The sequence below is a fragment of the Peromyscus leucopus genome, chromosome 15 (genome assembly GCF_004664715.2).
Source record: "Peromyscus leucopus breed LL Stock chromosome 15, UCI_PerLeu_2.1, whole genome shotgun sequence".
Taxonomy (NCBI): Eukaryota; Metazoa; Chordata; class Mammalia; order Rodentia; family Cricetidae; genus Peromyscus; species Peromyscus leucopus.
The window spans coordinates 2017601-2161779 of NC_051076.1; the positions used below are offsets into that span (position 1 = coordinate 2017601).

The window sequence follows — 144179 nt, forward strand, 5'->3', positions numbered from 1 at the left end:
TCCCACTGAAGTCATTACCTATAGACGCTGTATGTCCCTCAGGAGACTGCTGTGGTAACATGAGGCCCTAATTTAGCCACAACTAAGCTTTTCTTTGTAAACTCAAAAGTTCGAGATAAACGTCCATTTAATAATGGTGTACCAATATTGAGGTCAAAGAGTACCAGAGATCTCAATGGAATTCTCTAGAAGGACCACGCTACACAGAGATGAAGTTTGTGTAGTGGCGTCTTCAGTTGCAGAGTGAACGTGATCTTGTCTTAGGAGTTAGAAGGCCTCTGCACTTCTAATACATGAGCCAATTTTTTAAAAATTTTACTTTATGTAAAGATAATTTTGCCTGAGTGTATGTCTGTACACCACTTGTGTGCTCCTGGACTGAAGTCAGACAGTTGTGAGCTGTCATGTGGGTGCTAGGAATTGAACCTGGGTCCGCTGGAAGAGCAGTTAGTGCTCTCAACCTCAACCTCTGAGCTTTCTTTCCAGTCCCAGTTAATGTTTCAGAAAAACTCCAGAGAAGAAAGTTAATCAACATATTCTGTCATATGACCTCAATACTAACATTTTTTAGTTTACAGTGATACACAACAAAGTTACTCACTTTTTTTTGGATGCTGGAGACAAACATCTTTATTAAAGATACTACCAAAATTTTGGCAAACATTTCAAAACAGATTTGTAAACATAATGCTTCCCTTTTCAACCGGCAGCACTTTGAAAAGACAACACAAGACAACACAACCTGAATCAACATTAGTTCAAAATCCTTATATTTTGACCACATAACTTATGTTCCCACATGATAAGACGAGATAGTTTAAATCAACGTTAACAGATAAACTCCATGAAATGAAAGTTTGTGCTGTTTGATGAATCACAGTATGTTATGGTTAAATATATCTACTCTTTTTATAGTCCTGGTATCCAGGATGAAAAAAATCTCTTAAATATACATCTGATGTAGGTAATAGCTTCTTTGCATATCTCTCTTCAAAAAATACTTTATAGCAGTATATAAATATGTTACCTACACATTTAATTTTATCATTTTGCCCCAAAACTATAGATCTGTTTCATTTTTATAACATATCAATTTTTTTGCCCAACATTAATAAAGCTGACAAACTGTTGAAATGGAAATGCTTTGTCTTCTACAATAGAAGTAGCAATTTGACAGAAACAAACAAACAAACAAACACCAACAACCTACTGTAACACTCATCAGCTGTTTAACCTGAGCGTCCGGCCTACTGAGGAGCAGCTTTTTACCTTCATGCAGCTCACATCCACATCAGTTCTGCAGACATACAAGCTGAACACACACGCATTCTGACGCTGGTAGGCCACAGTGTGCTTCCTGTGGCTGTTAGCACAGGGAAGCAGTGTAGCTAATGATTAACCACACGATGTACACACTAGCAAACACCTTAAGGCAGTCATTGCAATGGGGGGTTTTACTTGCAGGGCAGATTTAACACTCTAGAGCCAGTCAGCCCATATGTATGTATGTATGTATGTATGTATGTATGTATGTATGTATGTATGTGCATAGGAAACTACACACATATTCACACAACTTTCTATTTTTCAACCCTCCAAAACAATGTTTTGATTTTTTTGAATTTTGTGCATATGTCTAAATAGTCTACCATTTAAGGCAAAGAGTTTGCATTAAGAAAGGTCAGAAAATAGGCTTATGAAAAGCATTTCACCTTGCACATTACTGTTTTGTTTTGTTTTAAACACAAGCAACTCTTAAGTGTGGACATTGCATCCCCAATACCTAAAAAAATCATATCTAATGACAAACACAAGTTTTCAAGGAAAAGTCGATTTGAAGTATAGACACTGGATCCCCAATATCTAAAAAAATTGCTTCTATTAAAACAAGTTTGGGGGTAGGGGAGAGGCCCAGAAAAAGAAAGCAGCTTCAAAATTCAAGGAAGCAAAGTAGAATGAAGAGACAAAAAGTAACTCAAGTTTACTAATACTGAAACTTCCCATAAGCAAAGTTTCATCTTTTAGATCTAGAGCAACTCATCTGGAATTTTAAATAAATAAGTTTAAGTTTATTCACATCTTCTGGTCCAAACAGAGTTCTAGTGCCATGACTCTGCTTGCTGTTGGTCAAATTCACCTATTAGTCTTTTGATGTGAGCCAGCTTGTTATGAAGATACTCGCATCTGTATTTTTCTTCATGGTAATTGGGACTGGACTGCAGACAAAGAAAACAGTGAGGAATTAGGTCACAGAATCTACAGTGCTTCTCACTGCAGGCCAGATGGCACAGTGGTGATACCCACCTGCTTGATCTTCTGATATTCTTGTAAGACTTCTTCATGAACATTCTGCAAAATTAAAAATTAGAAATGAGAAGAGAAGGCCTTTGAGGGGGCAGTACAGTATCTAACTGGCATCTGGCAAGGTATGGGAAATATTGATGAGGAGATATAACATTTTTATGGAAGGCAATTTGGCAGAAGCTATCAAAATAGCAAATGCAAAATTGACTCAGCAATTCTACAAGTTCTGCAGGTCTATCTGCCTGAGCTATGATGCAGACAGACACAAGGCTAGCAGCTCTGCCCAGCGAAGGACAATACACACTATGGGAATGCCACTCCGGCTATACAAGGGCTATCAAGAGGACAGTAAAAACAAACAAACAAGCAAACAAACCAAAAGTGCTTTCTGGGCTGATGTAAAAATTCTCTATGAAGCATTGTACTAGTAGAAAGAAAAATCAAAGTACAAAATAATATGGGTAGTTTGATACTATCATTAAAAGCAAGACACAGTACTATATTTTAATTATTCAATAACTTAAGATTTCTTCTAAATTTAATGAGAGCAGGAAACACAATAATGATTTAAGTTAGTAGAATGTAACATTGGTGTCTCTTACAATTGCAGAAAACGTACTCTACTTAGTTGTGCTTTGCATGCTTCACAATACATTATATATTATAATGGAATACATCTCCCCCCACCCCCGCCCCCGCCCCCCGTGCTTACTTATTTAAGAACTATTTCAAGTACATTTGTTTCCTAAAGCAAGACAGCTTGCTCTAAGGCTAATGGGATGGTGAGAAATGAAAACCAGTCCAAGAACATTCCACCTACCTGGTACTCTTTTGAACCCGGAGAAAGGCGTTTTCGCTGTGCATCCAGTTTAATAAACCTCCTGGCTACAGTCTCCATCCTGGCATGCAAAGCTCTGTACTCGTCATACTCCGCATTGAAGTCATCCTTATAATTCTGGCGTTGCTCATAGGAGACAATAGCAATGTATTTTCTAATAAAAAAAGAGAGAGAAACAGGATAAATGGAAAGAACAGGCATGGAGGCACGAATCTGGAACGCCGCCTTCTTGCATGTGTGTCCAGTGACTGAATGCCACTCTGCTCTGGTTTGTTGCCAGGGCACTCAGAGAGCAGCCTTTAAGAGTGTCCATGGCGAAGGAATGTGGAAAAGATCTCAGCGGCAATGGAGTTCAAAGGGAACCAGAGAAGACGAAAAGTGTTCTTTCAGACAATTTACTACCACAGCGGAGGAGACCGAGCCATCTGTTAGCAGTCACGGAGGTGCAACAGGAGAATGCCACAGGGCCACTGAGCACTCAAGTCAAGGCTGGACCAGGATCCCCTGCTTTGCTCTCTCCATTCCTCTCTTGACATTTCTGACTAGACAAATTAAAGAAAACATTTTTGACAGAGAGTGGGGCCCTCTACCAAAGAAAGTTTCTCTAGTTTTATATATTCCCCCCTTTCAGATAAAGAAAGATTTATTTAATCTGGGTGCCTGCATGTATGTGTGTGTACCACATGTGTGCCTGATATCACATGGAATCTAGAACAGGGCACTGGATCCTCTTCAACTGGATTCATAGACAGCTATAAGCCACTGAATATGAATGCTGGAAATGGAACCTTAGTTCTTGAAGAGCAGTAAATGCTCTCTTAACCATGGACTCATCTCTCTAGACCTCCCTGTTGGGTTTTTGGAGAGATAGCCTCATATTGTCCAGGTTGGCCTCCATTTTACCATGTAGTTGAGGCTGGCCTTGAAATTCCCATCTTTGTACCTCTATTTTCTGAGTGCTAAGATTACAAGTGTGCACTGCCACAGCAGAGGATTCCTCCAGTACTTTCTAACACTAAGTTACACTTACACAACAGAAGGCCAGTCTTGTGCTGCTGAGTCAAATTCACTGTCTTACTAGGATGCCGCAAAGCTGCGACTAGTCCTTAGAATCCAGTAAGTAAAGGCCATCTTCACCATATGCTGGGTGATTCAGCAGGAAATCAGTTACAAGATCTTTTTAACAGTAAAACAAGCAGTATCATTAGTGCACATTCTGCCTTCTTTTTTGCCCTCTGTTTTCCTGTCAGGGAAGGCCCAATTTCCTTGATTATTCTGGGTAAAAACTGAGATGGGCAGCTGGCGAGCGCTGCAGGATGCATCCTGAGGTGCATACTCGGGCCTTCTGGTGGCACATCTTGGAACTGGGGCCTTTGCAGATGGTTTATATAATCCTACCAGTTTTATTTAAGTCACTCTATCACAGATGCCTTGCTGGGAAAGTGAGAAAAGTGACGCAGTGTGCAAACTGAGCGTCCTCATTAATATTTTTATTTCTGCTGAGTTAAGACAGTGTGGAGGTTGGGTCTTCTAAGTGTAACTGAGACAGTGGTAGTGTGCTGATTTAAGCTGCCCGGCTGGTCTCAGCTGCAAAAGGAATGCTGCCAGCCACACGGGGAGTGGTCCTCCCCAGACAAGCTGTCTTATAACACAACGGAGGAAGCCCTGAGGGCGAATGAGGATCCTGGGAATAAGCATGTACAAGTAAAGACTAAGCCAATCTTGAAACTCAGGTTTAAGTCATTGTGTAACACATTTATTTCACCTTTAGTATTTTATTTAAATCTAAACTTTAGTTAAAATCTGACCTTTAGTATTTTATTTAACAACTCTGTTAAGGAAAAATACCAACTAGGCCAACAATTGTGTTGCTGTTTGATACTGGCATTTTAGCAACCAATATTTTTAACAAATTCTTAGGATTTTGCAGTTGGTTTTTAATGAGGTGGCAGAGTAAAAACACAAATACAAGCAACAAAAGCACTCTTGGTATATAAAAGTAACATTGCAGTTACATATGAATTACTCAAAGACTGACCATGGATGGAGGTTCTATTGAGTCTCCTTTTGGTTTTCTTGAGATAAGTTAAGTTCTGTGTTCTGGAAATGTTCCTGTTATTTTAGAAAATAGCTGTAGTGGTTGGTATAAAACTTAAGCTTTTAGTTTGGGTAGAAGATAGTGCTTTTATTTAAGCATATTAAGCACACAACAAAAGCCTTAGAAATGTGACAAATATACAAGGCTTCACTCAGGCGGAGGACCAACACTTCTTAGTGATTATACTTTCCTGCTGAAAGCCTACATAAACACATCAGGACTAACCTAAAACACTTCTTAAATACAGTCAGCCAGTTAGGCTGGCAAACATGGCAAGAGCTTTGAATCCATGGCAGAAGTTTTAGGATACATTTTATATATATCACTACTAATAAAAGGATTTAAAATCTATCACAGGAGAATGCTGTGCTACTCCAGGACTCAACTTTCACAAGTCTAAGGAGAAGCAGGTAAGTGAGAGGGTGAAAGCCCTCAGCAGCGGGTCTGTGGGTCTGTGATGGCAGGCTGGCCGCTCGCCTAATGCAGAGTACTGAGGAAGGTTCCTCAGGCCCCGGTTAGCTGAGGGGTGATAATCAGCACCATGTTTTCTCATTCTCCAGCAACTGTAGCTCTCTACTGGTGGTAAGTAGAAGTGACAGCTTTGTCCATCTACAATGTTCTCTCCTCTGCAAGAAGCAAAGTTCAAAGTATCTCCTCACTTTGCCTACTGTGAGGTGGCACTAGCAGAAGAGAATGTGCAGACAGCTCCGATCACATCCTCAGGCTCTCTGTGGTACCCAGTTTGCAAATTTGTTCCATTTTGAAAGTTATCTGCTATCAGAGATTTTTGCTTTTCCATGCTCCCCTTTCCAGGCACTAGCAACTTAATTATTTTCTTCTTACACAAGTCTTTTATTGTATGAAAAAGCTAGAATTATATGTCTAAGTTATAATTTCTGTGATAAGCACTTACAAAAACATTCCCAGCTCAGCATTTAACAACTTGTTGTCACAAGAAAAACTTGTACCTGGTACTAGAGTGAAATGAGCTAACTTTACTAATCTTTCCCCTTAAAATTAATTTGAGAAAAAGACTTTTATTTACATAAAAATGAACCTATGCCTGCTCTGCATTGTTCAGCGCACAAGTTCAAGCACTCTACAGCACTCTGGGCCCCTCTAGGGGCTGCGCATTGATGGACTGACTGTCAGCTTTGAAGGTTATGATGCTCAGCCTGGCCCTGGAACAAAGACAAGCTTCCCTGTACTTACAAACCAACAGACACTGCCCTGAGCAGGGGAGGCACAACCTGCCCCTGAAGACAGCGGTGCCCTGGAGTCAGCAGGCTTAGTGGCAGTCTTTCATTGCAGAGGTGGCTTCAGGACTCATATTTCTGGAATTTTTTACTTTTTTGATTTGCAAATTATGGGAAAAGAATTTGCAAACTTTCTAAAATTAAACAGCTCTGTCCACTGGCAGATGGAAAACTTACATCAAATAATCTGGGAGTTCAATTGTTGAAGACGGCTCCATGGAGGCAGCGCAACCTTCTTTAACTCCTATGAAGGGGAAAAAATCAGAGTGTTCATCAACCAGAATGGTTATCAAATGCCTCTAACTTTCAAATAGATTAGAAACATCTGGAACACTTTTCCTCAAATTCTTTTCTTCCACCTCAATAGGCAAGAGCAACAAGGAACACAATGGAACACAACAATGGAGGCCTGTGAGCAGAGCCAGCAGAGCTGACGCCAGGCTTTGCACGCACCCCGGCTACTGCAGTCTCTGCACAGAAAAGGAATTCCATCCTAACCCAAGGTCAAGCTGCTATTCTTTCATCAACAGTTGTGGCATCTGCCTGGCAATTCAAAGACTGTGGTGGCAGATGCAGCCAGACAATGAGAGACACAAATTTTACAGCAACATCTACTCTTCATGAGATTCAAACAAGGCAGAAGAAATAATAAGTCAGGTAGCAGTCTGTTTGGGTCACTGGATTTTTAGGTAGTGGGACCAGATAGGACATTTTCCTATCAATTCACAACAAGGCATTAATGAATGTGGATTCATATTCCTCTTACCTTTGGCTCTCACAGTACTAGACAGAGTTTAGGGAAAACAATAAAAAATGTTTAGTTACTCACGGCAATGCTATTAAAAGTGGGTTAATTCTCAGTATTACATTGCTTAACATACAACTTCCAGGGGCTATGTTTAAATATTTTTATGAATGTAATTTTTTTAATTCAAAGCACACTCAATAACTCAAACTCTAATTTGCTGGCAAAACATATGTCCACTATAAAACAAATGCGAATATCTGACAATTTCTCAGTCTTTTGAAAGATAAAATACACTAGATAGATTACATAGCCTCAGTGGGCTTATTGTTCACTTATACAAATTTGACTCAGGCGGGCCACAAGAGCCTGAGTCTTCAAGGCAGAGCATCAAGTACAGCATCCTTCTTTGCCATAGATGGCCGACCAGTTCTAACGGATACAAAGGACGTGGGTCTGGACCTTCTTCCACTTGTGATGATCATACTTGGTTCTGAAAAGTTTTCCTACGTACACAAAAGAAGGATCTAAAGACAGTAGGCCTGTTTATCCAGATCTCTAACCCTGAGAACACACAACTTTCTGTGGTAGTCTCAGCACACTGGACCCAGTTCTCTTGGTACTAGAACGACTCAAATCACCCTATAAGGGTTTAAGTGTGGGAAGGAGAGGTACTCTGGAATCTGGCTTATTAACTCAAGTACAAAGAGTGGTGTAGGTGGGGGGAAACAACTTATACTTGGGCCATTATCTACTATTATGCTGATCTACACACTTCAAGAGATATGCTTTGCTATGCAATACACCCAATCCAGGTCAACTGTATCTTACTGTAAGTCCTCTGCAAATTTCACTAAGAGAAAATCATGACAGCTCTTTCCATTCAGCAGAGGTAGTCAGTTAAACCTCAAGATTTCAGGTCTTCAGTGTTATGAGCAGGAAATGGAGTAACAAGTGATGTTAGTTTACTAACAAAAATACTCTTAATCTCTATCAAGCTAATAATAGCCAGGAACCTTGTGAAGTAAATTACTTTCACTGCAAATGACGATGATGTGAGCTTGCCTGTTTTACAAAGAATTTGACATCTTTCTGTGCTAATATTGACTACAGCAGGGGTACCTCTGGCTTTTCAAAAAGGAGGAAATGGATAATTCTATTGCCTATTGTGTATCTGTTTAAATTAGTTCAAGAATGGCATGTACCTGTTACACTGAGGTTGTACAATATGACGGAGAAGGAAAAAAGTGGCAAAGGGGAGTCTTTGGAGAATGGTAAAGTCATTTTAAAATGCCGTTATAAATCTACATAAAGAAATCATGTCTAATACTTGGCTAAAGAGAGACTGAAAAGACAGCTACAAGGTGGAGGAAAACAATGTGCTACAAAAGCACAATATTAAGATTAATTCAATAGAAGGTCATTTGTTTAAAAATCACTGTTCTAAAGAGCACCACCTACAGCTCATGCTCCTCCAGTTCATGTAACACAGAAAGCATTTTTTGTTGTTTCTTTTAAACAAATGTAAAATACCTTCACTGGGATTTGGACTGGAGTTCCTCAACTTGGCAGTTTCTTCTCTCTGAAGGTCTTCCTCCTTTTCCTCCACTGTCTCAATGTCATGCTTTTTTATTTGGTCCTTTTCCTTGTGTTTTTTAGACTTCTTTTTGGACTTCTTGTGAGACACTGGGTGGTTTTCTTCCATAGGCTTTGGACACTTTAGCAGAACTGACCCAGGGGATAATGTTTCCAGACAAGTCCTAGAGGTATATTTGTCTTGCTGGTCCTCAAAGATGCTACCATTTTGACTAAAACTGTCAACAGGTAGGTCTTGAGTCCCCCGGCCTTCTGGAGTGCTAGGGGAATTGGAGTTGGAATTTACAGTCTGAGGAGGATTTGAGACAGGCAGGTGGGTTGAAGGCAGCGGTGAGGGCGTGGGGATGGCAGCAGCTGCAGGGGGCGGTAGGAGGCCTGCAGAAGATTTTTCACTGGTGGGGTTCAAATGGCCATTTAATGTTGGTGGGACTCTGTTTGTCAGGTGAGATATTCGAGCTTTTTTGTTCATCAAAGGATCAATGAAATCTGAATCCAAAGGTCGTTTCTGTGGGTGGGGGGAGAAAAGGGAGAGATTTGACAGCTGAGCAGCCTTATTCATCATACTCAAAAATGAACCTCTCCCAACACACACACACACACACACACACACACACACACACACACACACACACACACACACACATACCCTCTAAGAACCCCCAATCAAACAAAAAATCCAATTTTAGTTCTGTCAAAAGCAAAATGGGGAACAGTGCCAAATGGTGCCTTTAGGTCTTGGTGGCAGGCCACCCTAAATGCCAGAGACTAACTATTCTGATTTATGTGCATTAGACCACTCATACAGTACTAAATCGAAGTACCATCCTCGATGCTAGCTGCAGCTGGCCTAGTTCTAGCAAGTGAATGGAGAAAGCAGTTTGCACCAGACTCTGTGAGTGCTGTAAGGCTGGTAAAGGGCAATGTGCCCACATCACACTGTGAACTAGCTCTCTTTACATTAATTTCTCTAAGTACAGCTATGTATTGATATGCCATTTCACTTTTTCACAGTACATATATGTTCACAATGTTGTAAACTAAGTCTGTGAAGACTGGCTCATTAAAATGGTGTAGATAATACTTTAAAAATCTTGTTGTATTAGCTCAATCCAGTACTCACAATAACACTATATAAGTTACAAAGGAAAATGAACAATTGAAAAGTATAAAATTGCAAACCAGTTAAAATATTTTTGTATTGTGACTTACAAGAAAATAATAGTTAATCAACCCATTAATTAATTTCTGTTTTCATTTTAGCATCCTGTATGTGATTCGGTCAGAGTAGAAATAGCTACACAGTAGTTGGCATTAAAAGTAAGTCTCCACAGACAACTGACACCTGAAGATGGACCTACTTATCTGTCCTCTGGCTGCGTTCCTCTGAGTGGACACACAGCTGCCCTCTTGCTTGTGTTCCCTACACATCTGTCTGCTTTCCCCTAGTTCTTCAGGAGGATACAGAGAGAGGAGGTACCGTGTTAGTAATCAGGGGGTGGGTAGGGAGGGATCTGACAACATTGGCCCGGAACACTCAGGATAGGGGAACTCTCTGAAATGTCCCATTGAGATGATTCTAAACTAGAAAAGTCTGAGTAGGAATCTTCTGGTTATGGTCAAATTAAAAAAAAAAAAAAATTAAGAAAATACATTTAAAAAGTGCCACCATTTTTTAATTTGCCCCAAAAATATTTTCTCCAAGAATGTTCTTCCAGACACATTTCAGATAAAATCAAATATCTTCAATTTTTCATATAACTTGAGAATTGGATTAGTGACCAAACTGAAAAGCAGAAAATTTTACAATAAATTTTGAAAGTGACAAGCAAGGTATGCTTTAAGCCCTCAAGCAGTGCAGCACTGTGTTTACACTCTATTCTAGACTGAGGCTGAAACTGAAAGCCTGGCCATGAACGAGTTTGTGCTTTGGGCAGGTCATCTGTAGTTCCCCTCATTTACAAATTAGAGACTGTCTGAGTGCTGAGCTGCAGGGCAGGCCGAGGGTTTTGTAACTTCCTGACATACCTGCGGAGATGAGGCAGCATCTTTGCTGGAGCACATGGGAGACTCTGATCGGCTAGTGCCAGCATTCTGAGATGGATTTAGTTTTCTGTAAAGGAAACACATTTTCCAGGTAATAAAGAGGACTCTGAAATACACAGAACAGAAAACTATCCCTGCTTCTCTTTCCCACCTCAACACTAAAATAACACTGACCAGAATATAGTAATATCTATACAATTTTAAAGACAAAAGGAGCTTACCTAGAGAGCACTGACTCCAATGACCGTCTGTCTATCTCACTGTAACCCGGCCAGTCTCGCTGGAGCTCCTTAAACACATAATCCTTTAAGGTATAGGAGAGGTCCTTAGGATTCAGATTGGCCACCTAGAACACAGGATGCAAACAGAGCATTAGCTATTTTTTGCTGCCTATAGAAATCTTTTTTATGATCCTCCTGGGAATATATCCAAAGGATCCTACATCCTACCACAGAGACACTTGTGTATAATGTTCATTACTACGGTACTCATATAAGAAAGGAAATGAAGCCAGCCTAGCTGTCCGCCTTCTGTTGAAGAATGGATAATGAAAATGTGGTGTACACACACACACACACACACACACACACACACACACACACACACACACGAGTGAAATTTTATTCAGCTGTTAAGAAAAATGAAATTTGCAGGAAAATAGATGGAACTGGAAAACACTACATGAAGTGAAGAAATCTAGTCTCAGAGGACAAAAATCCTCATGTTCTTTCTTATCTGTCTACTTGAACATTTGATGTTTGTATGTACATAATGCTGTAAGCTAACACATGCATGGCACCCCTAGGAGGACAGCTTTGTGGCGTCGGTTTTCTTGTACAGCTTTGTGTGGGCTCCGAGGATCAACTCTAATAACCAGGCTTGCAGTGACACACTTTGACCCACTGAGTCATTTTCAATGCCGCTGAGTCATAATGAAAATCCTTGGTCACTTCTATTTAAGCAGAAAAATGAACAGGACCCTAATGGTGAGTTATAACTTCTCGGCCAGCAGCACAAAGTGTCTCTACAAATACTACCAATTTTGATAATCCTGCTCTTTACTTCTTTTGTGATAATCAAGTTTATTTCTTTTATCTGCCAACTTTCCTGAAGAACTATTTATTCAAGGTCCTTGAAATCCCCTCGAACCCATAAAGTAAATCACAAACTAAAGGCTCCTCAGGTATCTGTTAGAAGGCTTATTCCCAAGTGAAATCTTTTCCTACCCCTTAACTACAATTCCTAGAATGTCCAGGTCAATATTCTACTCACTACACAAATCTATGGGCTTAGGCCAAACTAAAAGTACTTAAAATTTTTTTATTGACAGTTTCATATTTTATATAATAAATTTTAGTCATTTTGATCCTGTATTCTCCTTTCTTATCCCTCTCAACAAGTCTCCCTCCTAAACACCAAAAATACTTCTTAAGGCTAGAAAATCCCATAAATCTGGGAATGGTCTTTTCAGTAATTTGACTTCCTGTTGTGCCTTTAAAAAATACTATCATATTTAATAGCTTGTCTCATATGAGTACTAATTTAGTATTAATGTTGTCATAAAGCAGCCTTTCAATCTTGTAAATAAATGAATACAAGATGCAAACCAGGCTTCCTTTGAAGTGGACTACATAACAATGGTGTTCTTTTTCTGTTATATCTGACAATGTACAAAACTAACACGACATCCCCACCACAACCACCTCTTGAGGTTTGTGTGTGGACAGTCTCCTGTTCACTACCCTTCCCTCAGGACCTTTCTTAAGTCTCCAATGCTCATGCCTTTATATAGGGATGTGTTCAGTAACTGCCTTCTGCCCTGTTTTTTCATTCTTCTCCTTCCTGAGTTCACTCAACTGTAAAATTCACACTGCCCAATCTATACACCAATCCCTAGATGAATGGCTCCAGCCCCAATGTCCTCTGAATACTTACGTGTGACATCTATTGGATATGTCTAATCAACATTTCCAATCCCACCACAACCCTTACACCTGTCCCTTTCCTGCACTCCTCTAATCAGTAGCTCAACATCCACTGAACTGCTCTGGTCAGAACCTATTCATAACTGCAGGTCCCTTTCTTTTCTTCATCTCTGTTAGAAGGTTTTCTCAAAAACGTATCTCTAGTCTATGAAACCAATTCCACCAGACCAAGTCGCCAACACATCATACCTTGACTTCTGCAGTAGACTTAAGTAGTTGTTCTCTTCCATTCTCAACCCCCAAAGCCCATTCTTGATACAAAGTGAGTGGTCTTATACAAAGTATAAATCAGATTCTAGTATATTGTTGCTTAAACTCCACTGCTACTTCTCATCTCACTCAACATAATCTCCTTATCTGGTCTGCAATGCCTTCTGAAATTTAGTCTTCATTCCTTCTACCAGGCTTCCAAAAATGATGACTCTTCTTGTCTTTTGCTTTTTATTTCAACTAAGAGATAACTATCCAAGAAAGAGGTTCCCTAAACTTCCCCTTTATGAGAAAATCTCTTGAGACTCCATGAGAACCACGAGACTCCACACCTACAATGCTATCTGGTATAGTCTAGGGACAGTTATCCCTTGTGTTTAAAGGGGATGACCCCATAGTCCTCCATGTAAAATTATGTAGATTTAATGTATCTTTCCATATACTATAAATAACCTCAAGGTTACTTACAACAACCAATAAAATATAAATATTATCTACAAGGTTCTTATATGTTGTTGTTTGAGGAATAATGACAAAGAATAAAGTCATACATAGACTTTATTAAAATAGATGCAATTAAAAAACTGTGGTCTTCAATTAGTTGAGTTCATAGGTGTACAGCCTGTTGATACAGAGAACCAGCTGTACTAAATGAAGAGAATGAATGAGCAATGAATGTGAGCTTGACTCAAACATCCTAAGATTAAGATTCACGTTTACTGAGTTGTTTTGATTTTTTAAAAAAGGTTTTCCAGGAAAAGTCATTCTAAGGAAAAGGAAGCTATACATTTTTATACTAACTTAATGGTATCGGTTTTAAATCACATCTAGTACATTACTAAGTATATTTTAATTAATAACACTCACAAGGTGCTCAAAGAAAACTACAATGTAAGTAACAAATCAGCAAAAACATCTAGTGGCACGGGCAAAACAGAACTGATCATTTTATCTAGTATGTTTGTTAACTAGCTGGTGACAAAATAACCAATTTTTTGATCATCTGCTTATTCTGTTACTCTACTCCTTTTAATGTCAGTTTTGGTCAGTTTCATGAAGCAGTTGTATTAGCTGTTAGGAATGTTCAGATAAGGAATGTACGGGTAACTGGCTTAAGTCAAAGTTCTTAGTATGTGTCTGTTTTCTTCCTTTTAAAGATGAAATGATATGTGCACGAAATGCCTAGCCATATTGTGTCTGGCACATAGTATAAGCTTCCAAAATGGTCGGTGTTACTGGCTTCTCTATCTGTTTTCACTAGGCTAGTGGTTCAGCTCATATCAAACACCCAAATTACTCAAGGACTTTCTACATATACAATTTGGTGCTCACATCCTTCTTTCAGATGCTTCACTGATTTGTGTAGAGTAGATTCTGGCATAAGCACTTCTCAAAAAGATCCTTGGGATATTCAAATATACAGCCAGGAAAACTATACTCAATGATTCTTCAAAACAACCCAATCACTAACTCTCATATCCAATTGTTAAGGGTCAAATTTATTCATTTTAAGATACAGCTATCTATACTCACAACACCACAGAACTACTGCCAGGTACAGTAGTAGCTTCTATGAGGCTACCCTCCATCACTTTCCCTATTTCTCTTCTATCTTAGAAGGTAATTCATAGACTTTCTGTAGATGCATTTACCATGTATTTTGTGATATGCAACCTGACTCTTTCCCCAACAGAATACTGAACCAACACACACTCTGTCTCACTTTCATATTAATTTCCCTTTTATCCTTTCTCTTTAGTTTTAATAAGGGCTATGTGCCATGATGATGATTTTATTCTCTTATAACATCATAGTACTATTTTTGAATGTAAGATATGAATGAAAATTTAAAACGATTATTTCTTTAGTATCAGATAAAATATGTAATTTTTAAAAATGGTGAAATTTAAGAACTTTGAAAATGTCATTACTTTTTTAGAAAAAATAATAGACAGAATTCTGTTTATGATGGATCTGAATGCTAATTTATATTTATTACCTGAACTAAGTATGAAAAATATAGGAAATCACCATCTGATATTTCTTTAATGAAAAACAAAAAGCCTACAAGCCTACTTCACATATAACTTGTGATTATAAAGTAACTGATCACAGTTGCTCTTGAAATACTCATATCCCTTAATAAAAACAAGTGACCAATCTTAGCATACACAATGGCCAAAAAATACTAAGTAATAAGAGCTTCAAAGGATGTGGAAGTAACACCACATTCTAAACGACTCACTAGGAAAAGTATTATGCCTCACCCAACCTGAAGACCAACACAGGACATTAGACACCTTTGCCTCTCTAAACAGTGAGACGTAGGTGACAGCTGAGGTGATCTACAATGAAAACAAATAAAAACTTCCCCAGTTCTTAAGGAAATTTTGGGCAAAATTGGTTTTAGCCAAAAGAGGACAATGCTCACATTTCAACCAGTTTTTCATGAAATGCTCTAAAGAAAAGATTACTTAAGCCGGGCATAGTGGTGCATACCAGTACCATCAGCATTTAGGAGGCTGAGGCAAGATAATCACTAAAACTGAGTTCAAAGCAAGCCTGAGAAACTTAGCAATCCTCCATCTTAAAAAACAAAAACAAAAAAACAGCCCAAGATGTCCTGTAATATTAAAGAGTTATATTTATACATGAATTTTTCCCTATCTCAAAAATAGTGACAGTATTAATGGGAGCAAGCAGAGGTTTTATTTGCTGTTTTTCAGACAGGATCCTACACAGTCCAGAACTCACTCTATAGCTCAGGATTATCCTAAACTTGTAAAGATTCTCCCGCCTCTGCCTCCCGAGTGCTGTCATAGGCATGTCCTGGTTTTGAGGTGCTAGGAATCAAGCACACCGGGCAAGCACTCTATCAATTAAGCTACACCCACAGCCCATCACGTGTTCTCAAGTGAGCCAGCCCCCCAGAAGGCACATAGACACCTCGTTCTAGTTGTCCTCACCTGTTGCAGAATTGCTCCCAAGGAGTTCTTGTCTTTTTGATTGACACCATCTTTCTGCAGGCGGGCAAGCAGCTCAGGTTTCTTGTAGGCTTTTAGTGCCAGTAAGTGAATAACCCTGTCCCTGTATGGCCTCTGAGAAACACTGCTGCCACCGTGTGTCTTTCGAATTGTATTTGCAGGGTTCATGGGGGTTGACCTTTTCCTCTCAGGCACTGCATCTGAGATGGCTTGAGGCGCTTTCCGAATTTGCACTCTTTTCCCTACAGTCCAGTGGAAAAGACATGGTTACAAATCTGGGCGTTATAATATAATGAGCCCTTTAGCTTCCACAACCCAATTTAGCTAACTTTTTATTTCTAGAAGATATAAAGGTCATTTTATTTCAATTTTTACTTTAAAGGAAGGTAAGAGAAAACATTCTCATGAAGTTGCCTATAATATGTAGTAGGAATTTTTAATAAGATTATTTCTTAAAATAAGTACGTATTATAGATGTACTTTAGCCATTTGGCTACATGTGGACAATAATTAGTGATACAAACAACAGAATAGGAAATTCTAGATTGTTGACTATTTGATGACAGGTAGAAATAAAGTAATTTCCTGTGTTACTTCACTTAAATGTGTGTAATACATCACTTATGAAAAAGTGAGAAGAAACAGGAACTCATATACTAAGGAGACATTGCCTCACAATAACATGGAGAAATACACCTCAGACTTCATAAGAAAACACACTTGACTAACCCAGACTGTGATAAATTCATAGACACAGACATCACAAGAAGTAGAGAACATCTACCAGGCAACCACTCGAGATGGTCTTTTTTGATAGGCAGTAACACATTTGGTAGGCAATAACACCAACCAAACACACACTCTCAGAAGACAAGACAAATAGATCTGTCTTTATAGACAACTATATAGAAACTATATAGGCGGACCAGACGGTGGTATGGAAAATGGTACAAGAAGACACACCATTCCATCAAGGCCAGTGTCATTTGTGTCACTAATACTTTCTGCTTGGACAGAAGGTGGACAGTTGCCAAATGTGTGTCACAAGTGACCTTAGAATTCTCTATATTCAAATCTATCCAGATAGAGCACCCCAATCAGTCTCTAGTAACTGTTCTTTAGCAAGGAACAGAAAGTAGTATACAATCTCTTTTCATTGTAGAATCTCTTAGCTCACTTACTACACATTATGTCCAACTCCGTTCCCTCTGTTAAGGAGAGGGGAGAACTGGAAACGATGCATCAAACGGGGGACTGCACTAGGAGGAAGACTAACAAGTAGGAATGACAGACAAGAAAAGCAATTCTCACGAGCTGGGCCTAGAGATAAACTGGCTTCGGGGATTCTGCTTATTAGTGTTTCTGTTCATCTGGGCCCAGACAAAACTTAGATGCCATCCTCCTTCATTTCTGGGAAACTTCAGTCAGTCTGGACACTTCTTTGCAATTTGGACATAAGTGATGGCAAGTTATCAGATTAAATTACTGCACAGTGAAGGAACACAACACTAATGGGACACTGCCTCATGATAAAAAAAAAATCAAAAAAACTAGTTATATAAAAGTTTTAAGAGATAGACTTAAAGCTGTTTTCTATATATTTCATAATTTAGAAAAAGTTGGGTCGGATGGAAAAGGACTAATATTTGTCATGTACCAATTATGGTGTAGTGAAGGGAAGGCTATATATGCTAAGGGCCTCATGCCAGTGATTTCTTCAAGGTGAGCCTTATTTCCATTTCACAGTTGAGAAATCTGGGTTTTTCAGTGGGAGATGCTCAAAATAGTAAAGTGCTTACTTAGCATGGTGGGAAGGTCTGTGGTTACGCCCAAATCTCCTCACTTGTACCTCTTCGTGGGAAAGGATTTATGAACAAATGCCTAATGCTTTCCTGTTGTTTCATGTTGGGCTGTAAGCTCTGTGAGGGCAAGGCCATGGCTGCTTTCCACCAGCAGAATGAGTCAGTACTAAGGACTGCAAACGACAGCAAGCCAGCAGAGAGGCAGGAGTCAACACAGTCTGTACTTTCCCACATTGCCAGACTGCCAGTCCAAAGACACACAGAAATCTACAATGCAAACCCCTCTAGTTTATCATTTCTCAGCTGTGACAGTATTAATGTCACATTCTTTGACTATTCAATAGAAATTTCTGGGGAAAAAATAGGGTCAGTGTCATGAAAATTTAGGAACTACCCTAAATTCCACACTTCCATCAATTCCTGTAGAAAAGAACCTGCTTAACTCAACCAAGCTGTCACTCAGAAGTCACTTAGCCTGTTACTCTGTTTCTATCTGATCTATCTCAGACCCTTGCTCTCAAAATGGCTCCCAGGGACTGCTTGGTTTGCTCTCACCCTCCCAGAAGGAAGCTCAAGGAAGACCAAGGAGGCTACCTTTGCCCGGAAGAAGGAAACGAGTATGATGTTGGAGAGGAAAATGGCTTCTGATGAGGGCAAGGTCTTAACTGAGGCCTGGTGCTGGGCCCTCTGATAACTGCTCTCAATATACCAACATCACCATTCCTTCCAAATGATTGAAAGAACAACCCAACAACACTGGCACTGAATTACATTTAAACATCACTTGCTTCAGTCTCTCCAAGCCTTTTGTGCCTATTCAATCAGGAAGGAGACCCAAGACTAAGGAAAGAGAGGCGACAGATGAAGAAAACCGAGTCATGTAAACAGTAACAGAATTGTGATGCTAAAGAAAAAGAAAGTAAAGAGGAAAGACGTTAGGTTCAAAGGAGGCAGGTGTATTTTATTTTTAATATTTGCCTCAGAAAGGCCCTTTTTAATAAAGCCTGTGGGAAAACCTAATTCTCTTCCCAGACTCAACTGCTAATCAATTCCCCAGGCTCTTTTATATACAGCAGCAGTGGTACCAACAGAGTTGGCTAATCTGGGACTGTATCTGAGTCACTGTTACATTTATGAGTCCATCTCTGGTTCCTCCATTTAATACTAGATGGTAAAATTATCCTTCAGCCAATGGCTCTGAGTCAACAATGTGAAAGAAAAATGTTAACACAGGCCATCAGAAAGAAATTAGCAACCATAGCCATCTTCTGTAGTTGTTTTTCTGCTTGACTTCCAGAAACTGGCCAGTACCTTTAGCAACAAAGACCCAAGGCAGCAGATGCTATCTGCAGGGTAGGAAGGATGGCTTAGACTCTGGTTCGTTATATAATCTGTACAATGGTCTCTGCTAGTACCATTTGGCACCTGTGGTACTTTTTCAAAGTTTCAGTACATGCACACACACAGGTCTCCAACAGGCACAAAAATATCAGAACTACAACAGATCTCAGATGATCTCACATTCAGATATTCCTTATCTAATATCTGAGAAAATTAAGGTAGTCAGTGACTAGTTCCATTACTCAGATATATGCTAACTCATCAAAAATAAGGAAGATGGAAAAAATAAGAAGAGAATCATACATATTAGAGTTGCTGGGTTATTTTATACACCTGCATAAGTATTAATATATACAAAGATTGGTAGTTTAATGAAATTCCAGAATTTAGATAGGAGTCAAGAGGTGGATTTAGCATATTAGGGAACAAAGTGGTGGGGACTAGGGACTTTTCCTTATGAAAAATATGATAATGTTCACTACTGATGTAAACATCAAGAGCAAAAGTGGAAGTGTTACAAAACAAGTTGCCATCATGCTGTCTAAGTAAAAGCATCCCTAGATCCTCTCCAGATAAACAGGGTTTGCTCCGTTCCCCACAGGAAAGTTTCAGAAGCTCACAGCCCAGAAAACTAGGCAGGTGACCCCTAGACTCCTAGCAGTGCGCACTTCATCCCTTAAGCTTGGCTTGTGGCCTAGCTCAGCTGGCAGAGGCCCAGCCTGGCACTGTGCCATACCACACCACAGCAGGACCAGCAGGACTCTCGTCTGCCTCCACCCAGGCTCACACCACTGAAAGGAACCTTGTTCTGCAGGTACCTTAGGCTGGCATAGGTGAGTGTCTGGTGTCATTTTACATGGCACAGTCAATTATAAGCTAAGTATTTAAGAATGAGAACACAACTTATTCATGAGTACATGCCTATATCATTATTATTATTTTTTTCTAAGCCCGACAACTTGATGTGTAAAATGGGGAGATAGTCATAACCTACTTCATAGAGTAATCATGAGATTTAGATGAGGAACTACATACAAAGTACTAACATATACATTGTATGGAATGAACACCCAATAAGTACTGGGTAATATTAGTACTACAGGTTGGTTGACCAACATTTTAAAGAACTGAGTGAGTTAGGTATTACAAAATGTAGGAAAATACAAACTGAGCTGCTCAGCAGGAAAGGATCATGTTGTAAAGAACAGATGATAAAAAGCTCAAATGCAGCTTATCCAGGTAGAGTAAAACTCAAAGTAAACAAAAGAAAGTCCAATGGGACCCTAGCGTTTTCAGAGTTGATCTGGCTTTGACTAACAGTACTATTTGGTTCTCAACTGTGAGGTGAAGAACTGGAGGCAGTGCAGATATTACAATAACTAAATATAATAACTAAAAGTTTGTGACACAGGCCGTATTAGGGAGAGTTAAAAGGAGCCTGGGTTATGAGAAAATGCCTGAGGAGGTTAATGAATGAGACTTAGTATCAGAGAAGAGCACTGTGATAGCTGAGTGGTCAAGAACTGAGGACAAACCTGGGAGGAAAAGGAAAAAGAGGACACACAGGATGGCAGAGATACCCGCAGGGCTCTGATGAGTTGAAGGAGACAACATTTTTTTCAGATTTATACTTTGATAAGTTTAGGTTTCTAGGTTTGATAAAATAGGTTACTCCTAAAGTACATGTAAATTATAATCCCTGTAAGAAAACTTTCAAGCTCTAAAATCTCTGGAACCACTAGAAAGTACATCATTGGAGGGATTCCAGATGCTGAAATGTTTGTCATACGAACTGGATATGGGGGCTCATGCCTGTAATCCTAGCTCTTGAGAGGTCATGAGGCAGGAGGTTTGCAAATTTAAAGCCAGCCTGTTTGACACAGTAAAGTCCAGAGTACCCTGGACCACAGTGTGAGATTATCGCAAGGAAGCAAGCAAGCAAGTAAACAAGCAAGCCAGCCAGACAGCCAGCCAGCCTACCCACCTTTATAAGTTAGATGTATAAACTATAAGTGAACTGACTCAGTCCCCACATTATCGAAACATAAAAAATTCATCACCAACACAAGGGACATTTAAGTACCAATCATAGGAAAAGTATATTAGTTTTTATTGATTTTCAAACTTTAGAATAAATCTAGGTACGAGTTCTCAGCTAGTTATATTAGGGGGAAAAATCATTCTGATGATTCGAGTCCGTACAGTAACTGCTTATTGTTTATAAAATGATGGTATTAGATTAAAACACTTTTAAAAATAGTGACAGATAATTCACATTTTATAGTTAAGTTAACTTAAATGTTAAGTGGAAGAATATCTTACGGATTTAAAAATAATTCAGCCAATTAAGTTTTTAATAAGAAGAAAGGAGAAAAAAGAAGGCTGAGAATTGTTACTTTACTCCACAGGAAAGGGAAGGTGAGAAATCTCATTGTTGGTAACGTACGAGTCAGTGTACTGGGTCCTGTGGGTACAGATGCCTGGGGAAGCCAGGAATTGTTGTTAAACCAAACTAAATGTATCTAAGCTGAGCACCAAGTCCCAGGAGCAGTGGCTTTGTTCCAAAGACACTTATTAAAGGCACTGGTGGAGGCTTTCCAAGTTGAACGTAACATAGCTGGGTCAGCAATGCAAACCAGAGCAGAGTTATACCAAACCTGGAGCGGCGCTGATAAGGGGTTGGGTCTATTAAGAAACTGTTTTTGGAAACATTTACTTTCCCAATTAATATCTATTCATCATTCACACTTCGGTGATGTGAGTTACAAAACCGATCAGGGACTTGAACAGTTTATCTTCACTCCATCATTCTGTCCTTGCTAATCACTATGAATTAACTTATTAAAGCTGTTCAGGACACTGCTCACAAAAGAGACACTCACCTTGCTGATCTGGTCTTACTTCCCTTCCATCTGATTTGAGTGAGTTGATGATAAAGACAATGGGGAAGGGGGAGGGCCTTAATTAAGGGATAGATGAGGATGGGGATCATAATTGTAACTAGAGAATCATCATCCTGCTGCTTGGCTGTGATACTCTGCCATAAGCACACTTTATACTTCTACAATAAAAATTGTGTAGTAGTCTTCTGAAAACACAAGCAAAATCTGTAATAAGGAGGTTATCAACTTACTTTTGTCTAATAGATTTTGATTATAAAAATAGCTCTATAAAAGTACAAACAGGAACCACATTGTCCATCACTGAACTCACATCATGCAATGACAAAGAAAACACAAAGGACCACTGTTACAACCTCCTTAGTATGAGTATTGTGAAGTAATAATAAGGAGCCAACAGAAGGTTCAAGAATTGTAAAAGTCATAAAACTTTGAAATATGTTCAACTTACCAGCAACCTGAAGAAAAAAGAAATGACTTTTTATGTCCTGAAAATTAATTTCTGTGTTTTCATTCTTAGTATTACCAGTATTTACCTACACCCATCCTGAATTAGTCCAATCAAGCAGTGTGAAGGAGAAATATGTCCATACAAACCTACATATGGTCCACCGGGTTTGATAACTTTGGTGCTTCGATTACGGGATTCCTCCTCTGCCTGGGTCATTCTTTCTCGGGTCATCTGATAGGAGTCATTTGTTGCACACACTGTAATTTTATCTTGTATAAATCCCAGGCAATTGAGCTGGGAGGCCCCAGAGCTGTCAAGTGAGAGAGTGGCTTTGTTAGAGATGACTATCGTTTTCACAATACAGGCAAACAAGAATTTTATTACCCTAAAATCGGTAGCTTAAATAAGTGAGCAATCCTAAAATAACTGATGCTAATTTTAAAATACGATGATTTAAAATGTTTATGCCCTTAATTTTTTTTTAAACATCCTGAACAGAATGAGTAAAATGAGCTCCTGCAGACCAAATCCAACTTTTAAACACAGTGCAGGAGTGGAGAGCAGGACCCCAGCAAGGCCTGCAGTTCCACTTTCACTTACTAGTCAACTGTTTTTAAACTTTCTTGCCCGAGAAACGCTTAAAACCTTACTTTTTTAGAGGAAACGATGTACATATTTTAGAAAGAACAACGTAAGACCTTGCCCATGATTCTTTTTATTTCCAATAATGTATTAGTAGTACAGCTAAAATTTGTAGAATCTGTATTTACCACTTCCTTAAATCTCTACATAGCAATACTGAAAAATTTGGGGCAAGTGGCTCTTCCTGAAACATTAAAAAAACAAAAAAAAACAAAACGAAACACTGAAGCACCCTGGATATTAACACAAGACTTTGAAATGGCCTTGCTTTAAAGTATCATTTAAGTGAATAACTTTGCAATCCTAAAATCACTAATATGAATTTTTACGTGTAGTGATTATTAAAAATGTTTATGTCATTATTTGTTTAGAGATCTTGGTAAAGTCACAACTAATATTTTAAAAGAAAATACTACATAGCTTTAAAGCAAATGGGAAAATATGTAATGAGAACTGGCACTCCTGCTCCTCTATTTTCAAACTGAATTGGAAACTAGAAAGTTGATTAAAATTTTGCTAATAACTCTCTTTACAAATATTATTCTTTAAAAAACAGTTAATTCATCTCATAAATATTGGGCAGAACAAAACCCAGGACAAGGACAAGGCAGAAGTGGTCCCTCCTTCAAGGAGCTACTTCTCAAATGGGTGACAAAGATGGACGAAGTGGGCAAAAGGCAAGAAATGGGGAATATCAGGAAGGATGCTTCACTTGCCCTTTCTAGAGAAAGTGATGTCTGCAAAGGTCATGAAGCCAACTTAAGATAGATAAACTTCCTAAAATTTAGGTGCCTAAAAAACTTCCTTAAAAAAGGTGCCCCAGAAAGATCATCAATTTGTGCAGGCCCAGGGTGAGCACAACATTCAGGTCAAAGACAGGCAGAAAGGGCAGTTAGACAGGAAGCTGAAAATAGAATGAAAAGTGCAGGGCTTTGGGGCAATGTTATGGACTCTGAAGAGAGTAAGAGGCTGAAAACAGAAGCAGCTCATTTGTGTTGTAGGAAGATCAATATACATGGAGAACAGACAAGGAAGAAGGGGGATGCAAGAGTGAACAATGGGAGACCAGTCAGGGGTCAAAGGAAGTAATGTTTGAACGAGAGCACAGTAGTTAGAGATGTGAAGTAGTAAAATTGATGGGATTTGAACAGTGATTAGACATGGGAGGGAGGAAGAGGAAGAAAGGCAAAAATAAAGACAGTGCCCAGGAAAATAGCCCTAGACCCACATATTGCATTAAAAAGGGCAGGTTAAGGGATAGGGTTGGAAGCCTTTGAAGGAACAAGAAGTCTTAGGAGGAGAGCAATGAACACAAACAGGAAGAAGAATGACACCGAAGAGAGCAGCCAAAGATGCAGGAAGTATTATGCCCTGTGGAAGCCTCGACAGTGCTTCACAAGCAGGGAGTGGTGATCGCTGTAAAGTGGCCCAGAGCAGGGAATCACAGAGCATCTGCAAGTATGCACTGGCTTTAGGGACAAGGCAAGGCACTGGAGCAGTTACAGTGAAATGGTGGGGACAGAAGCAGACTCTGGGTGGAGAAGTGCATGAAAGGAAAGCTGTTTCTGTTTCTTGTTTACTTTAAAAACAAACAAAGACTTGAATATCTCTGAATACTGATAAACCGATCAAAGAGGACCAGGAAGGAAGCTTAACTCCTGGAAGAGAGGGGAAATAAATGACTTAATGAAGTAAAAGTCTGGTGTAAGGGAGTCTGAGTTTTAGCATCTCTCCCTAGTTCTTAAAAAGGAACACACACAGGGTGAGAATAAGCTGAACTCATGTCAGTCACGATGAACTAAAGATCTTAAACAGTGCTCATCTGGGGAGGTCGGAAACTTTGTTCCACAGAATTCTTTACTTGTGTTTTTCAGCTTAGTTACCGGGAAGATTTCAGTTCACCCGTACAGGTGTTCCTTTTGTTTCTCTTGGGCCTAGATCACTGTTCCCCACACTTGGGAGGGCATCACTATATCTGCACATTTTCAATAATTTCAATAAGCTTGTGCATAAGTACATTTTTTAAGGAATCTCTGATAAGGTAATTTTGACTTGAGATTTCCTCCATTTTGTATGTGAGAAAGTTTTGAAGGTGTAGAGAGAAATCAAAGGAGACCAGTCAATATTTGCTAAATATCCATTTATTGAGTTTCTATGTAGAGCTCAGCCTGTACCGAGAAAGCCTGGGCCTTTGAAGACATGGCACTACTAGAGTCCAGACTAGAAAAGATGGAGCTAGATGACAGACAACTTACTTATCAGACTGAGAATTAAAAGGTTTTTGTTTGTTTGTTTGTTTGAGACAGGGTTTTTCTACATAGCCCTGGCTGTTTTGGAACTCACAGAAATTTAATCCCATCACTTTCAAGTGATGGGATTAAAGGTGTGTACCATCACACCCAGCTGAGAACTAAAATTTTTTTAGTGCTTTTGTTTTCTGGTGGAAAAAAAAAAAAAACCACTAATGTATTTGTCTGAATGTTCTCACAAATTTTTGTTTCTCTTCTCTTGCTGCATCATGGACAGTTCTGCATATAATCAACCTTAAATCCTTCCCTAAGTAAGTACAATACAAATAAATACACAGTGCATATGTCATGTAAGGATAAACCACATTACTTATTTAAATATGTTTTACATTAAAATTTTCATTTTGTGTGTGCACATGTGGGTGCATGCGTGCCACAGTGTGTGTAAGTCAGAGAAGAACTTGTAGGAGTCAATTCTCTCCTTAACCAGGCTCCTGGAGATGAAGCTCAGGTGGTCAGGTTTGCTGATAGCACTTTTACCCACTGAGCCAAATATATATTACTTTTATGATAGAACATAGGATTATGATGTGCTATGGTTTTAAAGGAAGAACAAATTTTTCATAAGATTCCTCAGGGGATAAAGTTCAATTCAAGTCCTTCAGTATGATCCAGGGTACTTTATAAAACAATGTGGACTAGGTATAAACTGAAATTTATTGCCATGCAAACAAAAGTATATCATCATATAGTCAATCATATAGTCAGACACTGGTATGCCTCTGCTGCATAGGTAACCCAGGGTTAGATGTTTGGAGAACTGTTTTGCTCAGCCACAAGCTAATAGTTACATAACTATGGGTAGGTCACCTGTTAAATGAAGACCCTGAGAGCTGGTGATCCCGCAGTCTATTGCAATGCTATCCAGGAACTTCCTGCAATGGTAGAAATATCCTGTATCTTTGATGTAACTGTGGTAACCACATGTGCGTTTTGAAATGTTCGTGTGAGTAAACAATGAAATTTGATCTATAACGTATGCAGTTCATACCCAAGTTTTAGGGGAGGCTGTTTTAAAGCAACACCAATATGGACTTAGGCAGTTTAAACCACACGGAAAGAGTAACTTGGAACTTTCAGGAAGGTGTCTTTGTCTCCTGTTTCAGGTTTCTTTCTCATGGCGGTTCTTACAGATTCAAGTACTATGTGGATGAGCCACAAACACGGACCAGTGTTCGTACTGTGCTCAAGCGTCAAAGCCTTACACTGGGGGACTGATACTCACAACCTTCCATCTTCATCGGGGCAGAATACAAACTCCTGCTCAAGGGTTCCTGCTTTACCACAGACAGCCACAGCAAAACAAGCAAATGGTTCATAGTTTCCTGAGTCAAAGCCAGTGAGAGAGTCATGGCACCGGGAGAGGTGTCTAGTCTTTTGCCCTTTTTTTATTTTACCTTAAATTTTTTCTTACATTTTTTTTTGTTGGAATTAAATGTCTAGTGTCCAGCAGGCTGTTCAATAAAACTAAAAGAAGTTCCCCTAGGCAAGAAGACTGATAGAGCAGAGGTGTAGGAAGAAAGCACACAGGGTACATATTTTTCCTCCTTATCTTTACAGAAAGCCTTGGGTAGAATGTAAGACAACTTTACTTAAATACAACAAACATTTTTAAAAAATCTTCAAAATTGATTTTAATTTAAAAACTCATTTTATGATATTTTTGAATTTTATAACTTTTGTGATTATACTCCAGCGACACACACACAATTTCTAGTATATGATAGGTGTTTAATATTTTAAATAAATGAGCTGTGTAATTAAATCAATAAACATCAAGGGACTAGTTAATTTTGTTAATTAAAAGCAAGCACTCTGAACTGGGAAACACCCCCTTCAGCACGTCCTGGGAAGTACTCACCTGGAGAGTGTTTGCTGGATGCAGTCAAAGCTGCCCTGAGGGTTATCTTTCCCCACGTTTGACAGGTAGAAGTTAAAGTTGTGGACTTCACTGAGGGGATCATTTTTGGGAATTTTGACAAGCTAAAAGGTGGGAGAGAGAGAAACACTTCAGTGCTTATGAAGTTCTGCCTCACTGGTTGTCCAAGTCAATCATCCCTCTTCATAGCATTTAAATGACCTAATAGTTCAAGCAACCTGACATGCTTATAACTCATCACAATCTTTCTTCATTTCTACCCTTAGGTGTGGGTATAACTCCTGTTCAGATATGAGCGCTGCTGAACAGCTTCTAGATGATATAATGGTCTCTGAGGTATATTCCACAATCTAATCTTTTTCTGTCTTAATACACATTTCATATCTTTATTTCTTACTTTTCTGAATAGTACTTTTGAAGAATATTAACTAGCAACACAAAGCATAAGTGGTTTGGGGTTTGTCTTGATGTCCCATGGTTCCCTCATCCACTCTCATGTTTATGCAACAGGGTCAACAGCCCCCAGAAGACATACTGCAAGTCCTGCCCCAGCTGAGCTCTGAGCAACACTTGGAAATGGGCAGGCATGGTTTTCTTTCTAGTTGTTTTTGAGACAGGGTCTCATGTAGTAAGGCTGGTCTTCAACTTATAGAAGTTGAGGCAGGCCTTGTACTCCTGTCTTCCTGCTTCTACCCTCCCAAGTGCTGGAATTAGAGACATCTAGCCAGGTGGTTTTTTTTTTTTTTTTTTTTTTTTTTTTCTGAGGCCTTGCTCAATTCTTGTTTCCCTACTAGGTGAGACTAGAATGCCTATCAGCAAGGATTCCTTTTGATGCTCTGGGTCTGAATCAGATATACTTCCTGTGCTCAGTAAACTTGTGTCAAGGAATTAGAATCTTCTATCAATTGCTTCTCCTTTCTCAGCACCTGAAGCTATTCTTCTCTTTGGTTTACAGGGCTGCCACCATGTTTAGTGATGGTTATAAAAAAGGACATGTAGGCATGTAAAACATACTGGATCTAAGTAACACAGCAGGTAAGTAGGAAGGGACATCACGTTCTGCAACAGCCATTCTGCTAAAAAATACATCCTCTCTTTGTGAATGATCACAAAGCAGAGTTAACAGGCTCTACACACGTGTCACAATCACAGATGTGCTAGTGAGTGCATCCCTGTGCCATCCCTGTCTGAGCAGAGGATACCCCTGACTCAGGCCATATAGGGAAGTTCAAGCTAAGATGGTCTTGCAGCCATCATCTCCAACTCCCAGAAGAAAGGAAGGAGGGCTAAGAATGGACTAATGTCTGTTGTCTGGCAATGGTAATCATGTAATAATTAACTGCTCAAGGAATGAGAACTTGAAGAGCCGAATGTTTTCCACAGAGGTTCAAAAGATTGTGTAGAGCTAGAAAGATTGTTGAATATCAGATAATCCATACAGCTTCTATTATCCATCAATTTCAATGATCTTTGTCTCTTTATTTTGAATTAGTCCCAATTCCTGAAGAACCAAAGTGTCCACTTATTATTTACTATATAAATATCTGGGGGGGGGAGTTGCTATAGTTACTCTCTACTTCCTTTATATTTCTACCAGTTCTAAAATGCATTACCTTTGTGAACATGTCTTAATTTACTATGTTTATAGGTACTTATCAAGCTTACTTAGCAGGTGTACAAATACCATCCCTAGTTGGTATATATGCAACATCTCGATCCTTTATTTCTGAGGAATGCAAGAGTCAAAAGGATGCTATTACTGAACATAGGTGTACATAAATTCCACCTTCGTGCTAGTGCATGCACATACTCACACAGTGTTCATTTGTTTCTTTTCCCTGAGAGGAGCAGGGTACTGCTGACAAAGAAGTACCACAACCTAATGCCTTCCTAAGGCCTGGGAGAGGAAGTGAAAAGGTTGGAAAGGTACAGACTTCTGAATGAAATCCTCCTCGACCATGATTCTTAACTTATATCCACTCTCAAGCCTAACCCTCCATTTCAGTTTGCAGAAACTGACTGTTGGGGAGATTTTTCCATAGTGGTTGAGGTCTCATTGTCAGGCTGTGGCCTAAAGTTTTCCTTTTGTGAATCTCAGACTTGGAAATACAATACCACTTTTCTGCTGAGAGTATAGAAGATTTATCCTACTTATTAGATTTTAGCCTACATTTAAAAAACTAGAATCATATTTATATTTTTCATTTTTTAAAGAGTAGACATACATAAATTTTACAAATGTATATTACTCTTTCACCAAAAAGTTTTAGCTAACTCACATCTTTAGCTCAAATATCTAATAAACAGAGCTTCACAGGAATAGTTGTCTTTTAAAAACCATTAACTTTTGCGCGCGCACACACACACAGGCCTGAGGTTGGTGATGGTAGCTTCTTTGACTGCTCCCCACTTTATATATTGAGGAAGGGTCTCTCACTGGACTTGGAGCTGACTGTTTCAGCCAGTTTGCTTTGGGGCTTCCCTGTTTCTACCTCGCATGTGCTGGGATTACATGTGCAGCCAAGTCCACCCAGCGTTTTATGTAAGCTTTGGGATCCAGACTCCTGTCCTCACGCTTCTCTGGCAAGCACTTTACCCACTGGGCCATTTCCCCAATACCCTGCAGTCTTTTATATGAAGTATGTATTTTTCCTTTCTTATCTTCCAAATTTCTAAAGTAACACTGAGAGCCTTAAAGTTGAGACAATTATCTTCTTAAACATTTACTTTAATTTAACATGCATGCATGTAATTAGGCTATTATCTCAAATTGGAGAATCCCATCACAAAAATATTCTGCTTGAAGTAATCACTGTGTACACTACTCACCATGTTCAGATCTGGCCTAAGGTAGATACAGGAGACTTTCATATTCTCATCCTTTAAAGGTCTCTTGAGTGGTGGAAAAAGCTATGCTCATTTTAAAAATATGATCATGACCAGAATAGGAGAGAATCACAATGAAAAATATGTTTGTATAACTGGCTCAATGCCCTCACTGAAGGGTTTGAAATTTATTACACACAGGTTCAAACGGAACAAGAGGTGATTTGGCCACCCCTCTAAGAGGTCTGGGAAGATATTTCTGGCACCTAGTGGGAAGTCAGAGATACTGATGAAATACAGTGCATAGCCTCCGAATTGCCCAGACTGAAAAAGCCAAAGATCATATGGAAACTTTGGGTTAGAAATAGGTTTAAGTTGATGCCTTTAAAAAGAAGTTGGAATTCATAGTCCATTGACTTCCATATAAGAGAAAACTATGTTTTTAAAGAAATAAAGTATCTATTTCAAACAAAAAGAGCCATTTTACTTTGAGTCCTTAGTTCAGTCTTATAACTTCCAATGAGAAAATTGAAGAGCAGATAAGTAAGAACACATGAGCCACGGAGTAGCTAACTCTTCTTTGAATATGGCTTATGCACATTTATTTCCTTTTCTTTCTCTAATTGGAAGTCACAAAACTTAAGGTGTTTAGCTAAAAGTTTCAAATAGATCATGAGTCCTTAAAGACATTCCCCTGACTAGAGGAGAAGCTTAAAATACTCAAAATTAAAATGGAGAAGTTCCTCTCTCACCAAGGGATGTTCTTGCAAGACTGCTTCTAAATCAGGCCTCAGAGCTGATTTCCCACGGTAGTTAGCCCAGTCCTCAAGGCTGAGCCCAGGTCCATGCAGAACAGTACGTGTCCTCCCACACCCCGCTGCTTCCTGTGCACCATACATCTGAAGGCTGGTGCTTAAATGAAAATAAGGTGCTATCTAGATAGAGGATAGGACAAGATCCCTGCGTCACAGCAGAAGGGTGCATACTGTCAGTTTTACTGAAATTCTAGCTCTCTAATGGCTCTGAATTAAGGTCTCAGACCCACCCCAGATATGGCCTTCACTGGATTCTCCTAGTTTAGTCTTTTGTCCCCCCTCCTGCTCTAACTGACATATACAACCTGCCTTTTCCACGATGTCAGTTTTTCTGCTCAGGGGCTAAGGTGCTACACAGAGTTGCTAGCTGGAGACCTAAGTGTTACTTTGTATAGCCATTTCATTCTTGAAGGCCTACTTAAATACCTAAGAAATAAACTGCATCCAATTTTTATCTTGAGAATCAATATTATTTAGAAAGTATTAAAGATTGCTGGTTTCAGTTTCTTATTTAGGATGAAGGGTATAGAAATGTATCACCATATCCAGATAATTGGAAAAGTAGTTATTAGTTTTCATTCCAAAAATGAGACTAAACATCAAAGGCTTAGGTCCACCATCCACAATCTTCCTCGCCAACAGCAGTCTGTCCTCGATAAAAAGCTATGAAGAAAAAGTTCCAGGAAACTTTCAGACATTTATAATTAATATAGGCACTGTATACCATGGTGTGTAAGTCAAGGCTTCTAATTATTCAGATACAGGCTCAGGCATGTGGCAATGGAGTACTGTCGAAAGGTCATTTCAACATCAGTCACAGACCTGCTACCTCAAGGATCTAGGGCAGAAGTGCATGCACACACTGCTGAAACTTTCACATGTATGTACACTGATATCTGCTTAACAGTGGTTGGTGCCTGTGCTGCAGAGATCCCCCCACCCCCCACTGTTAAGTAAAATACTTTCCACTCCATATTGGATCAAAGTATATTACATTAAAAACAAAACCAGTAAGGCTTTTTCATTTAATTAACTGTTTTGTATTGTGGATATTACAAAAGACTTAAATGGCAGTGCTCTTCTTTGGCAGTAGTTATAAGAGCGTTAATACCTAACCTTTTCTGCTCCATTGACTGTAAATGCTCAACAAGACATTTAGGAACCAGCAGTGCTACAGGTTGATATGGCAGCTCTTGGGGTTGAAGCTGAACCACAGGACCAGGAGTCCAGGTCATTTTTTCACGTTTCTTCATTTTATAAATTAGAGACAAAGAGGCTCAGTGAGCTGTGTGAGGTTATATTCACACTTAAAATTGCCACCCCTATACTCTCAGACCACTTTCTCTGCTCCATGGCTGTCTGAAACACTCATTACCTTGTAATACTAAGATATTATGTTTATGGCATTTCTTCCCCCACTAGAATATAAGCTGTTCAAAGACAGACGCCTTTGTGTGCTCATGAATGTACTGCCAGCATCTTAAATGGTGCAGAGCACAAAGTAGTCACTCGCTATGTATTTACTGAATGAGTAAAAATGTTGATTAATGTCTCAGGCAGAACTAGTATTGATGTCTGCTTTCTTTCCCCCAGTATTTCCAAAGTATGTCGAAAAGTTTTATTTAAAAAGGGTATTCTATCCTCAAATAAGTTTGGGAAATGCCCAGTTAAACAAAACAACTGTATATTTGAACCAAAGAGTCGCTTCTCAATTAGTGTGACCTAGAAGTCTACCTCTCCCATCCCTCCAGTATCTCAGAAAGCCAGCACGTACCTTAGTATCATCTGACTGGTACACTTACCACTCGACTCTACCGCACGTAGGCTGTACACTAAGCTTAGATATGAGTGAAACTTGCTATGAGCATAAAAGCATTATAATTCTCTATTGCTTTCAAATTCTTCACAGGCTGTTAATGATTCTGATTTCCTATCAACCTAGAAAATGGTTTAGAGATGTCTATTTGCATGCACTATACAGGTCCCACAGTGCTGGGGCAGAATAGGTAACTCAGAATCAGGACAGAAAATAGAACCCTCAATCTGAAAGCCAGAACAATGAGAGCTGCTGCTCTGACTCTAGGCCCAACATGATAGGTTTATGGAAGTAAAGAAATGGCCTCAGAACAACCCAGATGTAGAAACCAATGTGGGGGGGCAGAGAAGCAGGAAGTAGAGGTACCCACTGATAACAACAGAAAAAAATTAAGTACAGAAACACAAGAAAAAACTAAGGGCAGAGGCTGGAGAGATTCTAATACATGCTAGAAATATCTGGAAGTTCATGACAGATACTTTGTTGATGAGAGTAGTGTAAAATGTCAAATGCAAACAGCACAAAGAGAAATCCTGGAAATTCTCCAAAAAGTCATGTCATGTAGCAATTTACACAAATAATTCAGGATAATATAAATTCATTTGCTTCTTTGATTTCTTCCTTAGCAAGATGCATGCTAAGGAAGGAAAATAGGGGAGAGAATAGCTTTCTTTCCTAGTCTCCATAGACCTTACCTGGACCCAGCATAGCCTTTTTGAAGTAGTTTGGGGTTAAAAAGTGTAGCAGCCCCAAACTGAGCTATATCTTTGCTGCTGTTGCTATTTTGGTGGGGTAGAGACTGACTAAAAAATGATTGCCTAGCTTAACACTCCCACACCTTTTATGTGTTCTTTTCAATTCATCACCACTTTAGAGGAAACACTGATGGCAGTATTTGCAAGTGGTATTATTTGTAAAACTATAGTTTCACTCATCTATTCCACAAATATTCAGTGAATGCTATTATGCTGGGCACTGTTTGAATTTCTATGGTATACTATTGAATAAACCTGACTGAGATCTCTGCCACTGTGTATGTGTAGACATCTAGCTGTGTGATAGTGGTGGCGAGAAGTAAGAGATAGGGAGCAACAACAGCAGCAGGACTCCTAGACTAATACATGTGAGGGAGAGGAGGAACTTAATGATGACATGGCGTTCTGTCTCAAAGAATGGAATTGCTTGAATGTGTGCACACATAGGAATGTCCACCACCTCCCTCTTTTCTCTTCTTCCAGCCATCTTTCATCTTGAAAGTCATGATCAATACCTTAATGTACCTGAACCCACTAACAAGCTGGGCACATATCTTCAATATAATTGACCATAGTTGGTTTCACCAGCTAAAAAGGGCTTCAATATGAGTTCTGCTATGACTCATTTTGCAGCTTCATGGCTAAAATTACTTAGAAGACACCAGGTGGCTAGGAGTAAGTTGGTTAGTAGACGGGTGTTTCCAGGAAAAACTGGGGGTGGGGTGGGGTGGGCAGTTATTGTCAGGGGAAAGATGCAAATAATAGATATTAGAGATACACCACAGAAAAGCTCTATGCCCTAAGGAGCATGAGGGAATAAAAATTTATATTTAAAAATGAATGGAAAATTGAACTGAATGCTAAAGGAGCTTTTGAAAGAAAAGTAAGAGAGCCATGGGGGAAAAAATCTAAGTAGTTTGTTCAAAATGCAGTCATAGCAAGACGTCTGAGAGCAAAAACTCCAACCTCCCAGTGAGTTCAGCAACTCTCAACATTCTTATTTTAGAAATTATTTAAAAAATCTAAATACATCACACGGAATTGATGCTGACACAGAAAAGAACTAAATTATCTTCACATCAACTGCAGTACCTGGTTTAGACAGCGAGGCCACTGTTATCCTGGTGACACAGCCTCCACCCCTCTCCTCCTCAAACATCCTTGGTGTCCCAACTCAAAACATTCACACATGCTGCTTCTCCTCCCCCATTTCTTAAATGTGTGTTCTCATCTATCTCCCTTGCTTTGGTTCAAATCCTCTTGTGCCTTCGCCAATGTCTTTTAGCTTCCATTTGATCCCTTCCCAAACCCATCCTTAAATCATTCAGCTCTTATCCCCTAAATAACTCAATTTTTAAGTTAAAACTACTCTCACATGTCAGTCTGAACACATCAGTCCATATACTGTTGATTTTTTTCATCCAGCTCCCTCCTATCCAGAGTGGTAGATCAGAGCTGCTTTATAGACACACACAGTTCTCTTCTACTAAACCAGCTCAACTGGACCTCACTCTCCATGGTGTACTTTGTCCCAGAGGCAGTACCATGTCACCAGAAAGCACTGGGCTATGTTCCTACTTCTTGTTTACCTTGTGGTAACATTTTTTCTACTTATGACTCAGTGCAGGTCCTTTTCTCCTTGAGGGAGCCTTGCCTTCCGTGGTGAGGTGGGCTTAGTTTCTCCTTTTCTAGATCCCCACAGTCTCCTCACCCTTTACTGCTGTCTTCACTAACTTGAACACTGAGTACTGACTTAAGTCTTTCTCTCTCACCAGACTGAGTTGTTTAGAATCAAGGGCCACGGTTTTATTAACTTTTATTTATGTTTGGGACACTGTAGATGCCTCATCAATACTTGCAGGATTTATCTGAAAAATTAAAATAAAAAAAAAAAAGAAACATGCCAGTGATTAAAAAAAAAAATTCACAAATGAATTTGAAATAGCTCACTTAAGGGTCTTTGGAAAACCAGGATGCCCCAGAGAAGACACAGAGGGAGGGTAAAGCTGCCTGCTGTGAGGCACAAATGTCAGGATGAGGAAGTCTCTAACTCTTGTGCTAGGTTTAGCCCAAAAATCTGGTTGAAGTGGCTGTTTGGGTTTGTGGTACTTATATTTATATTGCACCCTTGTCTTTTTATTTAAAAAAAAAAAGTGTAGTTCATCTTTACATAAGTGCAGAAGCTCTTGTCCTCACCAAATTCCGTTTGAAAACACTCCCCAACCTCTTAAAAAAACACTGCATCTTAAAGAACTCAGGGAGAGACTAAAAACTTCTCAAATGAGGCATTCTCCTGGTCAATTATAAAGCAGAAATTTGTCTTTTGAAAAGATGGTTTGTTTCTCTGAAACAAAGCTCAAATCTGAGTTCTACAAGGAAAAAAGCTACATGTGATTGACAAGTTCCAAATCCCTGCAGGTCTCCTCTCTTCCTGCTCCCCTGCAGCTCTGAGCAAAGTACACCATGCCAAGAGGAACTGTAGGCAAATGCTGGCAGACCTAGCGTTTGTGCCTGGCAGTCACCAGCAGTGGTGTAAATCTAGTGGAGAGACCGAGACCTGACAGGTGGGAGCTGCCCTCAAGATCAACAGAAAGGTTGGCCATGGCCCGAGATTTTGCAAAACGCATGGTTTTAGTCCAATTCAATCAACATCACCATGAAAACTTGCATGCTCACTAACATAAACAACTCTTGGGTTTGAAGAAGGATATTTCCAAATTGAAACAGAGGGGTGGCAAGCTCTGAATTCTGTGTTCTACTTTCAATCTCAAGACTTTTTTCTCGGACTTGTTTCTTTTTAAAGATATCTAGATTTTTTTTTTAAAAATCAATCTTCAGCGAGCTGTGTGCATGAGGCGGCACACGTCTCTGACTCCAGCACACATCCTCCCTGGTTGTGTAACGGAGTTAGTTGGTTGTCCCTACTCTCCTGCCATTATTCTCTCCTTCCTTCCGACTTGACTCCTAGGAGCAGGTCGACCAGCTGGCCTTTTAAATTAATATAAATGTAAAAGAATGAGGTCAGTTAGTTGTTTAATTATTATTACTATTTTAATAAATAGTTTAAAGGATGTTGACTACTTGGGCTTCCTTTTTTGTTTTTCACACTTTTTTTTTTTTGGTTTTTCAAGACAGGGTTTCTCTGCAGCTTTGGAGCCTGTCCTGGACTAGCTCTGTAGAGCAGGCTGGCCTCGAACTCACAGAGATCCACCTGCCTCTGCCTCCTGAGTGCTGGGATTATAGGAGTGCGCCACCACTGCCCGGCCTTTCACACTTCTTGTATCAAAACACAGTCCTAAAGATGAATGAGCCTCTAGTATTTGAATTTTTATAGACCTTTCTCCAAATACCTGCTCTGAAAATAATTCCTGTGGTAGAATATACATACATAATTCTACAAAATGTATTTCTATTTAATTTTCTTAAGTCAAAAATCATATGCTAAACTTATAAAGGAATAAAAACTATTTCTGATTTCACAGCTGATACAGAACATCAAGTGCTAAATGAGAGACCGTACTTTTGATTCCTAAAGAGACAAGGCAGCTTGATGTCATATAGGAGATGTAAAGAGGAGAACCTGTCAAACCTCCAGATAAGTTGATTTATGATTGTAAGAACAAAGAGTTAAAAGATGTCTAGGGATAGTATGGCTAGCCTATTGGTTGAATCATTAAGGCAATGTCTCCACACACAAGAAGAGATGCTGTCAAAGGGCGAATACTTACACATCAACAAAAGAGCAATATTGCATGTGGACAATGCACACAATGAAATATTTAGCTGATTATCCTCTGGACAGTCACACACTTCTAGTAGGGCATAACAGCACCACTCACAATGCAAGCACTACAGGACAACAGTGCTGTATGAAGTAGTAAATCGTTTTTACCTCTTCATCAACAGCCAATAACTCACTGAATTCCTACAGTGTGCAGACATGTGAGGAGGTAAGCTTTGTAAGTTTGTAATGTCCCTTTACAGGAGACAGTCATCAAAAGGAGAGTGCAGAAAACCAAGCATGTTAAATTATTAGGACTATAAACAATGGTGTGCAGAAATGTCAAAACAGTAAACTATGTAAAAGGGTACATAAGTACTATAATTATCTCATAGGTAATTATCTCAAAGAGTCTCTTACATTATGAACATAAAGACTAGCTCCACTATGTTGGGAGAAACATGAATAATATAAAAAGAAAAGAAATCAAATACACTCCTTCTGGCATTATCAGAATGAGTGATCTAAAAACACTGTGCAGTACTTAGCATATGTCAGATGTTATTACTCAGGTCACACTGTCAGTTTTTAAAAAAGATGTATTTAAAAAATACATCTTTTATTTGTATATATATGTATGTGTGTATCTCTCTCTGTGTTGTGCCTGCAGAAGCTAGAAGAGGATGTTGGATCCCCTACAGTTACAGGCAGTCAGGAGCCATCTGACATGAGTGCTGGGAACTAAAGTTAGGTCCTCTGAAAGAGCAGCATGTACTCTAACCACTGAGTTGTATCTCCAGCCCACCTGGTAGTTTTTAAACATTATCAAATGATTACTTTGAAAACAAAAACACAAAAACAAAACAAAACAAAAAACCAAGCATGCATTCAATATTGGCCAGGGGAAACATCTCCTGAGAGCACTTAGAAAAGCTGTGGGAAAAAAAACAGCACCCTTTCTGATCTAGCATGTTCCACATCTCTGAATCTATCCTAAGGAAATAGAGATGAAAACAAAATGAATGCCAAGGATGTTCCATACACTGTTATTTTATAAGTAATCACAAGGATCGCTAAATGGGCGACAGTGTATACACACAACAAAAGGTTGGGCAGCTATTTCAATGTGACATTTACTATAGAAAAGCGTTCCTAATACAGTTTTAAAAGTAGAACATTTTAAAAGTAATCAATAAATACACTGTCTATGTAATTTTAAAACTTTATTTATTTAGTTTTTTTGTTGTTGTTGTTTTGTTTTTTAAGATGAGGTTTCATGCAGCTCTGTCTAGTCCCAAACTCACTATGTAGCTGATGCTGGTCTTGAACTCCTGATCTTCCTGCTATCAACCCCAAATTCTGGGATTACAGACTATCACCACTGTATCCAGGTGGCTCTGCAACTTTTAAAAATGTGTGTGTGAGAATGGAAAAAAAAACTAGAAGAAATCCAACAGAATTGTTTTTGACTGGTCGAGACATGCTTGTCTCATTTGTCTATGCTTTACACAGTCCTAAAACATCCATTCACTTTGTTTCTCAAACAGAAACAATAAAGGATAAATAAAAATGAATTAGATTCTAGGCTATCACTATGAAACTTACTGTTCATGACTTAATCAGCTTAAATAGTTTGAAAGCTGCATTTAAAAAAAAAAAGTGTCTTCAACTGTAAAATGTTTCTCCAACATCAACCTTGGACTTGTAAGTCTACCCCGAAAAACAAGAAACAAAACTGCAAGTATCCCTAGAACTGTTTTTCTTTATAGCCAAATACAGAACTTTCAGACAGCTGTGGCGAGACAAGTTAGTACTTGCTCACTGTCCAATGGAAACGGGACCTCCCTTCCTAATCTTTGAAGACAGACTTTAGTGAATAACCAACACTTGATTGAGAAAACCAAAAGCATCCACCTGAGCTGTACAGAAGTGCTCAGTAGTGGTTAGTCGAGTATTACTATGTTCATAATGTGGCTATGATTTCTGTTTCCACTCTGATATATCCTCAACACAACACAGGACTATCAGCTTTTGAAATATTTCAGACTGCTCTTCTTCTAAGGGGCCTGAGCTGTCAGCCTACTGGCACAGACCCAATTTAACTCTTAATCACTTTCTACTGAATTGAGTTTTGTTAGCCTAGCACATCATCTCTGCAAATCCAACCAACTGCTGCAGCTTATTCCCTAATCTGTCTTTTCCAGACTGAATACCCCACCCCTCAGCAGCCTTCACAATACCACTGCCCTGAAGTCTTAACTCAGAAGGCACACACCTCCTCCCACACCTTTGATAATGCTAGTAACTTCGCCTGGGGAGAGAGCAGAAAGGAGGCTTCTCCACTGATAGATGACAAGGCAGCTCTATCAAGCAGCTGGGTAGCACAATAGTCAGCTGTGTCTAACTACAGATAAGTTCTCAAGACCTGCCTTCTCCATCCTCCTTGTCAGCTTCTTTTTTTTTTTAAACCTTTAATATTCAGCCTTTTACCTATATTTTCTGACATCTTGGAAAATTTCTTTTGTGTTTGTTTATGTACATTTAGAAAATATAGTTAACAAATTGCTTTTTGGAGACATCTATTGAAATATGTTCTAGATTTCTTTTACATTTAACCCGTGAAGATAAGTAATTATATTTAAAATTAGTAATAGCAAGGGCAAACTTTAATTTGCATATTTAATTCTATAAATAAATACAACCTGACAAAGTTGTATTTACAAAGCTTGACACCTGTCCCAGCACCACGGCAGCGGCCGGGTCTCCTCCTCTCAGGCTCCACTGCCTTTCCCTACCAAAGGTGACCAGTACTGGGGCTTCTGCAGTTACCACTGTGTTTGCTTTTCAATAATTTTATCATATGAAAACCACACAATATACCTTTTGCCTGAATGGCTACTCAAGACTTTACTCATTTGATAAAATGACATTACCCTATGTGGTCTTCTGCTCACCTGACAATTTCACCGCCATGTTGCAGAGCTATAATGATGTGCATAGCTGTTGTGTTTTCTACCACTGAGTTAGGACACAGCCCTCTCTCATCTGTTGCTGTTCTTAGTAGCAATGCTCACTTAAGTATTCATAAGTAAAGGAGTCTTCTCCACAGCTGAAAAACAGTCTGTAAGTGCAGTTTCACTTCAGAATCTTCTCTATAAAGCTGCTTCCACCTTTTACTAGAAAAAAACCTACTTTGAAGTTGCTTTTTGAAAACCCTTTTGGTACAAATTTCTGGTGCTGATGGCAACCAGAGAGCTCCATTTTGAAAGGAAGACTGGTAGAGCTATGGGAGAGCTAACTGAAACAGCTCCTACCCAGCATGACCCAAACATTTATCACCCTCTTGTTTCATCCACTTCAATCTTGAGTAAGGTGTCTCCATCCAACCAAATACTCAAGCAATAAACACAGAGCTATCCTTGACTTTCCCATGCACCTCTTCTCTCATCACCCAAACAAAGCCTGGTCATCTTGTCAGGCAGCTATTGGCAAAGCACGTTCAAATGCAATCTGACCACACGACTCTTAGACTAAAACTTAGATGATGGTCTCCTGTAGTGTTTGAAAGACACTGCTTGTAACCTACTGGGAGATAACAACTTTAGTTCAGTGGACTGTGATCCTGATTCTTTCTACTTTTATTTATTTAGGTGTGTACCATGTGTGTGCCTGATGCCTGCCTGCAGAAGCCAGAAGACAGCACAAATTTTAGTTTTTAATGGGAAATAACTAACAAAACCCCCAAAGCTGTCAATGACAAATTTGATCATAAACAATGTATTACATGTCAGCTAGGAGTAAGAGCTAGCATCTGAAGGTCCTGATTGCCTTTGTCACCTGCACTGTTGACCCTGGTGCCTGGATGTTGCTAAGTGAAGACTGGAATTTGCAATTTATAGTATCTGTGACCCTTCCAATCAGTCAAAATTTCCAGTCACTCCTCAAAGTGAAGAGTAGAGTGGGGTGAGCACTCCCCTCCACACTCAGCTTTGGGGACCTATCTTACTGTACCCCTTATTGGGGTCTCTGCAAAGTTATAGTCAGAAACTACTGTCAGACAGTTCCCTGAGGTCCTGCAAACAGACAGTCATCTTCCTACTTTCTGCCATTCTCAACTCCTGAGAGGCCAGGGCTTGGCTCGGTTCTCTGTGTCTTAGAGCCTGCAATGATACCCACTAAAGCTGTAAAGATATTGAAGTTAGCTCATTGCCTCTGCTCATTTAGAAATCCCAGAGGCTAGTCCTTATCCAGAAAGAAAAGAAGGGCAGACATGAGTGACAATATAAACTTAGAGAAGCTGGTTAATTTACAGTAGCTTCAGAGTAGGATTTCATTTGTTGGAGATAATGAGTGTCTGCGGACAGCTCATATCCTTAGCTAAATGAGATTAAAAAAATGTTTGTGTGCATATAAAAGTTAAATAATTAACTAGCACCTTAGACTAATTAAGATGCAAAGAATTGTAATTCAATATAAATATTAAAATAAATGTCTCTATTAACCATTATAACATTCAAAATGTTAAAACAAAATATCATTGTAGGAGAATATAACTTTAACAGTCTTTTAGTATTAGTCACATTCAGAGAAAAGAGTATCAACCCCTAATCAGCAACTTTTGAGCAGACGGACTAGACACAATTGTTGGCAAAACTAGTGGGCTAGCCAAACCAGAAACAGCAGGGGGAAAGAAGCCAGAGGAAGGCATATCATTTAAGAGGAAAGGCAGTGCTGGGGATTTATTTTTGTCTTTGCTGCTTGTTCCAAGCTGATAGTTATCGCTGCTTTCCAGGTACCAAGTCGGGAAGGGAAGGGCAGTCTGCGGGAAGCATATTCAGGGTGGGTTGAAATTGCCTACTAATTTCAAATGCTGTATAATTTAGTCTTTTAGATCCAATTTTCTCCCTAGTCCTGACAAAGTAAAATAAATAATTAGCAAAGTATTTCTGAATGATATGCTAAATTCAGAGCTTAAACAAAAAAATTTAAAGTAAAATCTAAACCTCTGTCCTTTGCAGTTAATGACTCTACTGCAAGAATTTATAGCCCTATTCAAGCTGTTAAAGCTACCAGTTAAATGGATTCAGGAGGTCACAGTGTGCCTTTTTGGAAGGCATACATTTAGAACTTGTTTGGCTGGCTTGTTCTGTCTTGAAAAAGCGATGTGTGACTGTGTTTCATTCTGTATACAAAATACATAGTATATAGAATTTTTTTATTTTTATTTTTATTTTCAACAGCCTTAAGATAGTTTCTAAAAATTGTATATGCAAAACTACTATTAGTTATAGCCTTTGGAATTGCTCAGTCTGAAAGTAAGCAACTAAAAAGGCCCTTTAGCAATCTCATGATAAATAATAAGTTAATATGGGTTCCACAATCTTTTACAGTGACAATGTTAACATTATTTCTCATTTTCTTGGGGGTAGTCACTCTCTGGGCATTAGTCCTTGGGCACAAGCAAATCAATTGCAAGGGCACCACCTGCCAGCAAACGTGGCCATTACTTGCTATTGAAAATCTTGCTGTTTCAGATTTTACCCCAGTTATCACACTTCTCACATCTATTTGTATGTGTAAAATGTTGTGTGCATACACAGTTCTTAATTAGGCATTTAGAATTTTATACATTTATTGCCAAAGTAGAACTTTCCTTTTTCTTTTTTCTTTTCTTTTTCTGTTTTTTTGAGACAGGGTTTCTTTGTTCAGTTTTAGTGTCTGTCCTGGATCTTGCACTGTAGACCAGGCTGGCCTTGAACTCAGAGAGATTTCGAGGCTGCCTAGCTCTGCCTCCTGAGTGTTGGGATTAAAGGCATGTGCCACCACCGCCTGGCTCCTTTTTCTTTTTAAATACAATACCATGCTGACCTTGAACTCTAAATTTTCCTGCCTCAGCATCCCAAATGCTGGCATTACAGGTATACAGCATCATGCATAGCTAATATATACCATTTTTGAAGTCACAAAAACTTTTGATTAAAATGTTGATTCACAGCAGTGAGAAACACACACAAAGCCTTGTTATTGATAGTCCCTACAGAATAGTTCTATAGAAGTGCTGTGTGAGGGTTCTAGCCAAATTCTTTATTATTAATTCTTTCCTAAATGTTAGTCTGCATGTATTTGTCAGCTAGAAATTCTGTAAGAGTGAAGACCATGTCTTATCTAACTTGTTCATAGCAATGCAAAGCTTGGGCATGCCAGCACATGTCTGTAATCTTAGTGTTTGGGAAGCCAAAACAAAGGATCTCAAGGTCCATGCGAGCCTAGGAAATATGGGGAGAGCTCACAAAATAAGAGTGTCAGCTGAGCAGGTAACTGAATGCCTATAATTCCAGCATTGGCAGGGAGAGGTTGGAGCTTTGACTCTTTCAAGTTTAAGGTCAGTCTGGCCCACATTGAAAGTTCCAGGCTAGCCTGAGCAACACAGACAGGCCACATCTGAGAAAGCCAAACCAAAAAAAACAAACCAACAAAACTAAAAAATACCATAAAACCAATAAGCAAGCAGAGTAATTAATAACTTACCCTGTCAACTAGGTCCTAGTTTGTGAAATAACTGTTGTCAATTTTATCAACAGCTGACTTTATTAAACCCTGAGTGAACTTCCCAGATACACTCTTTCAGAACTCTCCAAAACAGTGGGAAGAGTCGTCCGTCCGTCCCCCACACACACACCCGGCAGTTTAGCTAGCCTCTACCAACTGTGTGCTCTTAGAAACACCTAGTCTCCACAAACCTATACAGATTGGTTTTTCAAACTTCACTGGAATAGACATCCTTGGAAAAGTCACCTGCCTCACTTTCACTGTTTAACTTTATTCTTCATAAAGCTTGCTTGACTTTGAAGATGCAGCTTTTAGAAACTGGTACACTGTGTTGTCATTTTCCTCTGAATATTCTAATTTAAAGATGTCAAGTAACCCTGAAGTTAGAAGATTATCTGGCTGACCCACACTCCAGAATAAATGAGGATATTTTTAGTTGACATACTCAGTTCCTAGCATTCATGAGGTCAGCAATCAGAACCAACTGCTCCCCTACAGAAAACACCTTCAGTGAGCATCCAGTTTCCTATGTGCCCTTTCCCACTATGGGAAAAAGCTGAGATGACTCTGAAAGACATAGTTTTCATTTTCTGCTAAGAAAACTCCTGCCCAGCTCTAGAGGTGAAACTCAAATAATCAATGACTCAGAATTCCACTCTTACAGTATACTGCCATACTTTCATGTTTCAGTCTGTATTTATGTAGAAGTTAACATCAACCTAACAGAACATGTTCAAACGGAAAAGCAAATAGGCTTAAAAGCTAATCTGCCAAGCCCTAAATTCTGACCTATAGACATTACCCAAGTGGGGGAAAATCCTATAATTAGCAATGAGAATAGCATAACCATGCAAACTTAGCATGAATCTCATCAGGCAAACAGGAAATATCTGTAACACAATATGCTCACTTTTAAAAGGATACTTAACAATGCTTCAGTTACACTTCCAATTTGCTTACATATGGCACTATCATGGAGTTAAGGTACATTTCCAATTGCATTTGATATAAAAAGACAATATCTCTTACTAAGGAACAGTATCTTTTGGGGGAATTCTAAATTTAAACCTTCCAATTTAAAACCCTAAACATTTTCCAAACAGGAAAACTCTGTAAGCATACTTCTGAAGGGTTTTAAAAGCAATCAGCACAGGCAATGTTAACTTGTCATGGCTCTAAAGAAAAACAGAGGAGCACTGTATAGAAGACCCTCACAGTTATGGCTCTGCGTATTCCCTGTGGGCTGTGCCAACCCACTCTCTCCCCTGTAATGAGTCTTTGTTTTTACTAAGTCCCAACGGGCTAGGGAGAGCTCTGCAAAGGGAAGGGGGAAGGGCAGATGGAATGCAGCTGCAGGCTCTAAAACAATGCTGAGTCCATAATTTTGTTCCCAGGAGAATAATAAAAGGGCCAGGGCACTGATGAGATAGACAGAGAGCAAGCAAGGTAGAGCCAAGCATTCCACTCTTTCAGTCTACAGTGTATCCAAGCCTCCTTTACTACACAAAGAATTCCAATTTATTTGGGCTCAAAGCTTACCTGTTAATCTGTCATTTTATAACTAAATTACCTTTGGTGGCAAACTATATTCGGGCAAGAGATACAGTGGTAGAAAGGAAAGGTAAGTACTGGGGAGAGGGCTGGACACATGGGCTCAAGGATAGCTGTGCAGAGAGGTAAGGTATTCAGAAAAGAAAGCCCAATGTCTCAACTGTGAGTTGCATTGTGGTACCCAGGACCTACGAGAGTAAGGAGTAGACTTCAGAAACCCATGCCTCTGTGGAGACTGCACGTCAGAATCAGAATCAGAGTTTGGTAACCCCAAGTATTTATTCCCTATCATTTGGCCATTGAGTCTAACTTGGTGCTTCCTAAGAAAATGTCCTTAATTTGCAGTTTCTTAGCCTGAGATCTCAACCACGTTAAAGAGAAAATTAGGAGATGTGGCAGCCCCAGAACAGCAGTGGCCCTGCCAGCTCTGAGAAGCACAGCTCAGACCTTATGGTTCTTGCCTGATGTGTTGCTGCCCCGTTTCCTGAGAGCCCAGAGCTCCCCAGGACTCTAGGACTCAGGCCTGCCATTGGAGCTTTCCTCCAAATATTACTGATGCCATTAAAATGTGCAGAAAACTCCAGAAGCCTTAAAAAAAAGCAACTGAACCCCTCAAGTATAGAATCAGCATACAGTAAGTAATCACCACCTAGAAGGCTATACAACAGATTCAGAAGAATGCTTGTTTCAATAGGATCCTATCCATGAACACTTAGTTACTAAGAGGGAAAAAGGACTTCATTGTAAAGCTGACATCCACACAAACATCTCCTTCAAGTTAGCATTACACAAAAGAATCAGAAATACTGGACTCTTAGTCCACTGAATGGTATAATTAATCGGGCTCCAAAGATTTTCAAATTCTAATGTATGGAAAGACTGCATTTATTTATACAGGCACATTTTCATATTTCTGATGTTACAAAACATCACAATTAAGTAGATTTACAGTGATCAAGCTCATGACCCTCCTCCTTGAGCTCATCTTTTCTCTGGAAGCCCGAAAGTCCACTTATAGGTAATCCAAATGGCCAAGCTATAGCTAGCACATAGGAATAAAAATACTTATTAATTCAAGCAAGGAAGCAAACTAAACATCTATTTAGTTTGTTAATGTTAAATATCAATAGCAGTAATTAAAAAATAATACTAGGACTGAAGAGATGGCTTGCTGCTTCTGAAGAGAACCCAGGTTCCATTCTAGGCATTTACTTACATGGTGTCTCACAACCATCCATAACTCCAGCCACCCTCTTCTCACCTCCAAGTGCACCAAGCGTGCATATGATGCACATATATACACACAAGTAAAACATTTATACACGTAAAATAAAAGTAATAAATCTAAAAAAAAAAGTAACGCCAATGCTATACCTATTAAAAACACAAAATTCACAGGTCCACTTAATTAAAAGTTATATATTATGCTCATTGGCTTTGGTACATACCACCTCCAAGCTACATTCTGAGTGTAGAATAAAACAGACATACAAAACTGACTACTTATGTATAGCAAAGCTCATTCTCTACTTATACATTTAATTCCCTACCGTGTAAAATTAAGAGATTAAGCACACAGCTACATTTTATGTATGTAGTGTGGGAGTCCAGCTCCAACCTGCTCCTACCTATTGAAGGGTTCTTAGGTGGAGGAGAGAGGAATGAGGAATTATCAGATAGACTAAGAGACCTAGATGGCGAGAGGAAAGACAGAAACACAGGGTAGCTTCGGGAGGGCCTGGGTCAATATCCACCAGCCCAGAACTTTATTCAAAAGGGCTTTTTATAATAATGCCAAGGGGCGAGGCAAAGGACCTCCCCCTTGCTAGATACAGCCAAGTGTAGACCCTACCAAACACGTGGTACCTAGGCCCATGGTCCAATCATCCTCTTATGTAGTCCTGCTGGGTACAGCAAGCTCAGATCTCACTAGGAAACCTCTGTGTGGGCTACCACACTGTAGTACTAACTTGCATGAAATTCTTTGTTTAGTTGTGGTAAATACAATATATTTCCATAAAATCGTGATATTTAATCCTCAATGAAAAGGTTCAAATGCAAGAAACTCTGTAACTGGCGCTGAATTGCTTTCTACCACGACAGAACTCATTTAGTCATGAAGCTCACAAAACGTGTGATTGATTATATTGACAGTAAAAGTGAAAGCAAAATTTTAAAGCTTTATGGAAATACGACAATTAGATTGTTTTTCCTGAATTGATAGTACTCACCCCTTGGAGTCCCTGGAACTGAATTGAAGGTCGAAAAGGAATTAAATTCTATAAAAAAAGAAAGTAAACTTTAGTTACTATGACACAGAACTAAATAATTAAACCTCAAATCTATGTGTTTTCTTCATCTCACAATATGAAAGAAATCCTTTTTATTACATGCTGACAGTAATTACATTAAGAAGTATTGATGAGCTGCTTACATTTCTTACATAGTGTAAGAAATGTAAAGGGGAGGTCCTTTGCCTTTTGGTTTTTCTGTAACCAAAAAGTACATTTTGGCCGTATAGCAATCATGATTGCAAGCTGATTGACATGATTTGCAAGAAAAAAATATACTAATTCAATCTTCATAAAAAAATTCTTAGTTTCCCATTTTTGATAGGAGAGGGAAAAGGGAAAGGATAATTGGAGGAACTTTGAAAAGAACACAACAGAATGTCATAACATACACAACATAACAACACAAATGTAAAATTTTAAATATCCAGGAATCAACTGTAGTTCTCCATCCCTCTCTCCATTTTGTCAGAGACTAGTTTTTACTTAAGAGTCAAAAAGGCTGCCAATTCACTCACAGAATCCTCACTAGGAGAGTATATTTTCTTGAGAACTGCTTTGGCGATTTTAAAAATTTTTTTATTTATTTTGGTAACTAACATTTTATCACAGAGCTGTACATTTGGAGGAATAGCTGTATTGGCAAATATTTGCCACCATTTCCAGGGATCCCCAGTCTATTTTTCAAGGGAAGGCTTTCCGAATTATTAAGAGAGTCACAGGGAAATTATAGACTTGAATATTATTAATAGGAACACATCAGCTTGTTAAGTACCTTTCATTCCCTGATATTTAAACCCAATGAACAAAAATAACAAGTGCTGTCTGTCTCATTTCTGCCTGAAATAAAAAGAGAAGCATCTACGTGCCCCTCACTCCACCCTCCCACCCCTGGGTCCCCGCTCAGCACAGCACACACCCTTCTGTTATTCCCAAGGCCTTTGCAGACTGGAGTTTATCAGGCTTTTAACAAAGTAAAGAGGGTAGAAAGAATGGGTTTTCTGTAACGATGGGAAGATCAGAATATAAAATAAAGTGGTGTTATTATTTATAAAAATGGATAATGTCCTAGGGAAACATTACACTAGAATGGTATTTCAGTTCTACCCCATAAGGTGATATTTAATTTCAGACTTAGGGAAAGAATCATAAAGCTTCCAGGTGACAAATTTACTTCTTGGTATAGGAAAAGTAAGATTCTTTAAAAAAAAAGAAAGATTAAAAGATAATTGTTGATTTGGAAGAAAAAAAGTCAATGATGACTCATTCTAATTCACAGGCTCTCATGAAAACAGAAAAGTATGGACTACTTTTCTTTCATGGGATAATCTCACCCCAAACTCTCTTCCATGGCTAAACTTACACTTCCTGAAGTAAATAAACCATGAGCACAGAGCCTGTGGAGCCCCTCTGTGTGGAATTAGGGTGGCCCTCCATAGTATGTTCGGAGTCCTCAGCATTTCCGTCACTCCTGCCTTCTGGACTCCCCTAATTACAGCACTCAACATTCCCTTGGAGGCGGATCAGGGTCAGCTTGCACTCCTGACTCACTTGCTGCAGCTGAAATTCTCCATCAAGTTCATCAACTGCTCTGTGCCATTTAAATGCAAACTACTTTCAAACTGCTGACTTCTCCACTGCATATTCCCTCTTCTTGTGCTAAGAGATACCAGCCCTTATTTCAAAAGCTAGAACCTGCCATTTCCTCATTCTAGATCAGCCCCACCCTGCAGGCCTGCTACACTTGTACCATGACAACTGGATCTCTTTTCCATTCCTCAGCTGTCTTCCAGAAGATGGCTGCTTATTACTGCCTACAGGACAGTCATTAGAGACCCAGTGGTAGCAAGCATTCACTACTGACAAGCACTAACATAACTCTGTGACCAAGCTGGCAACCCTCCTACTTTTCTGGCAATGGCTTCTTAGCTCTCGAGACTCACAACCCCAGAATTAACTTACAAGTTCTTCTCACTCTCCCACATCATATTCTGTTAGTCAATTACTTGCAATCAGAATCACAGAATTCCAAATACAGAAGACCCAGAAATCACAGCTGATGTCCTCTCCTCCATTCCTGGTCCTGTGTTCCATTAATAACTCAGCTGGTAACAGAACCTAGGACTTAGCGTCTTATTTCATCCTACTTTTCTCATCCACACACATCTGCTGTGGGAGATATGAGAGCATGGGGGCCTAACTCTCCATGCCAGAGTTCACATTTTTGGAGGGAGAAACCTGAGAATGACCAAGCACTAAGTTTTAAGTTTACCAGGAAACAGAGTCAGAATTCTAAGGAAGTAGAGCATATGACTTAGAACAGATACTAGAAAAGCCAAAGGGACTATGGGAAGGGTAGATCTTGAGTAGCTGATTAGAAAAACATGCTCAAGGGAAAAGTTTTTTTTTTTTTTTTTTAAAGGATGGCCACTCAGTGGGCAGATGGTAGGTCTTCTGTACAGAACAGAAGGAAGGACAGAAACTAGAGCCGTGACTCCTGCCTGTGCTCTCCTGTCCTTGATGTGTCTTTGTGTTTAGTTCCTGTCTGCCACAGAGTAGGTAAGACAACTTAAATGTCAAACTTCAAGGACTCTGCTCAAAAAATGTATCACTCTGTTGAATAACCTTATTCCACCCCCTCCTTACTCCCTCTCTGATGCCGCCTGAGCCTGTCTTCAAGGTGATAACAATTAGAGGCTAGCACTTTCCTGAGTAAGAAAGTGATCTGAAAAAAAGGAAAGAAGAAAGGGAGTTGTTGAAATAAGTATTTTTTTTTTTTTTTTTTTTGTTAAGGAAGGCAGCTTTTAAAACATGGGAAGGGAGATGGATTAGGGTAGGGGAAGGCTGGGAAAATGGCTTTGAAAACAGTTCCAAGGGGATGCTTTAGAATACTCTGGAAGTCATGATAAATGACTCAATTAGTATGACTGGCATTTGAAGCCAACAGGAACTGGTGAACCTGTAGAACCCAAGGTGGAATGATAAGGTGTGTTGATAGCTGGAGTATCAGTCACCAGAGAAAATGATGAGGTGGCTCCAAGGCCAGCAGTCAGCCACTCCAGTCACTCTGCCCTGGACTCCCTCAAATTAAGCTTTTAGTCTCCGTTGGAGGTTCATGGCCCATTTCAGGCATTTATTATCTGGCAACCAAATAAAGGCCTTCCTCTGTACCTCTAAGTTAGCACTCTCAGAATACGTCCCATAACCCCACTGTCTGCTAAAGCAAAGTGAATTTTACAGACATACACATACTTATTAACATGACCATTCCAAACTAGGCTTGCTATCAGGAATTGAAGTTCTAAAGTAAATGCTGCTTGGCTGGGTGGTGGTGGCACAGGTCTTTAATCCCTGCAGAGGCAGACGGACCTCCTAGAGTTCGAGGCCAGCCTAGTCTACAAAGGGAGTTCCAGGACAGCCAGAGCTACACACAGAGAAACCCTGGCTCATAAAACAAAAAAACAAACAAACAAAAACAAAAAAGGTACTCTAAGCAGATATTTCAAACATGTTAGTTTTTTTGTTCCAGTGGGATTTTTTTTTGTTTGCTTGTTTGGTTTTTTGCCTAGTTACTATTAAAAGAGCTATGTTCAGGGCTGGGCAGATGGCTCAGTGGGTAAAGTGTTTACTGTGCACACATGTGGGCCTGAATTCAGATACCCACCACCCACAAAAAAGCCAGGCATGGTCGTACATGCCTGTAACCCCAGCACTGGAGACTGAGACAGCTGATCTCAGGGCCTGACTGGCTAGCCTGATGAACTGCAACCTTGAGCTCCAGGTTTAGCAAGCACTTTTGCCTCCAAATAAATAAATAAAATAGAAAAGCGACTAAGGAAGACATCTGATATCAAACTCTGGTCTTCTTACATGCCTGCATGGGAGATTTGTGTGGGTGTCTGCATACACACATACACACACACACACACACACACACACACACACACACACACACACACACAAAAAGGAATAATGCTCAAATCATCACATATTTAAAATAAAATATAAAGCCAGGTGGTGGTGGTGGTGGTGCAGCCACATGCCTTTAATCACAGCCCTTAGGAGGCAGAGGCAGGTGGATCTCTGAGTTTGAGGCCAGCCTGGTCTACACAGCGAGTTCCAGGACAGCAGATCTATACAGAGAACACTGTCTAAAAATAATAAACAAATAAATAAAATATAAAGTGTAAGTCAATTTCAAAAGATAATTCTAGGTGGCCCAATATGATATACAGCATGCTTTACAATAATGCTTAATTCACTAAACACATTCCTGTTAAGTTTCAAACCCAGGACAAAGGGCCCAGGTGCCTATTTAACATATCAAAGCAGACTCTGGCTGCCATGTTCTCCCAGCATCCCTCAGACTCTGTCTGTTAACAGGCCCTCCTAGCTAGCATGCCCCTGCCCCACTGCTCCTACCCTGAACTACTCTCTAGCCCAGGGGGCTGGGCTGCCCTTCCTCATATAACAAACATTTTGGTTGCTCTTTCTTGTATCTTTGGGCATCCAGGCTGCTGCAGCTGGTTCTCTCCCCCCTCTATATGGCTCAGGGTCATGGCCACTCTGGACTCTCTCAGATGTCTCTGCCTCTGGCTATGCTCTCCCATATATCTGTAATAAACTTTCTCCTCCACCACACCTAGGTGCAGTCATGTTCGTTTCCTTTTCCTTTTTCATTCAGTTCCATTTAGGAATGGGTTTTGATGGAGCTTCATTCTTTGCTCTTTAGCTTTAATTAAATATTTGCAGCACGTAGCTCTTTTAAAAAAATCAAGTAACTCTAGGGCAGTGATTCTCAACTTTCCTAATGCCGTGACCCTTTAAAACAGTTTCCTCATGTTGTTGTGATCCCCCCAACCATAAATTTTAGTTGCTACTTCATAACTGTAATTTTGCTGTTATGAATTTAATGTAAATATTTTTGTAGACAGAGGTGTGCAAAGGGGTTGAGACCCACAGGTTGAGAACCACTGCTCTAGGGTTTAACTGAGCATCATCTGAGCAATAAGCAAGATAGCGATTTGATGTCTACATCCAGCCAAGAAGCACAAGGGCAGATTGGAAACAGCAAGGAAAATGACTTGATGTTACTAGTCAAAAGAATCTCTTAATCTCTTAGCAGTTCCACTGAATTTATCCCTTAATCCAAGCCTGTACACAACTTACAAAACAGAACAGAAATAGACCCTGGCTTCTTAAAACCTGGGTCATGATCTCTTATATGGGGTTGTGTAATTGAATGTAGGGGAGGGGTGCAAAAATCTTCAATAGTAAAAGTTTCTGATCGTTCAATGACAAAAATTATTTTCATTTATGAAAATCAAACTCACTGTGTTGGAATACATGACTGCATGGCAGCTTGGGCTCTGAACACATGACAGATACATTTATGCATTGTGCATGCTGTCACTTTACACAATGTCAATGGACACTACTTGAAATATCTCAGCTCATATTCAAAAGTGCTGTATGCTAGGAACTGTAGTGCTTTTTGGTGTATATACTACAGCAAAAAAAAAAAAAAGTGTTCTGGTCTTACTGAGATGGAAACGTTTAGTTACAGAAAGCAAAGACTCTTGACTTGGGATTAGGTTAGGATTTTCCAACAATTTCTAAAATGGCTGTAACATACTGCTATCATTTTATACTATGTGCTCTTAGCACTGACAATTTTAAACTAAAAATACTGACCAACTCTAAAAAACTTTGAAGATGTTTACATCCTGCAGTATCAAAGATTCTGTTAAAATTTTAATTCTTTGTGTAAAAACAAGCATCCAATCATACATTAATAAATACAAATAATTTTGTTTTAATAAATTTAATTATATATACAAAAGAACTGTCTTAAAACAAAAAGGTAGATTTCTGTATAATTTATCATCAATGTTCGATTTATATATCTAATTTAATATTTATAAACTAGGGGCATGTAAAAAGGTTTTTGGACAAAAAGGGGTCATGAGTGAAGAAGGTTTAAGAAACACTGGTGTAGACAACACTGAAACACTAGGAGTCAGGTAACTCTTCCTGTCACCATTTCAAGCTGAAGCTACAACAAGATCTATGACCAAAGATATGTATGTCCATATAGTTCCAAGTACTCAAAATACATCAGAGCCATAAAAGAACTCTATCATTTACTACAAAACTATACTAAGTGACAATAGTCTTTTTGGGTAACGCTGGGTTCTGACATGACCTGCAGGGGACAGACAGAAGCAAAGCTCAGGTTTCTTGGGAGCTGAATAAAAAAGTCACACACACCCTTCTTTGCCTCAAATCCTCAAGAGATGTTAGAGTCACTAAGCTTCACAAATCCAATCTACTGTTCTGTCTAGTGAGTCAGTCCAACCTCAGATGGGAAGGAAGAGAAACCCTCTTTTTACAGATTTGGGAGAACCAAGATTACACAGTATTTAAAGTAGTAATTTCTTTAGCTATTATACCTAAATTACCCCCCCCAAAGAGTGAAATAACTAAAACTCAAGAGGACACCCCCCCAAAAAAATCTATATAATGCAGTCCTTGTTTTGAAATAGAGCTTTTGAAAAACTGTATTTACTGCAGGCCAAATTTAAAAAATACATTGTCTTAAATCTTAGGATTTGAAACAGCTCTTAAGTGAACATGGAAGACAAGAGTCTAACCTGGAAAACCAGCCAAAAAGTTACTGTGACCCAGACTTCTCCAACACTTGAAGCATAATCCCATCATTTCCCCACAGGAACCGAATTGGCTTTATAACTGTATAATAAGCTTAATGCCAAATATAACCTTTAATATAATAATAATAATAGAGCCTTTCCCTAGGAATCATGATTGTTGGAATAGAAGTAGTAAAACAGAACAAGGTTAAAATATCTGTAGCAGCTAAGTCACAAAGGGAGCCATTATAGGAGCTGACACCAGGACAGTTTGCGATCATATTCTGTGTTTTTAAAGACCACTCTGGAGGCTGGTCTAACAGACCATGGGGAGAATAGCGGAAGCCCAGAGGCCAGCTGCCAGTCCAGGAATATGGTCCTGAAGAGTGGTGGTGGGGCTAGCACTGGAATGGTGGTAATGGCTGGGGTCAGATTCCAGATATTTTAAGACTGACAGGACTTGATGATAGATCAAACATACCAAAAGAAGAGACAAATCAAGGGCTATGAGTTAAGTTCTAGACAACTGGAAAATGTGGTCATTACCTGAAATGGGGTTCATTCAGGTGGTACCAGATCAAAAAGTGAAATCAAGTCAGAGGGAAGATGGTGAGTAGTGAAATCACTAAAATTAGTTATGTGGATGATCGAACTGTCAAGCAGTAGAAGAGCTGTATTTGATTACAAATTTTAAGTGTCTATTAAATGTTGATGAATAAAATGCCTAAAGCTGAATAGAGCGTTGCTTTTTTCTTTGTTATTGTGTTTGTTTTTGAAGACAGATTCTCACAATGTAGCCCTGGCAGTCCTGGTACTCACTATGTTGCAGACTAGGCTGACCTCAAACTCATCGAGATCCGCCTGCCTCTGCCTCCTGAGTGCTGGAGTTAAAGGCGTGTAACATCGTTCGTGGCCAATAAAGTTTTTTGTTGTTGTTTTGTTGTTATAGTTAGTTTTGAGCTAGGCAACTTGCTATGTAGACAAGGTTGGAGTCAAGTTTGTGTTGATCCTCTTGCCTCTCTTCTTGTGTGCTGGGATTATAGCCATATACCACTACAGCCACTTTAAAAAGGTGTGATCTGGAGATTTGCAATTTATTAGTATATAGCTGCTATTTAAATCCTCAGAACTAAATGGACTCACCTAGAGAGAGTGAATAGGCAGGAGAGCTGGGACCTGCAAAGACATGCAGGGACGGTCTAAGCAGAGAATGGACAGCAGAGGAAAGAGAAGAGAGGGAGGAAAATCCTACGACTGTTTTTAATATAGAGATATGGTCAGCTGGACGGAGAGCCAATCTTCCCAGACTGCCTTGATTGTGGGAAGATAAAGATGGAGATGTTTGGAAATAGGACACCTGGTCAGGTACACTTTCAAGGGTGTGGTAAAGACAGTATGCTCAGCAGATGACAAGTGAAGACACCACTCATCTCCATACATATACTTTCTCCCTTTTGATAGTTCCCCTTTAACACAGGCGAGTGTGTGTGTGTGTGTGTGTGTGTGTCCGTCCACATGTTTACTTCTATACATGACAACCACTTTAGTGATGGCAAGGGCTATCCATGTCCTACTTAGTTTCATATCTTTAGTAACTCATTCTATGTCTAGGTAGGTCAGAAGATGAATAAAAATGTTTACAGAATGAAAAAAAAAATCTGGTAAAAAAAAAATTGGTAGTTGTACCTGTTGTTCCTCTCTCTTAATCTTTCATTACAGGAAAAAAAATACAACTGAGTTTTTATAACATGGGTACCTCTCCCGATCCCTTCAGGCAGCACGGTTTCTCACATGGAACCAGAAGCAATGATACTATTACTTAAAGATACACACAGGCCACTGAGATGGCCCATTGGGTAAAGGTACTTGCCACCAAGTCTGACAGCCTAGATTTGATCCCTAGCACCCTTATGGTGGAAGGAGAGAAGTGACTCACACAATGTCCCCTGATCTCTGCAAGTGTGCCCTGATCACTCATATCCACAGACAAACATACAATAAATAAATAGATATAATAAAAACTTTAAAGATACACTAACAGTTAGGTACCCAGTTAAGAATATTAAAATATCTAGGCCAGTAGTTCTCAACCTGTGGGTTGATACCCCTTTGGGGTCACCTAAGACCATCAGAAAACACAGATATTTACATTATGATTCGTAACAGTAGCAAAGTTACAGTTATAAAGCAGCAATGAAATAATTCTATGGTTGGGGGATCACCACAACATGAGAAATTATATTAAAGGGTCACATCATTAGGAAGGTTGAAAATCCCTGCTCAAGGCAAATCTTACAAGAAAAAGTTCAAGCATGGTGTTACACCCTGTTGACTAATAGTCCCCAAGCCAAGGTTACCTCCATTAATCAAGAACACTGAATCTGTTCATCACAGTGTTTAATGCTCAGAGACAAGCAATTAAGGAATCAACACATATTCTCTCCTCTCCTCTCCCCGCCCTCCACTCCCCTATCCCCTCTCTTTTCCCTGTGTGTAAGTGTTTCCATGGGGTACATCTCAATGGTACAGCAAGTAAGTACTTAATTCTACTCCCAGAGCCCAAAACAAAATAACCCACCAAAACAGTGAGGGGTAATCTGGAAGTAGTGCTGACATATTCAGGGCCTTCAGCCTTCAGAAATTAGGGTATTTAAGAATGACACTTAAAATGTTAACCCAGGTATGTTATACAGAATTACTTAATTTCAGTAGTCACTAATGACAGAAACAACGGAAGTTCTGAATTTCAGGCTAAAGTCAAATTTGATTTTCATATTATCTATGTCCTATGATAGCCATATTAAGGGCAATTTATAGAGGTTATTGAATAAAGGAAGTCTATAAAAATACAAGCAAAAGTTTAAGAACTCTATTCAAACCATTTTTTTTTTCTAATTTCAATTTTCCTTAAAACATCAACAACATCCATAATTTCCATCCTATAAAGGACCAGGCATGGTATATTAAACAAACCTATCTGCCTTAGATTCATATTTTCTTTCTCTCCTCTCCTCTCCTCTCCTCCTTTCCTCTCCTCTCCTCTCCCCTGCCTCTCCTGCCCACTCCCCCACCCCCAGGGTCTCTAATTCCTGTAGCTCTGCCTGTCCTGGAACTCACTTTGTAGACCAGGCTGGCCTTGAACTCACAGAGATCCACCTGCCTCTGCCTCGGAGTGCTGGGAATAAAGGTGTCCACCAACATACCCAGCTTCTCACCTTTATTTCACTTTATCTATCTATTTATTTATTTGTTTCTTTAGTCGCCCCCCCCCCCCCCGACAGGGTTTCTCTGTGTAGTTTTGGTGCTTGTCCTGGATCTCGCTCTGTAGACCAGGCTAGCCTTGAACTCACAAAGATCCACCTGGCTCTGCCTTCCGAGTGCTGGAATTAAAGGTGGGCGCCACCGCTGCCCAGCTCTCATCTTTATTTTTAAATATAGACTATCTAATCAACCAATGTCTTTTGATTACCAAACAAGACGGAATGAATTTTCACCAAAAATGATACTTATTGCCTTAGCTCCCCTACTTCCCACTCACTTCCATCTCAAGCTCCTGTTTTTGACTTTCCTTTTTTTTTTTTCTTTTAAAGACTAAGGTACCTTGATTATTATCAATGCCAAGAAATCCCAACATGCTCTTCCTCCTTTAAAATCTAAGGTCTAGTGACTCTGTTCATCTCTAATAAACACCAACAGACCTAGCACAGACTGCACAGTCATCTCTGGCTCGGACCACCACACCCCTTCCTAACTCATCTCCTTACTTCCAGATTCACATTATAGTCCCAAACACCAAATCCAGCATGTTAAAGCAGCATTCAGGGCACCTTAAATTTCCACTCAGTCTCCCCACAGTAATGAAGAACAAAGTCCAAACTACTCAGTAAGATAATCAGCCTGCTCCAACCTGCTGGTACGCCCTTAAACCCAGCTGTTTTTTCCTCCCTCACTCTGGCTTAAGAGAAACAGGTTCTTTCTGGCAATTAGCAGAAACTGCCCCAGCTTTTCTACCACTGTTCCTTCCTTACCTATGACACTTGGTATGATGGAGATGTGGTCCCCCAGACCAGTTTCTAGTCACCAAAAATCTTAATGCTCAAGTTCTTTAACACCCAAGGCTTATTTCTAAACTAATAATACAAAAGACTGAAGGAAGCAAGGAAGTCCATGCTAGCCTAATGATGTAATTACTATGAAACCAGTAGCCAAATGTCCGCAGAACAGAGGTCAATGCAAGGTGCTGATCTGACTCATGAGTTTTTAAGTAGCATGTAGATTAATACGATCTTCCCATGTCTTCTGTTACACAGCCACAGCAATTTGAGAGAGGTTTGGACTATGATGGCAAAGTACTAGTAGAAACTCTTAAACCAGTGCTTTCTGAAGTTTTAACTTATTCACAAGAGCCCTAACACCACAGCAGGAATTACAGATGGTAGAAATTTAGGGAAGATGAAAGGACAGTTTTTAAAAAGATGAAAAAACATTAATAAAACAAAGACAGAGAAAGGAGTTCTGTCTGGTGAACCTGACCTGAATTATGCCATGTCTTTTAGCTTTAATTTGGCAGTAGAAACACAACCATTAAATTATACTATCTTCCAGACTGGCTTTTCTATATTTCTGCTTAGGTCATAGGAAATGTTCTATACAGCTGTGTGGTGTGTAAGGGAGTCAAATGTGGGGCTCTATTATATGCTTTTCCCCCCTTTATTGTAAAAGCAGAAATGCCCATCACACCGTATTTCAGAGCTATCTTCTCAAACATTCCACATTTATCCCCAAATGGCTGGATGATGGTGCCAGTTCCAGAGAGAGCATCCTTATGGCAAAGAAAAGGTTCACTGCAAATTACTAAAAATGACCCAGCACTGACTTCATCTGGCCCTATCACCAACTGCCTGGCAAGTGCTACAGCACAGCCTCTGTAGTCTTCCCTGAGTGTGAAAGGAGCAAACGGAAAGGCTGAACCTAAGGACTGTCCTTGGTAAGCCTCCCTGGAAGCCATTCCAAGAATGCTATACTCCTTTTAAATTCTTTTCTTGAACATGTTCCAAGCCTTCACATATGATCCTTTTCTCTCTTCCCAATTTGGGTGCCAAGGTCCCCTGGCTATCTTTTTAGGCAATCTGGCTATTATTTTTCTTCAGGAAGGAGCACTCTCCTTTGCACTGAGAACTGAGCATTTGGATAAACTTTTCAACTGATACAGAATTGGGGCATGAAGTTATCTTTCCTTGGTTAAAAAATAACAGCATGTGAAGCTCAAGGACGGACTGAAAATGGGTCTAGAAGTAGGAACATTTGAATTAAATGAAATCCAGCTACACTTTTGAAACCAAATAATGGAATCTACAGCAAACCTCACGGTATTACTCAGTAACACCCGACAACATGGGCACTGCTGTGGCACAAGTCGAGACCCCAAGGTGGCAGCTGGATTTACACAGCAGACTGCTGAAAAGTAAGACATAATTATTTGGGAGCAAGAAGGAAGCATGGGGTGATTATTTTTTGTGTCTTTTAAAAAATGATTTATTTCTTTTTATTTTGTGCACATTGCTGTTTTGTCTGCAGGCATGTCTATGTGATGCTGTCCAACCCCTACAACTGGAGTCACACAGTTTTGAGCTGTCCTATGGGTGCCAGGAATGGAACCTGGGTCCTCTGGAAGAGCAGCCAGTGCTCTTAACTGCTGAGCCATCTCGCCAGCCCCCTATTTCCTGTGTCTTAACCCACACTGAATCAATTGCTGAAAAATTTATCTGGAAGAAAGCCTCAGGGTGGAAGCTTGTCCTACCACCTGCTGAAGCAAGGGCTAAAGAAAAAAAAGATCAGGTGACACATAACCTGGAGCTTCCATGAAGGACAATGACATAGCAGGCTAACAAGAGCATATGTTTTGACATGTTCAAATGCATGATTTTAAAAATACAGATAATGAACTCCACTCAAAATTAAGTACACTTGTAAAAAAGTTTCAAACTAACATTTTTCTAAATGACAATAACCAAAGCAAAATAATAATAATAATAATAATAATAATAATAATAATAATTTCAAGCCAATAGAGCTGACAAAAGAATTAAGTGATTCCTACACAAAGGCAGCTGCTCTTTGATCTTCAGGGACACAAAACGAATATCTACGCTCCTGAAGGCAGCCATGTTAGACATTTATGCTGTAGTTGAGAAAGCATAATACTATTTGAGCCAACCACTTCTGAAGGCTTTTGTTTCTTGTTTTTTGAGACAGGGTTCTCTATGTAGCCCTGGCTGTCTTGGAACTCACAGAGATCCACCTGCCCCTGCCTCCTGAGTGCTGGGATTAAAGGCATGGGCTGCCATCACCACCTGGCTTCCTTTTGAAGCTTTAAGGGAACATTTTTATAAAAGGCTGAGGGAAGGGAGTTACAAGTTCAAGGTGTGCCTGAACTACTGAGTAAATTCAAGGCCAGTTCTAGTAACTCACTGGGATTTGCCTGAGCTATAGAGAAGTTCAAGGCCAGCCCTAACAACTCAGTAAGGCCCTGTCTCAAAACAAGGAAAGAAACAGGAGAATATAGCTCAATTGGGAGTAGAGCATTTGGCCTAGCACAAAGGAAGCCCATGTTTGCAAACCAACACTACTTCAAACAGCTTGCAAACCTAGTACTTGGAAGGTGGAGGCAAGAGGATCAGAAGTTCAAGGCCACCCTTAACTATACAGCATTTTCTAGGCCAGCCTGGAATGCATGAGATTCTTTTTCCAAAAGGGGTTGGGGCTACAGTTCAGTGGTAGAGAGAGTGCTTGCCTAGCACATGTGAGGCCCTACATTCAATGTGAGGCCCCGGGAATCTAAAAAAAGACCAAATTGATGGGCTCAGCAATAACAAAAATCTAAAAACAGTGGTTTGAGATCTTTATTATATAAGTATATTATTAAAATGTCAAAAGAAAGAAGGCTGTATTAGTAAGAAAGTCAGCTAAAATTTATTTTAATTTTATATATAGTTTGACATTTTGGGGAAATACACAATAGTAATATAAGCTCTTCTCACATATGCTGAGCACAGGCACACCACCCAATCACAGACCATAAAGCTGTAATTTATGATGATTTTGTTCTTTGTCCTTTTAATTCAAAGTCATCTAAGTTTAGACAAAGCTTGACATTCTAGATACCTGTATTAAAATACATTTTCTGTAAATCATGAAAATAACCTTCCAGTTATTATTTTATATATAAGCACTTTTGAAACTGGTTCCATATTCCAGCAGCCATTCATTCCACCTGCATCTTCCAGCACGCTCATTCACATTCTCCAAATTTCTCTGAAAATAGAAAACTTGAATAATGAAGGCAAATGAAGTTCTGTGTTATGAAACAATGAAGAATTGTGATCTGTGAAAACCAAGATTTCAGTATCTCTATCACATTCTGTTTCCGTGAGCCCTGAGAACCCAGAACTTGTGCTTGATTATATCTATAGAGTTATACACTTTGCCTACATCATAGCTTCTAAATTCCTAACTCGACTTCTGTGAAGCCCTATGCCAAGTGGATTATTTAGAAGAGCAAATCAAACAGATAAAATAATATGGACAAAAAGAACTCTTGGCACTTAATTTAGCAAATAAAGTTGTTAACACTGTTGGCCCTTAGAAAGTCATTAAAAAAATTCATCATCCCTTTTATTAAGTCAAAGCTTCTTGGTAACTATTTGTCATCAAGTACTCTACTAGTACAGGAGCAAGTTTATGTAAGAAATAAAAATCACCCCCAGCCCAGAGAGATGATAAGCTTAACTACCCCCAAACTTTTCCATTATCTACCACAAGCCAACAGTCTCAAACAGCAATTACTTCTTCGGATGGGAAGTGAAAAAGACCAAATAAATACCCTTGCACTGGCAGAGTAAAGGGGTCAGGCAGATGCCCGCTGCCAGCAACCGTTTCTGTGCCATGTGGGGAGCCCTGGTCTGGCTGAACCAGGAAAGACACCCAGACAAGCCCCTGGGCGGCTCAAGCTCTGTATTCAGAGAAGCCTGCCATCAGTGGTGGTGAGAAGAGCCCTCAGTGCTGCATCTCCTCCCCATTTCCCTACAACAGGTCTGTCATCTTCACCCCAGGTTAGACTCCATTTTCCCAGCCTCTTAACAAGCGTTCCTTAAAAAAAAAAAAAAAAAGTATCCCTTAAGTGACACAACTAAGGGCAGGGCTGGCCAACCCAGGGACAAGGCGGCATCCAAAACAAAGTGCTCAGTCAGCTTATTCACCCCTCCCACCACAGCACACCACTGTTTCCATCACCAGGTTTTCAGGAGAATGGGAATTCTAAGGCTAATTTAACCAACCAGGCTTCACATTTAGAAAAGTAGAGACACGTGACTGATCCGATCCATTAATTTAAAAGCCAGAATGGGAAACGAGCGATGACAGAAACAGGCATTAAGGACAGTTAAGAACAAAGCCACTGACTTTAGTACTTAATTAAAATAAACAACATTAAAAAATAAAAATAATCAACTAAGTAGAGGGTTGACAGTGAAGTAATTTTAGCTCTGGAAAGATACTGACATGTAAACAGAGGTGAGCTGACCACTCTAAACGCCCTGCAAAACTAAACTTCCCTGTGGAAACACCAGGCAGAAGCCAAGGCCACACAAACACAGGAAAACAAACTCCCTTCTAGGGCTTCAGGGGACATGCAGACCAGTGGACACTGGGGCTCCTCTGTCCCTTCGGTTATCCTGGGCACCACCTTCTCTTGTCTTCCACTCCCGACAGTATGTGGTGTAATATCACTGTACGGTTTGCCTGTGGTCTCCCAAAGTGGCTGTCAGACGTCCAGTTCCTGGAGGTGCCTCCCCACCCACTCTACTGCAGCCTTTCCTATCCCCATGTCTGTTTTGTTCTTCGGTGGGGGCCTAAGCTCCTCTTCCTACACCCCGACCTACCTTCTTCCCACTCCGTTCCTTCCTATGCCCTTTCCTTAGAACCCACAACCTTATCGCTCCATCTTGCAGGGCTGAATTTCTCTCCACTGTCAGCCTTGGCCCCCGTGCTTGCCTGTGCATCTGGCTTTCCCCAGATGGGCCTCCCACTCCATGCTGGTGCTGGCCTCTTTCTTGCCTGTGAACCTGTCTGGAGAGCAGCTCCTGGCACATTCAGTTTGAAATTTCTTTCTGGGTCTTTACTGGTGGCTGTATTCCTGGCCTCCTGGCCACGTCTGAGGCACTCTCCCAGGGCATTGCGAAGGTGTATTTCTCTGTGCTCGCACTCTTCCCTGTTGCCCTCCCTCCATCCCCCACAAAACCTGTGACTACTTTTCACCATATGCTTCTCTGTGCATAACATGTGTCCAACCAATTCTTTGGGAGCCTCCTGAGAGTATGCTCTGAATTTCCCTTTTCTGCTTATAAAATACCCTGTCATGTGAACTCACATGCTCCCAAAATGTACACAACTGTTTGCGCCCTCCCTCCTCCGTGTATATGCATGTGTGTGGGAGCCTCTGCTGGCCCAGGTTTCTGCCTCTCTGGTGGCTTTGCTTAAGACTATTTTTCTCTGTATGCATTTAAAGTGCCTGGCACTAGTGGGAGCTCAACAGATGTTAATTCTTTTCTCCACTTTTATCTAAGTATGTGAGGTCTAAGTCGGGTGTCCCTCTGCCGAACTGTGCCTGTTTTATGAGACAAACTGGAATATATTCTTGAGTAGGCACTGAGCTATTTCAGAAAGCCCCGCGGGGTGTAGCTCTTTCTGTCTCTCTGAACAAAATGTCACCGGTCCCACATATGGTATAGCTTTCCCTTCGACAATATATCCACTTTCGTCTCCCTACTCCACGTCCACAATCGGCTTCCTTGTACCCCCAGCTAGTTAAGTGTCTTTTTGGTGCCCCACTCTTTCAGTGTGAAAGTGCCGCTGGGTTTGGACTCCAACTGCAGGTTTTGTGCCTCTGAGCCTCTTCCTGTAGAAGTGGAGACGGTCGCTCTGAGTATGGCATGAGAGGGGCACGCAGGTTTCTCCCCGGGGCCCGGGAAGAGATCAGAGTCTCTGTTCAGGATGCCCTGTGTGCCCCCACCGCAACCTTCGGGCTCGCTCCTCGTCTACAGATGGCGAGTCAGCACAGGACGCCGTGCGCCTCTCGGGCACGCCGAGCTTCCGAGAATCCCTTTCCCCAGAACCTGCCGTCCTGTTCCCGGCTACCCTTACGTTTGGGGTCTTTTGGTGTCTCTCCCCGGGATGTGGTGTAGGGTCGCTGCCACGCGGGACGGGGTGCGTCTCCGGGAACCCAACGCAGAGCGCCGGAGTCCCCGGGAGTGCGAGGTGTGCCCCCTCCCCCTCCCCGCAGCGCCCGTGTCCCGGCCTTCGCGAGTACACGGTGTACACTCCCGCCTACACGCGGGGTGCCAGTGTCTCCGCGTCCCCGGGAGTGCAGGCTGTGTCCTCACCCCCACGGAGCGCCGCTGCCCCTCGCTCTGCGGCGTCACCGCCCCTCGGCGTCGCCCCGAGAACTCGGACCGCCGGCCCCCGGTCCGTACCGGTAGCTGCGCGCGCCCCCTCCGTGGGGAGGGCGGCCGCCGCACGTCTCTCCTCGGGACCGAACAAGTCAGGAGCCCCGCGGGCGCCGTCGGAAAGTCCCGCAGCGGCGGCGCAGCCCAGACCGGGCCGACCCCGCCGCCAGGGGCCGCCCGCCCGCCGCCGCCCGCCCGCGCCCCAGTCCCCGCCGCCCCGGCCCGCGGCGTCGGCGTCCCCGGCCGGCCCCGCTCCGCTCCCCTCCGCGGGCGCCGAGGCAGCAGCGGCAGCCAGCGCCCCGCCGGCGCCGCGCCAGGGGCCGGGCAGAAAGCGCAGCGGCCGCCGCCTCCCCGAGCGCCGCCCGCCCGGCTGCCCGGTCGCCCCGCCGCCCGGCCCGCCGCTCACCTTGTGGCTCTGGTAAGTCTCCAGCGCCCGGATCGCCGTCTCGGTGAGCTTCACATGCAGCACGGTGATGTTGTCCTGCCCCAGCCGCCCGCACGCCAGCCCGTAGCGCTGCTCCTCCCGCAGCCCCGCCGCCCCCCCCGCCGCCATCTTAAACGCCCCGGGGTGCCACCGCGGACGCCGCTCGGGCTCCAGCCTCCACTGCGGCCGCGGCTGCTCGGGCTCCTGCAGCCGCCGCCACAGCTACGGCCATCCCGCTGCTGACGTACTGTCATAGACTGCGCGCAGCCAGACCTCGGGCTTCCACGGCCGCCGGCCGCCCCACCCTCGAGCTCGCGCCCCGCCCCGGCCGCTGCTCATTGGCCTGCGTCCCCACAGAGCCGCCCTCATTGGCCGCCCTTCACCTCGAGGGGGCGGGGCCCAAAGTCGCCGGAGTTTTGCTCGGGACGGGACGTCCGACAGAGGAGAGGTTGACGTCGGGGTGACGCGCCGAGTTAATCGCACCTGACGTCACGTCTCTTCTTGGCTCGCCTGCGGCGATTGGCCGAGCCGTTTGGGGGATCCCCTGCTAATTGGGCGTCAAGGTTACCAGATCTGGTCGTCTCAGTCAAAGCCCCGCCCCCTGGCGGGTAATAGTGGACCGAACGCAGTAGTCGGTGGTGAGGACCCCCATCCCGCACGGGTCGAGGCAGGCCAGGCCACCAAGTACGGATTTTTGCCTTCCGACAGCTGCGGAAGCTCTGGGCCTTGATGTCCCTCTGAGGGGCGGACGCAGTAGGCAGTCTCCAGAGCTTTTCCTTAAAAGGAAGTTCAGTAGAGGAGTGAACCGAGGATACTTCATTCCAGACTTGAAATTACGTAGTCGGCTGTAGTCTTCAGCAGTTGTGTGGAGCAACTTCAGTACAGAATTATGCCAGAAGGTTAAATGTGTTTCGTGCGGTAGGCATGGTACAATAAATAGAGTTGAACATCAAAGCCTTTCAGGACCAACTCATACATGCGTGTGGTCTTATGGGAACAGAATATGGTCTGGCACTCACCCCATGATCAGGATTATGTCTTTTAATGAGGCATGGGAAAGCCGTGCCGTTTGGGGTTTCTTCTTTCAGAGGACCCTAGAAGAGTAGAACTGATCTTGACCTCGGTGGAAAGAAACATGGACACCCGTTCTCTGAGTCTGTTCGAGATCTCTACGTTTCATTGGACAGGACTGCGAGAAAACCTGGCTAGGCTTTAGGCTAGTAAAAGGTCTTATTGAGGTTAAATGGAGGAGGTGGAGGCCAAAGTGTAAGGAGGCTTGGCTTACTCTCTGGTCCGGTTTATGCTCTGTGTGGGCATGGCTAGAGGAGAGCGCCTAAGCTCTTCGAGCTGTGTGTGGATTGACGAGATAGGTTTTCCCTGAAGAGGCCAATAACTGGGTGACCAGAAACACAAGACAAAGTCGGTATGTAATATATGAGAGAATAATAATAATAATTTTAAAAATACCACACACCAGACAATTGCTGAGCTGAGGCTGGGGGATTGACTGTGTAGGGTTCTAGGCCAGCTGGACTACAAACCAAGCCTGTCTCAAAAAACAACAGCAACAAAAAATAACAACAAAGAATCAAGTGAAAGATTTGAAAGCTGGGATAGGCATTCTGTAAAAATGCCCTTTTTTCGTTTTTGTTTTAAAATTTGAGATGTTCATTATTCTCAGATTGTAAAACCTTACTATGTCTTTGCTAGGATTCTTTGTTTGTTTGTTTGTTTGTTTGTTTGTTTTGAGACAGAGTTTCTCTGTGTAGCTTTGTGCCTTTCCTGGAACTCACTCTGTAGTTCAGGCTGGCCTCGAACTCACAGAGATCCGCCTGCTTCTGCCTCCCGAGTGCTGGGATTAAAGGCGTGCGCCACCACTGCTCAGCTCAGGGATTCTTTTTATAGGTATTTAATCAGTATTTCTCTAGCTTTTTAATACAGTTGGGGCTATGATCTCTTTTGATTCCTTATCCACTCCACACCTAAGTAAATGCCCCCCCTTTTTTCCAGACCCTCAAGCCTTCTATGTTTATACTGCGAGTCTCAGAAGGAATTATCTTCCTGTAGTGTAGGGATTAGATAAAAGCATTGGTATCTAGTATAGTTTCATCAAGAGAGATCACTTTGTAAATTGTCCTAATTTCAGCCCACTAGTATTACTTCTATTAACATATGGTTTACACCTGTTAACTTGTGTCAATTCCCTTAAATTCACTGAATAGGGAAATTAAGGCAATAACAAAGGATGAATTACAAAATTTACAGGGGAAAATAAAAGCTTCATCTTTCCTCCTAAAATACCTTACTCAAATACTTCATATCTAAGTGAAATATAGTCTGGAAAGAAATTGTATGTGAATTCTTTATTCTTGTCTTCTTTACTTCTATAGGGAAGAACTTACCACACGTCTAAAGCCTTGGTTATTTGGGGGTGGAGTGAACATGGAGATGGGGGAGGTTTGGCTAGAACAAGTTAAGCCTGTACCCACTGCTTTTCCGGTGAGGGTGGGTAAATCCCCGCCCACAGGAGATCCTAACTTAGTCTCCTCTTACTAAGAATTCTGATGACATCCAAAGGGTGGGGGAGTTTTCACTGTAGTTTTCAAACATCTAATGTCTGCCCCCTTTTCTAGTAGGTGATTATTTTCTTAATTTTAGGTAACTTTTTCTCACTCCTTATTTTAATGGAAATCAAACATTTTAATGGGTAATATGGTGTTGTAGTGAGTTAATGTTTATTTGCACATTGTTTTTCCCTTTTGAGCTTTCCAATTGGGGGTGGAAGCAATCTTCATGAGAAATGTCTAATAGACTTCTTGATTGATTATGCCAACCCAAAGCAAATGGTAAAGTTGTGCTGCCCTTAAAGATAATTAATTTGAAGAAGGCTGATGAAAATCACCCTTTGGGATGGTTACCACTGTATACATGTTTTCTGTATCTTTGTTCAGCTTAAATAATTAGTCACTAAATGCCAGCTAAGTGTAACATGCTGTGGAAAAAAATTTAAAAATTAAATGTTATGGTTTCCAGGGGAGTTTTCTTCATAAATGTGAATGAACCAATACACAGCAAAGCAATTAGAGAATTAGTAAATGCTAATTTGGATATGTTGGTGATGAGCTTAAACCATGCAAAGAAAGAAGTCTGGGGAGGTTTTGTGGAGGTGGTAAAACTTTTAAGGTCTCTTGACTGCTAAGTAGATTCTTGATAAGTAGAGGTGGTACAGACAGAGAGAGGCCAATAAAAATTACTGTAATAATCACTCTAGATAAACCCATTCATTTTGTGAATGAGGAAACACAGACCCCATTAATTTAAAAGCAATGCGCCTAACCTATTATAATTGGAAGAGATGGTTCTGAGTCAGCTTTTTAATCTAATGCCTATGTATGTCAAAGAGATACTGTTGTGTTTCACCGAAGAAACCCACCTTAATGCCACAAAAGGACAACGGGAAGTAATCTGAGCCAGGGCCTACCATGGCTTTGTACATGTGTACATGTGTAGTTTCTCTGGCCTTCAGATGCAGCAGCACCCTCATCTGTAGTTGCTGCATATTTAAGGACCATTTCCAATGTTTCTGATATCTTCAGGACCCATTTGGTACCCAAATAAGTGAAACGGGACCAAACAAAATGTCATAGGGATGGTGGTACTAGATTATGGTGAGCTGGGATTATGTAAAGGCCTGATAGTTTCTTAGTCCAGCAGATTATTTTAAGTGATCGTGAACGGGTTCAGTATCGACAGATTTAATTTTTAGGCAAATCTGGAAGACCATAATTTTTACTCAAACCTTTTGATTTTTATTAGCATCTACCCAGACATTTTAATGTAAATTCTCTGTGTAGTAGTCTTTGAGGTGGGCACAGTGACAAGTCTGCTATCCTAGCACTTGAGAAGCTTAATGTAGGAGAATTAAGAGTTCCAGGCCAGGTTGGACAACAGAGTGGGGGCTTGTTTAATAATTTCTTGTTAGAAAGGGTTAGAGGTGGACTGGAGTGCTATGTAAATAAAAAGAACCAGAGGACTTGGACTGAGGTGGGTTTCAGCAAACATCTTGTATTTCTGTCGATGGTATGTTTATCTAGGCTTGGGTTAAGAATGGTATGTATATGGATGTTGGGAAGGGAAGTTGAGTCCTTCTGTAGCCATATATACAGAGAAGGCCCAAGACAAATGGTTTTTTAAAAGGGACTGCCCATCATGGCAGTCCTTCAGGTACCCACTTCAGTGATCATTCTTGGATACTAGAAGAACACTGGGATTGGTGTGTGCATACCCTGGCACAGGCAGCTCCTGCTTTCTCCCACAGGCTATCCTCTGAGCATTCTCCTCCATATTTAGTCTCCTTTTAGGACAGTGTGGCACTTTTAAGTGCTTGATCTGGATATAGGGAGAGTTGGTTCATGTACCCTATCAGCTCTGCAGCATCCCGCATCCTCTTCTGTTCTATTCCTTCCTTGACACTAGGAGCTGAGTAGTGATAGCGTAGTTATCTTTATTTTTTTAGAGCTATTGAACACAACAGGTTCTTTTCCAGACAGATAACACTTCGTTTTTTACTAACACCCTTGTAAGCTGTCTACTGCTCTAAAGGTGGTGGCACCTGGGAGAATGGAGACAATAAATGAGGCAGGCTAAAGTCTCATCAATAGCCAACTTTATTCAAAGCACCAGGCAATGTATACTCTGAGGGTTAAGAAGAGTCACATGAGTAAAGTGTGCAATCACAACAGCAAACTGAACATGGCAGGCAAGCGTCAAACAGCACAAACATGTTTTTTCATAGAAGCATATAAAAAAAAAAAACAGCCAGTTGTAATGAATAATCGAAAGTAAATTCACTCCTGTCCACTATGCCTGGGAGGGGCACGAAAGAATAATCAAGAGCAATTCTGTGTTTTTGAAGAAACTGAGGTCACAAGACTCTTGTTTCTTGGAGTTTTTTCACAAGCACCCAGAAATCTCCCCACATGACATAAGCTTCTTTCTCCCTAATTTTGTTGTTGTTCTTTTTTTCTTTTCTTTTCTTTTTGCCTTTTCTCATTTGAAGACACATCTTTAAGAGGTTGTGTGTCCTTTGGAAAGAAAAGTCATATTTTATTATCTTGCTTACCAAAACAATAACAGCAAAACTAACTCCTGTCTTGATGAAGGGAACCCTTCATAAGACAATGACCAACAATCTTTTTTTCATACATGACAATTGCTTTATGGCTTCTCAGCGTAGTGTGAAGCCCCAAAGGAGGTCAAATAAACTCTAAGAAGAGTGCTGCAAAGAAGCTCAAATGTTTCCAAATAAATTCAAGATTTAGGTAGAAGGGGAATGTGCTGCTTGTCTGCCCAACTTTGCACTTCTAAACGTGTTAACAGTGAACAAATACCATCAACACTAAGAAATGGTCTGGATGTAGAGCTCAGGCCTGCCTCAAACTCACTGTCTCCAGTCTCTTGAATGCTGAGATTACAGTCGCTTCCCACCGTACCAGGCTTACTCGCTTATTCCTGATAAGGCTTTATAGTTTAAAAGCAATTAAGTTATATTATCTCTGAATTTCTTTCTCCTAGAACTTTGTGAGGTAGCTATTGTTCTAGACTCTCTGTACTTTTGAGATAAATGAGGCTCAGAGAGGTTGTGTATGATTCACAATATGAGTAACAGAGCCAGGTCAGATCTCTGGCGTTGTTTTCCAAATCTATCAATCTACTTTTGGACATGGCTCAGAGGTCTGAAGGTTTAAACTGAACATGAGACGTTGGGCCCTCGTAGGCACATTGGGAACTGATTTTGTTGATGCTGTTGAAAGAACACTGAATCATATGAACCATCCCCTTTCACGATAAACACTAAACATATTTCTAAATAGCAAGCAAGAAAAAAAAGTGATCCATTTAGTTTTGGTGACTTATTGAGATTTATGAAAACTAATTCTAGTGTTTGTGTAAGTCATGTATGATTTGTGTTGCATTGCAACCTTTTGTGTAATAAGTTTGCAGAGTACATACATGCCCATTTGAAAAGACCTCACATGATATTTCAAAATTATTAGATTTATAGTTCTCATATCTTTGCTTGTATTGCATGTCATTCATACCCATGATTTATTTGACAATGTGTCTTTGGTCAAAAGTACTCCAATGATATTACCTGTTCCCATGGGAAAATGCCAGTTACTTTATGACATAATTTCTAGTACTTACTATGCAGAAAGTATACAATAAATATAGCTCACTTATAAACTTGGAAGATCTTTGTGGTTCAACTTAGAGGGCTAGAATCACAGCTGTGGTGGGTCACGTTTTATATTCAGTCATTCAAATACTGATTCAAGTATTTGGTCCTGGGTCCTTTATAGTGTACTGTTTGGGGACCTTTTGCTACTGCTTGGGATTTGGAAAATTAAGCAACATGATACTTTCAGGTTAGAATATTTACAGAGCTAGAACTAGGCAGTGCAGTCTAACAGGAAATAAGCTACAAGGATAAGGCATGTTATGCAAGAAGCATTGTATAGACATCAATTAGTGACATGACAGCAGTTCTAGATTGCTGGAAATCATTCAGCTCAGCATGCAGGGAAAGCGTCATGGAAGAGTTAGCATTGGGGTGTAAAGCTTGTATTTGGAACTAACGTCTCCCCAGCTCATAGGATTCAATGCTGTCTCCAGCTGCTGCTGCTGTTTTGGAGGGTAGTAGAACCTTTGGGGTGTAAGGCCTAGCCTGCAGATGTAACTACTAGGGGTGACCCTCAAGGGTGATGTTCCTGTTTCCAGTTTGCTTCTTGACCTTCTGAAATGTGAGTCAGCTCCTTCTAAAGATATTATACTGTGAACAGAGCCAAGCCGGCCATCATGCCTTCCCACCACGAAGACTAGTTGATAGTCCCACAAACTGTGAGTTAATATAAACTTCTTCCTTAGGATGCTTCTGTCTGCTGACTGTCACAGTTATGAGAAAAGGAACCATTGTGTTTTTCACCTGCGATAAAGTATTAAAACATTTTAAATATAAGGATGCTGTATTTATATAGGAGCTAGTAGGAGATGAGTGAGGCAGAGACAGCACTGTGGTTTGACTGTCATATGAGACAAAGGGGCTTTCAAGAGATGGTGGAGAGAGTTTTTCCTGTTGGTTTAAGGAGCACAACTTTGCTAGGCAGTGGCAGCACACACCTTTAATCCCAGCACTCAGGAGGCAGAGGCAGGGGAATCTCTGAGTTGAGGCCAGTCTGGTCTACAGAGTGATATCTACGACAGCCAGGGCTACACAGAGAAACCCGGTTTTGAGAAACAAAACAAATCAGGAGCACAGATTTGTGAGCATTGGGGAGCTAGTGGAGGCTCTTTAATTGGAGCTCTCTAATCCAAGGTGGAGCTATTCAGGGGAATGAAGAATAAATAATGGATAATAATGGGAGATACTTGAAGAAAGAAGCCAAGTGAGGGGCCCCCAACTGGATCAGGCCCTCTGAATAGGTGAGACAGTTGATTGGCTTGATCTCTTTGGGAAGCATCCAGGCAGTGGGACCGGGTCCTGTGCTCAGTGCATGAGTTGGCTGTTAGAAACCTGGAGCTTATGCAGGGACACTTGGCTCAGCTTGGGAGGAGGGGACTGGACCTGCCTGGACTGAGTCTACCAGGTTGATCTCAATCTGCAGGGGAGTCTTTGCCCTGGAGGAGATGAGAATGGGGGGTGGGTTGGGGGGAAGGGGAGGGGGGTGGGAGGGGGGAGAACAAGGGAATCTGTGGCTGAATTAAATTATATTGTAAAATAAAATAAAATAAAATTTAAAAAAAGAAAGCAAAACAAAATGAACCCCATAGTCAAGTACTGATTGGGAACAGAACAGAAGAGGAGGACATGAAAGACTCTAAGACAGTAGGAACGGCTGGTTTGGCAAGGCTGTTAAGGTCTGAGAGGTGAGTACGTACCAGAAATTACTATCTTCGTGTTTGTTTTCCTAGGAAATGTGATAGGAAAAATAAGGAAGTCAGGAGAAGAGCTGGCTATATTAGAGGTACCGTCAGACTCAGTGCCCGGCAAATATTTGAAAATGCGGGTCTAAGGCCTCAGAATCTACACCTTGGAGTAATAATAAGAGGTGGAATTGAACAAGTTTTCTAAGGGAGATGATGGGAAAGATGATGAGAAAGGAAAGGACTTGGAAGTCTTCCCAAATTCCAAGCCCACCCTAAGGGTTACACACCTCTCTTCTATTTAGAATTATGGCAACATGGACTACTGATACTGGTACTGATATTTGTTGCCTTGGTGTGTGTGTGTGTGTGTTCCTGTGTGTGTGTGTTCCTGTGTGTGTTCCTGTGTGTGTGTGTGTGTTCCTGTGTGTGTGTGTTCCTGTGTGTGTGTGTGTGTGTGTGTGTGTGTGTGTGTGTGTGTGTTCCTGTGTGTGTGTGTTCCTGTGTGTGTGTGTTCCTGTGTGTGTGTGTTCCTGTGTGTGTGTGTTCCTGTGTGTGTGTGTTCCTGTGTGTGTGTGTGTGTGTGTGTGTGTGTGTGTTCCTGTGTGTGTGTGTTCCTGTGTGTGTGTGTGTGTGTGTGTGTTCCTGTGTGTGTGTGTTCCTGTGTGTGTGTGTGTGTGTGTGTGTGTGTGTGTGTGTGTGTGTTCCTGTGTGTATTTCCATGATCTTCCTAGCTTGACATTACTTGCAGTCACTTGCATGCAGACATGTTATATTTTTGGAATGGAGGGAAGAGGAGTTGGCTTCATACTGCTCTTTAGGCATTATGATTATTTATTATGATACATGCCCATAGAAAGTTGTCTTGGCTTTGCACACCTCACAGGAAGTATGTTCAGTTATAGTTTGGGAGCTTGATGGCACGTTGATCTGGAAAGTACAGAGAACAAAAGAGATACAGGGAGAGTAAGCAGGCAGACCAATTACCAGGTGGTGATGTACTAGAAGTTTGAAATAAGATTCTCTAGTGAGATGATGAACAGTTTGAGTTTTAAATAATTGAAAATATATTTAGTAAAAGCTCATAGCTATTAATCATTATCATAACTTACTAAATAAAGTTTGCTGACTGTACACTAAATTCCATCTGTCCTAACTGGACCAAAATTTCACTTCAGTCCAACTAAATTGTATTCAACTTGGAAAGGAAAGGAATCCATGTAGCTCCAGGGTCTAGTATTGATGCACAGCACTAAAAGTGATGTCACTTTCAAATTGTTTTAGCAAATTAATTTTAATAATGTCTAATTAACAGAAATGTATCTGGGACTCTATAATTTGGTCCCAGAAACTTGACCATTGACTGAGAATAAGGGGAACTTTTGTTTCTGATTCTGTTCCTCTAATTCTTGCCCTGGACAAATGACTTCTGTTATGTAAGAAAATGATTCTAGATAATTTAAAAGCTCATGCTATTTGAACTGCAGTGTTTTTCCCCCAATACCTCTCAACTAAACCAGTGTAAAACACACAAAAAGTATAAGGTGTGATTTGCTTTACCTGCACAGGAGTATTAAGTTCTACCAGAGGTACTCACATTTCTTAAAAACAACAATCTAGAATGTTGATTTCTCATGACTGTGACTGAGGGTGAAGCTCTGAGACTGGAGTCAGCAGATTATATTGAATTTCAATAGTATAGACAGCCAGGCAGCATGATTTTACTTCATTGAAAAGTGTGCTTTACATAAAGATGTCTGAGTTAAGTTGATTTTGATTTGCTGAGTATCTTTGCATCACTTTTAAATTCTTTTTCTAAAAACAGTTCTGTCCCATAGTTTAAGAAATTAATGTATTTTATGCACCCACTCTGATATATAGCTTTGAGCAGACTGATTGCATGCTCATTTTGAATGTTTGACAAAAAACACACTGGGCATTTAACTTAACTATATTAACTGTGAAGGAATTTTGGGGGGTTTTGAATGGTAACTATCCCAAAAGTTTATTATAAAATATTCAAGTACTAGAACAAACTTTTCAAATTCAATTATAATTTTTATTTGGTAAAGTTTCTTCTTTGGGGCATGTGATTGACAAACAATGTTAATCCCCCCCCCCATGCTGTTGCTTTAGTTAGGGTTACTATTGCTGTGATGAAACAGAGCTTGTCTTATATAGCCTAAATTACAGTCCACTGAGGGAAGCCAAGACAGGAACTCAAACTGGTCAGGAACTTAGGGCAGCTGATGCAGAGGCCATGGAGGAGTGCTGTTTAATGTCTCAGTCTTCATGACTTGCTCAGATTGCTTTCTTATAGTATTCAGACCACTAGCCCATGCGTAGCACCATTCACTATGGGCTGGATTTCCCCCACATCAATCATTAAGAAAAGTCCCTATAGGCCTGCCTGTAGCCTAATCTTATGCAGGCAATTTCTCAATTGAAGTTTCCTCCTCTGAGATGACTCCAGCTTGTGTCAAGGTGACATAAAATTAGCTAACATGGCCACCAAAATTTTCCTTGAAAACATGCTATCCATTTGAGTTTAGACCATCATCCATTATGGCTTTTTCACTAAGCACAATGCACTTGAGACTCACCCATGTTGCTGTATGTCCTTGTAGTTTGTCCCTTCTTGTTGCTTAGAAATATTTGTGTATGTGTGTGTGGATACAGTTTATATAACGGTTAAAGGATATTGACATTGTGTCCAGGCTGGGGGGCATTATGTATAAAGCTACTATATACATTCATTAATGGCTTTTGCTTGAACACAAATATTATTTCTCTTGGGCAAATACCTACAAGTGAGCTAAGTATGTATTACAAGCATGTACTTGGCCTTGTAATAAACCGTAATTTTCCAAAATGTTTGTACCATTTTGTGTTTGATGGTTTAAGTTTTTCTGCAACTCTAGCATTTGGTAACTTAGTATTACTAGGTTTTTATTTATCTTAGTTGTCTTAGAGCACTGGTACTCAACCTTTCTAATGCTGTGATCTTTTAATACAGTTCCTCATATTGTGGTGACCTCTAATCATAAAATTATTTCATTGCTACTTCATAACTGTAATTTTGCTACTGTTATGAATCATAATATAAATATCTGATATGCAAGGTATCTGATAGGGGTCATGACCCATAAGTTGAGAACCATTGTCTTAGAGGATACTAAAATAATTTCAATTTAAACCTGGATTGGTACGAGGCCCCAACAGCTCCTATAGATAGTAAACTATATCCTAGCTTGGAATGGAAATAAGTTATAACCTAAACTAAGAATGTACTGTTGTCAATGTTTTTTGGGTTAGGGGTATGGTGCTGGCTAGTTTTATGTCAGTGTCTTAGTTAGCTGTGAAGAGACACCATAACCACAGGAACTCTTATATAGGAAAACATTTACTTGAGGCTGGTTTACAATTCAGAGGTTTAACCCATTATCATCATGGAGTGAAACAGCAGCATGTAGGCAGACATGGTGCCGGAGAAGGAGATAAAGTTCTACATTTTGATGTGTAGGTAACAGAAGGAGACTTCGTACCACACTGGGCATAGCTTGAGCATATGAGACCTCAAATCCTGCCTCAGCAGCAACAGACTTCCTTTATCAAGGTCATACCTACTCAAACAAGACCATACCTCCTAATAGTGTTACTCCCTATGGGCCAAGCACTCAAATACATGTGTCAGTTAGGAGCCATACCTATTCAAACTACCACATTCAGCTTGACACAAGCTAGAGTTATCTGAAAGGAGGGAACCTCAATTGAGAAAATGCCTCCATAAGATCTGGCTGTAGGGCATTTTCTTAATTAGTGATTGATAAAGGAGGGCCCAGCTCACTGTGGGTGGTACCATCCTTGGACTGGTGGGCCTGGGTTCTATAAGAAAGCAGGCTGAGCAAGTCATGAAGAGCAAGCCAGTAAACAGCACTCCTCTGTGAACTCTGCATCAGCTCCTGCCTTCAGATGTTGTAGAATATTATTTCAAGGTGTGTTACTTTTGTTTATGCTCTGAAATGTTTGTCTAATGGTGCAAAGATGTGTTTGATTAAATCAAATTCACCTGCCGTCAGGAGGCTGCATCAGCTACTAGCTGACAGGAAGTGGTAGGGAGGAGCCAGGTGAGAAAGGGTTTATAAGGAGGGGCGAGGAGCCCCACAAGGGCTTTTTGGAGGATGCAAGCAAGGGGGGGAGTTGAACTGCTTGCTATTCAGCCTTTCTGAAGAGCAGAATTCCACCTTAACCTTTGAATCTTGAGTTCTTTAGAGGGAGAGAGGTTTATTTAAGTTCCCTTCGTAGCTTTGCGAGAGTTGGAGTGGAGGGAACAGATTTCCCTCCGGCCACGGCCCTTGCAGCCTGACCAGTGCTGGTAGTGGTGCAGTTGCAGTTGCTGACTCAGACAGCTGTGGCTTAAAAGGCAGAAACCATTAAAAAAGGACAACATTCAGGTTCCTGTCCTGACGTCCTGTGATGGTGAACAGTGTGCAAGTGTGAGCCAAATGAACCCTTTCCTCACCAAGTTGCTTTGGTCGCTGCTGCTTTTCATCACAGCAACAGTAACTCTAAATAAGACAGGTTGTTTAATTTGAGTCAGTCTTCCTATGTCGTCCAGGCTTGCCTCGAGTTCCCATTCTTCCTTCCTCAGCTTCCTTAACGATGCCATTATGGTTCTGTATCCTTAAAGCCAGGATTAGAGAATATCAAGCTACTAAATCTCAGCCAATCACAACCTTTGAATTTCAGCCAATTGCAGGCTGCAAAAGTTACTTTGATCAACCAGGTGGTTCTCCCTCCTCCCCTTCCCCCTCCTCCTTTTCCTTTTCTTAGAAACACTTAATAGTAATTTTGAAAAGTGTTCCCATATCCTAGTATCCTGTGGGTTTTCAACAGTAAATTCTGTTACTTGTGCAAACCAGAATCTGATACAAACTAAAGGGGACAGCCTTGCCAATAAGATGGTTTTTCCATGAGGTTGGTTCTTATGCATAATATTACTTTGGCTGTGAATGTCACCTGCACCTGTGGTGTGTGTGGCTTAACCGTCTTTGGAATAATGTGTGTTTCTACAACTCCTTTTCTTGGTCAAATATACTTTGTTAGATTTAACTGGTCTCAGTTTTTCTTTTAAGAATAGTAATGTCTCAATTGTGGCCTTAGTTTGCATTTCCCCAGGGACTAATGCTACAGAGCTGGTTTCATGTGCTAGCTTACCATGTGTTTCTCATTTGTAAAAGTCTTCATGTCTTTTGTACTTTTGAAAAATTGGGTATTGAGATATTTTCATCTTAAGTTTTGTTACACACACACACACACACACACACACACACACACACACACACGCATGAATGCATGCATGTACTTTTTTTTGTCAGTAGATTTCAATATTTGCCCTGGGTCTCTGCCTTTATTTTTTTATTCTCTTAAAACTCTCTTTGGCAAAGAAAATTTGTTTTTAACTTTGATGAAGTACAATTTATCAATTTTTTCCTGTTGTAGATAATACATTGATGGTATGTTTAAGAACTCTTCCTAGATCAAGGTCATAAAGATTTTCTCATGCGTTCATTTCCCTCCAAGTCTTAGAACTTCCCATTGGTATTTAACTCTGTTGCTCATTTTGAGTTAATTTCTGTCAGAGATAGTGTCTGCCTTCACTTTCTGGCATTTGGCATTGTACTGTTTGTTAAAAAGACAGTTCTCCACTGAATTACCTTTGCACCTGTGGCAAAAATCAATTGACTGGTATCTGCGTGGCCTATTTTTGGCCTTAGGGCTCTGCATCGACCTGTGTGTCTATTCTTCGTCAGCACTGCACAGTCATGTTTATTGTGACTTTACAGTAGAATCAGCTTTGGAACATCACTGCTGGGAAGATTGTGAAGTACCTTAGCCAATTTTCCTTTCAATAGTCTTAAGCAAATGAATTATTTCTCAACAATTTTACTGTCTCTTAAGTTCAACTTAGATACTGATTATAAACCTAAAATAAATGGCAGCCATTCTTCTGTTACCCCTTATTGGATAGTGTGAGATCTCAGTCACTGTGGCATTTATGTTGTGTTTTTCCAAATCAATGTCAAAACAACAACAAAAAATTACAAGAAAACCATCTACTAAACTCTCACCTCCAAAACTTCCTTTGAGGGGCTTCCCAAGAAGTCGCCACCTCTGAATGGCCCTTGCATCTGCCTGAGCAGCCAGACCGTGGTCATATCTTACCAGTCATTAATAAGCAGGTTCCTGTCTGGAGGAGTGGCTCTTGGTGGGGCCCAGCTGTTATGACTCACCCTGTTTAAGACAGCCTTTGAGGAGTGATATTTATAAGTGAAATTGAATGATGTCTGATTGGGAGAATTTTCTTTATAAAAGTAGTTTGATTTCTAGTGCCTGGGAAATTGAACTTTCTGTCTTCTTAGCAGCTATGCCCCAATTTCCATTCTGTGTGTGAGCTTAGTGAATAGATAAATGTTATTTTCATCAAGTATTTGTACCAGCTATTATTTTCTCCCTGAAAAACAAACAAGCATTTCAATTTCTTAAGAAAGAAAATAGAAAAAGACAAAATACTTTTGCATTACTTTTTTTTTTTTAGTATTTTCTAAGCTTTGTGTCTGTTGATATTCTCCCAAAGTCAGGCTGTGATCTGTTTGTTACACCTGGATATGGGGAGAATTCTTGGGCTTCTCAGGCAATAGGTCTTCATGCCTTGAGAGTATGCATGCCTTTCTCCTGGGTTACTGAGTGCAGCTCCTGTTTTATTTTGTATTTGTCATTTTCTTACCTCTGACAGGCTTAGGAATATTATTTTAAAAGACAGACTGTTTGGGAGTGGAAATCTTTATAGTCAGAGGATAAACTGTTATAAATACACTGAAAAGGACAATATTGGAACAGTATGCCTTAAAATGTTGGTCAGGAAAGATGTACTTTAAAAATTAGTTACAAAAATATTTTTCTTACTTTAGAAAAAATGAAAGCGCATGCAAAGAGAAGAGCCTGTGGTTAAGCTTGAGACAGGGCTCATGTCGAGCTCACCTGTTACTAGCAGCCTTATACGGGACAAGACAGATTTCCTCAGAATCTTTGGTACATAAATAACTATATTCCAAGATAAAAGGAAATAAAATTGCAACTGAACTGCTTCTAATACTAAGAAGTACTGGTTTCCTGTGACCAATCCAAGTTCTGCTGGAAATACAATATTTTCTAACGCTTGGTGATAACAAACGATTTAAGCTGTGGATTGGTGACACCATAGGGCAGAAGTTCTTAGACCTTACTATACATGAGTATTACCTGGGAGCTGGTTAAAATTTAGATCACTGGGTCTCAGTGCTAAGAGAGTTAGCAGGTCTGGGAAGTAGTCAATAATCTGCATTTTAATAGCCTTGCTTTCAGCACTATTGGTCATTTTTCACAAGGTTGCCACATTTTTCAAACAAATTCTTTTGCTTCTAGTAAACTTTAAAAATTGTATTTCATTTAGCATAAGTATTATGAGATTTAATGACTGAACTTCAGGCTTAGTGGTAACTAATTTAGAATTCCTAGGTGTAAGCTAAGACATAGTATTCAATACACAGACTTAATTCAATACACTAGACTTCTTTCAATTAGAAGTTATTAGTTACACAATTTCCACTGTCAGGTTATCTGTGCACCCGCAGATAGTATTAGATAAGGGTATAGCCTGGGTATAGCCCAGGCACAGATACCTAGGGAATTTCACAAGGTTCTTTTATAATCATTTATTGCCTACTGTGCCCTTAATGATGTTACTCAGTGTCCCATTAGTTTAGTTGAGAATTTAGTAATTGGTCCCCTGATAATAGCCAGGGGGTGTCAAACTGTGTTGCTCCATCCCATAATGGTCATGCTGAAGATAAGACAGAAGTTGCTGCTTTCCTTTCTAAGAATAAGGCACACTGCTCATAGGACATTTTCCATAATACAACAGGAGTCTCTAGGGAGTGATAGGTCTCTAACTCAGGAATGTACCCATGACCTACTTTTAAAAGTAATTTGAAGATGCTGCCAAACATGATCAAAACCTGGACTACCCCACTAGCTATTCTGAAGAACTAGAATAACATTGATATTATCTGCCACATCAACAGCTTTAGTCCATTTTGAATAAGGTTTTCTTCTACCTCTGTTGATACTTAGATGAGATGAAACATGTCTAGTGTCTGGATTCAAAGCAGTTGCACAAACAAACTCATGTAAGTTATTATATATATATATATATATATATATATATATATATATATATATATATATATATCTCAAATGCTTGTTTGGATATTGAGTATCTCCTAGAAAGATACTGGCTTGCAGCCTTGGTCTCTAGCTGGTAGGTCCAATAACTGAGAGGTGATTGGATCATGAGAGCTCTGACTTTGTCAGTGGATTAACTGATGGATTTATAATTTTATGCCAATGTTGAGAAGTAGTGGAAATATTAGGAAATGACTACTGGGGTCATGCACTGGGAAGATACCCATTGTTCCAGCCCTCTCTGCATCTGCCTCTTTTCTATGGTGTTGCTCCAGGAGAGTGAGCATCTTCTCCCACATGTGCCCATTGCCACAATGTTCTTTGTCTCTCAGGCACAAGGCTACTAGACCAAAACTCCTGAGACCATGAGCCAAACTCAGTCTTTCCTTTTTCAAATTGTTTCTGTCAGCTGTTTTGTCTCAATGATAAGAGCACTTGATGCTCTTGCAGAATATCCAGGTTCTATATACCCACATATATGGTGCCTCACAAACATCGGTAGCTGTATTTACAGGGATTCCACACCCTCTTCTGACCTCCATCATCACTGTATGAATGTGGTACTCACACATACATGGATGCAGGGCACTCATACACATTCAGTTTTAAAAGCTATTTTTAAAAATAGCTGACAAACCTAAAAGAATAATCAGATTTGCTGACCTGGTATTTATATTCAGAATTCCTCAGTTGGCAGATAAGAATCCTAAGAATCTTTCCCTGTTGAAATGAATCCAGTGCTTGTGGTTCATTTATAAATACTTGGCCTAATAAAACATTTCTGGATTTTTGGAATCCCCAGTTTGCATCACTTAACAGTCTTTTGGATTGTGAACTGAAGGAGTTCTATTCCTGCCAAGGACTCATTCCTAATCACTACCAGCAACATGGTGCTGACTCAACTTTAATTGGTTCAAGGTGTTTCTAAATGATTGATCTCATCTATCCTATTTGTGCTGGCATCTTTAATAAAAATCAGTCTGTATTTTCTAAAGTTATTCACCTAAAGCTGTATTTTTGTTCAGTAGAAACTCTATAGCAGCAGCAGCAGCAGCAGCAATTGTGTGGACTGCTGTGGCCCTGGGAACACAGGCTGAAGGACCCTGGGAACACAAGCTGAAGGACCCTGGGAACACAGGTTGAAGGACCCTGGGAACACAAGCTGAAGGACCCTGGGAACGCAGGCTGAAGGACCCTGGGAACACAGGCTGAAGGACCCTGGGAACACAGGCTGAAGGGCTTTGGGAAGACAGACTGAAGGGCTTTGGGAAGACAGACTGAAGGGCTTTGGGAAGACAGACTGAAGGCCCATGAGAATGGACAGCCTAATCTAGGTACCACAGAGCCTGTGTGTGATATTCGATCTGTAGCTTCATTGTCTGAACGGGCTAAGTAAATTTACTTTGATAAGACTCAATTCATCACAGGTAAGTGAAGGTGACAATAGTCCTTATGTCATGGGGTGAAGTATTAAATGATTAACATAAGCAGAAGCACTCAGAACCATTGACTAATACTGGTGAAATAGCTTCTGAAGGGGACTCCTGAGCAGCAGGGGCTCCCTTCCAGACCCTGGGTTAGGCATACACCACACTCAAACACCTGTTTTCACAGAGAGATCCTTTATTAAGTGGGGAAGAAAAGTTAGTGACTGCTTTCTTTCTTGGACCAAAAAAAAAAAAAAAAAAAAAAAAAAAAAAAAGCAGCAAATGACCTTGAAGGTGTCATTAGGAAGAGAAAAAGGGGAGGTCTGTGGTAGAATGGTCTAGGGTGCAGTGGTAAAGGAGACAGGGACAAGGGAGAAGGGGAAGGGGAGAAGGGGAAGGGGCAGGGATATTTGTTCCAAAGGGACAAAGGACTGCTTCTGGATAGAGAGGAGACAGATGTGGCTCATAGGCAAATGGCCGTTTATAAAGGTAAAGGGGGAAATCCCATGTTAGGATGAGGTGTTTAATTTTAACTGGGCATGTTAATTAGATGAACCCAAGGGGCTTCTGATTGGTGGACTTTGGTAGTCAGCCTCAGGAGGAAGAAGTGGTCAAATAAGGGAATAGACCTTGGTGACTAGCTTTAGGAATGTACTCTAATACTTTTTATCAAGGCCCAGGGAATCAGGGAGAAGGGCAAGGCCTGCCAGAGTCACATGTTCAAGTGGACCAGTGTCCCTTCTGCTACCATATCCAAAACTTGTCCTAAGATTTCGAGCAAATTAAATTTGGGGTGGGGCTTAGGCTTTGGTTTATTGTATAAATTCTTACATGGCTTTATTGTGCAGTTAGGTTGAGAGTCATTGGACTAGGGTCTCAAAGTCTAGGCTAATAGATGCTGTTATGGTGTATATACTTGCGCTTTTGGTATTTCATTTTGTACTGTTTAGAGCTGTTTGTGTTAAGTTCTGTTTAGAAGGCATAACATATTAACAAATGCTCACTAGCTATACTTTATAATGGAAGATTCTTCATTACTCTTTTTTACACACACATGCTTGTGTATGGGTGAGCACACATGTGTATGTGTATATAGGCTAGAGGGCAACTTTGGTATCATACAAGAAATTCATCCATGTGCTTTGTGACAGGGTCTCCTGTTAGCCAATTTTCAAAAAATAGGCTAGTGTTGTATGGTTAAACTTTACCTGGGGAGGTGCTACATACTGTTCACCCCAGATAGGGATTCCATGACAGACAAAGTACTTATACCACTAAAGCCCAACTTGATGAACCAATGAGTTTTATTGGGGTTACCTACAGGAGCAGAAATGACTCAAATACAAAAGCATCCCTGGAACCCACCCCAGCACGGGAGCCAGCTAATAAAAGCTGGAACCTGGAGCACACTGCACAGTCTGCAGGCAGTTTCAACAGGTTGGAAAGCACCCTTTCCAGGTGCCTCACTTGGTCTAAACCTCTTCCAGGCTGCTTGGCTGGCTGGTTTCTGCTTCTCCGACATGACTGGTCTGGTCACAGAGTCTTCTTTGTAGCTCAGTTTCCTTCAGTCTTAGAGGGACTCTAGGCTTTTGTTGTTCACTCTGGCAGAAAGTGGTCTAGTGAATCTGGTCAGGTTCAGGGACTTTTCAAAGCTTTTCTTGGTGGTTTGCCTTTCTGTTAAAGAGCTTCCCTGTGGGGTGGGATGTTTCAGTCTTAGAGGAAACTATCACACAACAGCTAGACGGGCTGCTGGCCAATGAAGCCCAGGGACACGCATGTCTCCGTCTCCCAAGCACTGATATTATAGGAGTCATTTATGTGAGATCTGGTGGAACTCAGGACCATGTGCTTGCATGGTAAGAAGAGATCTATCTGCCTGCCTCTACCTCCCAAGTGCTGTCTATAAAGGTGTCCATCACCACACCTGGCCCCAGCTCAGATTCTTGATGATTTTAAGCCAAGCAATTTTTCTAGCTCAAAGCATGGCAAGTTTTGCACCTTAGCAACTTAAACTCCCTGTCCAATAACATCGTATGGAAATTCATGCCTCATAATAAATATGATTTATCTGTTACTAAATCCATGCTACTAAATTCAGGCATGCTCATGTAGAACAGAATAATATATTGATTGAATATTTGCAGTCTGAAGAATAGGAATGAGTTGGGTTACTAGGTGGCTACTTATTATGCTATTGAATGAATTAACACTTCTCAAATGTGAGGAATTCACACCTAGCTTTATTGCCTCTTCCAGTGGCAGCATCCAAAAAATTGCAGTACATTTCTGAAAAAGTCCAAATGTGGTTCATGTTAAAGAATGATGGATTTTAGAAGCTTTGGGGCCCTACCTATTATGTAATGTTGATAATTTCTTTGTAAACAAAGTAGGAAAATGCAGAGAAATAGAGATAAAACAACCACCACCTAATTACCTGAAACTCTATAACCTAAAACATTATCACTAAGAACATTACATACCAGTTCTTTCTAGAATGCATATATATGGTGAGATTATACACACGCATATGCAAAAGATCAGTCTTCAGGTCATACCACAGTTGAAAATTTGTAAGTATGCTATTAAGATATTTTCTGAGAGTGTCATTTATAAGGCAACATACTTTTTAAGTTTTATCTTTAGTATAGTATGCTAGATAACATTAACTCAAGATAAAGAATCTAAGTAAATGGAATAGTGATATCACTTGGGGCAGATAAACAGGATTATGAAGAATGATGTATGTTATTTCAGAACATCATTTTACCAATAAGTTATGTTATGGCTGAAAAAATGTGGGGTTAAAATTATGGAAAAAATATAGGATCTTGAAAGTGCTTCTAAGAGAATTAGTTTATGTTCACTGTTGTTTTTTTGGGAGTGTCCAAATGCATAACTTAATTATGTGAATGGATTTAAGAAATGTTAAATATATAAGAATATAAGTATAGGCCCTGATATGGTTTGAATGTATTTTTCAAAGTTAATGTGTTGGAAGCTTGTTCCTCAGTTTAAAGTGATGAGAAATGTAAGATGATGAGGTCATGAAGGTTCTGCCTTCATGAATGGAATAATGTTATCGTGGGAGTGGCCTTTCTATGAAGGTAGTTCATCCTTCTCCTATTCTCTCTTGTCACATGAAGCTTGTTAATGAATAGCCAGAAGAACATCACCAGGTGTGACCCCTCAATTTTGGACTTCCTGTCCTTCAAATCCATGAGCATATACATTCCTATTCTTTATAAATTAGCCTATCTATACCTGGGCATGGTGGTACACACCTGTAATCTCAGCATTTGGGAGATGGAAGTAGAAGGATTATGAGTTTAATGTGTCAGTCTTGAATACATAGTGAGCTCAAGGACAGCCTGGGCTATGTGGCTATGGTAGATACAATTCCCCTTACTAATTATCCATCCTCAGGTATTCTGATACAGCAACACAAAAGGATTAGTAAGACAGTGCCTATAACCTTGGACCTTGGGATCCCTGCCAGGTGCATATAGATTCTCTCAAGCCCTTACCCTGTAATGAAGCACTCATACTGTTGTAGGAATTTAGCAGAATCACTGTATGGGGTAGAGATTAGAATGAATAGCTGGTTTATTTATTTTCTTGTATTTATTTATTTTTTAGAGGTACTTTGACCTTGAAGAATCCTTGCGGAAAATAGGGATTGATTCCCATGATGTGTAGAATTGTTTTGCTGAAAGGGCATTGCAGCCATCCCCTGACTTTGGTCACAAGTATTATGGTGTATTGTGCACAATATATAATAAAGGACTAGAGTCATGGAGGCATGCGATGTTCTCCTTCAGTAAGACATTTAAATTAAGACTAGGGACCTTGGTATGAGGAAATACTTTGTGTAACTTTCAATAAATACGTCTTTGTACAGCTGTTCGGGGTTCAGCCCATCAGAGAGGCTAGACCTTCCTGCTGCCACATAAACATTAAAATTTCATCTTGGTACATGCTCAGCTATGTTCATAGCGGCACTATTTGTAATAGCCAGAACCTAGAAACAACCTAGATGCCCATCAACGGAAGAATGGATGAAAAAAAATGTGGTACATATACACAATGGAGTACTACTCAGCAGAGAAAAACAATGAAAGCATGAAATTTGCAGGCAAATGGATGGAACTAGAAAAAATCATCCTGAGTGAGGTAACCCAAATCCAGAAAGACAGTCATGGTATGTACTCACTCATAAGTGGATTCTAGATATAAAATAAAGAACAATCAGACCACAACCCATAGAACCATGGAGGCTATATATATAGCATGGAGGTCCCTAGGACGACTGTGGCTTATAATAAATTTCGGTTTTACTCAATTATTGAAAAAAAATAGCCAAATGAATGGAAACACATGAACTATGAACCAAAGGCTGAGGGGCCCCCACCTGGATCAGGTCCTCTGAACAGGTGAGACAGTTGATTGGCTTGATCAGTTTGGGAGGCAACTAGGCAGTGGGACCAAGTCCTGTGCTCATTGCATGAGTTGGCTGTTTGAAACCTGGGGCTTATGCAGGGACACTTGGCTCAGTCTGGGAGGAGGGGACTGGACCTGCCTGGACTGAGTCTACCAGGTTGATCGCAGTCCTCGGGGGAGGCTTTGCCCTGGAGGAGGTGGGAATGGGGGGTTGGCTGGAGGTAAGGGGAGAGGGTGGGAGGGGGGAGAATAGGGGAACCCGTGGCTGATATGTAGAACTGAATGGTATTGTAAAATAAAATAAAAGAAAAGAAAAGAAAAGAAAAAGAAAAAAATTTCATCTTGGAGTGCCATCTTTCTTCAACTAACCTGTGATACTTGGTGCACCCTGACATCAAACAACATATTGGCCACTTTGTTCCCTCCTTCTGTTCAGTAGCCTGAAGCATGCCTGTGTTTTAGGTATTTAGGTATTTTTCTTATTACTGTGACGAAAGCCTTGACAAAAAGCAACATAAAGGAGGAAGGGTTAATGTTGGCCTACTGTTTGATGGGTACAATCTGTCATAGCCAAAAAAGCATGGCAGGAGTGTGAGGAAGCTGGTTACACATGTCAGCAGTCAAGAAACCAAATGCAGATGTGCTTCTAAAACAGAATGGGTGAATTTGAGGGAAAGGCATGGCAGCAGGAGCATGAAATACACGGTCACATGGTATCGACAGTCAGGAAGCAAGAAGGTGACAGGAAGTGGGGCCTGGCTGTAAATCTCGAGATCTACGGACACTGTCCCACCTCTAACAAAGCTCCATACATTCCACAGTCTTCTAAAACAGTGCCATCAGCTGGGAACCAAGTATTCCAATACACGAGCTTTCAGGAGACATTTCACTTTCAAACCACCATAACCTGGGAGACAGTAGAGAAGAGGTATCGGGCATCTTCACTTCGTGCCGCCCAATGCCTTTAGTAACCCCCAGTGGCCAAAGATGTTCAAGAATAGGACAATTGCTATGCTGAATATGCCACATATCTAGTTTGGAAGGTGAGTAAGAGACTGTCCTCTCTCTACCAGTGGCCATGAGGATCCCATAGTATTGCCACTGGAGAGAGATTGCTGTTCCTGTGTATCTCCCTGAGATGTCAAAGACAGCTGCTTAACCTACTAAGTCTTGATGTCAGCAGACATTGATGGGTAAGGACAGGGACAAAGAGGTTAGAACTGCAAAGTGCTGGAATACAAGGAAACAAGTAGCTAGAAACCCATTCTAGCAGGCTGACATGTCTGTAGTAACTAAAGACTAATTTTGAAACATAGGAAAGGACCTCTCCTTAATTGTTTCTTCATCTGTAGTCAGAGGCATAATAGTACATACCCTCATAATTTTTTAAAGAGTTAATAAATAATCTACTTAAGATTCTTGACTTGAACTGTACAGTTTTAGTTATTCTGTTCATTGATTCTTGGCTTTCTTAGGAAATTCAGATAGATTATGAGATTCTAAGGGTGTTTGGTACCACTCATTTTAAATTAAATAGAAAATAATGTCTTCTAGCTCAATGGCTGGTGACATTTAGAGAACATCGGGAAATCCTATCTGCAAATTTCCAGCTGTGACCTTGACTATCACTACTTCCAGGATCCATCTTCTTTCTGGCAATTGACCCCAACTTGAAGAAGGCATGTGGGCATAGAGCTAGAAACCACCCATTCTCGACTTTCTCATAACTATCTGTGGTCATTTTTTTTCTTGGTTTTGCATATGTGTTTGTATGTGCATGTGTGTGGGTATGTACATGTGTTCACATCTGTGTGGAGACCAGAGGTTGATTTGGCTGTTGTTCCTCAGATGTTGTCTATTTTGTTTTTTGAGACTATATCCTGGAACTCACTGATTATGCTAGGCTGATTGGCTAATGAGCCCCAGAGCTCCACCTAGCTCACCCACCCTGGGTGTATGTACCACTACACCCAGATTTTTACATGAATGCTGTGGATCAAACTCACATCCTCATATTTGTACAGCATGTACTTTACTGACTCTGCAATCATCCCAGCCTAGGGACGATACTGTCTGGCAATGGAATGTGCAAACCTCTGTTCTTCCTCATGAGAAATTATTTATTCTCAATTTCCTATTTTATCTTCATCCATTCTGAACATATGTACATTGTGAAAGAATAGACCCTATGCACAAAAAAATAACATGTCCCGAGAAATCTTGGAATCTAAGACAGCATTGATTTGACTGCACAGACAACTTTTTGGACTAGATCTGTCTTCTCCATCCTGGCTAGCACTGTACATAGCACTAGACTGTTATATAAATGAGAAATAACCTGTTTTGTTACCATGACCGTAATTTGGAGTGTCTTGGATCAAGAGTTGGGGATGAGGGGCTTCAAGAAGGCTGGCAATGTTTTACAGTTTATATATAGTCTGTGTGGTGGTGTTTGGGAACTTACCTTATTGGTCTGTTCATTACATATGTGTATGTTAGATTTCATAATGATAACTATTTGAAAACATATTTCATAGTTCTGCATATATATTTATGTGAAATTTCACAAGACCACATACACAGAAAGAACTATGGTTTTTCATTACTATTTTTAGGCTGTAAAAATGTGGAGTAGGGAAAACTTTATTTTTCATGCAGTGGAGCCATGGATTATATTTCTATATGTTCCTTTGGTTGTAGTTATGAGCCATAACAAACTTCAAATAAGCAGATGAAATGCATTTGCAAGATGTAGAACACAGTGATACTGGTTGTGATGGTAGCAGAGCAGATGTATTAAATGTCACTGAGCTGTTCACATAAGGATGGTGATGTGATGAGATGTGGATTTTCCTTACATTTTAAAAAATATTTTTATGTTATAATTAACTTAATTTCACATATCAGTCACGGATTCCCCCATCCTCCCTCCTCCCACCCCTCAGCTCTCCTCCTCAATCCACCCCCCATTCCCACCTCCTCCAAGGCAAGGTCTCCCCTGGGGAGTCAGCCCAGCCTGGTAGACTCAGCCAAGGCAGGTCCAGTCCCCTCCTCCCTGCACCAAGGCTGAGCAAAGTGTCCCAGCATAGGCCCCAGGCTCCAAAAAGCCAAGGACACCAAGGACAGGACCTGGCTCTACTGCCTGGGGGCCTCTCAAACAGTTCAAGCTAATCAACTGTCTCACTTATTCAGAGGGCCTGGTCCAGTTCTATGGGGGCTCCTCAGCCATTGGTTCACTGTTCATGAGTTTCTACTAGTTTGGCTATTTGTCCCTGTGCATTTTCCAATCATGGTCTCAATATCTCTCGCTCATACAATACCTCCTCTCTCACTGATTGGGCTCCCAGAGCTCTACCTGGGGCTCTGCCATGGATCTTTGCATCTGCTTCCATCAGACACTGGATGAATGAGAGTTCTATCATGACAGCCAGGGTGTTTGGCCATCCAATCACCAGAGTAGGTCAGCTCAGGCACTCCCTCGACCATTGCCAGCAGTGTACAGTGGAGGTATCTTTGTGGATTTCTAGGGACCTCTCTAGCACTCTGCTTCTTCCTATTCCCCTGGGGTCTTCATTCATCATGGTATCTCCCTCCACATTCCCCCACTCTGCTCCTGATCTAGCTGGTGCCGCCCGCTCCCCTGAGCTCTCTTTCCCTCTACCCTTGCTCTCCATTATCTGCCCTCCCACCCCCAATTTGCTCATGTAGATCTCATCCATTTCTCTGTTGTTAGGTGATCCCTGTGTCTTTCTCAGGGTCCTCTTTACTAGGTAGCCTCCCTGGAGTTGTGAGTTGCAGTCTGGTTATCCTTTGCTTTACATCTAGTATCCACTTATGAGTGAGTACATACCGTGTTTGTCTTTCTGAGTCTGGGTTACCTCTCTCAGGATGATTTTTTCTAGTTCCATCCATTTGCCTGCAAACCTCATTATGTCATTGTTTTTCTCTGCTGAGTAGTACTCCATTGTGTATATGTACCACATTTTATTTATTCATTCTTCAGTTGTTTCCAGGTTCTGGCTATTGAACATAGCTGCTATGAACATAGCTGAGCATGTATCAGCATAAACTGTCTTCAGTGTTTTTGATTTTAGCCATTCTGACGGGTGTAAGATGGTATCTCAGAGTCGTTTTGACTTGCATTTCCCTGATGACTAAGGATGTTGAGCAATTCCTTAAATGTCTTTCAGTCATTTGAGCTTCTTCTGCTGAGAATTCTCTGTTTAGCTCTATAGCCCATTTTTTTTAATTGGACTGTTGGGTGTTTTGATGTCTAATTTCTTGAGTTTTCATATGTTCTGGATATCAGCCCTCTGTCAGATGTGGGGTTGGTGAAGATCTTTTCCCATTCTTTAAGCTGTAATTTTGTCTTGTTGACCTTGCCCTTTGTCCTACAAAAGCTTCTCAGTTTCAAGAGTCCCATGTATTAATTGTTTCTCTCAGTGTCTGTGCTACTGGTGTTATATTTAGGAAGTGATCTCCAGTGCCAATGCATTCAAGACTACTTCCTACTTTCTCTTATATCAGGTTCAGAGTAACTGGATTTATGTTGAGGTCTTTGATTCATTTGGACTTAAGTTTTGTGCACAGTGACAGATATGGATCTATTTTTAATCTTCTACATGTTGACATCCAGTTATGCCAGCACCATTTGTTGAAGATGCTTTCTTTTTTCCATTGTATAGTTTTGGTTTCTTTGTCAAAGATCATATGTTCATAGGTGTGCGGATTAATGTCAGAGTCTTCAGTTCATATTGGTCCACATGTTGGTTTTTATGCCAGTACCAAGCTGTTTTTATTACTGTAGCTCTATAGTAGAGCTTGAAGTCAGGGATCGTGATGCCTCCAGAGGTTGTTTTATTATACAGGATTCTTTTGGCTATCCTGTTTTTTTTTTTTTTTTTTTCCCACAGAAAATTGAGTATTGTTCTTTCCAGGTCTGTGAAGAATTGTGTTGGTATTTTGATGGAGATTGCATTGAATCTGTAGATTGCTTTTGGTAAGACTGCCATTTTTACTATGTTAATCCTACCTATCCACGAGCATGGGAGATCTTTCCATTTTCTGACATCTTCAATTTATTTATTCAGGGACTTAAAGTTCTTGTCATACAGGTCCTTCACGTGTTTAGTTAGAGTTGCCCCAAGGTATTTTATATCATTTGTGGCTATTGTAAAGGGTGATGTATCTCTGATTTCTTTTTCAGCCCGTTTGTCATTTGTATATAGGAGGGCTACTGATTTTTTTGAGTTGATCTTGTATCCTGCTACATTGCTGAAGGTGTTTATAAGCTATATGAGTTCCTTGGTTGAATTTTTGGGGTCACTTATGTATACTATCATGTCATCTGCAAATAGTGAAAGCTTGATTTCTTTCCAATTTGTATCCCTTGATCTCCTTATGTTGTCTTATTGCTCTGGCTAGAACTTCAAGTACTATATTGAAATTTTACTTTTATAATTTGCATTTTCTTTGATAACCATATGTTACTTTACTTAAAATGTCTCTTAAAATATTGCATGTGACTATAGACTACTATAGACTACTATACTTTGATCTACTTCTATATTTTTTACATTTATTTACAATCATGTTACTATAAAAACATGTTCTCAAAACTTGCATATATGTTTATATATGTACACATATGTGTATACTATTCGTATACATCTATTATTTTGGAGAATTCTGGGATGTCACTTTCAACAGTGGTCACTGCTAACAGAAGAACATGGGGATAATGCTTTGAGAGAGGAGAACTTTTACTTTTTATTATAGAGAATTCTGATTTGTCTAAATATTTTCTTTAACAATGTGTATTACTTTTAAATTTATAGCATTTGCTGAATGCAGTACTTTTTGTTTTCTAAGAAGAATTGTTTTGAAGGAATAAGAAAGAGTGTTGGCGCACACCTTTAATCCCAGCACTTGGGAGGCAGAGGCAGGTGGATCTCTGTGAGTTCAAGGCCAGCCTGGTCTACAGAGCAAGATCCAGGAAAGGTACAAAGTTACACAGAGAAACCCTGTCTCAAAAAAACTATATATATATAATAGTAGAGCAAAACCCTCATCTCCTCTGCTCACCCCTCACATGGCAGAGCCTCTGACAATGTGACAATGGCCTGTTGAAACCTTTGGAATTAAGCCACAAAGACAGATACTCTTGAACACAAAGCATAATTCCTGGCCAGTAGAAGGTATTCAAGAGCATTTGTTGAGTTCACTGGTAAACAGTACAATGGTTAAATGATATGTGACCTATTAAAATTTCACTGCTTGCTATAGTTCAAATTTTTTATTTTTTATGAGAAGGTTGATGTATAGAACATGATTATAGAAAGCAAGTGATTGGTTTCTGCAAAATTAGTTTCTGCAAAAATAAAAAGTAAAAACATTAGCCTTTTGGGTCAGCTAGCATTTTAATACTATTCAAAAATGCACTAGATATTTTTAAACTATTAATTCATAATTATATTGTACCCAATTTTTCTGTGAAGTTTAGAGTCAAGACCTAACAACCAATCCAGAAAACTTAATTTGAAAACCAAATGTATTTTAGGGAGATGAGCTGCTATTAATCAAAGGTCTGATATAGAAACTGAGTAATCTAGGTAGTTTACCATTTAATGCTGATGACTGGATATTGTTGGTAAGTAGTAATCTTTTGTAACAAAAACAGTTATACAGATACAAAATTGAACTTCTTACCAAAGTAGAAAATCTTTGGAACAATGTCTAGTACTGGTCTAAAAATGCCTTGCCCCAAACACTATCCAACAGACATATGTGCTTGTTGAGGACTTGAACTGTGGCTGTGAATTAAGAATATTTTTATCAATTACATAGCATAATGAATGCCTAATAGATTGTAAACTGTTAGTAATATTATCAAAGTAGTAGTATTTTTATAGAGATTATTTGTTGAGTTGTTAATAATTTGAATATGCTAGGATGAACAAAATCATTATTACAATTCATTTTCCTTGTTCTAAAAACATTTTTAAGTGTCTACTGAAAAATTTAAGATAACATATTGTGCTTAAATATTTATTTCTAGTGCCAGAAGAGGACTGAATTAGAAGCAGACCAAGAGTAAATAATCTGTCCTCTATTAATTCCTAGAAAGGGAAAGGAACCTTCAAAGAGAAGAAATTTTTAGTTCAAAGGCATAAAACCGGTATGAAGAGCCGAGATGCTGGGCATCTGTCCTCTGACTCTGTCTCAGTTCTTCAGCAATTCCTTTCTCTTCATGATACAAGCAGTAGTTTAAAATTTGGGAGATCCTTAACAAGGATTGGAAGTAAAAACTGGTGGGGGCTTGATATTCTATTTTATACACCTCTGTAAACTCTGTGGGTTTGTATGAGTTTCAGAAAGAAACGGGAAGCCTAAGGGATAAGAAAACAAAAGAATTTAAAAAGTAGTCATAGCTTGACATTCAAGTCTGTTGGTTCCTCAAGCAGCCTTTTCTACTCCTACCTTCTTTCACATCTCTGTTTATTCTCCCTGCACCCTTGGAGTTATTTTATTTTTACATTACTAAAGCAAAGCCAACTGGAACAAACTACTTTTTCTTCAATCTGCAGCTGTAGATGGAAGAAACATAAATCTGTTCTTGCTTTTGTAAGCAGAAGGCTGATGAGAATGATTGGTGATTTTGCTTTAAGAAAATAAAAGTTCTGCCTTCTAAAGGGCACTTGTCAACAGATGAGATGTTTCTATCTTTGCAGATTTTTTTCTTTCATTGCTCTAAGAGCTGTTACTTGTCAAAGCATATTGTTAGAATGCAAGTCCATTTAGTTCCAGAACACACAGACTCCATGTTGGAGCAGCTGGGTTGAGTTCCTGAATGGAGAAATGACTTCCCTAGCACATTTTAGAGCCACACATCATTCCTAATGCTATTCTAAAATACAAATTATTTTTATTTTTACTCCTTTTTGTATCAGAGAAAGAAAAAAAAACTAGTCTGGCATTTTCTATTTTGATGACGGTTTACTTTAAGCATTTTCATCTGTTGACATTCTCAGTCCTGAACTTGAACCAAATGGTCTCTAACCAAAAATGCAAGTGGCCTCTACAGGGCTCCAGGCATAAGCAAATGCTACAGTTTTTCTCTGTTCATCCTTTTAGTATTCTCATTTTCTTCTCTTATTTCATCACCCTCAGTCAATTTGGCATCTGGATCAAAGAAATAATTTGTCTTAAATATTGATATCATTTTCTCTAATCACTTTTGTAGGACAAGTGAAAATGTTGATAAAGTACTTTTAAACACATCTTCAATGTGAATAATTCCAGGTGTCTGAATTCCAATATCTGTTTCTGGCCAAGAGGCTAGCTCATTTGGAGAGTACATAACTAGCAAAGACAATGCCCTAAGTTTATTTAGCAACACTACAAAGTATGAAAGAGCAAAACAAAAACGATTCCACTCACTTTACAGCAATGTTTATAAGTACTTCTTCTGTGCAAGTGTAGGGTAATATACACTGGAAGTAACCTTGGCAGGATGAAGAATGAAGCACAGAAGCTTTTGGGCCACTTCAAAAGACCTTCGGGACAACAGGGAGGGGAACACAGGATGAGCTAGCTAAGAAGTCTGGAAAAACTGAGTCTTCTTACATCTAGGAACAATACAGTGCTTCATGCTGTTAGCCTGGGTCTACTCTCAGATTTCTCTTTTGCTACCTGGTCTTCTGGTTCCTCGGTTGAGCTTTCCTGGCTTGTTATGGTCTGCTGCCTTACATTTCAGAAGTCAGAATATCTACCCAGAAACCTAGACTCCACTGTAAAACACAGAAACAGCCAACAAACCCACTGCAGCAGACCATGAATATTGCAATACAGCTGAAGCACAAGAAAAAACCCTTAAGATAGCCTTTACAAGTATGATAGAGGTCCTTATGATAGAGGTCCTTAAGAAATGAAAGAGAATCTCAGACATTAAAGACATGATAGAAGTATTAGATACCTTGGTAAAAAAAATGTTAAATCTACAAAACTCCTGGAACTGGACATCTAGGAAATCTGGGATACTATGAAAAGACCAAATTTAAGAATAATAGAAATAGAAGAAGGAGAAGAAACTCATCTCAAAGGCACATAAAATATTTTCAACAAAAGTTCCCTAACCTAAAGGAGATATGTTTGAAGGTACAAGAAGGATTCAAAACCTCAAATAGACTATACCAGAAAAGAAAGTGCCCTGAGCACATAATAAAACACTAAACATATAGAACAAAGGAAGAATGTCAGAAGTTGCAAGGGAAACAGGTAACACATAAAGGCAGATCTACTAGAATAAAACCTGGCTTCTCAATGGAGACACTAAAAGCTAGAAGGGCCTGGACAGATGTTCTACAGATTCTGAGAGACCATAGATGCCAGCCCAGACTACTATACCCAGCAAAACTTTCAATCACAATAGATGGATAAAATAAGACATTCCATGATAAAATAAAATTTAAGCAATGGAACATCTATCTACAGATCCAGTCCTACAGAAAGCATTAGAATAAAAATGCCAATATAAAGAGGTTAACCACACCCAAGAAAACACAGGTAATAAATAATCCCAGATCAGCAAATCAAAAGAGGGGAAATCATCATCATCATCATCATCATCATCATCAGAACAAAATAACAAGAATCAACAAATATTGCTCATTAATATCTCTCAACATCAATGGTCTCAATTCCCCAATAAAAAGACAGAGACTACAGAATGGATGCAAAACCAGAATCCACTCTTCTGTTGCTTCTAAAAATCATCATACCTTAACATCAAGGATAGACATCGTGTCAGGGTAAAAGGATAAAAAAAGATATTCTAAGCAAATGTGCATGAGAAGAAAGATGATGTAGCCATTTTAATATCTAGCAAAATATACTTCAAATCAAAACTAATTAGAAGAGATAGGGAAGGACACTATGTAGCTGGAGGGCTTCTCTCCAGGTTCCCCAAGCCCCCGCAGTCCCACAATCCACTTATAAAATAATCACTCAGACGCTTATATCACTTATAAACTGTATGGCCGTGGCAGGCTTCTTGTTAACTGTTCTTTTATCTTAAATTAACCATTTCCATAAATCTATACCTTGCCACATGGCTGGTGGCTTACCGGCATCTTCACATGCTGCTGGTCATGGCGGCGGCTGCAGTGTCTCTCTGCCTCAGCCTTCTGCTTCCCAGAATTCTCCTCTCTCCTTGTCCCACCTACTTCCTGCCTGGCCACTGCCCAATCAGTGTTTTATTTATTGACCAATCAGAGCAACAGATTTGACATACAGACCGTCCCACAGCAACACTACATACTTATCTAAGGAAAAATCCACCAAGAGGACATTGCAATTCTTAACATCTACATATCATACACAAGGTTACCCAAGTTTGTAAAAAATACTACAGCTTAAGTCACATATTGACCCTCACACACTGATAGTGGGAGACTTCAATACCCCACCCTCACCAATAGACAGGTCATCTAGACAACAACTAAACATAGAAATGAGGGAGCTAACAAGTAATGGAGCTAGCATATTTACAGAACATTTCACCCACGATACTCTGTACCTCATGGAACTTTCTTCAAAATTGGCCATAAACACAGACACAAAGGAAGTCTCAACAGGTACAAGAAAATTGAAATAACACCCTGCATCCTATCAGACCACCACAGGTTAAATCTATATGTCAAGAACAGAAACAAGAGAAAGCTTGCAAACTCATAGAAACTGAATAACTCACTACTGCATAAAAAATAGGTCACTAAAGAAATTTGCCGGCGGTGGTGGCGCACGCCTTTAATCCCAGCACTCGGGAGGCAGAGCCAGGTGGATCTCTGTGAGTTCGAGGCCAGCCTGGGCTACCAAGTGAGTCCCAGGAAAGGCGCAAAGCTACACAGAGAAACCCTGTCTCGAAAAACCAAAAAAAAAAAAAAAAAAAAAAAAAAAGAAATTAAAAAATAGACTTTCAAGAGTTGAATAAAAATGAATACACAGCATACCCAAACTTATGGAACACAATGAATGTGGTTGTAAGAGGCAAATTCATAACACTAAGTGCCTAACTTAAAAAAAAAATGGAGAGCTCTCATACACCTGAAATTTCTAGAACAAATAGAAGAAATCACACCCAAAAGGAGTAGACAATAAATGATCTCAGGGCTTAAATCAGTAAAATAGAGACAAACAAAAAATACAAAGAATCAATGAAACAAAGAATTAATTCTTTAAGAAAATCAATAAGATTGACAAACCCTTGTCGAAATTAACTGAAAGATGGAGAGAGAAGATCCAAATTAACAAAATTAGAAATGAAAAAGTGGACATAACAGGCACTGAGGAAATTTAGAGAATCATAAGAACATACTTTAAAAACCTGTACCCTACCAAATTGGAAAATCTAAAAGAAATTGTTAATTTTCTTGATATATACTACTTAGCAAAGTTAAAGCAAGATCAAATAAGTAATTTACATAGGTCTACAACCCCTAGTAAAATGGAGCAGTCATTAAAAGGCTACACAAACCAAAAGCCCAGGGCCAGATGGTTTTAGCCCAGAATTTTACCAAAACTTTCAAAGTAGAGTTAATGCCACATGATAATCTCATTAGATGCAGAAAAGGCCTTTGACAAAATCCAACACTGCTTCATGATAAAAGTCCTTGAGAGATTAGGGATATCAGGGACATTCCTAAATATAATAAAAGCAATTTACAACAAGCCCATAGTCAATATCAACTTAAATGGATAGAATTACTCTGCCTCCCCAATTATTTTGTACTTCATTTAGATCACTTTCCAGGAAGCTTCTACCATATTAGGATTGCATACTGCCCCTCAAATGGCCCTTTCTCATGAAATTTGCAGGCAAATGGATGGAACTAGAAAATATCATCCGAGTGAGGTAACCCAGACAGAGTCTCAGTTGGACATCTCTTGTCACCAAATGGAGCTTCCAGTACTGGGATTGGGTTACATCTAATTGAGTTGTTAGCCAAAGGGGTCCATCGCAAAGAACCTAGCTGTTGGCAAGACAAGGTTGCTCTCCTACTGACAGCAACTACACAACTCATTGAACATAGAGAAGTTGAGCTGGTACCTTCATAGAACCTTTACCCCATGTGCTAGGGTCTTTGGTACAGGAAGGTACTCTGCAGGATACCAAAAGAAAAATGTAAATATCCACCCAGCCACAAATTCTTTCATCTACAATGGTGTAGAGCCTGCAAGATTTGCTAGGGCAACAATGGCACAAAATTTGTGGGAGTAGCCAACCAATATTTAATTTGACTTAAGTTCTTCCGCACAAGATGGAACCCATATCTGACACTGTTTGGGTGACCAAGAAGCTGAGGCTAGATAGGCCAGGGATTTAGGGTAAAACCAAATACTACTGTTCAAAAAAGAAAAAAAAAAAATAGTAACAAAATGCTCCTAAGGACATTCTGCTGTACTCATAGATCAGTACCTTGCTCAGCCATCATCAGAGAAGCTTCCTTCTGTAGTAGATGGAAAGAAATACAGAGACCACAGCCAGACATTATGCAGAGTGATAGACCTAGGATCACTCAGTCCTAAAAGGGATGCTTTCATCAAATTCCTCCCCTCAGGGCTTGGGGAACCTTGCGGGAGAAAATGCAGAAAGAGAGTAAGAGCCAGAGGGAATGGAGGATACCAAGAAAACAAGGCCTTCTAAATCAACATGATCAAAACTCATATGAACTCAGAGACTGAGGCAGCATGCACATGGCTTGTATGGGTCTGCACCAGGTCCTTTTTGTACATATTGTCTTCCAGTTTAGTGTTTTTATGGGATTCCTGAATGTTCCAAACGAGTAGGTCTCTGATTCTTGTGCCTTCTCTTGGACTCTTTTCCTTCTATTTTTTGTCTGTTTTTTTTTTTTTTTTTTTTTTTTTTTGGCCAATTCCAATGTGTTAGTTTTTGTTTTGTCTTCTTTTGTTTTATTATTATCCATCAGAAGCCTGTTTATTTTCTTTCTTTCATTTTTTCTTTCTTTTCGTTTTTTGTTTGTTTGTTTTTCTAGACAGGGTTTCTTTTTATGTAGCCCTGGCTGTCCTGGGACTTGCTCTGTAGACCAGGCTGGCCTTGAACTTACAGAGATCCACTTGCCTCTGCCTCCCAAGTGCTGGTCAAATTTTTGCTTGTTTTTTTTTCAAGAGAATGTTTTTTCTGTGTAATAGCCTTGGCTGTCCCAGAACTCAGTTTGTAGACCAAGCTGACCTTGAACTCCCAGAGATATGCCTGCCTCTGCCTCCTGAGTGCTGGGATTAAAGGTGTGGTCCACCAAGCCAGGCTACCTGTTTGTTTTCTAATGAGAGACATAAAGGGAGGGGAGATGGGGAGGAATTGGGAGGAGCAGAGGGAGGGGGAATTGTAATTTTTATGTGGATATATTATGTGGGCAAAGAAATCTATTTTCAATAAAAGGAAAAAGAACCACAAAACATAGGTAGATATACATGCAGCCAGTCTTGAGGACCACTATTTATGAAAACATCAGATCTTAAGAGGGACTGATATATTTGTAAAATCTAGAAATTACCACTTGCTAGTTAAAAATCCATGGGCAGGTCACTTAGTTTCCTTAAGTCTCATTTTTTTTATCTGTTAAATGGGGACACATATGTACCTTCCTCAAGGTAGCTGAATAGCAATTATCAGGGTTCCCCAGTGAACAGTGGTTAAAGTGGGTCTCAGCTGTTCTGCCTAATACGTTAACCACTTGTCACATGTAAATGTTTAAATTATACAGTTAAATTGTTTCTCAAGTTTCACTTTCACATTTCAAGTGTCTATCAGTTATAGGTGGCTAGTGGCTACCACGGTGTGTAGTAGTGATGTCCAACAATGTTTTTTGTTTGTTTGTTTGTTTGTTTTTTAATCTTAGAATGTTCCATTCACTGGAAAACTCCTCTTTTAGGCCTGCTTCAATAGGATCCAAGTATCCTCAGAGAAAATTCATTTCTAACCCTGTTTGGGAAAATCCAGCATTTCAGCCTCTACAAATTATCAGCGGACCTTCTGGCTTGGGCAGACATGTGAAGGAAATCCAGGAACAAGGCTTTGTGCAAATACTTTTGTCTCTTGTTCCTTTAGACCCATAAATGAGCTTACCTGCAAGTAAACAGGCAGTGGGAACATCCAATCAATTGAGTACACTCTGATCTGGCTCCCCTTCCTGCCTCTTTTCTGAAGATACACTCACCATTTTTGCTGTTTAGTAAGTTTGTTAAGGTGGAACATTAACTTCTCTCCCATTTGTTACTGCTACTGGCAGCATACTGTGTGTGTGAGTGTGTGTGTGTGTGAGTGTGTGCCTGTGTGAATGTGTGCGTGTGTATGTGTGTGTGCCTATGTGAGTGTGTGTGTGTTTATGTGAGTGTGTGTGTGTGTGCCTGTGTGTATTTGTGTGTGTGTGCCTGTGTGAGTGTGTGTGTGCCTGTGTGAGTGTGTGTGTGTGTGTGCCTGTGTGAGTGTGTGCTCGTGTGTATGTGTGTGTGTGTGCCTATGTGAGTGTGTGTGTTTATGTGATTGTGTGTGTGTGCCTGTGTGTATGTGTGTATGTGTGTGTGCCTGTGTGTGTGTGTGTGTGTGTGCCTGTGTGTGTGTGTGTGTGCTTATGTGAGTGTGTGTGTGCCTGTGTGAGTGTGTGTGCTTACATGAGTGTGTGTGTTTGTGCCTGTGTGAGTGTGTTTGAATGTGTGTGTGTATGGTGGAAAGTGCAAGAGTCAGATGATAGAACAACCTGGCACTGATAGGAAATATTACTATCAGTTGGAAGGAAAAGGCCATAACTAGGCATACTTTAAGGTCTTAGATGTAGTATTTATTCCAGGTATTTGGTAGGTCTTCTATTCTAAAAGTCTTTACTACCATTTTTGGTTTGCCTGTAGTATATGAGAGCATAAAGTTCTGAAGTTCAAACCATGTACTAATATTGGTTTGATAAGAGACCTGAGATGATTTTCTTAACCTTCCTAAACCTTGATTTTTCCATTTAAAAAATGGGATCAGTGTTGGTGTCTATATCTCATAGAATTAATTAAAAAATTGTGTATATATATATGTGTGTGTGTGTGTGTGTGTGTGTGTGTGTGTGTATCCTTATAATACAGTCTACTACTGGGGAAATTCTCTATGAATTAAAAAAATATTTTAAGATTAAGTTTGGGATGGTGGTGAATATCTGTAATTCTGGCATTTGCGAAGTGGAGGCAGAGTTCAGAGTTCAAGTTTAGCAGTGACTTCATAGCAGGCCAGTCTGAGCCACAGCTGTCTCAGACAAACAGACACCAGATAAAAAGACAGACATAAAAGAAAAGAAGATTATTTTACTGTCAGTTGACAGACAATGTGACACCAAATATTATACATAGTATTTTACATATCCTCAACAGGACTTCAAAGTGTATTTAAAATCCGACGTTCTCATCCTCTTGCCTGTCTTTTAGAACGAGGAGGCCTCTTTCTCCGAGAGCATTTATAGCTGCTGTGTTGTATAAGCCTGAGCTCACTGTGCTGCTGTACCAGTCAAGTGCAGGCCAGCAGCTGGGAAAGCAGCAAAGTCTGAAGAGCAAGTGGAGCCTGCCTGGAGTCACTGTGTGTTAAAAATTGCTAATAGAGCCAAGCAGTCTCAAGACTAAGGTTGGTAGAGGTTCCTGATGTAAGGAGACCATAACCTGCCTCTCAAACTTGTTTTGTCTCGCAGAAAGGATGTTTTTGTTGGCAAAGCTACTTTGTTATTTTTTAACACTAAAACATGGCATAGCTTTGGGATTTTAAATTATTTATATATTTCACACTATTTCGTAACTCGTGAGACTGTGTGCAGTGCCTTAAAGCACTGAAAATCAGCCCAGCGAGTTGGGGGTTATCATTTATTTTTAGTCAGGAAGCTGTGCTGCTTCATATAGCTGTTTTCCCAGCTGAAATAACACAGCAGATTGGTGATGTTTGAACACTGTTAATTGCTGAATGTTCTTAAACTAGTAAAAAGGTCTGATTAACTGGAAGCCAAACAGTAACCCAAACAGACCAGAGCACGTGTGATAAGATAAACACTCTATTAACCTTAAACCTCCCCTTTGGATCATTTTCTGGTGGTGTGAAATGTTAACCTAAAATGTTTTATTTTCCATTTAGGAAAATGTTCGGCACATGAAAAACTGAAGTGTTGGTGTATGACTAGTAGTTGGTTATTAGCAATGCTAGCAGAATACCATTAGTTTATGAGGATTAATAACAAAGATTAGATCATCTCAGAAACCCCTGATTTACAGTTCATCCTGTATCTTCCCAGTTCTCTTTAGAAAATTACAAATAATAATTTAACCAAGAACAAAGAGCTTTCCATACAATGTAATTTGGGTTCTTTATGAATCATTTTTTATCTCAAGGCTAGAAAATGTTTTAGAATAAAACTCTATAGCTAGGCAGTGGTAGCGCACTCCTTTAATCATAGCACTTGGAGGCAGAGGCTGGTGGATCTCTGAGTTCGAAGACAGCCTGGTCTACAGAGTGAGTTCCAGGACAACCAGGGCTACACAGAGAAACCCTGACTCTAAAGAACAGAATAAAACTTTACTTCTGCTCACACTTTCAAATAATCATTGGAAATATAGCTGTAAATTTCCTTCCATTGTCTATGTTCCAGAACATTCATGTTAAAATTAGGTTTGAGCTTTTTAAATTTTAAATTAAGCATTAATGATGTGAACCATGCTTATTCTTTTAAACTTGAGACAGAGGCTGGACAAGAGTGGCCAGATTACAGTGTAATGTCCAACCAAGAAATGTCAGGTTAGAGCAATGCCAGCTTGCCTTTTTAGCTTAAACAAATGTTTTAAACTGTTTGTGTCTTGTATTGACAAGGAAACTTCCTCATTAATAATACATAGAGACAAACTACTTTTCTAAAATTCTTTCTGGCCCAGAAATTCAATGTGCTTAATTCTTAAAAATTTGATGAAACTTACTTCCTTGACTCACTATCCGAAAAAAAGCAAGTGGAAAAAACAAAAACTTCTAAAAGTACCGTAAGCTACAGTTAAGAATTCAGATACATTACCTTCCAGGCTTTTGGTCTGTGCTTTAAAAAGTTAAAGTTGAAGGTTGACAGAATGGCTCTTGCTGACAAGCCTGGAGACTCCCATAGCGGGAAAGAGAGAACTGACTTCCAAACAACTTGTCTTCTGACTTCAACACAAATGACATGGCATATGCATACACACACACACACAAACACACACACACACCACACACACAAGTAAATGTAATTTTAAAAATAGAGTTGAGCTTAAAAAACATATACATATTCTTAGTATACTGTTTAGAAGCTATTTATAAACATTTTTAAATGATTGTGAATATCAGCATGTATTTTCCTGTTGGACATTTTCATGGTATCCTTGGTAGTACTGCTCATTGGTAGAGCATATATCCACATTCACATGTATAAATTTTAGTATAAGGGTCACTCCTTTCTCTGTCTTAAGTATTATTTCTATAAACTAGACTCTCAGGAGTAGAATGCCAGGTCAGAAGGCTGAAAATGTTAAGGTCCTTCTGTATATGCTTTTCCAAGGAACTAACTAAACTGTACCATAAAATTACACTATAGGAAAAATAGCAATTTTACCACAATCTGGACAACATTGAATGATTTTACCAAGAATTCAATGAATGATTGTCTTGTGTTTGGTATGTTAGGATTTGTAATTTTAACTAATCAATTTTAACTAATTATTCCAGATGGCCAGTTTGCTCACACTGAGAAGAGCTATATCATGTTCATACAAATGGTGAACTTTAAAATTGAAGGTTGGCTTGGCACAGACTGGATCATGATCCGAGAGCACCTAAGTATAATAACACCATCTTTTCATTTATTTTACTCTGGCCACTTTTAGAAAGTATTTGAGGCAATGGTGGGTTCCACTTTCAGAAATAGCTGAGATAGATATTGCTGAGCTTCCCCATTTTAGATAAAAACCAAAGACAGAGACGCTAGAAGTAGCTACTTGTGGTACAGAAGAGCAAACAGAAGCATAGGGGCCCCTTTGGAACATTCTTGCTTGCAGAGAGTGAGGAAACTTAAGTAAAACCCAAAAGCCAAGGACAAGCTATTTACATTATCTGATTTCATTTTTACCATTAAGCTATAGCACCCAAACTGTGTATTATTGGCATAAATGCAGAAATATAGCAATGAAATAGAATAGCAAGTTCAGAAATAGATCCCCCCAACAGTGTTCAACCAACCAAATAACTGTATGGAAAAGTGAACTTTGACCCTTCAGCACTTATACAGACATTAACTCAAGATGGATTAATGCAAAAGCTAAAGCTATATTTATGACATTGGGTTATACCAGTAGTTCTCAGAAATTTCATATCCCAAAGTCAATTGCCAATGTGTGGAGATATATTTGGTAGTTATAGCTGATATAACTGATATCTAGAAGGCAGTGGCTTCTACTATATTCTGCAAGGCATGGGATATCCTTCCAAGAAAGTTCAAATGTCAGTAGTGCCAACTTGGAGAAAGTCTAGTTCAAGCAACAATTTCTTAAGTGAGTTATAAAAATTATGTATCATAAAATAAAACAACTGATAAAACAGCAAAGCTTAAGATTTTTGTTCTGTGAAATATACATCAGAAAATGAAAAAAGTCATCAGCATGAAGGAAATATTTGGAAATGTATCTGAGAAAATATTTGCTCTAAAATATATGAAGAGCTCATATACAGAATAATAAGGAATAAACATTATGCAAAGTTTTTTAGTCAGTATCTTAGAGAATAACATACACATATATCCATGAAGGTGATGAATAGTTGCTTAGTGCCACTTGTCGATGAAATGTAAATTAATGTCATGATGTGGTGTCATTTCATACAACCAGTATGACTACAGTGAAAAAGCCTGACAACGTGAAGTGATGACAAAGACATGGGCATTGGAATGCTCATACATTGTTGATAAGGTTATAAAATGGCTGAATTACTCAAAAAAAACTTGATACTGTCTCACATTATAAACATATACTGACCTTACCACTAGTGTATAGAGATTTGTTCAAGAGAAATGAAAAATTATGTGTGTACAAAGAGTTGTGTGCCTGTTTTTATAAGCATATTATTCACAATAATTTAAAGAGAAACAAATTAATCGGCTAAAGGATAGACAATTTCAGAATACTATTTTGCAAGAAAAACAAAAGGAGATATTGATGTACAACAGTAATAGGGAAAAATTCAAAATGATAAGGATAAATTTAAAAAGCTATGCTAAATGAAGGAAGGTACAATATTGTATTCAGAATAATTCTACTTACATGGAATTCTAGAAAAGGTAGAATCATAGTGACAAGAGAGCAGTAGCTTGATGTTGAATGTTAAGGGGCAGAGAGGGGAGAGAGAGAAAGAGAGAGGGAGTTTGCAAAATGGTTTTGCTATTAGATCAGGCTGGTCAGGCTGGCCTTCACTTTGTTATCCTCCTGCCTCAGCTTTCTGAGTGCTGATATTACAGGCCCATGCCACCAGCTGTCTAAAGAAGACACATTTAAGGCTGGTGCAAATATACTATATTTCAAGTGGTGTGATGGTCACATGACTGTGTACAACTGTGTGCAACCAATTCCTTGAATTGTTTATGTAAAGTGAATTTTTACCAGGTATGATGGCTCATTTCTGCAGCCCCAGCTCTTAGGAGGACCTTGAGTTTGAGGTAGCCTGGATCACACAATGAGACTCTAGCTAAAAAGAAAGAAAAAAGTAGATCATATGTTTGCAAATACAAAGTGAAAAATAGTTTGAGTGTTGAGTATAAAATTAGTATCAGGTTATTAAAAGAATATGAACCAAATAATAATGGATAAAGTTAAATATATCTATAAAACAGCTAAGAATAGTTCTATAATTGGGTACAATATTTAGCTGCAAGGCTCAGTAGCTAATACAAAATGAAATCTGCTTGTGAGCATTGGCTACTTTTGGATAGCTATGATCAAAATACCCAGCAGCACAACTTAAAGGAGGAAAGACGTAGTTTGCTCACTCTGTCAGAGGCTTTGGTCCATGACTGCTGGCCTCCTGAGCCTGAGCAGAGCATCATGGTAGTAGGGCATGTGGTAGACAAGGTTTCTCACTGTATGTCTGGCAGGAGGGCAGGGACCCAGTGCCAGACACAACCTTCAAAGACAGGCCTGCGGTCACTGCCTTCTTCCCACTAGGCCCCATCTCCCCAAATGAAGCTACCAGCTGGGGATAAGAGATTCTGATGTGAGACTGCATATGCAAAGCATAACAATGTGCTGTAGACTGCCTTCCTTCCTTCCTTCCTTCCTTCCTTCCTTCCTTCCTTCCTTCCTTCCTTCCTTCCTTCCTCCTCCCTCCCTCCCTCCTCCCTCCTCCTCCCTCCCTTCCTTTCTTCCTCCCTCCCTCCCCCCCTCCCTCCCTCCCTCCCACCCTCCCTCCCTCCTTCTCTCCCTCCTTCCTTCCTTTCTTTCTTTTACTTTTTTCCTTCCTTTCTTCTCTCCTCCTCCTCCTCCTCCTCGTTTCTTCTTTTTCCCCAAAAAGGGTTATTCCTAGCCTGGAATTCTCTAATGTCTTCCCTCACACTCCCTCCTGAATGTAGCTAGAGTTTTCCTGCCTTGCCCACAGTCAGGACAAATCTTTGTCACCCGCTAGTCCCACAGCCGCTCAGACCCAACCAAGTTAACACAGATACTTATATTGCTTACAAACCGTATGGCCGTGGCAGGCTTCTTGCTAACTGTTCTTATCGCTTAAATTAATCCATTTCCATAAATCTATACCTTGCCACGTGGCTGGTGGCTTACCGGCATCTTCATATGCTGCTGGTCATGGCGGCGGCTGGCAGTGTCTCTCCGCCTCAGCCTTCTGCTTCCCAGAATTCTCCTCTCTCCTTGTCCCACCTACTTCCTGCCTGGCCACTGCCCAATCAGTGTTTTATTTATTGACCAATCAGAGCAATTTGACATACAGACCATCCTACAGCACCTGAATTCTGAAATCATGGCCATGTGTCACGTCCAGCTGCTTTGGTATGTCTCGATGGTAAGATGTGGGAGGGAAGAGGCTGGTCCCAAGGCATTGCTTTGCTGCTTTCAGATGGGTGGCAGAGGCGACAATCTCTCATTCAACTAGTTTTTGAGTATACATTAAGATAATACTAAAACAGTGTCTCAAAATTGGCTGAGCAATCCTAAACTTTTAGCGGTAAGACCCAATACTCCTCTATGATAATTTTCCTCTCCCTGGTGAATCAATCTCATCTTTCATGACCTCCTTCACAGTGATAATTATTTTCTTGATTCTGATAATGTTATAATAGTTTGTCTAGACACCTACTTATTCTAAAATTTACCTACAAAAATATCAACACTGAGAAGTTTGTAGAAGGGCACACTGGTATGTAATTATACTGAACCAAATGAAGACATCTATTATCACTGTCACAGTTGTTAGTGATGTGAATTGAGTCTCTCATGTCATAACAGCTGTCTTAGAGTTTCTATTGCTTTGCTTCAAAGCACCATGACCATGACAACTCTTATAAAGGAAAACATTTAATTGGAGATGGCTTGCAGTTCTGAGATTTAGTCCATTATCATTATGGCAGGAAGCATGGTGGCATGCAGACAGACATAGTGCTGGAGAAGTAGCTGTGTATTCTACATCTTGATCTGCAGGCAGCAGAAATGAATGTTACATTAGACCTGGCCTGAACATTTGAGTCCTCAAAACTTGCTACTTTGTGACACACTTCCTCCAACAAAGCCACATCTCTTAATAGTGCCACTCCCTATGAGCCTGTGGGGCCATTTTCATTCAAACTATCATAGCAGTGATTAGCAAACTTGGTGAACACAGAATCAACTCTATCATATATTCAGATATATGTGTATATATCCCCATGCTCCCTAGACAGATAATCTGATTCACGTTGGCTGGACTGGGGCTGAGGATTATTCCTTCTAATAACTTAATTAGAATCCATATGTAAGCAATTCAGAATCCAGCTGGTTTACAGACAACACTTTTAAAACATTGGCCTGTACTTGAACCTCTTACATATTTTCAAACCTTATTTATTCCCACTCATCAGTGTTAGTCCAGTGCTACCTACTAAAGTATTTGCTTAAAGGCTCAATGTATTGATAATAAGTAAGTGGCAAACTGTATTCAATATGGTAATTAATACACTGGTGCTGCTCAAAAATCTCTAAACAAAATTATTATAGTGCTTTAGTATATAGCGATTTAACAGAGTATCTAAGGGTTGGCTGTTGGTGCAGTGAGCTCCTACTAAAGACTGGGTTCATTTCCTGTGAACTACATTCTGATGTTTGATTCACATATTTACCAGGGGAAATTATTAAGCCGTCTGTCAGACATATTTATCACTAAAGAGAGTGTCTTTTTTCAGAGCCTCGGCTTAGATTTCAACAGGACTTACCCTCCTGCTCATCTCACCTTCTTTTCTCTGACACTATCTCTGTGTATCAGAAATTTACATTTGAGAGAAACAGCATTTGTGAAATAGAACCTTCTTACACATGGTTATGTATTGATGGTGTAGAGATAACTTAATCACAGGGTTCCAGATGAAAGCCTGGTTATTTCTCTTAGCCTCTGTTCATTGTCTGCCCAAGTCTATTTGAATAGCCAGGTGTGATAACAGAACTAACAGAAGGTAGACGTGGCTTGGCATGAACAGAAACTGTAGGTATAGAGAACCTTAGTTCAAAGCACTCAGAGAGGCTGAATCTACTCACTGACTCAGGAGTCTCTTGCTTCCCATTTCCACCATGGGAGTTTCGAGTGCTGTCCGCTGTCGTTTTCACTGTCTTCTTTGGATTTCCTTGGTCTTTCACTACCTATATCCAGGAAGACCTTGCCACATGTGGAACCTCTGTTTTATAGTTATTTCATCAAAAACTCTTTTCTGTCGAAATGTCAGCATACTGAAGACAAGGTATTGAGACTGATTAAGAGTTCTGTAAAAAGATGAGTCAGCTGCTGTAAAATGGCTCATGTGTCTTTTTCTCTGAATTGGAAGACTGAAAAATATATAACATTTCCTAGGGACTTCGGAGAGGTGGGGAGTTGGAATGAGTAGGGAGAGTGAGAGTCATAAGGTTGAGGAGAATAAAGAGATTTTGGAAGTTGTACTCTGGCCCTATAATGGAATACTAAATGATAAAGAGAAAAGGGACTCAAAGGATTTAGGAAGGTCAATGATCCATTTACTTGACTTTATAAAACAACAATTCTAGTGAAGTATCTTCTACATATCATAAAATACCCATTTAACATGTAAAATTCTATAATTTTAGTAACTTTTCCTAGTGGCACAACCATCACGTAATTAGTTTTAGAACATTTTCATCCTCCAAGAAGACACCCTTATTGTAGCTCATCTCCTTTCCATATATAGGTCCAGGACACTACTGATCTACTTCCTGTCTATAAAGCTGGCTTTGTTGATATTTACTATAAGTAGAGTCGCACAACAATTGTTGTTTCTGGCTTTCTCTTTGTATAGTAGTTCTGAAGTTCATCTGTAACATAGAGTTTATTACTGAACAGCATCTTATTGCATAGGTAGACACATCCAGCCTATCTGATCCCCGCTTTTATTACATAGATGTTTCCAAATTGTTATGAATAATTCTGTTGTAAACATTCTTGTATTAATATTGGTATAGATGTATACTTTTAAAAAATCTTTGTAAATACATAGAAAGTGGAATTACTAGGTCATTTGGTAGTTTTACAATTAATTTTTTTTTTGAGAAACTGTCAAACTGTTTATAAAGCTTTAGTAACATTTGTTACTCTCTGTCTCATTTACTGTAGCCATTCTAGTGTGTGTATATGTGTACTACCTCATTCTTGTTTTCATCTTCATTTCCTTAGCTAAATGGTACTGAGTATCTTTTCATGTCTTTATTAACCATTATTCACTTGTATATCTTCTCTAGTGAAACATCTGTTTGTATAGTTTGTCCACTTTTGGTAAGGCCCCCTGTTCTTCTCTTTAAAAAAAATCATGCTATAAAATTATGATGATCTCCCAGTGCAAGGCACTGGAATACTCCCTTCAGGTTGTTGGTCATGGGAGTACAAGAGGTTACCCAAACAATATGAGCTATTGCCATTGGTTGCCACCCAAGAACTTGAAGGTAGAAGGTAAGATACTGTTGTTGAAGACACTTTGCACATAGGATTTGGAGGAATTGAGCTGGAACTGACCTGGAAGCTTCCTCCATGAGGTCTAGCTCTCATAGTAACTAAAAGTGCTATGAAAACTGCCAAGGGAGAAAAGCAATCAATGACGCTACGTAACTATAAAGACTGGGAACCATAACCATGACCAGCTTAGCAAGATATCCCCAATGATGCAATAGTGGTACTTAATATCTTGTGGGGTAACCAACAGCCATCTAATTGGACTTAAAGTCTACTCAATAGAATAGAGTTCATGCCTACTGCCATAAACCTAGCTGCCATAAACCCATGACTGGTGAGGTCATAGACCCTAGAGGAGAACCTACATTTGCTGCTTTTTCAAACCAGTAAAATTTCTAACTGCATTCTAATACCCACTATTATACCACAGGTAATGGTATCTCTCACTTCTCATCAAGTAAGTTTCTTTTTCAATTAGACAGAAACCATTACAGAAATCCACAATGGTCAAAATGCAGAGAATGCCCAAGTGACTATGGGATGCTCAACTCCACTGATACATCTATTATAACACTTCCTAAACTTAAGGCTCAGGGAATACCACAGAAGAAGTGAAGAAAGCTTGTAGGAGCCAGATGACCAGACAGCTGCTGTGAGACAGTGTCTTTTATACAGGACAAGGAGTTGTACCCATGAATGTCAACAAAATGGTCACCTAAACCAGTCCAGCACAGTGACAACAGCAGTTGACATGGATGCAGCAGCAGCCTATGTGGATGGGGAAAAATCTCACAGGGCTCCACTCCTAGATGGAGAGCTACAGGCAACTAATTGCTGCTGAGTCAGGAAGATTATGTCTTCCCCAGGCACAGGCCCCTGATGGGTTATCTAATCCCAAAGGGCCAGCCTTATTAAACACATGTGTGTATGAGCAACACTAAAGTGGACTGTGAAGGATGCATCTATAAATTGTGTGTGTGTTTGTGTGTGTGTGTGTGTGTGTGTGTGTGTGTGTGTGTACCGATGTTAAAAGGAGTCATGAGTTTGAGAGTGAGAGGGACACAGGAAGAGTTTGAAGGGGTGAAAAGAAGAGTGAAAATGTAAATAAAAATAAATGTATGAAATTCTCAAAAAACTTTTTAAAACTAAAAATCATATAAGATTTCCTCATATATTTATTTTTAAAATATAAGATATTGCTATGTAGTTCAGACTGGCCTGGACTGTCCTTGCCTCACCTCTTGAATGCTGAGAACACAGGCATGTGCTACATACCACTATGCATGTATTTGCAAATATTTTCCTGAAGTCTACTGATTCTCTTTCTGTTTTACTAATTGGTGTCTTTTGTAGTGGGAATGTTTTACATTTGTATGGGTTTTAATTTATCTAGATTTTCATATTATATATTTTTGATATTGTATCTAAAATACCTTCACCTAATTTAAGGTCACAAAGATTTTCTCCTGATTTTCTTTTCTTTCTTTTTCTGTTTAACTCTTACATCTAAATATATGATATGATCTAAGTTTTAGTTAATTTCTATATGTGGTATGAAGAAAGGCTCTAAGCTCATTTTTTAAAATCCAGATATCCAGTTGTTCTCCCTTGTCTCATAAGGAGATTTCAGAGCTGAGTGCTTGGTTCTGTGGTAGGCACCACAGACACAGAGGAGAATGACACAATTTCCAGCTCCACACACCGTCTTTATACACAGCAAGGCACAGTCCACAGCCCGGGAATTACAGCACAACTCAAGCTGGTGACGTCAGGAAGAAGGAGTCTGAGCTTCAAAACAACAACGAAGGATTGGTGTAGTGGGTAGCCATTAATAATTTCACCAATAGATTGGCTTTGGTGTCTTCATGGAAAAGACAAGTATATGTGAGCTTCATACAGCAAAGTGGCTTCAACTTCTTTGACTTCTTTATTTTCTTAACATAGTAGATGGCCACTTTATTTTGATGTATACCTAAAACTTTGAGATTAATAAAAATTCAAGTATTGATGTTTGCTAATGAGTTCACACTGGGTATGCTTAAAGCTGCAACTATAATGGTGTCTTAGTCTTAATTATCCCTCATGTTATAATGTCCACATAGGAGACATCAGAACATGTCTTCTATGTGGACATTATAAAAAGTACCCCCCAAATGACTAAATGGATGAACACTGGATTAGGAATCAAGAGACTTAATCTTTGCGCTCTTGACCCATCATCTCAGAAGCATCAGACCTAACGTCTCAGCCCTTCATTTGCTTTCAGTATAAGAAATTTCCAAGATATTTCTAGACCAAAGTTCTATTTGTTCAGTCACTTGTTGAGTACTCACTGTGAGCCCAACAGTGTGAGCCACTGTTAAACAAGGTAAGACAAAGCATTGTACTACCATAGACAGGAAATGGGATGACAGTGTCACATTTTGTGCTTGCTCTGTGATTTTCCACATCTAGAAATGTACATTTCTTTATGAGAGTAATTAATTGGGGAGGAAGAAGGAAAATGGCCCAAGATGAGCTAATGGGATGTATCTGCAGGAGAGAAGTTCATTTGTAGATGTGTAAACTAAGAATCCAGTCTGTGTGACTGTAAGCACCCTTTGGAAAACAGTTCCTCATACTGTGATAAGGAGATGTGTTCGTTTACCTAAGAGAAGTGAAAGTGAAAAATATAAAGACTTGGAAGTCTATAACAAACCTTGGTGGATACTAGGCTTCTAATTCTCTTTATTGTACTAAAAGCCATATATTTCTGATACTTTTCACCCGAAAGAACAAACCTAAAATAACAATATTTTGTTAAGAATAAGTTCAATTTAATACATTATAAGAAAACATATCTGACATAAGTCAACTACCTTAATACCCCTGTCAAGATTCTGAGTTATCTTCTTGAATACAGTTTTTAAAATGCTGCATGCAGCACCTTCAAACTTGAGCCTAAACATCCCAGTGATCTGTTGTTGTGTGGCACACAGACAAAAAGTTTTGAAAACTTTTAATACTTTGGAGTTCTCTCTATGATTTTGCCTGGTTTACCTCTGTGTACAGCCACACACCAACACCCACCACACCCATGTTACTTTAGTTGTAGAGAAGTTAGGACAGTAGTTAAACTGTAAAGCTGTAAGTAAACTAAGCTTACATTACTTCCATATAACTATATAATCTTGGTTTGGCAAATGTAAAATTTAGGATCAACCATTGTTTAAGTGTTCTTTTATATGTCTTAATTATGCATTGTATATTGAAATGCTTTGCCTTAATCTATTAGTCCAGGTTAGTTGCAAATGATAAAAATTTCATTCAGAATAGCTGAAGCAAAAGTCGTATTTATTGTTGGCTCTTTTAACCACAAAGTCTAGGTGTGGACTTGGTAACATATCTAAATCCAGGAGACTTATAAGAGTCCTGTGTCCTGTGTAATTCAATTCAGCATCCCTCTAGATATCAGCCTCATCCTTGGGCAGTTGCTCTGCAAGTGATACTCAGTGATGACATAGCAGCTCCAGACTTACTCCGTGTTTGGATGTCAAAATCATTAGAGGACTCTTCAGTTTATACAGATGTCGCCAGAGGCTCTGGTGAATCCAGCTTGAGTCCTATGCTTACCTCTTGCACCAATCCTCATATAGAGCAGAAGACTGGCTACTCTAGGAACCATCCTGGCTCCTGAAGCTAGGAAAGAGAAATGTCAACAAACTCTTTAGACATATATAGAGGAGAGAGGATCAAGTCTTGTGTAGGTCAGACACAAACACAGGGTGTGCTAACATGTGAGAAGGTACTGTTAAAAATCTTTACATGTAAGTAGCACTGGTGTTCACTGGCCACAAAGATACAAAGCTGTTAGCAGAATCATTGCATTATTATCTCAAATATTACAGTCTATTTAACTTATTCCTTGAGTAATCTTTTTTGTGATAATATGAAAGCTTTATGTAATTGACATACATTTTGATATTAATTTTCAAATTGTATCATTTTATGAATATTCTATCAAATTGTATTATTTTATGAATATTCAATATCATTGAATTTTCTTATATAAACAATGACAATTTCATAATAAAGCTACAAATCATAGTGAGAGACATTATTAAAACATAGCTGTCTCTGATAACTTAGATCTACTGCTGGTAGTTAGTTACTGGAAATTTAATAGTAATTTTAATGGAATTTATTTCAATGCCTTGTTGAAGACTAAAGAAGGGTTTTGTAAGTAACCACAATTATAAGCCTCCAGTAAACCACACTTCAATGTTTAGAATATTTTCATTCTCAAATCGTGACCCTGATCAACTTTTAGAAATTACAGAATATATACTCATGAATTTTAAATAGCAAGTCTATATACAATGTTTTCATCTTATCAATTAGGACAACAACCACTTTTAGTACCAAAAACCATGCTGTATGTACAGATCAAATGAACATTTAAATATAACATAGTAGAAATCTTTGCCTATCAAAGACAAATAATAAAATGTAAGTTGACTTGGGCTTTAGAAAAAGTGGAGGGTAGAGGGAGAAGTACATTCATTGTTACAACAGGCTCTGTTCTAGTATTATCATTAGATCTTCTTGGACCATGTCCAGAGTGTTCTCTCTCTCTCTCTCTCTCTCTCTCTCTCTCTCTCTCTCTCTCTCTCTCTCTCTCTCTCTCTCTCTCTCTCTCTGCATGTGTATAACCAGAATTCCCATCCTATGGTTAATTTTAGAAGCCACATCTCATTCTTTTAATCTTTGCCATACAGTCAGGAGCAGTATGTGTGAGGATGGCTTATTCCTAGGAAACACATTGACATATTTGGTGGGATGGGCTAACTTACTCTCTGATGATTCATGACAACAATGATCATAACATGATATTCTAGTTAATGAATGTCCCATGATTTAACTAGCCCTATGCAATAATTATATGTGGACACAGATGAGAAATCTGGATAACCAGCCCAGGTGATTAGTCTTTCTTCATGTGGCTTTATTATTTGGCTGGAAATGCTACACCTTCTAGAATTTTATTCCACAGTCATAGACAGAAGAGGCCCACTGGGCCCTCGTGGCAGTAACTGAAGACACTATTGCAGGATAAGGCTTCGCCACATTTCAGCTCTATGAGGGCAGAGGGAAATGCAGCAAGCTTTCAGATAGACAAGGTCAATGTAGTAATAGAGCAGGTCATATTAATGAAAACATTGAAAATACAAGACGGAACAGAACAGGAGTACCAGGTAAGAAAGTAGTTTCCAACCAGAATTCAGTGATCAATAAGCTAATCTCAAGGGCAGCATGAAGATAGTTTTAGATGGGAAAGACTGATAGACATCATCTTCCTTGTAGCTTTTCTTAGAAATCTACTGAAATAGACAATTCAAGAAGACCGAGTCCTCTGCCCAAGACACAGAGATTCAACACAGAGATCATCAAGAAAATGTCATGAAGCAGCAAGTCTGGAGACCACAAGTGACCATCTGAAGCAGGAGATTAGAAACTTCATGATGCCAACAGAGAGAGGAAGTGACAGGGTAATTGATCTTGCAAGGCTATGGCACTACCAAGTGATGACAGTGTGATGGAGCTGATGGAGAATGTCAAAGATTATTAAGGAATTTTAGCACAAATATCATTTAAAACAGTTTAATAACTAGAAGAAATTCCTATACTCACAGAATTGATTAGTTACGGGAAGAATGCCTAGAGACTGATAAATGGTTTACCAGATTTTTGCTACTGTTTATGTCATCAGGTATATCAGTTATTTTGATGAAAAATTAAAACCAAGGTAAAGTTGAAGCTGTTCAACGTAAGATAAGATATTTAAAGATACTGATAACAGGAAAAGCTAGATGTGGGATAGATGGGAACTTTTTTCACAATTTTACTGTAAATCCTAAACTGTTATAAAAAAGACAGTTGTAGGGCTGGAAAGAGGATGGCTCAACTGTTAAAAGCTGGGCTTACAACAACAATTAAAAATATAGTTGCTTTTAAAAGTCAGAGAGATAAAATGAAACAGTGTAATATACATAGCACTTAGTACATTAAGTATAACACAATAGACTTAAAGAGCATAAACATGTATTATGTTATTAATAAATATTGCCTGTATACATATATTTCAATATTATTCAATATCCCCCATGTCAAGTTATTATTTTCCACAGAACCACAGGCTTTAAAAATAATATCTATGCTTAATTAATTGGCAGACATTTTCCCATTAATGAGTTAATATAACCTTGGATCATAACTATTCCTTTTCTCCTCTTCACTCCCATTCCATTGTCTTAAACACCGTCAGTTCTGCCAGAGTGGTTGGGGAGGGCATGGCAAGATAATCTGGCTGAGAAGGGCTTGTCATATCTACAAAATGTGCTCTCTGTGGAGCCTTGTGCTTTTCGTTCTCATCAGTTTGGCTTAGATCAGTGTCAAAGGTAACTGGTAATGGTCTGAAGGTGTAGGGAAGGAGGAGATTTGATGTTGAGATGAAGAGTGTAACTCTGGCGATGGATTTCAGTGCTTTATGATGCCCCTTGTTGCTGTCATCAGCACAGGCACAACGTGAAAAGACCAGTGAAACAAAACCACGTTGAACAGCCAGTGTTCTCCAGCACCTTTTAAAGGCAGTTTTGCTTATTTCTTTATTTCACAAAGCTCTAAATCCCCCTTTATATTTTTAAGTACTACAATTTTGAGGAAACACCTTACATACCCTCTTTTCTCTTGGCAGACCTAGCAAATGGAAATGAGAGCCCACAGTAGCTAAATATCGAAGCTTTAAAAATGTATTATAAAAGCCCTAATTGGCATAATAACCTATAATTTTCTTGTCTTTTTTGGCATTACCCATGTTAAATCTTGTACTTCCAGTTTCCCTCAGTCACATAATTATCAGATATTCTTGTGAGTTTTAAAAGCTGGTTTTAAAATCATATTCTTCAATTAATTGACCAGTATGCTTCCATCAAGTGTACTCTCTTGGGCTTGGATGGGACATAGACTAGGTTCAGTAGTAAGACACTGTGAGGGCTTTTCCCCACATTTCCTTGTTGGATGTTGCACTAGTTGCTGGCTGAACTGAGAAATTTTAGGGGTAGTTTAAAGTAGGTTCTTATTGTACATGCAAATTGAGCTTCATTTCTGGGTACAAACTGGATTGACCATCTTTGGTTTTATTGATTTTTCACCATTTCAGTAATAGCTAAATAAACATAGTTTCTTTGGCCTTTCCTTGATTTTTGAACTAACTTGTTATAGTTAAGAACAGAATGTCTAATTATCCCACCTCCACCGGCATTTATATGCTGAGGCTTTCACCTCCAATGCAATGGTATTGGGGGTGAGGTCTCTGGGGAATGGCTAGGTTTAGAAGCAATTATGAAGGCAGACTTTCAAAAGAGTGGGGGGCCTTAGTACGCTTAAGAGGAAAAAAAACAGCCAGTACCTTTCCACTCTTCTTGTAGCTGCATACCAAGGAATGGTCATGTGACCAGAAAGTAGATGTCTGTCACCACGCCAGGGAGAGGGCCCATAGCCAAGAGTCAAATCTGCTGGTTTCTTGATCCTTGACTTTCTAGACTCTAGGATTATGACAAATGTCTGTTGATTAATCTACCCAGTTTATGGTATTTTGATATAGCAGCCTGGGTTTATTAAGACACAGAACATCTCCTACATTTCCAACATCATACTGAATTCAATATAAATACAATAGATGTAGACTCCATATAAATGGGGTAGGGCTGATATTACCGTTGAACTTCCTTTGGAGCTAGCAATTAAGGTAGCTCCAGGACCATAAAACCAAATAAAATTGACTATTTTGGAGGTTTCCATACATTCCTTATTTATCCTTTCATTTCATCACGCTCAGATTTTGTCAGCCTAGGGAAGTACTTAAGCATATATGATGTTTTTCTTTTCCCTGGTGTCTGTTACTACTCCAACTTGGTTATCATGCCTTAGAAAGTCACCATTCCCTTCCTTACTCCTCAGCCTGTGCCTTTGAAGGGAGACTTACTTCATCAATGGTTCTAGGGGAAAACATTTTGAACAAGTCGTTTTTAAAAAATCATTTCTTTTATTCTTTGAGGTTATAATGTAATTACATCATTTCCCCCTTCCCCTACCTCTCCCCACCTCCCCATTTACTCCACCCCCACTCTCTTTCAAATTTATTGCCATTTTGTTTGTTTTTAAAATCATGTCTTCAAATGAGGACTGCTAGAGAATTATAGTTTGCTAACCACACTGTCTGGGTCTGAGATGAACATGTAACTTACTTCAAGCCAGTGTGAGAGAGACCAAAGGTTTTGCTTGATATTACTGGGGCAATAGCTTTCAACCCATACAGACAAAAACAATGCTGAGAGATGAAGTAAGAGAGAGAAAATTTAGGTGATACTGGAACTGTTTGTAGCCCAGCTTACAGTGAATTTTTAATCATGTCATCTAATAAATTCCCTCTTTGCTTTAGATGGTTTTAAATTTGACTTAAATTTAAACCAAAACATTGCTTAGTAACATGATCACCGAGTTCATAGCCATCAAAAAGTATGTAGAGCTAATCTGCCTGCATCCTGACTGTTCCAAGCTGAGCTACTTTGCTCAGTCACAATCGCTGCCAGGATGCTCTGGCCTTACTTCAGGCCTGAAGCAATGCACTCAGCTGGCCATGGACTGAAACCTCTGGCACCTACACTTCCCTACATTCTTATATGTACTTAAGTTTCCTTTTTTTTTTTTTTTTTAACTTTCTTTACCCTAAATAAATAATTATGTTTTGAGACTAACAGATCCTTTTCAGAGCCTCTTGTTGCTCAGGTTACTCAGTTTTTTGTTTGTCCTAAATTTATTTAGGCCTCATATGTAAAAGGTAAAGTTTGGTCCAGAACCCTTCTGGTCCTATGAATTCATAGAGATGTATTTTTTTCATACCATTCCACCCATGATCCGTAGACACTGATAACACAATTCTTAAGTAAAAAATGCATTCATAGAGTGCTCAATCTTTAGAAAAATGATGCCTAAATTTTGCTACTCCTATGACTCACAATTCTAATTTTAGAGCATTTTGAGATATATGCAGTCAGTGATTAGCAGCTATCATAGAGTGAATCATGAGCTCTTCCCGGCATCCTGGTTCTTCCTATATCTTTGTTGTAGTTAGGGTGTATTTGATCAATTGTGCCATTTTTAGCCTAATTCTTAAGAGGCTTTGCATGCTTCCCCTGCCACTGGGTATTTCTGTTTCTGTAAGCTCAGGAGAATAACACAGGAAATACCTCTACATTTCAGAATGGGAACTGGAGCTAGTCTAGGCACTGAAAACTGAGTCCAGCTTGATCAGCTGACCTGTGCAGTGAAGATAAATAATTATTAAGTCTAGTGTGACCTAAGACAGCATTTTGTGACAACTAATTGACATGATAGCCACCCACAAATATAATTATAGAAAGATAGACAGTGAGATGCTTTGCTGTGCATCCTGCTCCCCAAAACCCAGTGTACCTGGCTCCTTCCAATGTACCAACAAAATAACTGCTTTCTTTGTTGGTTTGATATTCATTTTCCTATAGTTTCTTTATAGCAACACAAACCAACATGAATATATATTGACATATATGTATACATATACATGTAATATATAGGAAGATTATGTAGTCTTCATTCTTTTTTTTCTCCAACTTGCTTTATTTATAATATCTTGGGTATGCTTACATACATATCACTATGTAGAAAAACATTCTTAGTTTTCTGCAGCTATGTGATTGTCTTAGCGTTTCCATTGCTGTGAAGAGACACATGACCACAGCAGCTCATAAAGAAAATTTAACTGGGTTGTCTCACAGTTTCAGAGGTTCAGTCTATTATCAGCATGGTGGCGTGCAGACAGATGTGGTGCTAGAACTGAGAGTGCTATATCTTGGCTTGGAGGCAACAGGAAGTCAGCTGAAACATTGGGAGGTATGCTGAGCATAGGAAACCTCAAAGCCCATCCTTACAGTGACACACTTCTTCCAACAAGGCCATGCCCACTCCAACAAAGCCACTAATACCTCCTAATAGTGCCACTCCCTGTGAGATTATGGGGGCCAATTACATTCAAATTACCACAGTGATAATACATTAGAGAGCATTATGAAAAAATCCACTCATCCATGGATGGATACTTGGTTTGTTTTCCATGTTTTGCTATAATTCAATTATGTGTAGAGATACATGTAAGAATATTTGTAGGAAAAATACCGAGGATAAGAAATGTTCAAACATCAAATTTTGATAGTTACTGCCAAACTTCATAAGGAAACAAGGGATTGTTAATATAGTAGAGGTACTGTAAATATCTGACAGATTTTCCTTTAACTTGGAGGGGGAGAGTTAAGATTTCACACAGGAAACCATCCGACAGACTTGCTACGATATGATGTGCTTGTCAAATTGCTTTCTGAATAACCACACTCACAGAATAGTGCTGTTCTCAGCTTTGGTTAGGGAGGCTTTTTCTGAGTAGCCACTGGTGACTTCAGATACTCATAACCAATCAAGAGACACGGAGCAAATGACTGCTGAATGCACATTCACAGTGATACCTGTGTATCACTTCCTCCAAGGTTCATGAAACATTGCAGAACAAAAGAATGTAAAGTGGAAGGAGAGAGTAGGGAAAGACATGGAATGCTGACTTCTATGCATCACATGACTGTTGAACTCTTGAGTTCACAGGAGGTATGACTGACTACCTGTACAAGATCTCCATAAGATTGGTCCCATCAAAACCCTGTCATGGAGGATTACTATATAGATAAGGGTTGGTGGGAGAGGCAGAGATACTTTCTTGGTGCTGTAATCACTGATAAGGTGTCCATAGTCCTATAAACCAACTCAGTCAAGCTCTTGTAGACAATCTTAATGAAACTCACTGATCTACACAAGGGAGAGTGCACGCATGTGCTTGCACACACACACACACACACACACACACACAACACACACACACACACACTTAAACACATTCAGAGAGAGGGGAGGAGTAGAAGGGGAGCTAATTTAAAAAGGGGGCTTAGCACAAGCAGGAGGGGCCAAAGAGAAGATTTCCAGGTGTATGTGTGAATATGATCAAAATATATTTATGTACAAGTATGAAAATGCCACAGTCGAACCCATTACATATAATTAATATATACTAATAAAACATTTGCAAAATCTGTGATTGTAATTACTGGTTGAAATTTAATAAAGCATGTTTTTGAAAATGTGTGTGTCTTAATTTTCTAGTGGATAACTCATCTCTGAAGCAACTGAAAAATCATCTTGGGTCTGGAAAGGTGTCAGTCATTAAGATTGCTTACTGTTTTTCCAGGTGACAAGTTTGGTTCTTAGCACCCATACTGGGTGGTTCACAATTGCCTGGAATTCCAGCTCTAGGAAATTCAAAACCCTCTTTTAGCCTTCATGGGCACATGTACACATGTCATACACACATACAAAAACACACACACACACACACACACACACACACCTGTTTAAAAATATGTTCATTTAACTCTATGCATGAGGCCTTGGATTCAATCTCCAGCACTTAAAAAAAGACCTCACATCACTGAGTTATAGGATAGTATGCTGGTTTTACAGAAACTCGGAGAAACAGGTTGATTTTCCACTATCACTCAGAGAGTGAGATCATAGTAAAGGTCTGAAATATCTTTTGAAAATTCACTGTATACCGAGAATGTTCCTAGGTCCACTTTTATGGGTCGTCTTAATTTTCACAACAATGCCACTCTTCACTTTACACATAAATAAGGATTTAAAGAAATGTAAAGTCTTTTTCCTGGTTGTTCAGCTAGGAATGGTAGTGTTAGCCACATAGTCCCAGGTTTGTTATTTGGTCACTTTAAAATGTGAGTTTAACTAGAGGCTAGGATTCAGAGTATAGGTAAAGCTGTGGAGGTATTTTGTAGACGTGATTCAAGTCCATCTTCTGTTGGCTTTAGTGAGGGAGGTTATCCTAGATTATCTACTGGGGCCTGACTCAGTCAGTTGAAAGGCCATAAGGACAGAGCTGACACACATCCTGGAGGAAGAAAATCCTCTGTATGGGTTACAGTCTCAGCTGCCTGAGGTCTCTAGCCTGGTCTCTCTGGTGACTTGTGCTGGGTTTCAGATTTGCTGGTTACATTTTTGTAAGCTAATTTTACACACAACTTTGTTAACACTGAAATCTTTGTTATTGTTTTGGTTTCTGAGAGTATCTCAGGCTAGACTGGAACTCATAATTCTGTCCCCAGCCCTTGCTGGGACTCTAGGTATGCACCGCCACACCCTGCTTACAGTTCTCTTAGTCACACATCTCCCACTGGTTCCAATCTGTGCTTGTTCACTGACTGATTCATTTGTCTATGTTCAAAGCTCAAGCAATAACTGGAGGGCTGTACTCATCCTTGTATATACCAGGTCTCTTCTGTCGAGTTTTACATTTTGTGCACTCCACATGATTAGCACCGGGAAGGAAAGGCCCAGGCCTTTCTTATCTCACTTTGTCTGTACTGTGTCACACGCACCGAACACAGCCCTGCTCTCAAAGTCACTGTCACATTTCCTTTGCATTTTTTCAAGTGTGAGGCAATCTTTTTTTTTTCTTTCAGCTTTCTATCTTAATCTTTACTTCTTAGGCTTCTAGGAGTTTAGAACTTGCCATCTTCTCTCACCTATGGTTAAATATTATCCTAGGTAATTTAATCCTCAGTGATGGAAAGAAGTGGAAGTCTACAAGCATCTTCTGGGGCTGGTGTGCTCAGCTGTTTTAATCAGGACTATAGACCTTCCAGGGTGGACCTTTGGCAAATATTGGCAAGTCAAGTTCTTCAAATTTAAATTTCCTAATGAGTACAGTTGAGGTCAGAGATTTGACTACCACAGATAAATCCTAGTTCCAAAGTGAAAATACTATCCAAGAGTAGAACCGAGATGTCTATTAAATGATGGATCCCCAAAAACCACTTTACTGTATTTGTCTTCTAAGTAAAATATATAGTTTTTTTTGTTGTTGTTTTGTTTTGTTTTGTTTTTTGAGGCAAGGTTTCTCTGTATAGTTTTGGTACCTGTCCTGGATCTCACTCTTTAGACCAGACTGGCCTTGAACTCACAGAGATCCACCTGGCTCAGCCTCCCGAGTGCTGGGATTAAAGGTGTGCGCCACTACTGCCTTGCAAATATATAGTTTTTAAAAAAATTCTCTAAGCTCACATCAATTGGGCTCAAAATAAATCCTGTGCTAAAAAGACAAGAGAGCCTCTCCAGACTTCCTTGTGACTTACCAAGCTCATTTTTCGTTGTTAAAATTCCAGTTAATACTTTCATTTACTATGATCTCAAGTTTCAAGTTCTCAGAGATGTGGCTAATGCTAGAAATAAATAGCAATTGATAAAGCATTTGGATTATTATCAAGAGTCAACTAACTTTTGTTCTGGAGCCCCAGCAAACATTCATTTTATTATTCTAGTAAGTAGATATAAAACAGTTGGTTCCTCATATTAGCATCTATCAACCATAACCCAAGTGGAGACTTAGGATTTCACTTTCGGACATGGCAATGGATTAAGAAATTCATTTTATTTGTTTATATGGATCAAAACTCTAGGAGCTGACCTTATTGGTTTAGATGTCACAATGTTTTTTTCTGCATATTTTCTTCGTGGCTAAAATGGGGGAAAGTTAAACATGTTAAACTTTATACTTTCCAAATTTATACCTTCTGAAGGAATCCAACTTGGGGGTGTATTTCCTTACAAATTCCATAGAGGAGAAAAGTGTTGACAAAGAGACTGGACACACAGACACCACCTTCTCCAGCAGTTTACACAGGCAGCTCATCAGGCCAGTGCAGGCATCAGATCATCCAGAGGAAAGCTAAAAAGCCATCTTAGCTTTCTTTTTGTTTTTGTTTTTTCAAGACAGATTTCTCTGTGTAGCCCTGGCTGTCCTGGAACTCGCTTAGTAAACCAGGCTGGCCTCAAACTCACAGAGATCCTCCTGCCTCTGCCTCCCAAGTGCTGGGATTAAAGGCGTGCGCCCCCTCAGCCCAGCTCTAGTACACATTTTTAACCTCCACACTTTATCAGCTCCTGGAGTACATATACGTACATGCATACACATTCCTAAATACTTTGGGAATCCTTGGAGATGGACTAAATGCAGTTTGTGTAATGCAATGTCTGGGAGCCTTTAGAACCAGAGCCAGGAGGTCATGATTTCAATAGAAACGCCTCCTACAGACTTGTATTTTGATCACCTGGTCCCCATTGGGAGCATTGTGTTAGTAGGCGAAAACTTCAAAAGTTGGTCTTGCCAGAGGACATAGGTCACTGGGGACATGTCCCTGAAAGTTCTTCATGGTCACTAGTTTCCTGGCCTTTGCTTTTTGTCCTCCATGAGGTAAAAGCCTTCTCTACCACATGCTCACCATACCATGATGCTCTGCTCAAGCACAGGGGTCGAGCAACTGATATAATGTTACTTGTATTATGTTTTCAGGACTTTTAGGCTTAAGTAAGCACAAACATGGCAGCAGGAATGCCAGCCATTGTTACTGTTGAGCTTCTATTACGGCAATAGAACATAATTCAGTAATAGCTGAATTCTCTTCTCCTCTTCCTCCTCTCCCCCTACAATAAACATCTCTTCTCCTCTCATCTCCTCTCCTTCTCTCCACCTACACTCCTCTTCTCTCACTTCTCTCTTCCTCCTTTTCTGTCCTTATTCATTCTTTCTTTCTTTCTTTCTTTCTTTCTTTCTTTCTTTCTTTCTTTCTTTCTTTCTTTCTTTCTTTCTTTCTTTCTCTTCCTTCCTTCCTTTCTTCCTCTCTCTCTCTCTCTCTCTCTCTCTCTCTCTCTCTCTCTCTCTCTCTTCTTTCTTTTCTTTTTTTTTGAGTCAAGATTTCACTATGTGGCTTCCACTAACCTGGAACTCATTAAAGTTTACTTAAGGCAACACACACACACACACACACACACACACACACACACACACACACACAGAGAGAGAGAGAGAGAGAGAGAGAGAGAGAGAGAGAGAGAGAGACTTAAAGAAAAAATAGTCCATGAATTTGATAGACAGGAAGTTGGGGAGAGGGGTTTGGAGGGAAGAAAGGGAAAGGAGAAATTATTTTAATCTCAAAAAATAAAATAATTATTAAAATATGGAAAGCCATTTGAAACAGGATGGGCTCAAATTAGTAATCTTCCTGCCCTAGCCTCCCAATTGCTGCGATTCCAGGTGTATGCTGCAATATTTGGTTCCAAAATTGTTTTCTTAAAGTGGGTTCTGTAATGCAAAACAACATTTTGTAAGGATCAAGGGTTTTTCTAAGTGTGACCCACTCAGTTCTCCTCAGTATATAAACTGTGCAGGCAGGCTCTGAAGTCCTTATTATAAACTCTGTTATTAGGTGGCCTGAGTTTGAATCCAGTCTTCTCATTTTCTAGTTGCATGATTTGTCCTGAGGTCTATTCACACTGCCCTGGATTACTGCCCCACCCCCACCCCTTTCAGGCACATGGCTGGTTTGTATCACTGCAAGTAATTCATGGCCATGTGACTTTAGGGAGGGGAGGACTCAGCATATAAAGCACCAAATTCTCTTCCCTTTGTACAGCAACTAGCTTCATTTCAGACAACAGGTATGCCATATTCTACATCCTCGAGTAAAAACTCCAAAGAACAAAATCCCAGCTGTGTCATGATGGACAGGTGGCACAAATGACTATAAGTATCTATTGTTTGGAGTCACTGAGGTGTTGTGGCTGTTAATTATTGTGGTCTCACTCTCTTCACTAACACAGTGACCTTAGGTGAATATTTAACCTCTGTTAGTTTCCTTATCTATAGTATAATAATATTATAGTATCTAGTGGAGTTTTTGTGTGAGGACTAAGGGAGTTAATCCAGTTAAAGCACTTAGCACATGACCAGTCCTTAAGAGTTGCTTACCATTACCACCATTTTGTAGAATCATGTAGAAAAATAAATGTATTTTTAAACCACATTTTTACCCCTTTACACACAGCCCTTTAAAAAATTGTTTCCTGACATATCCTTCTAAAATTTGTCACATCCTTCTATATCTTAAATTTCTAAGAATTTTGAATCATCATTTGGGAGGTTTGTTAATATAACATGGTCTATTTCAGGAGACTGGACTGTGAGGCAGACAGTTTTTGCTATGGTGTTTTGAGTTTGCTTCTATTGTACTTTCATGGAATTTTTTTCTGTTATTTTTGCTGTTTTCAGTGTACTTTAGTCAAAGATTTATTTTAAATGTCTTTGAAGCAGCTTTAATTCTGCTGTAAAATTTGGAAAATATTAAGCAGTTTTGTTAGAATGTACAATTTAAAAGCAATTAGTATGAATTAAGTGGCCACTTGGTAAATAGAAATGGCTATAATTTGTTGTAGTATCCTACTGATATTCTTTAATTGAAAATATTATTAGAGTGTGTGTGTGTGTGTGACAGAGAGAGAGAGAGAGAGAGAGATTGTGTGTTATGTGAGTGCATGTGTGCCATGGAGCATGGAGGTCAGATAACTTTTAGGAGTTGGTTCTCTCCTTCTACCTTGTCGAGACAGGATTTTATAGTCATTCCTGTCATACTGATATTCTTTTAAAAGAGATAATCCATTCAACTTACTAGGTCATGGCAATAGTGGCAATTCTTTTTCAAAATGGTTATACTGATAGACACATACACACCAGGTTTGTATAAGTGGTAATTCAACTTATGTAGGTATGTCTTCTCTTCATATTACTTGGAGGTATTTTCTTTAGAGGGTTATTTAGTATGTCCAGGTATGTGTTTCTTATTAGACATTTTAGACTTCTTTAAGAGAGAAACATGCCACAAAACTTGACATGTACCACAAGATGAGGATAACATTGTTCATAGCAACAAACCTTACAATTAAAGAGAATTCTTAAAAAGTTTCAAGGGATACAACATTGTTATACACACAAAAGTGGAATATTATTAGCAAATAATACTGTTGCAAAAAAACAGCCACCCAGAATACATACCACAAATAACATTAGGTAAAAATTAGTACATTAATTATATGACGTTCAAAAATAAATAAAACTAAGTGTTGGTTTAGGTAGAGGCCGTGAGAATGAAGGATGAGTTCAAGGAACAAGGCAACAGCAAAATGATAATGTTGTGTTTCCAATTTCAACTATATATGTCTTTATGTTTTAATTATATTCACTTTAAAAGCATAGATCAGATTATGATTTGATCCTAACAATAAACCTGAGAACAACACATGTTTCTTCCCATTTTGTACATGGGGAGTTAGGCTCAGAAGGATGAAGTAACTTGTTCTATGATTCAGGATAGTAAATACCAGTTCTTAGGTCATGTGCACAACATTCCATATTTAAAACAAAGAGAAAGAACTGAATAAGAGAGCAAATACTTCAAGGTATGTCATCAAATTGTAAAAAGGTGAATATGAATGTCTATCTACATATGAGAAGCATTTATGATAAAGCTAAAGAGAAAGAAAAATCCTATCCAATATTTTGTTACTATTGGAAAGCTTTCTATGTGGCTGTGTTTGAGGAGCTTGACAAGGTCTAAATTGTCCAGTACTGGTGTTTGGCATCACTGGTTTCTCTCCATTGTAAACAAGTGAACTTGGTTGCTCATAGAGACTCAGAGACCCACAGCTTACTACCTAGCAGCCCCATTCAAATCCAAAGTTGGGTCTCAAATATTTTGCTACTAGGTGTGCCACTTTCAGAAAAGGAAGTATCAGAGTGAAGTAGAAGAGAGAGATGGGGAAAGAGAATGATCAGATTTTCCCAATGCATTTTAGTGTGTTTTTACTTCATTCAGGAATATGACTCATGGTCCCAGGTTCTCTACTATCAGTTTTGTTTGTTTGTTTTTTGTTTTCTCATCTTGTGATTCTGGATGTCCTGGAACTCTTTATATATGAATTTGAGGTTGGCCTCAAATTCACAGAGATCCACCTGCCTCTTCCTCCCAAGTGCTGGGATTAAAGTACATATCACCACACCTTGCTCTACTGTCATGGTTAGGGTGTTCTATGATCCAGGCATGTACTAGGTGCTTTTTCTATTGTTATAACAAACTACCTGGTAACAACTTACAAGAAGGAAAGAGGTTTCAGAAGGCTCAATCCATGGTTGCTTGGCCCCGTGTGCTTGAGCAGAGCATCATGGTATGGTGAGCATGTGGTAGAGAAGGCTTTTACCTCATGGAGGACAAAAAGCAAAAGCCAGGAAACTAGTGACCATGAAGAACTTTCAGAGACATGTCCCCAGTGACCTATGCCCTCTGGCAAGACCAACTTTTGAAGTTTTCACCTACTAACACATTGCTCCCAATGGGGACCAGGTGATCAAAATACAAGTCTGTAGGAGGTGTTTCTTTTGAAATCATGACCTCCTGGCTCTAGTTCTAAAGGCTTACAGACATTGCATTACTTCCAAAGTCACATAAGTACTACAATTGTTGAAAAATTTAAGCTCAAAATTTCTTCTAAGACTCAAGTCAAACTCTTAGACATAAATACGCCCAATTTTTTTTTCTAAAATACAAGTTGTATACTTTCAACATAAAATATTCCAGAATAAGCATTCCCACTCCAAAAGTGAGGGGCACTAACTGACAGGAAAGATCAAATTAATCAAGACTAAAAATCAGCAGGACAAACGACGTGCATGACTATTCCGTTCCTTGTGGTTTTAACCGTACTTCATTTCTGGCCAACGTTTTTAGCAGCAATAGAAACCGTCTAAGGGCATCTCAGAAATGGCCAGACCATAACCACTTTGGGCTCGGTGATCAGAAATTATAAACTTGTTTCAGAGCCTTTCCTTTAAGGAAGAGTGAATGTGCTTGCACTGGGCTATCTAGAGAAGCCTTTCTGCTTTGCTTAAAAGATTAATATTTTAAAGGTTTTATAAATGTACATATTTTATATTGTTAATATTTCCCCTCATATTGTGTCCTCTTCTTTTTCTTTTCTCTTTCTACTGTCATTAGTTCTCTTAGTCTCTCTGGAAAGATTCACGTCTACTTTCATGTCATGTATAAACAATTTCTTATAAATTCTAAGAACCACAGATGAGAGAATACAATATTTGACTTTCTGAGACTGACATAATTCACTTAGGATGATGATCTTCAATTCCTTTCTTTCATTTTCCAGAAAGTGGTATGACTTAATTAATGGCTAAAAAGAATTCCATTTTGCACATGTACCACATTTTCTTTTTTTTCCTGTAAATTTTTTTATTAAGAGATTTTCTATTCATTTCACACAGATTCCCCTCTTCTCCCTCCCCCCCCCCAGCAGAGCCTGGCACATTCAGCTGAGGCAGGTCCAAGCCCCTCCCCCTGAACCAAGGCTGTGCAAAGTGTCTTACCATAGGCACTAGGCCCCAAAAAGCTGCCTCATACACCAGGGACAGATCCCGATTCCACCGTCTGGCAGTCCCTCAAACAGTTCAAGCCAAACAACTGTCTCGCCTATCCAGAGGGCCTAGTCTAGTACCCTGGGGGCTCCAAAACTATTGTTCCACAGTTCATGTGTCTCCACTAGTTTGGCTGGTCGTCTCTGTACATTTTCCCATCATGATCTCAATGTCCCTTGCTCATAGAATCCCTCCTCTCTCATTGATTGGACTCCTGGAGCTCAGCCAGGCACCCTGTCATCATAGAACCCTCATCCAGTGGCTGATGGAAGCAGATGCAGAGATACTACATTTTCTTATCCATCCTTCTGTTGTTGGACACTTGGGTTCATTCTATAACTAAATGTTGATGCATGTGTCTCTCTGGGATGTTGACTTGGAGTCTTTTGGGTCAGAGGTAGTTTAACTAGAGTGTGTGATGACTTCTCTAGTGGACAGATAGTTTACATCCCCACCAGTAGCATAGAAGACTCCCCTTTTGTTCTCATCTTTGCCAGAATTTGTTACTTTCTTAATTTTTTTTTTTACATTTACTTATTGTGTGTGTTTATGTGTGCATATATGGGCAGAGGTCAGAAGACAACTTTTCGGGGTCAGTTTTTGGTTCTCTTTCCACTTTATGTGTTTTAGTGATTGAATTCAGGTCATCGGGCTTGGCAGCAAGTGCCTTTACCCACTGAGCCCTCTCACCAGCCCATGTTTTTGCTTTCTTAATGACTGTTATTTTGATGAGGGTAAGATGAATCTCAATGTATTTTTGATTTTCCTTCCTCTGATGGCTAGTAAAGTTGAACATTTTTTATTTTTATTGACTTTTTAAATTTTATCTTTTGAAAACTTAATTTCAGTAGCCTATTTATTGATTGGGTTATTTCTTTTTTGTGATGGTATGGTGTTCCCCAATATATTGTGCACCTTAATAAACTTATTGGGGTCAGAGAACAGAACAGCCACTATATATAGAGGCCAGAAAATGGTGGCACACATGCCTTTAATCCTATCACTTGGGAGGCAGAGATCCATCCGGATCTCTGTGAGTTTAAAGCCACACTGGAAACAGCCAGGCATGGCGACTCACGCCTTTAATCCCAGGAAGTGATGGCAGAAAGCAGAAAGATATATAAGGTGTGAGGACCAGGAACTAGGTTGGTTAAGCTTTTAGGCTTTTGAGTAGCAGTTCAGCTGAGATCCATTCTGGATGAGGACTCAGAGGCCTCCAGACTGAGGAAACAGGATCAACTGAGGAATTGGCAAAGTGAGGTGACTGTGGCTTGTTCTGCTTCTCTGATCTTTCAGAGTTGACCCCAGTACCTGGCTTCATGTTTGATTTTATTAATAAGACCCTTTAAGATTCATGCTACACTTTTTAATTTATTTTTTGAATTCTTCCTTCCTTTCCTATTTATTTGTTTGTTTGTTTATTCATTTATTTCAGACAGGGTCTCTCTGGGTAGCCCTAGATGTCCTAGAACTTGCTTTATAGACCAATATAAGCATCTATATATATGCTTTATAGACCAAGACCATATCTGGCCTTGAACTCAGAGATTCCCCCACCTCTGCGTCCCAAGTGCTGGGACTAAGGGTATGCACCACCACTGCTCAGCTTTGAGTTCTTTTTTTTGGACAGGGTTTCTCTGTGTAGCTTTGTGCCTTTCCTGGAACTCACTCTGTAACTCAGGCTGGCCTTGAACTCACGGAGATTCACCTGCCTCTACCTCTCGAGTGTTGGGATTAAAGGCGTGCACCACCACTGCCTGACTGAGTTCTTTACATAGTCTAATATTTACCCTCTAGCAGACATTTAGCCAGCAAAGATTTTCTTATATTTTGTAGGCTGCATCTTTACCCAATTAACTGCTTTCTCTTTTGTTCAGAAGTGTTTTGGTTTTATGAAGTTGCATTTGTTAACTGTTGGCCCCATCAGACAACTAGAGTCCTACCGAAAAGGTTTTGCTGCCTACATCTTGAAACAGTCTCCCTTTTCAGAATTCCCAGTGTTACATTAAGGCCTTTGATCCATATGGAATTGATTTTTGATTTATGTGAGAGATGTGGAAACACAGTTTTCTCAGCAAATTGTTGAAGAAATTGTCATTTCGCCAATGAGGATTTTTGGTATCTTTGACAAAAATTAGATGGATATAGCTATTTGGGTCAATATATGGATCTTCTCTCTTGATCTACATGCCTATATTGAAGTCATGATCCTTTTTTTTTTTTTACTATAACTCTTTCAAGTGTAACTTGAAATTAGGCATGGTGATAACTATGATATGATTCTGGCTTTCTTTGGCTATTCTGGGTCTTTTGTTCATCCATATACATTTTAAGATAGTCTTTTATATTTCTGTGAAGAATGACATTGGAATTTTAATTAAGATTGTGTAGAAATTGCTCTTCCTGAAATAGAATCTTCCTAATTTTAAGTCTCCCAATCCATGCCTGCTCTGCTTTTTTCCTACCAATTCTTACAAGCCCAGATAAAATCATGCAGCAATATCCATGCCACAGCTTGTATGCTTTGCTATGTTGAAACTCTATTTGTTAAATGAGTCCATAACTTTTAAATTAGGTTACCTTCTAGGTCTTAGGACATAGAAAAAGTTGCAGACAGTGCTTTGTCATAATATAGCATCACTAGTCTCTAGTTCTCAATAGAACCCTTATTTCCACTGGAAACCTTAGAGCATTTTTTTTTTTTTTTTTTTTTTTTTTTTTTTTTTTACTGTTGACATTTCTACAAGTATTCTGGTCTAAATTCTCACCAAACTCACTCATTAACCCTGTTTACAACATCCTAAGCTTTCTCCAAAGTTTTCCAAATTTCCAGTACAAGCCAATTCTTGTAGACAGTTCTTAAGCATGATATGTTCAGGGTTAGTAATGGCAATATCTCTAGTTCTTTGGTACCAATTTTCTATATTTGTTCCTTCCTTGTTACTATGACAAAATGATATGCCTGACACAAAGGTTAAAGGAGGGAAAGATTTACTTTGCGTACAATTTGAGAGGTTTCTGTCTGTGATGTGATGGCTTGGCACTCGCTTCACCCATGTACTTGGACAGAACATTATGACGGCAGGAGTATGCAGAATGGTGGTCCTTCACTTTATGTTGAATGAGAAACAGAGACAGAAGAAGGCACTAGGGACAAAGCCATACCACCAGTTACATACTCGACTAGATCTCACCCTTGAAACTCTATTACATCCCTAAATATTGCCACAAGCTGATGACCAAGTGTTGAATACACAAGGCTGTCAGGGGCATTTTATTCTCAAACCACAACAGACACTGAAGAGATAGCATAGTTTCTAATCCATTTTATCTAATCACTGTGTACAATTATTACTTATGTATGAGTGTATGATTCCTGGCAAACAATGGAAGGAAATACTCTATACACGTATGATCTTTCCCCCCTATTGGCATACATTTCTCCCTCCACTGTGGGTGCCATTGAATTGCCCTAAGAAAGCAAAGGTGAGTTCAGAGGTGAGTGAAGAAGTTTCACTTTCCCAATCTAGGCCAGTTGGACTTTTTTCCTCAAGTTTTAATCTTTAGTGACAGAATGACTGAAATATTTGGAATGGAATCATGAAAGAAGTAAAATGGAAGGAAAAAGCCAACGCACCCATTTTTCCAGCTCCCCCTCCCCACCCCCACTCCGAACCGCTGCATGGTCTCTAACCTTCCCAGGGAACCTGGGGTGCCTCACTCCTGTTTGGTTCATTTTCTTTTGATGGATAACCAGGACACTCTTGTATAAGAAGCTTTTACATTTTAACTTTCACAGGAAGAGTGAACATTAACAGATATTTTAAATATAATTTTACTTAAAAGATATATCAAACAAGAAGATAATCTCATTACATCAGAACTTCAATGCTTTTGAATAAAGAAAAATAAATAAGAAAGTATAGTAGATGTGTGAGTGTGTATACAGTTAATTGATTCTACTTATATCTATGAGGTAAATATTTTTACATTTTGGTGACACAGCAGATATGACATTAAGATTTTCTTTTTATTTGCATATGAAGAAAGTAATGCTGAGCGAGAGTGACTAATTTGGCAAAAACAGAGCTGGAAAATGGTAGAGCTAGAATGTTTACCCAGATTGGCTGGATTTAATCATCCTATTATATTAAAACTGACATAATTTTTGAGACCCTCAATTACAAGATAACACTGGTCAAGACATTGGGATCCTTTTATTTTAAAGACTAGGGTACTGAAGAAAAATCAGAAATAAATACTAATAAAAACAATCAGCAGACTTTTAGCATCTCAGAAGGTGAAATGGCTCTAGGAAGATTAGCCCACATTTAGAAGATTCAGTCCATGTTATTTCCAAAGGGAAATATTTAACTTTATCACTTTAAAATATTCTAAGGTTAGAAGTTTAAATTTTTATTGAAGGGGCAACTTTATTTCCTCTTTTGAAAGAGTGTATTTTTCCAAGTTTATTTGCATAAACTATTATAAATCTAGAAGTCACATAATCCAATGTAGTATTGGGGAAATTATTATTATATAACTAAAAATCATTATTAATTATTAGCATGGATAGAGTTTATAACTGTATGTTTTCTCAAGATACTAAATATTTAATGATTGAAAATTAACTGATGTAGAACCTTTTTACAAAAAGAATATCTGAAGTATGTAGATTCTATTAAGTATTTAGAGTTCTAAACATTGCCACAACTTTGTACATAAAAGGTGCTGCTATTTGATGGTCTCAAGCTGGTGTTTACAGCATCTTTATTGATGAGCACTTTCCATTCTCACAATTCAGGTTTGAAGTTTGTACAGATTTTTTTGGGAAATAATCTCCTCATCTCAAAAGAATTACTCATCTCAATTAATGTGAACAATCTAATTAAATGTAATTACATTAACTACATTTATACTTAAGTACTATTGTAATGAAGGAAATAGATGTCAAAATATATGTCTCTTTCATGACTTTTCCTGGGGAAAAGCAAAGCAATGTCTGTTACTTGGGGTCTCTGTAATTTGTCAGGCTCTTGGTTCTTGGTGATATAAAATAATGAAGCATGCACAAACAGCATGATTGGCAGAGGGGCTGTTATGTAACTTTGCAATATCCTGCATGTGAGGGTAATATATGCCATAACTGTAAGCTGCATGTATGACTCATCATAGAGAAGGGCTTTCCATTGACAGGTTGCTTTAAGGACAGTTTGGACCTTGCTGGGCTTGTGCCCAACACTAGTCTAAGATGACCTTGTTTATCTCTTTTTCCCAGGATGAACCTGACCACAAATTACCCACCAGGGATGTGCTGAAGAATGACCTACCAGGAAGGGGTGGACACCTTGTTTTCAGGAAGGTTGCCTCAGGTCACTGGAGTCTCTTCTTCATAAGCCCTATGGCTGTGGCTTCTGTCCCTGTTTCTTCCATGCCTCATCTTTACATAAGAGAGGGTATTGACAGTACAAAGAAATGTTTCCACCCAAGTCCAGGATGGTGAGCCAATGAGTTTATTGAGGTTACTTATGGGAACATGGGTGAGAGGTTACTCACAAATACATGAGAAACTGAAAGCAACTGCATCACCAGAGAGTGTCACCCCAGCATGGATGACAGCTTCACAAAAGTGAAATCATACCTCGAGTTAACCTCTACACCAAGAGCTTGCAATAGCTAAGGGAGCAGTAGGAAATAGGAGCTGGAATTCCAAATGAGAGACTGGGACCCTTCACCCTGCCACTTCAGTGGGAGAATTTTTTTGTTTGCTTGCTTTTGCTACTACCAGGGATTGAATCTAAGATCTTCATGCATGCTAGTGAAGAGTCACTGAGCTACATTACCTCAAGGGGAGAGGGAATGCTAACAGTCCATTACCATCACCACAGGTCTAACCACCAGTGTGCTGCCTTGTATATTATATTGAATGGCTACAAGGACAAGGATTTCTGCATGTCACCAGAGCAATTTCTGCCTCATGTTAGACATAGTCTAACTGCAATCATGTTGTCAAAGATACAGACAGATTCTTGCAATAAGAAAAGGCCTTTTTTATTAGCATATATTAATTGTACAAAGTAAGGAATTTCATTATAGCTCTTCCATATATGCATAGAGTGTACTTTGATTATGGTCACCCCTTCCATACTCTATTCACCCACACTCCACTGCATCATGGTGGAGTAGAATTTAATTATATGTGTAATTATACAATCACATTTTCTTTATCCATTCATCTTTAGGTGGAAACCTAGGCTGATCCCATTACTTGGTTACCATGAATACTGCTGAAATAAATACTGGTATGCAGTTATATCTGTATTAAGCTGATTCTGATTCTTTTGGTATGTACACAGGTGTGGTTTCTCTATGGCATCTGGAAGTGGCTTCTACCTTAAACATTTGCCTAAACACTGAGGGAGAATTTTGGGATCTTCCTGTGGTGGGAATGCAACTAAGCATTTAAAATAAGACAAAAATGAGTAGTAAAGCATCCAGTGCACCAGTCTCCCATGTCTGCACAGACATGGTAGAAAGCTGTGTTCTGGTTTTCTCCGAGAGCCCTTCAAACATTAAACATGGTTCTTGGAATCGTAGTTCTCCAGAATTAGCAGACTTCTCTATCCTTGCCACTTTCTCTTAATACACAATGCAACAAGGAAGGAGCAGAAATTGAACAAGGCTGTGTACTCATTAGGATTCTCCAGAGAATCAGGAAAAAATGTGTTTATCACTATTATCTACCTGTATCTTGGTAGTGTTTTATTTTAAGGAACTGACTCATATCATGGGCTATGTGCAAGGCAGGCTGGCTAGCCAGGCCGAAGACACTCAAGCAGAAACAGCTCCACTCTGAAGGTGAAATTCCTTCTCCTTTAGGAAACCTGTAACCAATTCCTTGGACAAGTAGCTTTAACAAGGATATTGTGGTTTACTTGCAGTCAACAGTGTGACAATGTTAACTGTATCTACACGATTTGTGTAGTTTTAGCAACACCTACACAAAAGCTTGATTGAATAACTGGGATTAACTATCCCCAGGACAATCATGCTAGTAGAAGAAAATCTTCTGGGATTTTCAGCTGTAGCCCAACCTGCTATGGGTAGCTGGGAAAAGGAGAGGGACCAGGTCTCTTTGTCTTTCTCCCAGATTGTCTAGTCCGTCTTCCTCAGTCTTCCTCAGCCACAGTGCTGGGCAGAGGGACCTTGTGCTTCACAGAAGCTAGACAAAAGAAGTTTTGATGGCTTCTTGGAAAACTGGTTGTAAGAAGTCAATATTGAAAGAGTTTTGTGGAAGCTTTTAACAAATAGCTGTTGTGTGGTTAGCGTGAAGGGCATATGTTTTGGATGAAAATAAGGCCCTTAGTTTGATTTTACTCAAAACAACCTTTATGAAGTTTTGCTCTGAGATGTTATGTATGCAAACTGTTTCACGCATTTTTTTTTTTCTTATCTTGGCTCAAACCTGTAATCTTCAGTCACAAATTAAAACTATCAGCCCAGGGGGTATCTCAGTGCTGTGATGTGCATGTTGGGGGTGTCTGCATTCTTTTTTTAGCCTTCAGAACCTCTGAAATGTGTTTTCCTTTTGGTTGCTTTGTGGGATTCTCTGACACAGAACAGGGACAGTGATGAAAAGATTAAGTTATGATAAGGATAAAATCGTTTACTCTTTAAAGTTTTGAAAGTATCAAAAGTATAGGTCATGGAAGATGTAAGGACATAACAACGCTATGAGAGAAGCTCATAGTAGAATTTTGTTTGATGATCCAGTTAAATAAAAGAAGCAAGAGGAAAAAAAAAACCCTAAGATTTATGCAACAAGATAAGGAGAAATTTGTTTCCAAGTTTACCTTCAGTGGTATGGGGAGTTAATAAAATCCTATGGAAATGATTTTACTTGTCTCCTAGAATGTCTCCTCACCAGTGAAAAAAATTCAACAATCATACTCATTATATGCCGTGTGTGTGTGTGTGTGTGTGTGTGTGTGTGTGTGTGTGTGTATGTGTGTGTGTAGGAGGTACTTTGTCTTAAACATTTGAAGTTTTTCTTCCCTAGCCATCTTGGAGGCCTCCCATACATATATAGTGACAGAGTGTGGAATGTAACATTGAAACATTTACTAAATAAGAAAGACTTTTCCTTTCAGAGCACTTTTAGCTAAGAATAAAATTGCTAACAAGAGCAATAGAATTGTTATCAACCAGTGGAAGGAAAATATTTCCTAAGACAACACTCCTCAGATTGACACCACTTGAAAATATGTAGGATGATTAAGGGTATTTGCTATAAGGGATTGATAAAAACAAATTTAGAATAGAAATTTAGCAGCCTTTATGGTGTTCCTATATAATACTAGAAAAATACATATTGTTTTAAAGGTTTGCCATATATTTATATTACACCAGAGCTAGCACCTAGCAAATTAAGTTTTTATAATTTACCTGTGGTTAAAACAACAATCCCAAACCAAATCTGGGGAGAAGAATGGGGGAAAAACACATCGAATAACTTTTTTTAAAAGCAAAGCCATTTTTTCCTTTAAAAATCACTGAACAATTTCATAACTGTTCACTTCCTGGTTGAGGCCACCTGGGGCCATGTAATAGCCCCAAGAACTTCCCCTACACTCCTTGGCTGTTCCCAAGCACGAGAGTGTGTTTCCAAGGGAACTCCAGAGACTGCAGTAGCAGCGGCTGCACTTTATCCTGTTTCCAAATGCACAGTCCTGACCAGTCATGGTTTTCTATGGCTAGAAGCAAGATGACAGACCACCTTAGAACTTCTGCTTCTGGTCTGTCCCCTGATAAAAACAGATACATTTGCCTTTCTACTAGTACTATCACCTTAATACTATTTTGTTGAAACAAAGACTTGGAAACAATTAGGCCTTGTTTTCACATGAAAAGAAAAAAAAAGTGTATTTTTCCTTGTCTGTGATCATTTTCTCGGAACTCGATGGTACACTTCTTATGCCAGAACAACTGCACTGGTTCCAAATGGGAGCCAGGCCTCCTGGTGTGGTTAAATGTCATACCCTAGGTCATATTTTTGCTAATTTACTCATTAACAGATTCTCTGCTCCTGAGTCTCAGAAAGATTTCTGGCTGAGTCAATAAATCAGTGCTGGGCCTTGAGTTTATTAGTCTGATACAGTTTCACATTCCCCCAACTGAGATTTTTAATAAATTTGTTTTTGTATCATATTTTATTCAAGCTACTGTAACAAATTACCAAAGCCCATGTGGCTCAAATAGCAACCATTTGATCTTCAGTGTTAGAGGTTAGGAAGCCCTAGGTCAAGGCACATGACACCCTGTGTGTGTGGCTGGTCTTTGTTTATAGATGGCCCTCTTCTCTAATGCTCACACAGAAGGAAGAAAGAGAGCAAGAACTTCCATAGCTCTCCTTCGAAAGGCCCAGTTTGCCTCCTAAATGCCATTGATGTAAAGACCTCAAAACAAAACCTGGCTTTTTATTTTGGTTGCTGAATAATATTCTATCTATGGTTGCAATTTCAACATAGGATTTTTTTTTTTCAACTTTTGTGTGTGTTGGGGGTGGTGGTGTATCTACTTTGTAACATCTGTCTCTGGGATGCCTTGGGAAGAAAAACTTCAAACATTTAGGACAAAGTACCTCATTCCATCCTTCCCACCCCAGCCACATAGGCACCCAGAACCTTTGGAGAATGAGGTGCCCTGTTTGGCTGTCTTCAACTTAATTTCTTGCTTTTAAAATGAATTTTGCTGTTACTTAAAATAGATGACTCAAGTGAGAAACAAATCTATGGAAAACTTCCACTGCTAATTCAACAGCCTTGCAGGCTGTGATGTCACATTAAAGTACAAAGGATGTCTTGTGTGTAGAGTAGTGACCAAATATTCTGCTGAAAAGGCAGGAGGCTGAACTGAAGCATGATCTGTGTCCACCGAATTTGGAGTAGTTGGAAGACGTGGAAAGACACATCATCATCATTTGTTGGTTCTTCTAGGTTGTCAAGTTCTCAGTGGAACTGGAATGGAAAGCCATTCTATAGCAAACACATGATTCAGAGTAGTGTGGCTAAGTCCTGAAGAAAAAGGTTTAGGAAACCTTCCAGAAATACCTGTTTGTGTTTCCCTTGCAGCTTTGTGTCAGATAAAACTGAATGTTGAGAAAAAAAATCTTCAAGCACTTACAAACTGTGACTATCTTCCTAGCTCCCACATCAGTTGGTGTTTGAAATGCTTGTTTGGAGAAAATGCTCCTATTGCTTAGGTTGGCCAGTAACATTTTGCTAATACAATGAAAAATTCTTAAGATTGCTATAATACACATGCCTACCATCAAACAAGGTTTAAATTTAACATTTTCTACAATTTTTAAGGAGAATTCACTGGAGCACAGGTGTAAATAGATGACATGAAATCATGTCGAGAGGTCCAATAGTTCTCAGGTTTTAAGACACAAAACCTAATGGGGCAAGGCTATCGAGCTGGTGCAGCAGGTAGAGGCGCTTGTTGTACAAGTCTGGAGACCTGAGAGTGATCCCTGTGACACACGAAGGGAGGAGACGAAGATTCCACAGAGATGCTCTCTGATTGTCACACACTTGCCATGCCACAGGCACCTAAACATAAACACACACTCTCTCTCCCCCTACCCCCACCCCACTCACTCAAACACACACTGACATACACAATAACTAACTAAACAAACGAAAAGGCATTTATTTAGAACTCTAGAAAACATTTTCTAATTCTTGATTAAGGTCTAAAAGCAAGGAGGAAAACAAACTCTAGATATCGTGTCTCTCTTGGTCAATTTGGGCTCCTATAATAAATATATTGACTGTAGAGTGAGTAGCTTAACCAACGAATGTGTATTTCTCACCCTTTGGAAGACAGAAACCTGAAGTCAGAGTGTTGATGTGATCTGAGTTCTCCTCTCTTCTTGGGGTCTTCATATGAAGGGAAGTAGGGTGTAAGAGAAGAGGAAACTCTCATGTCTCTCAGTGTAGAGACCACAGTCTTAGCCATGTGATTCTGTCTTCACGATCTAACTACTGCCCAAACTCCACCTCTATACGTCATCATTTGGAAGGTTCAATATATTCTGGAAATTTATGAAATTTATTCTATAGGAAACCTATTGATTAATTAAATCCTGTATTCCTTTAAATGGGCTGTGCTGTGATATAATGTCGAACCCAAACACACACAGATATAGTCCTGATGGCAATTCCTTTCCATGGAAGGAGACAAACAAACAAACAAACAAACAAATACACAAGCAAACAAACAAAACCTAATCATACCACAAAAGTAAGGTAAGATCATCACTCACTAAATAGAACAAGATTTCATTGGAATGTACATGTGGAAAATCTGAACTATAGAGTCTTGACTTAGCGATGGGTTATAAGAATAAAGCCACTGTAAATTGAAAATATTCTAAGTCAACAATGTGTTTAACACACCTAACACAAAAAAACCCATGGCTTGCAGCAGAGCGCACAGTGAAGCGTCAGCAGTTGATCCTTGTGATGTGACTGAAGGGGTTGTGACTCAGAGAATGCAGAGCATGGAAAGAGTGCTACACTTCACACTGCTAACTTGAGAAAGAAAACTTCAAACTTCAGTTCTATTGAATACGTGCCACTTTTGTACTACCATAAAAATGAAGTGTCAGCTAAAACACCATAAGTGGAGACCACCTGTAGTGGAGGCTCTAGAGGAATGCTTCTGTGGAAGTTACTGCTGACAAAATATAAATAAGAGCTCAGTAGCCAGAGGAGAGGAATGCATAGTATGTCAGGCAGCAGAAACAGTGTGTGTGAGGGTCTAACTGTCTGTTCTCCTTACACATGAGGTTTTAGAGTGTGCAAACATCTGAGTTTTGGTTTCAGTTTAAACTCTGAGTGACTTCTGAGGTGGTTATGAGAGTAAATTAATCAATAGGGGCCTTCAACTGGACTATGGTTAGAGAGGAATTTCATGAGGCAGGCACTAAGAAGAGATGGAGGGCCAGGCATGGTGGCTCAGACTTGCAATCCTAGCACTTTGGAGGCTGAGTCAGGAGGATTGCTGTGACTTAAAGGCCATCCTTGGTAACTAAAGCCAGTTTTGACAAGAGATGGAGACCCTGTTGCTAAAAATGAAACAAAACAAAAACAAAAGGCAGAGAAGGCAATGCATGTAGATGCCAACAAACGCCCCTTAGGTCTGGAGACAAGCTCTGAGCCCTGTACTCAGAAGAACCCTCTGTCACAAATACACTAAACACGAAAGGAAACAATTTGAAAACATGAGGCTGTCTTGTAACACTCATTAGGTATCAGCGAAAGTCTTTCTGCATTTTTCAACCTGCCTCCCTGAAATAAAAAAGCATCTAAAGGCCATGAAGGATTGTGAGTTATGTTACAAAACGAGAAAGGCATCAAGATCCAGGGGTATTTGAACTGTAAAAGCACTTAAGTAAAGAAGAGGCAAATTAGTTTGTGTTTCGTCATATGTATGCAATAGTTATTTGCATCATAATGTTCTACTTTCCATTGAGGCTTTGCACCTATTCTCTTGTTTCTCTTTATGTAAACCAATTCACAGTTCCAGAATTACTTCAGATGTACTCAGTATTTGTGGTTATTGCACATAGTGACTGAGGACTGTTTTATGATATAAATTTGTATGCATCTCCATCTAGATATATCATTCTCAGAGTGTAACAATAGATGGACATTGAATGCCAAAAGTGCAAATAATTTTATTTTCTTTTTAAAGTATTGCCACACTTTCAAAACCTAAAATTATCAGCATTATTTAATTTTGCTTTATAATTTGATATTCATTATAGGTTATAGTTCTCATATTAATGTAACAATTGTACATACTGTAGAAGAAAAATACTTGTTAGTACACAAAAAGTTTTTTCCCTCTTCATTTTAAATGCACTGTTTTAAACTTATTTTGTGCATGTATGTGTGAGTATATGCGGGATGCCATGGCAGATGTGGGAGTCAGAGGAAATCTTGATGTAGTGCCCCTACTCTGTGGGTCCCCGGATTGAACTCCTATGTCGGACTTGATTGTGGGTGCT

General features: G+C 39.6%; 1 protein-coding gene across 1 annotated transcript; it reads right to left on the minus strand.

Moving 5' to 3' along the window:
• Window positions 1-601: 601 nt before the first annotated feature.
• Window positions 602-65568, minus strand: Ell2 (elongation factor for RNA polymerase II 2). Its single transcript, XM_028894004.2, has 12 exons — window positions 65266-65568; window positions 47648-47695; window positions 27366-27487; window positions 22700-22863; window positions 16042-16301; window positions 11102-11226; window positions 10863-10947; window positions 8775-9342; window positions 6674-6740; window positions 3125-3296; window positions 2305-2349; window positions 602-2216 (listed from the first exon to the last, which is right to left on the minus strand). The coding sequence occupies exons 1-12, from the start codon at window positions 65410-65412 to the stop codon at window positions 2100-2102; spliced, it is 1920 nt and encodes a 639-aa protein (XP_028749837.1). The 5' UTR covers window positions 65413-65568; the 3' UTR covers window positions 602-2099.
• Window positions 65569-144179: the final 78611 nt, after the last annotated feature.

Coding starts and splice junctions, on each gene's coding strand:
- Ell2 (XM_028894004.2), bottom strand. CDS start 65,412: ATGGCGGCGGGGGGGGCGGCGGGGCTGCGGGAGGAGCAGCGCTACGGG. Junction 6,741..8,774: donor CAGTCCAAATCCCAGTGAAG/GTATTTTACATT, acceptor TCCCCTTCATAG/GAGTTAAAGAAGGTTGCGCT. Junction 3,297..6,673: donor GAACTCCCAGATTATTTGAT/GTAAGTTTTCCA, acceptor TTTTTTTATTAG/AAAATACATTGCTATTGTCT.